Below are 131,957 nucleotides of genomic sequence, written 5' to 3'. Positions count from 1 at the left end.
TGTTTTGACGTTGCATAAAATGTAAATACCAACAGAATAAAGTGCTAGACAAATTTTTTTCAGCCTAAGTCAAGTTAGCACAAAGACAAGATATTTAATTTGCAAACTGATAAACTTTATTAAAGCTACACATGTTCTAAATGGATGCCTGCAACATCTTCCAAAAAAGTTGGGAGAGGTGCAAGAAGAGACTGGGAAAGTTGTGAGATGCTCAACCCCCCAGATCCACAAGTAAGAAAGTTAGTTGGCTAAAAGTGATAGTACCATGATTGGATACAGAAAGGAGCACTCCTGATTACACCACCAATAAGCTTTCTGGGGCCCATGGCCCAGACTGGGGGCCAGCAAAATCATGGTCCATTGCACAGTTAAGCTGTGATAATCATGATTTATTTTTGACCTGAATAAGAACCACTTTATTCTATTTTATTTTATTCATGCTCTAGTATAATAAAGTCTTCGCCAAAATGTAAACCCCTTTTCTTAAAACAGAATTACCTTTTAGTTGGTGATGTGAACAATGTAGATGAACTAAACTGTCATTTAAGTAATGTCTCACTTCATAGATTAGCCATGATGTGAACAAACGTCAGGATACCAGAATTTAAAGTAGAAGAAACTGAGAGAACTTTAATGGAATATGATTAAATAATTGTGAAAATAGACTGAAAAACATGGGTTAAAAGTGACAAAAAGCAGCAAAAATTAGTTAATGGTGACAAACACTGGCAAGAGGCAGAAAAAAATGTCAAAATGGCAAGAAAGTGGGAAACATGGAGGAAAAATAGGCAAAAAAGAGGCAAAATGGGTAAAGGTGGAAAAAACTGAGTTAAAAGTGTAGAAAAGAAGTGTCAAAAAGGAATAAAGCTGCAAAAAGAGATTACAAAAAAGGCCACAAGCAGCAAAGTGGGTTAATAGTGGCAAATAAGGCCAAAAACTGCAGAAATTGGTTATAAGTGGCAAAAAGCCCCAGTACTGGGTTATAAGTGGCAAAGAACGAGACAAAAAAATAGACACAGAAGCTGCAAAAATTGATTAAAATGATTAAAAAAAGGGGTAAAAACTACAAAACGGGTTAAGAGTGGCAAAAAAAAAAGTCACAAAATGGATGAAAAAAGGCCAAAAAGTGGGATTAAATTTGACAAAAGGTAGCCAAAATGGGTTAAAAATGGGTAAAAGTAGCAAAAATGGCACAAATTTGTGTAGACAGTAGTGAAATGTGTTAAAAGCATGAATAAATTATTTCAAAATGAGGTAACTGTTAGCCAGGATGCTAGCACCAAAGCTACCATTCCAAAACACATGCACTGACATCATTAAAACAAAACTGGACAGGGCCCATTCTCTGGATGTTTTCAGGGGCCCTTTCTCTGGGTTTTCAGGGGCTCTTTCTCTGGGTTCTCAGGGGCCCTTTCTCTGGGTTTTCAGGGGCTCTTTCTCTGGGTTTTCAGGGGCTCATTCTCTGGATGTTTTCAGGGGCCCTTTCTCTGGGTTTTCAGGGGCACATTCTCTGGGTTTTCAGGGGCTCATTCTCTGGGTTTTCAGGGGCCCTTTCTCTGGGTTTTCAGGGGCCCTTTCTCTGGGTTTTCAGGGGCTCATTCTCTGGGTTTTCAGGGGCCCTTTCTCTGGGTTTTCAGGGGCTCATTCTCTGGGTTTTCAGGGGCCCTTTCTCTGGGTTTTCAGGGGCTCATTCTCTGGGTTTTCAGGGGCCATTTCTCTGGGTTTTCAGGGGCACATTCTCTGGGTTTTCAGGGGCTCATTCTCTGGGTTTTCAGGGGCCCTTTCTCTGGGTTTTCAGGGGCTCATTCTCTGGGTTTTCAGGGGCCCTTTCTCTGGGTTTTCAGGGGCACATTCTCTGGGTTTTCAGGGGCCCTTTCTCTGGGTTTTCAGGGGCCCTTTCTCTGGGTTTTCAGGGGCACAATCTTTGGGTTTTTTTTTCTCTGGGAAATCTCTGCATGCAAGGAGAAAGGCTAAAAAATAACATTGAATACCTTTGACCTCTGATCCCTCAGGCAGCACTACATTAAAACTCATTCTGTGATAATATTACAGTGCAGCCTCAGGTACAGTGTTTTGATTAACATTTGCTTTACCCGGGACAACATCTTTCTCAGGATTGTCCTTGCTTATTTAAGCGAGACAATATCACATTCTGCACGAGTTACAACAATCTAGCTTCACAATAAAAAAGCTCACTAAGTCTTGTTATGGGGAAAAGGTGATGTCACACAGTGGTAAACGTGCTCCTGCACCAACTTTTTTGGACTGGGTTGCAGGTGTCGAGTTCAGAATATGCATATAGTCCCAAAACTTGCAGAATTTGATCAGTTTAAACACCAAACACCTTTTCCTTGTTCTTTATTCAAGTGAATGTAGGTTGTAAATGATTTAAAAATAATCATAATCTGTAATTATCTACATTTTAAAGAACATCCCAACATTTTTGGAATTGCAGTTTCAATCATCAAATCCTTCAGTTTCATTGAATCTTAAATTTCCTCTCTAAGCATCAATGTCTTGTCTTGCCATATCTTGTCTTATTTTACTTTAATTGATTCTTGAATCAGATCCAAATCTTAAATCAGAGAACGTATAAAAGCATATAGTCTTTGTGTTATGAGGCCAGATAATAGATGTAGAGTATGGTGGCCAGAGTGCTCAGGTATATGGATGCCAGCAGGGTTGATGCAGCGTTGAAAGTGAAGTATGTCCTCCTAAAAACTTCAGTGTCTGCAAGATACAAGAGAAGCAAACAAATCCACTGATGAGGGTGATATTTAACTTACTCAATTAAATGAGCCATTAAAGAGACTTTTAGCACCAATCTTTATCCCACCAGCTGGGGGTAAAGATACAGAACTAGATGACATCATGAGGGGAAAGTCTGAGAAGGCTTGTTTCATTTAGCACACATTTTCTGAAAGGTGGAGAAAGAGAGTGGGGGAGGGATTTTCCTGACTCTTGGGGGATTGTGAACAGGGCAGGGACACATACTTTGACTAGAAAAGCCTGAAAAAAGTGTAATTTGCATGATGTGTGACCTTTGAATGCTTCCCATATGAAAAATAAACTTCATCATTTAAATAGCTATTTTAAAAGTACTATTGTCTACATGTACTATATCAGCGCCATGTTTTGGGTCTTTAGAATAAATGTTTGGGTATGTTAAAGTCTTGTGTTAATAGTAGGAATGCTGATTGATATATATTTGTAATTGTACATATATTATGTATTATGTATGTTATTTTTAAATTATAAAATATGTACAGGCCCCTATCTATCAGCTCCACATAGTTTCTGGGGAGTCCTATTTCACAATGAGATTTCTATAAATTATCACGATGGATTGTACAGAACTTTTAAAAAGATTTATTTTTGGTCTTTTTATGCCTTTATTGACAGAGGAGGACAGTGGACAGAATTGGAAACAGGGATGAGACAGCTAGAGAGAGACATGTGGGAAAGTGCTAAAGGCTGGATTTGAACCTGGGCCGACTGCATACATGGGACACACCTTAAACCACTAGAACACCTGTGCCCCCTGCATTTTTATTGGTTTTGGTCTTTCACATGGAGGAATTTCGGCCTACTCTTTTTTGCAGAATTATTTTAATTCAGTCGCATTGGGGGAGGGTTTGAGCATAAACAGCCTGTTTAAGATCATGTCACAATGAAGACTGACTTTAACTGAGTCGAGTGAGGCCTACAGGTCTTTGGTGTTGTTCAGGGTTCTTTCGCTTGCTTGCTTTTGTGGCTAGTGAAACTGAACTCTGCTGTCCAAAAATGTGGTTAAGCACAGGAAGTTTATGATTTAACAATGGGGGGGGGGGGGGGGTTATTTTCACATAAGGCCAGATGGGTTTAGATGGCTTTAATCATTTAAAAACTTCATTTTCTCAGGTTATCTTTGTCAAAAAATTTGTTTGATGACCACACCACTCTACCTTACTCTAGGTTATCCAGTGTTGAGTAATTTTCATCATTATGAAACAACTGCACTTTATTTCTTGTAACTGTACTGCCAATAATAAATCTTAGGAACAGTATTTGTCTCATTCCAAGTTATAAAACATTTTATTACACTTAATATTAGCCCTACAGGTCTGTAAGTCCAGATTGACATATTATTTAAAAGATATCACATCACATCTCGGACAACACACTCATTTTAAAAAACTATGCAAAATTGTGTTTGATGAATTTGTGGCTGGTTTCACTGAGCAATTCAGAACTTATTTACTGCTCTAAAAAAGATGTTTTTTCTGGGATTGTTGGATGAATGCAGCTTGTTTAAAGTGTTTTACCTGTAACTGGTAATTACCTGTAACTGTCGCCTTAGAAACAGCAGACACTAGCTCGTTTTCAATCCTGCAGGTGTAGGTGTCGCTGACATTGACTGCCTGAACCGTGCTGACCACTCTGTAAATCCCAGCAGAGTTTTGTGTGAAGCTCGTAGTCCCGTTCAGGACGTTCCCAGCCTCGTCTGACCAGGTGATGTTTGGTTTGGGAAACCACCTGCTGGCCTCTGCAACCAGGACGCCATTTGAGAACTTGAAGTTGGGGGCTGTAAAGGCTGAGAAGATAGAGGTGTAAAGTTGAGGACATGAACTCATACTGCAAAGGGAATTTCTCACAGATGAGTTATGGTGTGCACCACTGCCATAAAGTTGTTGTCCATGTCCCCCTACTTGCATTCACAAGCAAAGCCTAACCTTTAGGCTGCCAGCACCCCAGGTCAAGATGTAAGTTTTTGTCCACAAGAGGGCACACAAACAGAAAGTTCCTAAAAGTAGCTTTAAAGTGCTCACAGAAATTCATATTAATATCAGACAGAAACAGGACAGTCGTCCTACCTGCTGTCCTAAGCTGAATGTTCACCATCCCGCCGCCCTCAGAGGAGCTGATCCTGCAGGTGTACTGCCCTGCGTCGCTGTTTCTCACATCCCGCATCAGCAGGGAGGCGTTCCCTGAACCTAAAGCCTCTGGGAACACCTGAGTCCTCCCTTTGAACTGGGAGTCCTGATCCACCAGATCTGCTGCTCCATCCACGTAACGATGAACGAGCCCATCTAGGTCTTCCTTTTCCCAGGTGACTGACACCTGTCTGAGTTTGGCTAGTTCAAGTTTGACATTGAGAAAGCAGCTGAGGACGACGTCCTGGCCGAGGTTGGCAATGGGCAGAGTGTTGGTGCTGGACACCTCAGAGGACTCACCTAAGGGTTGAAAACACTTTGAGTCTACTATTCATTATTCATTCAAAAAAAAAAAAAAGTCATTCTTTAAAAACTTGTTGGGATTAAAAATCTCTCTTTCATGAGTGTTTTGGCCAAGATAGGCAGCAGCACAGCTAAATCACAAAGACATAGACAAACAATGAGCAGTCACACAAATTAAATGTTAAACACATCAATATTAATATGATATTACAAGTAAAACAGCAAGTGTCTTTAAAGGTCAACTACAATCAAATCATTCAAAACCAGTTTCACTGCAGTGTTGCATGACAACTGCTCTAGCTGATGCTTCACAAAATAGAGATTACTTGAAAAGCTTGAAAGCTTGTGAATATCTAAATCGTAATTGTGATACGTAGCAAATGTATGTATTGTTGTATGTAATGTGTCATTCCTGTACATGGAGAGGAAAGCTTACCAGAGTCAACATTGTTGTTGCGTAAGCATACTTGGCCAATAAAGGTGACTCTGAGTTCAGGCCCTCTCTGGGCTCAGGACACTATGGCCGCTGACTTCTCTAGTCTGAGGAATACGTCTGAGTCATCTCACATACACATTTTCACAAAGTAATGTACTAACTGTAACTGAAATTGCTGTGGTGAAAAGCCTCACCTCAGATGCACATGTGCACTAATAGATCACTAACTGTTATGCAAAGTATTGTGGTAAAATGCCGCATGTCATATGCGTATTTGCACCAAGTAAGCTTTTACTATACCAATTAGTAACGTAATCTATGTGCTGTACTCAGTGTTGAAGTAATGAATATTATCATTCAAACTCAGATACTGTGAGAAGGCTCCCTCACCTCGTATGCACATTTTGCACAAATGAAATGTTTTTATGGCATTAGGGTTGCAGGGGGGTCAAGGCCACCCATAAGGGTGAACAAAAGGGGGAGCTTTCTGGGGCCCTGCCAAACTGGGGGCCCATGGAGGTCAGAACAATCATGGTCTATAGTGAAATAAGCTGTGTGAAAACCTATATTATATTTTTGACCTGAATAATCAACACTCTTATCAAAACAACAAAAAAACTATTTTTCATTAATTCATGCTGCAGTACAATATTGCCTTTTTCAAAATGTAAAGCCCTTTTCTTAAAACAGAATTATTTTTTGATTGGTGATGTTAACAGTGTGGATGGACACACAGAACTTAACCAGTGAGAAAGCAATATCAAACTTCATAGATAAGCCATGATGTTCACAAATGGAAGGATACCAGAAAATAAAGTAGAAGAAACTGAAACTAATTTAATGGAAAAGAGCTGATGTTAGTAAAAAAAAAAAAAAAGACAAAAAAAAAAAGGAAAAAGGTTGGTCCAAGTAGCTAAGAGAAGTGGAAAATGTGAGTTAAAAGTGGCAAAAAGATGTGGTTAAAAAGGCTGACAAGTGGCAAAAATGGGTTAGAGTGGCAAATATGGCAAGAAAGTAGATAAAATGGGTTAAAGAGGCAAAAATGGATTTTAAGTGTAACACAGAAGTCAAAAAAATGTCCAAAAAGCTTCAAACATTGGTCAAAAGCAGCAAAATAGAGAGAAAAGTGCCATAAATGGCTTAAACGTGGAAAGAAAGAGCAAAAGAGGCAAAAAATAATTTAAAAGCGGAAAAAGGCACATATGGACCTTAGGTGTCAAAAAGAAATGGCAAAAATGAGTGAAAAGCAGCAAAAATTAGACATTAAGAGGGTCAAAAAAATGGGTTAAAAAGTGAGAAAATGGGTACACCTAGGGTAAACCTTTCTGCCAGCCAATCAGAGGGCTGACAAAAAAATATGTTTTGAATTACATTGTTATTCATATCAAGGGATTATGATAAGATTGACTTAAAATCCCCCAAAAACTGAATTATGATTGTAGGAAATGGTAAATGGATTTAAGCTTGTATAGCACTTTCCAATCCTCTGATTTCTTAAAGGGCTTATACACAGCAGTTCACACCTACCCATTCATACCCATTCAGCCTACATTCACAGTGCTGAAGGCTGCTACACAGAGTATTCACCAATCAGTATCAACCAATCACATCCATTTATACAAATCCATATGTATTCACACACCACTGACGTATCAAAAAGCATATCAAGGCAAATATAATATTGTCATGTACTGTAGTTTATGTCACACTGTAACATATTATAATGTACCGTAGCTATCTTTAAGCCACACTATATAGACAAAAGTATGAGACCGCCTAACCATTATACCAACAGGGGCAATAATAACATTCATAATATCCCACTTTTGCATCTCTAACAGCCTCCACAATTCTTGGAAAAATTTCCACAATATTTCAGAGTGTTTCTGTGGAAATTTGTGCCCATTCATTCCATAGAGTATCTATGAGGTTAGGAACTGATGTTGGACAAGAATGGCTGGCTATCTCCACTCTATATGTTTATATGTTTTCTCTCTCCCAAGGGTGCCCGATGGGGTTGAAGTCAGGGCTCTGTGTCGACCAGTCAAGTTCTTCCTCAATGAACTCATCAAACCATGTCTTTATAGTTCTCTCTCTGTGCAGTGGGGCACAGTCATGTTGGAATAGAAAAGGGCCTTCCCCAAACTGCTGCCAAAAAGTTGGAAGCATAGCATTGTCCAAAAGTATTAATGAATCATTAAGATTGGCATTCACTGGAGAAAAGGGGCATAGCCCAGACCCTGAAAAACAGCTCCATACCATTATCCCTCCTCCACTAAACTTCACAGTCGGCAAATACAGTCAGGTAGGTTGTTCTATTGTGTCATACTGAACTTGCTTCCTGTTTTCTGATAACCAGTGTTTTCTTCCCAGTCTTTGTGAATATAAAGCTTCATGTAACACTGATAGAAAGGTGAAAAAATCTGATGTTTTTGCATCATCCTTCTACGTCATGTCTTGCTTATGCAACATGACTGCACTGAGCGGACAGAATTGCAATGGTCTTGCTGTGATAGATACCATATCTTGTAGGATGACCCCCTTCTGTCTCTTGCTGTGAGGGTCAGGAGCTTTTGTGTGAAAACAGCTTGAGGCAAATCTTTCTGTTTACCTCACTCTAACTTCCCATCTGACAGCAGCAACACCTCTGTGGCTCAAATTTTTGCAGTTATATTTGGTTCAATTTCAAAATAAAATAAAATTCGAAGTCAGACCCTCTTCGTGTCATATCCCTTATTTACTTATAAATTAAACTGAAAGAAGAGAATTAACCTAAAAATGATGCATGTGTTTTGAAAATCCCTCTTGCATAAAAGATGCAAAAATTGAACTAATTCTCCCAAATTCCTTGTGAAAAGTTTCCATGAAAATGATGAGTTTCCACAGAGATTTAGCTGCATTTGTTAACACACATTCAAGCACACAAACATGGTAAAACACTCTGTGACATGTTGTCAAACACAAGTATTAACTGTGTTCTAGTTCAGGCAAACAAAGTTAGTGCTGAACACGCCCTCCTGTCTCCTCAGGCCGCTCAGAGTCATCACTTATCATAACAGGATCTCCCAAAGGTAAATAACATCTTACCTGAGAAGGCCAAGGCTAAGAGGAGGATGATGAGGGCTGAGAATAAGACAATGAGGACAATCATGCTGTGTCAAGAGAAAAAAAAAACACAGAGAGGAAGATTATAAAAGGTGTCATGAGGTCACTGAATATCAGACAGTCTTCACAGATAGGAATTTCCCCTTTCATCAGAACTCTGCAGACATGTGAAGATAAGCATCTTTATCTTTACTCAGGCAGATTTCTGTTGCAAAAGTTGCAAAAATAGTGTTAAAACTGTGGAACTGAAACTTGTATCTCCACCGAGAAGTAAGCTCCATACAGAACTGCATAATGCTAATGAAGGCAACTGCAGACATGTCAGTACACAACTTTTGTCGTTTTTGAAAATAAAACAACTCAGTGCTATTCTTTGTTCTTATTTTACAAAAGCTTGTAAATTTCTGATAAAACTGACGCTACAGCAGCATCCACACCAATGTCTTCAGCCATAACTCCACCGGCCTCTTGTTGCTGCTTGCTTATGTCACGACTCCGCCGCGCCCAAAAGTAATGCCCCTAGATGCTGATCGGTCCTGTCACTTTCTAACCAGGATCAAACAGTTCAGACAGGAGCTTTGCAAGATGGATCCGCCAGTGAGAAACATGGAAATGGGGGTATCCATCTGCTTTGCAAGGTTACCACAGTGGCAGGTGGGCCAAAAAGCTGGTATCCAACCCTGGTTCACGTATTTCCTCTTTTCCTCAAACATAACCAGTTCCTTTTTCTGTGGTTAAGTCCATGTTAAAATCTTCAATCCACCAAAAAAACAGGTCAGTATCTAAAGTGGAAGTCAGTTACCCTTACTGTAAGACATCAGAAAAATCCAAAATGACACAAAACAGATCAAAATGCAAAATAGTGGCATTTTAGAATGCGATAGACAGGGTGTCATTATTTGAAATTAACTACAGAGATCCTGAGATTAATTGTATTTTAAAGATTAATTTTTTTGACAACCCTTATTGAAAAATATTGCATTGTCATGTGTTTTATCTTAACCTGTTGCAAGATGTCATAAATATATTGAAATATATCATGATAAGCTGTATTATATTGCTTTGTAATGTATCATTTATTATCTTATGGTAATTTATCCTGTCTTATCATATTGAATTGCATTGTGTTGCATCATTCAGTTAATTGTATATTTTTGCATTAGACTGTATCAAATGCATTACATCTTTGTGTATTAGACTCAGACAGTAAATATGTTATCATCATGTATTGTATGGTCATGTTTGTAATGCTTTTTTCATCATATTTTATTAGACTGTATCACATCCTAACTTTAGGTACTGCTGCATATTGCACTTTATCAACATTATCTGACATCTATTTAATTTGAGTAAAAGACCTGAAATCCCAAAGAGAAAAATCCAGTAATAACAGCTGCACTCAGTAAATATAATGTTTCTGTTTTTAATTGTCATCTTATTTTTTTCTCAAACTTATATAACTTAAGAACTAAACTTATTCTGGTCCTTTAATTGTTTTAGTCCATTCCTTTTTCTGTTGTTTTGATTCATTTTTTCATCGTCTTTCATATTTTTCATCTTATTTCAAAACACATTCAGAAGCATGTCTTGGTTTAAAAGCCTAGTAAGTGTATCACTGACTTCTACAGACTGCTCGGTGTTTAAAATCTTCATCGCCATCAGTAGAGACACTGAAACATTAATGCCACACCTGTAGAAGATGATATCCCCGAGGGAAGCCATGGCTGATGAGAAAACCCTCCCAAGACAACAAAAGGTGCTCCTGTTGCTTAAGTTAAAGGTCCAGCCATGCCATTATTGCAAAATACTCACAGTTCTTCCAAAAATAATCTGCAAGCATACTCTAGCTCCTAGTCAAAGTTCTTCCTCAACAGTCTTGTGCATGTTTTGCCTCCCTCGCAGCACTTTTAACACATCACCATGAGTAAATATTACCTTTAAGGTGTGTGCTTCATACTTGTTGACATGTAGTCACATCAGTTAGTTTATCTTATCTGATTAAAGGTACACACCACTTATTTACTAAAATGGCTAGGGTAATGTCTACTACTGGCTTTAACAAAAGATAAGTTAGTTAGAACAAAAATATACCAGTTTCTTCCTTCAGTTTTCTCAAAGTGGAAAATATTTGATACAATAAGTTGAAACAGTTTTGAAAATAGCTATGTGTTTGAGTTTGCAAGAAGATGTTAATTTGTAAAGAATACTCTTTTAAAATTGGGTAACACCCCCCCCCCCCCCCCAAAAAAAAAAAGCCAGTTATTGAAACAAAAATCTGAACAGAACATGCAAAACAGGATTTTTATTTATTTGTGGTCAGGGATAATTGATGGTTAAAGGTGTTATCTCTACCTTTTAGGGCTGGGATAATCAACTGGCGGCTAAGGGGCCACATCAGGCCCCCCAATACCTTCTCATCTGGCCCCCAAAACTTTATCAACTTCAAAACGTGTAAGGGAAAATAATGTGTGTTTTGTTGTTTGTTTGTTTTTTATACTCCCTACAGCTATTGAAACAACTCCTAAACAACTGAGTTTTAAACAACTTAATTAGGAATGGCTTCCTTTCATTTATCCTGCAGAAATCCATCAGTCAGCTTTTATTATCATAATAAGTAAATATAATGCATGGAAAACACACATTTTTCAGTCCATTATTTCTTGATAAAACTGCAATTTTCTGTGGAAACAGGCATTTTTGGAATAAAATTTTCCTACTTTTTTTATTTGGACTTACCACTGCACAGCATATTAGCGTGACACCCAGTGACAGACAATACGACAACCACAGAAATATTCAGCTAAAATATATCAATTGACCCATTGTGGCTGGCTGCAAATTCAAAAATATTACACTGTGATCATGATCACTATTGCGACTTACTGTACTTGTTAGTGATTTTTTAAAATATAGTTTTATAGCTAAAATCATGTTAAGAGGATCTTTTTTAAGGTTTGGTATGATCCATTTTTACTGGAAACAAACTGATGATTCTGTAAAACAACCAAGGCTATTCCACGGTCACATTTAATGACCACAGAAACATTCTGCCAACCAAGCATGCATGTGACAGATATGATGACATTTAATAACATCAAAGTTATGCAATACATCTGGGAAGAGAAAAAGGCATATTTTCAATTTTTTGTGGGGTTAGGATTAGGATTAGACAGTGCTTTCATAAAAGAGGTTTTGTGTAACTTAAAATATGTAAAATTTAATTTAACATGTCTCCTATTTCTTGTGCTTCATCTTTCTGTATGTTTTTTTCCATGATGAAAAATGTAAGACTTATATTATGGTGTATTTCAGGCAAAAAGGTTATTTCCAGAATTAACCCCTTAAAGCCTGAAAACACTAATAATAGCCAGAAAATTCTAATTTTTTGGAAGTGAAATGTTCATTTAACTTTCTACTGAAATCTTAAAAAATCCAAATTTCCATCAAATTTAACAAATATATTTTTAGTATCTCATTTCATTCATTAGGTATTTTTGGTAACTGATAATCCACTTGAGGGCATTTTTATCATTTATCAGATTGTATTCAGATTTTTTTTGAGTAATTTATTGAGCATATTGATTAGATAGAGGTACCATAAAAGTATGTCTCAAATATGTGACAACAGGCGTTAAGGGGTTAAGAGTCTAAGACTGCTGATGTTCATGGACATTGCCTCTCAGCAAGCTGAGCTGTAATGCTGAATATACATGGCCTATAGGTGGTATAGTAAGATATCATTTGACAAATATTTTTATTTCTTTATTCTTTTCAGTTTTGTAATCCATGAAGAAATTTCATATTAAACTCCATAATGACAATTGCACTTTTTTCATTGGAAAGGTAAAGGAGAGGGTAAATAATTAAATGTTACCCATTGCAAAGGCAGCTAAGAAGGCAACAGACCAATGGGAAGGGCACCTGACAGGGCTCTTAACCTCCTGAGACACAGCATGTAAATATGAGGACACTGTTACATTATGGCTTATCTACAATATGGAAAAAATGTCCAGAACTAACTTGCTTGGGATGCTTGGAGAGTTTACTTTGAAATTTTAACATTTTTGGTATTTTAATGAGAATTTGGGGATTTTTTTTTAAAGTTTCAGGTATTTGTTTTGATATTTTGGGGGGAGGGGTTCCTTCAAAATGACTTGAATTTTCAGGATTTTTGGGGGGAATTAGTTTGAAATTTTTTAAAAAAATTTTCCCTTATGGTTGGAGATTTTCCTTAACTTTCCATGTGGTTTTGAATAAATCAATGTGTTAAACTTGTGTGAATTTGCTTGAAAGTTTGGGGGAATTTGTTTAGAATTTGTCTTGAAATTTTGGGGAAAGTGCCCGATTTTTTTCAGGAATTTGCTGGAATTTTTTGTGAAAATTGTAGGGAGATTTTTGGAATTTCAAGGAAATTTCAGGAATGTCTAGTTAATTCTTCTATGCTAATGAAATCTCTGACATCCTTAAATAAAATTTTTGAAAACCTTTCAGATACTTCCATTTTTCCATCGTTATGGCACCACAGAAGGTATTTCATCACTTCTTATCCATTTTAAGGGCACCTGAGAAGGTTCTTCATGTTTTCTCCAGTGGAAAGATACCCAGAAGCCACTTAAACACTTTTTCCAAATATCTTAAAGGGAATCTACAAGTGCATTTTAACACAAGAAATCTACTGGAAGGACACCTGTGATTGGCATTTGATCACATTTTATCCATCAGTAGAGCTAAAGGGGGCATTTTTTGCTTTTTATCCATTGGTAGGGCCACTGCTCAAATATGTTTTCTCAGTGGGATACTTGTTATACAATGATTTGTGGTCAAAATGAGGATCTTTTTCTTTATGTCCGCTCAATAAAAGTTACCTGGGAAATTCCTCTTGTTTCCTTTTTTTTGTTAGGAAGTGAAAGCATGGCATCATCTTTTTAAAACCACCAAAGGCGGGCATATACTGGTGGCACTCCTGTTTAGTTTCTATTTACTCAGGCTGACTGAGAGGGCTTCATCTTTGGTTTTCCAGAGGAACCAGAGCAGCTCCAGAGCTCCAGAAAATTTTAATCCGTCATTTTCGGTCAGACTTCTGATATTTCCTGGTCAGCATGCCTCACCTTACCTATGATTTCCCCCACACACTTGTTGCAGTCATCACAAATGCTGTGAGCACATTCCTGCTGATCATCGTCTTCATCCTTCTGGAGTACACATTCAACATGCAGTTTGTTTGCTTATGCATCCCAGGTTCACATCAAAATAGAGTCTTATACATTCTTCTTCCTCCTGTGATCCTTGTCTGGTTTGTCCACGCCACTGAGCCCATCCATCGAAGGAGGATTTTTTCACGCTGGTGTTGTCATGGATGCAACAATTGCTTTTTAAAGCTTTTACAGTTGTTCCTGGACTATCTTAGTCTGGGTGTTGTGTGGTTTGCTGCAGTTCTTTTTGATGGAGACTGGTACGTGTGCCTGCTGACAAACCTGAACCACTTGGAAACTGGAATTCCTTGTAAGAAGAATCTAACCGACCTGGAGAACCAAATAACAGCTGGACATAAGACGGCATCACTTGTGAGTATATATATATTTTTCCAATATGTTAGCAAAGCTACTAAGAAAAACTAACAGTGGAATAAGTTATTTGAGATCTGAAATAACTCAGAAGCTTCTGACAAATCTTTTATTCTGAGAAACGAAGAAAGCTCACAGTTAACTAGCTAATTTTTGTTGTGGATTGAGCAGGGACGGTCAGCTTTGGTCAGCTAAAGGGCAATCTTTATTTTTATTTTTACAGTGGGACAAATTGGTCTGAAATTAAATTGTAGAATTCTCTTAATTAGACAGGTAAATGTGTTAAATTATGCTTCACTGCCAGCATGATTTAGAAAGGCACACACCTCTCTATAGAAGGTCTTACAGCTGACAATGCATATCAGAGCAAAAACTAAAAACTAAGCCATGTGGTCAAAGGAACTGCCTGGAGAGGTCAGGGACAGGATAGTCGCAATTTAACTGATCTAAAGCTTCTTAATAAGACATAATTATGTTAGTTTCACATCCACCACTGATGAAACATCAGTTCTTTCAGGCTCTATTATTGAAATCAGGTTCACATAGACGCCAGGAAACCAGATTTTAGGCCACATATCTATGTCAGTGGTCCAGGAAACAATATCAATCTCTGTTGAGTCCAAATATCCCTATTTAAGGGGATATTAGTCTGTTTTTCTCCTGTTTTCACCCTCAACTCATAGAGCAGCCAGCTGTTTAGCTGAAACCCTCCACCGTGCATAGCTTCACTGTTTTAGGATAGACAGGTAAGCTTTGCACCCCCCTGCTCCATTTTGTGAAAAGGCTGCTGTTAAACTGCTGACTTTTCATTGAAGAAACATTCAACATTTAAGTGTGCAAAATGTGGAAAATATTTGTAAAGGCTTGCACCAAACAGCCAGTGCTACATCTTAAGTAGCTCAGTATTGTAAACTATAGCAGATGATGAATATATAGTGCAAAAACAAACACTGGACAGCACACATTGGTACTTCATCCATTATTTGGTACTTATCTGTTAAAATTAACCTTTTGGGTTTGGGTTGTTTTTCAGAACTACGGCCTCATTGCCATCAGTTCTCTCCTTGTATTATGGATCCTTGCAGAATTCATCAGTGCTTCCTGTACCAGACATAGGACCTGGAGAAAAAATTGCCCTACCAAACTGGAGTGTCCTCATTACAGAATGGTTTATGAAGATATTCTGAAAGAGCAAGTGAGCTGCCATTTAAGTGATGAGCTGACAACAATAGCAAGAGAAAAAACAAAGGTAATCTGTGAGCCCATGCTCAGAGTGATAAGGGAACATGAACTGAGACTGAACATTAACGGTGAGGCTACTAACTATGACAAAGATGAAGGTTTGGAGATCTGGTGGAGAATTTCAGCCTCAGATTTCTACTTGACTGAACCAGAGCAGAGCAGGAACACAACTTGGCCCTGGCTTTTTTGGTCCAGATGGCCCCTAACAACCACTTGAATCCAGCATAACTATACAAACTCCCTGTGTGCCCATTTAACAGGTCTACTGCACTGTTCCCTCCAACCATTACCAGCTGAGAAATAAATCCCATAAATGCATGCAGTGATGTATGGTTTCCATGCTCTGACTGACTGGTTTTGCTGCAGAAGGATCATTTTTAGTTGAATCTGTTGTCTCACTACTGGAAGGTCATGGATTTGATCCCGAGCTGCTCAAGATGTTTCCTCGGGCTGGACACTTAAGCCCAAATTACTCCCACTGCTTCATGAGTGATGCATGGATGTGTATGAATGAGATTAGTTCACACTGGGCCTGTGAAAAAAAAATTCAGAAAAAAATCTAAATTTCTGTTTTTAATCAAACCTCTTTTTTTGCCATGTATTGCTCATTTTTGCTGCATTTATGCCACTTAAACCCATTTTCTACTTTTGCCATTTTTTTTAGCAACTTTCCATGCATTTTCCTCTGTTTTGCCACTAAACTGCATTTTGCCACTCATGGCCCAACTTTACAATTCTTCTGGCAACGTATAAACCATTTTGCTACTTATCAGTCATTTTTGTTACTTTTAACTCATTGTTATGCCACTTGTCACACATTGTTAGTCTATTATCTCCCAGATTCAACCCCTTTTGCAGTTTGAACCCACTGTTGCTGTTTTTTGCTCACTGTGCTACTTCTTTTTGCAACTTGTCATGGATTTTTTCAACTGTTTTGCTACAAAACCACATTTTGCTGCCTTCGGCCCACTTTTCCAATTCTTTTTGCAACTTTTAACCAATTTTTTCTTATTTTTGCCACTGTTTTTCACCTGTGGCCCATTGTTGCCACTTCTTTTCACCTTATTAAACCAATTTTAACCCTTTAAAAACATATTTATCAAATTAGGCAACTTCTTGGCCATTTTGTCACTTCTTTGCCCTTTTTGCGACTGTTTACCTATTCTTTTGATTTTTCTAATTTTGCTACTTTTTTTTGCCACCTGTGGCTCATTATTGCCATTTCTTTTCCTAATTTTAACTAATTTTTTCCCCTTTCAAACCCATTCTGTCCACTTTTTGCCCAATATTAGCATTTATTCCTCGTTTTTGCATTTTATTCCATTTGAACTAACTTTTTACCCATTTTCTTTTATTTTTGCCAGTTTTCTGCCACTTTGAGCCCTTTTTTGCCCCTTCTTTTTATCACCCTTTAATTAATTTTGCAATTTCCGCCCTATTTAACCAACTTCATCAGCTCCATCTTTAATCCCCCTCTTCTGGGCGACCTTGGTGTATGGCCAGCTTAAGTCTGTGTTTGCTGCTCTTGACCATATAGCTGGAGAGTATATGGAAGTAATGTTTGTAACTCTGGACATGCACTGTCTGCTGTAGCATCTCCTTAAAAGAGTCAGACCTCTGCTTGTAAGTAAGAAAGTTTTCTCAGGCTGCTGTCACTCCTGTCTCCAAGGAGTTTGACTTCATTTTGTTTAATCGACACATTTTAATGGATAAGTGCAACTGTGGCTTGTCTTTTGGTCTAATCTTTGAGCTTAGCTTTCCTCTAAGACAGCATGTTAAACAGCAGCCTCTTCCTCTTTAAAGGTGTGAGAATGTCTTCTCTCAGATCCTGTCTGATACATGTTGATATTACTGGTCACACCAAATGCAACATCAGCTCATGAACTCTTTCAGCTGCAGACAGTGCACATTTACATCTAAAAACGATTAAAAAAGTCATTTTAAATCAGTTTTTAATTTAAGCTGCAGTTGGTAACTTTTGGCAAACATCAGTCTGTGAGAGATTTTGAGCATCAACACAGCCCCTCCCAATATGTTAAATGAATATATTTTCTTCTCTACTGTATATTTACTTATGGATGTTTTTCTTACTTCTGTTTTAAACTTTAGCATTACACTTGAATGTACTTTATATGCAGAGCGTAGTTTTACCATGTGCAATTTCAACATTTGTTATACTTTTTTTGTTCACTTGATGTGGATTTCTTACACTTTTAATCTACCGATAGATGTGCAGTAAAATTTAAACATAAATAGATGTTCAATTTATTTGTTCCAAACCACTCTTCAAATAAATTTGTAAAAATAATTGTCCTCCTCTGTTACGTCACAGATCATTGTCACTTTGCATAATATATCACCGAATGCAATGCTGCATAAAAGATGAGAGTAGAACCTATGTACACATTTTCTATAAAACTTAACCTCCAGTTAACGCATGCTATGATGACAACAATGGAATCATTTATGTCAATTTAAATAGGTTCTCTAACCCAATAAAATCAGTAAATTCCCTGTCAGTTATTCTATATCACAACATGATGGTACTTTAAAATTAGGATAAAGGCAGAGAACTGAAACCGACTTACCTTTCTAATAAAAGTAATATTTTTCTCGACCTATTTATTTTAAAACCACATCCAAGCTAAGCAAGCTACCAAGGTAAGTACAGGATATGAGCAGGAGAATGTTGCCTTTTCTAAGAAATCATGGTCTAGATTTCCCCTGGCAATAAATCCTCCTAACTTGGAGTAATAAACCCACAGCAGGCCTCACATTTCACTGGTCAACAAGGCTACGCAATGCCACGGGCTAGCAGGCCTCAGCAAAGCTACAGCATACAGCAGGTGACATTTATACAAATTGACAACAAAGAGAAACAACAAAGCAAGAGAAAGAAAAAAGCCAGCTATCTGCCTAGGAGAGACGGAATCAGCAACGCATCGGATTGAAACTATTCAGATCTAGAAGTGTCCTCCACCGGTCATATGGTGCGTTATGTTTACCCTTGTTTTATTTTATGCACAGTCCTCCCTCAGAGTGTTTTCTGCATTTTAATTGTGTTCTTTCTGGTATGCTAGATGGCTGTTTGGGTAAAAGAAAGAAGTAGAATCTTGTCTCTTTTCTGTCAGTTACCTCTGTCAGCCAGTGGCAGCCATTGTCCTGGTCTACTGCTCCAGCACGCTCACGAAGTGTTAAGCTACTCAACAAATCAGGGCGAGGGAGTAAGCCCTGCCCCTCAACCAATCATTGTGATGAAGTCAGAGGTGGAGCTGATTGGTTGGTGATACCTGGAGCAGTGGAGGATTTTTGGCTGCTGATTTCAGAGGCATATGGAAACACAGAGATCTGGCTATAGTCTCATTTTACTCCTCTTACCAAGAGCTGTTTATGGTTGTACAGACATTTGATCAAAATGGAATATTTAAAAAGTAGTGGTTTCTGCTAAAAAAATTACCTACTCTTGCTTTAACCTCTAAGGTGTCTTATTCTACAAATTCATTTATAAATCTTAAAGCATTGTCATATACTAGAGGCTTCCTTCCACACTAAAGGACAATTACTCCAGTCAAACAAAATTTAAGAATGAAATGCCTTTATTGAGTATTATGTTGCATGTGGGTGGCATTTGGTTTATTGAATTTGTCATCATCAGACAAATGAAGTAGCTCATGATCATGTTTATGACTAAAATACATATTTGTTGTTTTGTACATGTTGGCAGCAACATAGCAAAAAATACAACACCAATTCTGAAAAAGTTGGAGCGCTGTTAAAATGTAAATAAACATAGAATGCAAAGATCTTCAAATCTCATAAACCTGTATTTACAAGAAAACATTTCCATGTCCCTGTAAAAGTGAAAAATCAGCTGCTAGTATCCCAGTTTCTAATCGCTATATCATATCTGTGCAGGTGTCTGTCATGTTAACTTCACAACACAAACCTTGGGAGTTTGTTAAATCTGAGAAAAGGGGACCACTATTAATTATTTTGGACTCAACACTATTAAATGCCATCGTCACTATTGAGATATGGCACAATAAAGCTGAGCTACAGCTGCAGCCTCATCGAACAATCTAATTTTTCATACCCCTTGGTTTCAAGTGTGGTCCTGAAAAATCTTAGTTTCGAGGGCTATGTAGCCCTGGCCTTAGCCCGAGCACTTGATCAAAAGAGAATTAGGATACTCCTTCACCTAACGTGAACAAGCAAAACCAAGGGGAAGGGCTAAGAGGTAGACATTGGATTGACCTTTGCACTCTGCCAAATCTGGGGTCCCTGCTTTCAACAGCTAGGGGGCAGAAGGGGTAAAGATGCATTGTTTTTTTTTTGTTTTTTTTTACAGATTTTATGGATTTTGAATGCCCGACAAAGACTAAATTATATTTCAGTCTAGTTTTAGTCATCTTGATGAAAACTAAACTTCTGTTTAGTCAGTTTTAGTCATTACAGATCTATTTTTGGCTAGTCTTAGTCTTGTTATGCTCATGGAAAAAAAGGCTGTTGGACATTTCAGCCATAGTTTTAGTCGATGTGTTTAGACACTGCAGCCATGTCACACTGATTCACAAACTGACCCATTGCAGGTGCAGCAGCCTGGTTGTCACTCACTCTATCTGGACCAAAGCAAACCAGATTCTATATATTTCAAAGTTTCAAAAGTAAAATGAAAAGTTTAAGTCACACCTGCACAGGTAGTGTGCAACAGTCAGAAAACAGGGTACGATGTATACATGGCACAATATCCTCAAATTTTGTACAGTACTTAATTTTAGAATTGCTGTAACTCTTGCTTATGAATAACCCACTGTAGAAATTATGCTGTATTATTCAGTGCTCAATGATTTTTTAAATTATTTTTCACAAACCCACAGCAGAGGCGTATCACATCTCAGATCATTCCATTTTGCCTCTTTTTTGTATGTAGCAAAATGACAACAGTCTTCTTCACCATATTGGGGATTTCCTCCACCATTATCAGGCTGCCCTCTCCACCAGTACCTGCAAGAGGTTAACAAGTGTGACTTGACAGGATGTATGACTTCTGCTCAAAGAGAGAGGTTTAGAAATAACGAAATACAAAATAAAAATGGGGACAAGATTTTTCTTTCCATGCACACTGTATTTTAAATTGAAAATTTGCTTTCATTTGGGACTGATTTATTTTAGCAGGCTTTAAAAAAGGAAAATATAAATGTTTATATCAGTGTGTGCCTTACGCCATAGTCAGCTGGGTGCCATCCGTCCATTTCCAGGTGCCTTCCTTCTCTTGGTCACTGAGACCAATCCAAGTACTTCCCTTAATGTTGTTAGTGAGGAATTCCTGTTGAAGGTGGAGATCCTTCATTTATATTTGTGTTTTAACTCTATTATACATAATGTACTCTAAGAATACTTCTCTTAAATAAAATTATCAATAATTTCTAATAGCAGACAAGCGATGTGAAATCTCCCAGGAGGAGCTGGAAAGTATTGCTTGGGAGATCTAGGCCTGAACAGATTTGCTCCACAAAGACTCCACAAAGTACACATTACCTCTTCCTCAGGACTGTTGATGATGACAAGATCTGCGTCTTTGTCTTGGCAGTCTTTCCTGCATTCATTCCAAGTGTTTTTATGTGTTGAGAAGAAATAACAGGAACACTGGAACATCTTCCATCCTGCAGGACAAGTTTTCACTGTAAAATATGATGAAAAAACAGCATAAGAGAGCAGATTGGACACAGAAACAATGGCAAATGAGGAAAATTACAATTACAAATTATTACAATGTCATTTAGCAGACGCTTTTCTCCAAAGCGACGTACATTTGAATTTGAAAATGTGTGTAAAACTTAGGGGTGTGACAAGATTCTTATCTCACGAGACGAGAAGAGACGATACAAGATTTTACACTTTTTTAAATTTAGGAAAAAAAATACATGGGAGACATATGCAAAAATCACTTTTTCAGGCTTTTCTAACACAAATATGTGCCCCTGGTCTGTCCACAATCCCCTCAAATACCAGAAAAATCCATTCCCTCTCCCCCTCTCTTTCTCCACCTTTCAGAAAATGTGTGCTCAAACAAGCTGTTCTCAGATTTTACTCCTGGTGAGGTCACCAGGAGTGTAAGCACCCGCCTCCAGGTTTGGTTGGCCCTCCCCCCATTGGAGGAAAGTTCTGCCCTCCTCTAGTGGTCCTCTCAACTACCAGTTGAGATACTGGATAGCTCAATGGGTTATCCTGCTGACTACAGTCTGGGAGGTTGATGGTCAAGTTTTAACCTTTGGATAAAAGTATCTGTAGTCCCAGGAGTACTGCATCCATATCCTGAAAGGGGTGTGGTCAGGGGCGGAGCTAATTACCATTTAAAGCCACAGACACAGAAACGGCTCGTTCTGAGAAGGGCTGTAATAGAGGGGGGTTTAAATGTACAAAAATCCTATAATGGGGTGTTTCTTTCAGCAACAAACTTCACAGACATGTTTTGGGGACCTCTTAGACCAATTTAAGCTTGTCTTAAAAGGGTATAATATGTCTCCTTTAAACTAACTACTCTTGGACTGAATAGTGCTTGCACAGTTTGTCTTGTCTAACTTTGACTCAAACTGTACATTTTAATGGTCTTCACATCAAACCTTTTATTTTAATAGTCCAGATCTTTATTTTACTACACTATGCACTCAATGGTACAATTACAATAATAATAATAAAAAACCTTTAGATTATTTTGAAACTACCTAAACACTGTTTACAACAGACTGAAATATAAAGAGCTGCTTCAGTAAAGTCAAACTATGTCTCGTCTTCTTTAAGTACATCCATATTTAAAACACTGAGCGAGTGTGAGTCTCTGCTCTGCCTGCTGTCAGAAAACAGGGTACATGTAACTGGGTCTATAACCTTGGTTTCTGGTTCCAACAATGGACTCTGTGGCGCTCAGACAGAGTCTGTTTTGCTAAGTTTACTGCTGCAGTATTCAACGACCTGTTGCACTACTCATGTTAAGCTTCTGACTGATGATTAGGGACGGCTGGTCAATAGGGGGCACTAGGGTGCCACCACCTTATGACTCTCTGCAAAGAAAAGACAAATATTTCAAATGTATTTTTCTGTTGTTTAATTCTGTACATATTCGACAAAGTCTTGAGATTACTGATGTCAAAATATCCCTTCAGAAAGTGCCATTAAAAGTTACTTCTTGTCAGGGCAACAGTTAAAAATCCAACTCATAGTAGCAACAGATCAGATCGATTTTATGGCACAGAATACACAGTTATTCTCAGAAAATTTTCACAAGACAACTTACAAGTGTTCTTATTCCAACCACTACCATTTTCAATGTTTAGTGTACACAGCATTGTTTTTTTTTTACTTTTAAATATACTTCTAAGTACCGTACTATGACAATTTGTGAATAAGAAAAGAAAGGACAGATGCCTTTTGTAAATATTTCTATTTAAAATAAACTTTCAATCAGCTCTTTAACATATTTTTGTCATGCATTGAGTTGATAATGTGTGATAAGTTAAAAATTTAAGTTGACTGTGATAAGAGTTAGCTACTCGTGGCTGCTGATAACACTTACCATAGCCATCTTATTTTAATATTTGTTCACCAACCAAACAAATTCAGATGTAAAAAAGGCATATTGATATAACTTATCTCTCAGTGTAGTAACATCTTTTGATGTACCTTACATACAGCGCTTAACAAATTTATTAGACCACCTGTCATATTTGTCTTAGAGACCATCCAGCATCATGAAGTGCTTTAATGCGGACTCTTTCATTTTCAGTGAGCTCTCCATGTTTTACCATTTTGAACAGGAATGAGGAATTTCAAAATGAATTTACCTTTTTATACCCAAATTTGAGCCGGCTCACTGGGCTTCTCCGAGAAGCCAGAAATTAATCAAGCATAACATTCAACCACTAAAACTAATTTTTCTGTTCAGGAATGCAAGTAAAAAACTATAATTTGACATATTAATCAAGAAATAATAATGTGCTTATCAGCATAAGAAGAGCAGGAACATGTGCTGCTCCTGCTTAATGCTTTCCAAGCATCGTAGAAGGGCGGGGGGATCCCAGAACACCACCAAATATAAATAACAGCAATGAATGCTAATAAATTTTCGTTTCATTTTTCGTTTTTCATCTTTATTTATTTTGAACATGTATAGAAGTGAAAATAATAATAATAATTGAAAAAAGTATTTAAAAAAAAAATCCGAGATTGTCACCATAACAAATACAGTCACCCATGCGTTTGCAGAAAAAAAAAAAAAGGAAAAAGTTAACCCAAAAAACCCCAATAGATAGACTGTTGATAATATCTTGCATTTGTCACACATTTACATGTTCAAAAAGGAGTAGGCAGACGTAAAAAAAACTTAAATGCTTATAAAGAAATATTTATAGCCACAAATCTTGAGTGTTTCTTGACAAAGTGGTCCTGACTGAATAACCAGACATGGTGTTACTGTGATGATTAGCCAGCCGACTGGTCTGACCTGAACCCCATAGAGAATCTCTGAGGAAATATCAAGATGAAGATGAGAGACACCAGACTCAACAATACAGATGAGCTGAAGGCTGCTATCAAAGCAACCTGGGCTTCATAACACCCAAGCAGTGCCACGGACTGAATGGCTCTGTGCATGTCGCATATAGATCCAATAATTTATTAAAAGGAACAACAACTACTTAGTGCTTAAATGAGCATGATTTTCTAGAAGGTCAACATTTCTGCATAAAAAATCCTGTTTCGTTGTATGCTTTGTTATATTCCAATATTTCAATTTTGGATTTTGATTTTAGTGAGCTGTAATCATCAACATTTCACTTCTTGAATCAAATCACAGGAAAAATGAACTTTCTCACAATATAAAATTTTTTATATGTTTGCAGACCAGCAGAAGACTTACTCTGTTTGGACAAACTCATTAGGTTTTTCCTAATGTTGGTGAGGCTGACATTCAGAAGGTCCCTCTGTTCAGTCAGTGTGGACAGCTGCTGATCTTTGACCTGAAGTTGCACAGTCAGATTGGCTTTGATGGTGGAGAGCTCCACAGATGCATGATGAGCTGAGACTAGGTCTGAAATAATACAAAGGAACAGAATGAACTGTGTGCATGCAAAATAAGACTTATTTTAGTTTTGAGCAGATATAGCATTATAAGTGGATCTTATGAGCCTGGGTCTAAAACTGATCCAGTTGACCTACCCTAAATGATTCAGTCAGGAGACTTTGCTACATTTACTAACTCCTTTTTTTCCTATTTAAATGCTAAAGAACACCTAAAATACTGTTTTCCCTTTAAAAAGTAAAGGTTTAAAATTATGCTTTCATGTCTGAAATCATAACATAATCAAAGGATTATTTTTGGGCATTTTGCCTTTATTTGATAGCTTCTCCATCTCTGCAGAAGATTGATCCATAATAAACTGAGTGGAAGGATCATATCAGGTCAGGTATGAGAGCATATGCCAGTTCTGCACTTCGCTGTGTCAACCCCGGTCCCGTACTGCTCTTCCTGATGGCTGTCTTCCAGGTCTACGCCCCATTTCTCCAGGTATCCTCTGAGCTGCCATGCCATGCAAGGTGTCCCCCTGTGTCTGGACCAGCCCACCAGATCCTAGGCACCTAGTATGTAATTAGCTGGATCAGGTTGGGAAAGCATGCCAGGACCACATAAAAGCGGAGCAGCCGTCCCTGTATCAAGCAGCTGACCCTTTTCCTTCTCTGCTCTCCCAAGGACGTCAGCATTCAATACACAGTCTTTCCAACAGAACCCCCCAAAAAAAGTTGTCACAAAGGAGTCCAGTCAGGGTGCTCTGGCCATAGGTCCAGGCCTCACAAGAGTAGGGTAAGACCTGGAGGACCAGGGACTGAAAGACTCTGCCTTTCATGCTCAGATACCTGGAATGCCACAACATCTTGGTCAGCAAACTCATCACCCCATGCACAAGTCTGTGGCTGATCTCAGCCTTGCAGCCAGTGGATCAATGAATTACAGTGCCAAGGTAGGCGAACTGCAACTTTCATGCTCTCACAATTCACAGACACAGAGTCGATGATAGCATCCAAAGCATTCCCAAAGCCTGGATCTTTGTTTTGACCAAGGAGACATGCATTCCCAACATTTCAGCCTCCTCACTCAGCAAGTTAAGAGCCCTCACAAGGACATCTACAGTCTCCACAGGGATCACAGCATCATCTACAAAGCCTTGATCAGTGGTCTGGATGGGAAAACATGAAATAATTTTCAAAAATAGACAAGAAATTGGTTAAAAGTGGCAAAAAATGGTTAAAATGTCAATACAATGGCTAAATGGGTTAACACAAAGGAAAAAAGTGGTAAAAAGTGGGTTAAAAGGGGCCAAAAGAAGTTGCAGTAATTGGCAAAAAGTGGCTAAAAAAGGTGAATGGTGACAAAATGGGCCAGGAAGTGACAAAAAGCGGTTAAAAAATGGTAAACAAGCAGCAAAAAGTTTTAAATTAGACAAAAAGAGGCAAAAATGGGTAAAAATACCAAAAGGCAGCTAAAATGGAAAAGGGGGGGAAACGAATGGGCATAAAGTGGCAATAAAGGGGCAAAACATTGCAAATATGGACATAAGGTGGTAAAGATGGGTTAAAAGTGGCAAAAAAGGGCAATAAGTGGTAAAATGGTTTAAAATTAGTAAAGAGAAGTTGCAATCATTGGCAAAAAAGTGCCTTACAAAGATCAAAAATGTGCCAAAATAGCAAAAAGTGCTGAAAATGGGCAAAAGTGGCAAAAATCGGGGGGGAAATGGCCAAAGATGTTGTAGTTATTTGCAAAAAAAAGTTGCTAAATAGGAGTAAAGTGACAAAAACAGTCAACAAGTGGCGTGAAACCACGCAAAAATGGGCAAAAAGAGGCAAAAAATTGGTGAAAAGCAGCAAACCGTTAAACTGGACAAAAAGGGGTGAAAATGGATCAAAAATGGCAAAAATGTTAAATGGGTTAAAAATGGCCTAAACAAGTTGCAGTAATTGGCAAAAAAGTGCCTAAAAGGTGAAAAGTGGCAAAAAAAAGGTGGTGATAAAAATAATACCAACATCAGAACCCAATAATAGCTCGAGACACCTTTCAGCTCCAACCTGAGGAAACTGTTAGCCAGGACGCTAGCATTAATGCTACTGATCTAATAGACATGCATTGGTATAAATAAATCCCAGCTGTGGAGGGCCCACTCTCTGGGTTTTTCAGGGGCCAAGCCAAATTTGTGTGTGGGACCGGTATCTAGTTCATATTGAAGAGCTCTTCACTTTCATATGAAGGAGAGAAACTCTGCATGTAAACGGTAACAGGCTATCTCTTCAAGGTTTTATCAACGCCTTTCAATCATCCGTCTCATTCACAGTGACTGGACTTCTTCTTCTGAGAGAATCATGTCCAATTTCATAACTCAATTAACATATCTGGATGACATGACAAAAAATAACAAATGCAACAGAAGTGGAAACACAAGAAGTAGAGCTGAATGTTCCTGTCTTTACATTTTCTAAAAGGCCAAATCAACTGTCTCTGATGATCTACAGTGCTGTGAAAAAGTATTTGCCCCCTTCCTGAATCCATTTTTTTTTCATATTTTCACACACATGTGTTTCAGGTTTTAAAGCAAATTTTGATATTAGATGAAGTTAACCCAAGTTGATAAAAAAAAAAGCAGTTTTTAAATGATTTCATTTGCTAAGGGAAAAAAGCCATCTAAACGTACCTGCCTCTATCTGGAAAAGTAATTGCTCCCCCTTGTTAAATCATGAATTAACTGTGATCAACCAAATGTTTTGGAAACCTGAGTTCAGTTTCATTAGCCACACCCAGGCCTGATTACTGCCAGAACTGCTGAATCCAGAAATCCCTTAAATAGAACCTGTCTGACAACATGAATAAGGCTAAAAGATCTCAAAAAGAAACGCCTCATGGTGCCATCTAAAGAAATTTAAAAACAGATGAGACACAAAAACACGGGCCTTTATCTGTCTGGAAAGGGTTAATGAACAGAAAAATAAATGCATCAGACTTGGTGCACAAGCTTGTGCAACAATTTTCTTGTTATAGGATTACTCTAAAGAGGGTTAGGGCCACCAAAAAAATTTTGAGGTCCAATTTTTTTTTTTCTAATTCTGAGATTAATTTCAGAATTCTCACGTTAATCTCAGAATTCAGACTTTATTTAATTTATCCAGTAAATATCTTCATACTTAGGACACTTGCAAAGGTTTAAATATGATTTAACATCAGAGCAGAAGTAAGTAAAACTGACTCACAGAGGACGCCAAGGCCGATGATCCCAGCCAGCAGGATGATACTGAGCAGCCCCAGGAAAAGAACAACAGGTCTGTAAAATCTCCCATGTGAGCTTCCAGGACCTGAACACAGACAGAATCATATAAGACGAGTTATAATGCCGTATTATAATACATGTTCCTGAACAGCTGAGTCAAAGTAAATACTCTTACTTGTCTGAATAGTCGGAGGTCTGATATCAACAGGTTTTATATCTTCAGCATTGACGTAGATTTCCTCAGTTTTATGAAATGATGCCATTTTATCTGTTTCCTTAAAGGTACTGTCAGCAGCGTGGACTACTATGACTGAGGAGGAAGTCTTTTGGGGTTCAAATGTATGTTTTTTTTTTTCATCGATTGAGGAAGTGACTAGTCTCTGAATTTGAAAAAAAACAGGACCTTTTTTTAATCAATTAAAATTGCAAATGTATAAAGAAACTGACAGTAAAAAGAGCAGAAGTCGGGCTGCCCCTCCCTATACGCAGACCATGCACAGCACGTAAGGGCCTCTTCACTTGGGGGGATCGCTTTAAACATTTTTTTTTTCTCTTTTCCTCTCTCTTCACGTCAGGTCGATGTCAGTATGATAAATATTCAAGATTTTTTTGTGTGACATGTCATCACTGAAGCTGCTGATAGGACTAGCAAAGAGGCAGTCTGAATGTTTTTAACACACAAAACCACGGCTTCTATGACTAAAAAACATAACGGAAGTGACATCTGAGATCTCACATCACCAACACCATCCGTTAACACCTGATTTTTTTTCCTCGGGAGTAACTTGTAAACAACATTTCCATTATGAGGTTTAAAGTGTGCCTGGAAAAAAATATATGATGTGCCTTTATTTTGAAGGAAAGGTCTCTGCCCCTTTGTTCCATTGCATCTTTTATTCTATCCATATTGCACCATTTTCCATTAAAAGCATTTAGATATGATTGCAAAACATAGAAACCTTTACCTCTCTGGTGGTGGGTCCTGATGCTAGTCCTGTGAGAACCACTGATTTAGGCTGTCTTCTTCTGACTCTTTTAGACCGGGTGTGTGGTGGTCAAGCCTCAACAGCTTGAGTTTAGCACCTGTGTACATGTTAACTCATTGAGTGCCATTGACGTATATATATGTCATTTAAAAACCAATGCTTGAGTGCCATAGACATATATATACGTCAAAGTGTTTTTTTGGCGGCTGGCACAAGGGGGCGCTCTCACGCTCCCTGTGAGGGACACTACAGTCGATGTGACAGTAGATCAAACATCAGAGGTGGAGACCCTGGGATCAAAGAGCAGAGCGATCGTTACGGAGGTAATCTAAGCCAAAAGTTCTAACTTAGACGCTGGAAGAAACTTCAAACTTTTGCCTAAGAAATCGCTTACTCAATGAAACCGACACTGAACTTAACGACAGCGAATCCAGGGATCGGCGCTTTTATTCATCTGTCTATACGGTCAAGAGGCTAAAGAATGCCGTGAAGTTTCCCCCCGTGCGTCGGAGAAATAAGGCAGCCTCTCACCAGCTGGATGAATACAGCAACAAGCAGGAGAGGACATGGGTGTATAGGCGGGTCCCGTGGAGGCCGTCCAGTTCCAGAGTGTGAATGACATGACAGTGACTGGAAGCATTGTTATTTATTTTACAATAGAATAACATTCGTAATACAATTTTCAGATGTCTATAATGTCACTGAAGGCAAAATTATAACATTCAAATCACTGTTCTGCTTGACCGACTTTCTTTCACAAAAATGCATTTTTCTCAGCTTTCTAGAAAAAAGTGGTCTTTTTGGTGAAACTAGCCACAATTCAACTTAAGATAAATCAAGAACGGAACAAGCTACAAACAAACATTTTTTTCCATTATGAAATAGAGAGTTTCTTCTTTCATTTGAGTTATTTAGTGTTTTCAGAATCATAGTACAAAATATTTTGTCGGTCTTCAAAGATGACTCAAAATTGCCAAAAACGCTGGCACAAGCCACTATAAAAGGGCTGGCACTCAATGAGTTAACAAGTCTGAAGGTCTTTACAAATTTTGGGCCCATTTTTTCAGATCTGTTGTGACCTGTGATTGGGCTACAATCTGATGCCTTTATCCGTCACATTTCCATGGTCGATATCCACATAATGTTAGTGCAGATCATAGTGTTTAAAGCAGGGTTGTCCAAACATTTTACACTGAGGGCCACATACAGAAAAATATATAAGGATATTGGGGCCACACAAGGTAAGGTATGTGGAAGTTTGTAAAACCAGTATAATGTAAGTTGAGATATGCTTAGTGACTGAGTTTGCTTAAATGGCTAGTTCAGTGAAGAAACACATAATTTGCAGCAATAATTATTTCTTTATAAGCAGTTATCATTGAGAACTTATTGCTGATATTTCTGTTTGGTGATGTGGCTGTTCTGGGATCCCCCTACCCTTCCATAAATCTGCATGGAAAGTATCAGTAACAGCAATTATTCCAGCTCTTCCTGTGCTGATAAGGAAAGCCTAAGGCAGGAAGAGAAGCAGCAAAAACTCCAGAGCAGAGCAGGTGTCAGTGACAAATGAATGACACTGAGTAAGACAGAAACAGAATGAAGGAGGAGCTGGGGTGGAGGAGGGTTTAAAGAGCAGCTTGCAGAGAGAGCTACAGAGTGTAGTCGATCAAGAGCAGTATAAATAAGGCAGCATGAGAGCGATTGTCCATTGGCCTTCTTACAGCTAATCAGCTGGCCATCAGCCGATGAGGGCTTGCATTAGATCAGCTGATCTGGGCTTGACTCCATGGCCTGCCTGAACTAATGCTAAACACTTGATTTAATGGCTTACAGAGTAAGAAGACAATCATTTTCAGTTTTTTTGGGGATGCTAATCAGATTTCAGGGGTCCCTGTTTGGCCCTAGCTGCCACAGGCTCAGCCCCTGGAATATTATCAGTCCTGGTTTTGCCACTGAAACTCATCAGGGAGTTAGAAAACAAAAGATTATTATTTTGATTACCAATATTTTTGCTTTGTACAGTACAGCCACAAAAAACACATTGATAAATTATTTTTGTTGAAATGTTTACTGAATAAGCATTATTACTATTTGTTTTAATTTATTTATAAATTCAATCTGTTACTGAAATGTATTATATTGTGATGTGTGCTGCTGACCTCTTGGCCAGGTCACCCTTGTAAAAGAGATCTCGATCTCAATGGGTTTAATCTGGGTAAATAAAGGTTAAATAAAATAAATGGTAGCACTGTATTGTGCTGAAACTATGAAGCACAATACAGTCTCACAAAAGCTTCATGTTCAAATGTGGGCCATATTTCATTTTACCTCTAGATTTTGCTGCAGGCCAATCAAAATTGGACCACGGGACACATTTGGCCCCCTGATGTGGACAACCCTGATGTGGAGGAACATTATGTTCAACGATGAGTACAGATTCAGACCACGTCAGTTGGATAGTGGGGTCAAAGTGTGTCGAAGACATGGACAACGCTATGCTGGTTGCTGCACTGATAGAGAAACATCTTTTGGTGGAGGCGGTGTGATGGTGTGGGGCGGCATCTCCCTCACTGGAAAAACGAGACTCGTCATCATTGGAGGCAGTCTCAATGCAGAGAGGTATCGAGATGGGGTTCTGCAACCAGCGGTAATCCCACATCTCCACAGTCTTGGACTGAACTCTAAACTCCAAGATGACAACGCTCACCCCCACAGAGTGGGATTAGAGACTACGTCAAGAATTTGGGAGTGGAGAGGCAGCAGCAGTCCTGACCTTAACCCCATTAAACACTTGTAGGATCAGCTTAGGTATGCTGTTCAAACCAGAGTGGACAACACAACCACATTGGCTGACTTGTGACAAATGTGGGTTGGAGAATGATGATGCGATTGCACAGCGGTGTGTGACCAGCATGAGGAGGAGGTGCCAGGCTGTTGTGGCTGTGCATGGTTCTTCTACACTTGACTGAAGCTCCTGTTTGTTTAATGAATAAACTGAGTGATCATTTTTGTTGACAAGGCTAATTTTTTCTGTTCCTCTTTCTAACATGTATAGGTCTAAATTACACCTTCAGCACAGCTGCTGATTCAAATGCATTGTAGCTTCATGTCAACACTCAAAGTTTTGCCATCCAATGTAGTTAGAGACATCACAGGTGTCAAATGTCAGCAGGAGGTCTTTATTAGTACCTTATACAAAACTACAGTCAATTTTAACAACAAACCTGATTTTTTGAATGTCACACAATGTAACATCAATTATGTTTGACTTGAATGCTTAATAATTTCAGAACTATTTCTCACAAATCCAATGCATGGGCACGTTGCATCCCCGATCATTCCACCTTTTGTCTGTTTTTCTGAAATGAACACAGTCTTCTTCACCCAGTTTGGGATGTCCTTCACCATTATCAGGCTGCCCTTTGAACCAGAATCTGTAAGAGGTGAACTAGTGTGAATTTAAGAGGATTTATAGCTTTTCTTAAAAGAGTGTTTATTTAAAAAAGGCTGCTGTGAGTGAATCTAATCAACAAGTTAGTTAAATTAGTTAAAAAGGACTGATTCTTTTAAATAGGCTTTGAAAAACAGAAAATAAACAGGTCAAAAATAATTTACGAGAATCAATGCCAATGTGCCTTAATTCAAGCTAAGACATATTATCTCCATGTGCCTTACTCCTGAGTCAGTAGGGAGCCGTCCGTCCATTTCCAGATGCCTTCATTCTCTTTGTCACTCAGGCCAATCCATGTCCAATCCTTTCTGTTGTTAGTGAGAAATTCCTGTTAAAGGGTGGAGATCCTGCTTTTATATTTATGTCTTTAACTCATTCATTCCTGGAAATGGAAAATTTATAAATATGTCTCTTAAATCAAATGATTTATAAATTCTTATGACAAAAAAAAATGTAGAATTGTGGAATTCAACTTAAACATTATTATTAACAACATAAATATAGGAAAGCAAGGACAACGAAAAGCACAATAATATTAAAAGTTTCAGTGGCCAATAGAAAAATCCTGAGATTATCTGTCATGTGTTATAACAATAGTGTGATGTTTTAGTATCTGTCTCCCCCTTTTGGTTATTTAAGGTAATTGAATTTCTGTAGTGTAGTTTGCCATCAGATCTGATTGGTTCATTTGGTCACGTGACTTAGCTGAGTCACAGTAGGCGCTGTAGTTGGGAGACGTTGCCATGCGGTCAGCCTGCTTCATCAGCTGCCTTTCTTTCCTTCCCCATTTCTGAAAGCATCGCTTGCAAGTTTATTTTTCACTTGTGGCTTATTATGTTGATTCATCTCTGTTGTTTATGTTTCATATTGCCATAAATAAAAATTTAGAAGTGAGCTAATGATGCTGAGAGATGGCCGTACATGATGCTAGTTTTTTCCTATGCTAGTTTTGATAGCTTTAATTTGCATATAGCACGGCTACTGATTTATGTTGAATTTATGACTGTTTGCAGTGTTTCAGTTATATATGAACCTAATTTTTGATTGATATTCTTGTACAGTACATTTATGCAGCAGCTGTTTTGTATGCATGTATGATGTGTATTTAATTGCATCATATAACTGATACAGAATTATTTGTATTTTTTCAGTTTTACAAAATGTAAACGAAAGAGAATGACAGCAACAGTAAAGACCTTACAACTTTACTCCAGCTTCTGACGTCTCTTCAGTCTGTTAGCTATCTGTCGATTTGTGTACAGACAATCACACACAATGAGGACAGAGTATTTATTATCTTTCATTTCTCTCTCTGGTAGGGAAGCAGTGGAGTTGAAGTCAGGGTGGACCACTCCCAGCTAGAAATACTTGGACTTTACACCAGACATGTCAGGAACCAAACACCTGAAGAGGGGCTGGATGCTCTTGCCCAGTTGCCCAGGATGAGGCACAAGAAAGGGATGTTTGGTTACACACAAGCGCTAAGCTGAGCGCCAGAAGTGCGCCCTTGACAGGGTTTGCATCAGGGTGCCTCCCCCTGGAGGTCCTCCAGGCATATCCAATTCTTTTAAGAGTCTATGCTGAAAACTCTGGAGCCTAATAGCAGGGGCGGTTCTAGGGGCGGGGCCACAGGGCCTTTGGCCGCAGCTGAAATCTGATTGGCCCCCTTTAGTGCTCCTGTCCTGTCACTCATCTATCCTTTGTACAGGAATGATGATGAGAATGATGAGAAGAAGGTTTGGATGATACCACCAAGAAGAGTTTTTCTACACAGATAAGAGATGGTAGCCGACATCTTGTGGAGTTTTTTAGTAAGTCAATAATGCCCCATTTACTCACTGCTGTCACTTAAGTTTGACAAACATTAAATTAAGAGGCAGTAGCTAACATTAGTTAACGGTAACGTTAACCCATTTAAGGCTTTAAAAAAAGTGTATATCTGCTGGAGTTGCTCACCTGCTGTGAGTGTTTGAAAGTGTTTTGTCTATGCACAGTAAAAATTCCAATTACATTTGTAAGGAGTTTAGCTAAGCTTTTTTTAAAATTACATTAAGTGTTTGAACAAGGTATGACTGGTGAAATGTATACACCTTACCAAAAAAAGGATGTTGGAAAAATACTTGGCCTCTCTATGAGTACTGTGGCCCCTTGACGGCCCCCTTTAGAAAACCCCTACTGCATTACTATCACCAAGTATCTCATACAATTCAACTTCAAAAATACAGAAATATCCCTTTGAAGTGTCTCACCCTGAGGTAACTTTCCTTGTCTGTGTGAGCTTAAATTAATCTATGTTAATACATCATTCTTTTTGTTCAAACTTTAAAACATTGTCTTTGTGGCTACTTAAGATCTGAGTGATACGGTTCTTTTTATGTATCGTCCTTACCACTTCTAAACGAGGCATAACGTCACTGCTAACTACCAGTTGAAGGGCATGTGTTCTGCTCTGTCAGAAAATGATTGGCTTAAAAATTATGAATGGCACAAAAGATTTAGTGAAGGCAGAGAGGATGTCCGAGATCATGAGCGCTCTGGGTACCCATGCACATCAAAATGTCTTAAGACATTCAACAAATTGAACAAATTATTTGAAATGATTAATGACTCAGTATAAGAATGGTAGCTCTCCATTGATAAAGACAGTTGGGAAATTATGCATGAAAATTTGAACATGACAAAAGTGTGTGCCAAACTTGCTGACACCTGACACGCCAGATTGACTGTTTCAAATATCCATTGCATGGATATACTTCATATTTATCTGGAAAAGCTCCCATAGAAAGTGTTTGGGAAGGGCAGGGCAGGAGCGCTGTGTCTGCCACATTTGTGGTGGGCTAATCAAAGAAAAAGATTTATCTTCAATAAAATTGTATTACAGCATTAGTCTTGTTTTTGATAGCCATACTTTGTATATCCCACCTGGGGATCCCCCAGAATTTCCCAGGAGGAGCTGAAAAGTATTGCTCAGGGGATGAAATGTGAAACTCCACAAAGACCACATTACCTGTTCCTCAAAACTACGAATGATCACAAGATCTGCATCTTTGTCTGTGCAGTCTTTCCTGCTCTCCTCCCAAGTCTTTTTAAGCGTTGAGAAGAAATAACAGGAACCCTGGAACATCTTCCATCCTGCAGGACAAGTTTTTTCTGTAAAATATGATGAACAAACAACATTAGAGAGCAGAAAAGACCTAGAGATGTTATCAAGAGTGGAAATATGTGTCAAAGACCACTTCCTACTTTGATCTAAGAGATAAGATCTGTGTTTTACAGATGTTTGTACTCAAGGCTGTTCATCTGTAATTGACACTTTGAATGCGTGTAGTAACTGTAGTAAACAGGAATGTTACATTTTGTTTGTTGGACCTACATATACTCTGGTTCCATTGCACACAAAGTGGAATATTCCAAAGACTTTTTTGTTTTACTCTTGATGATTGCAGCTTAAAGCTTCAGTTTCCACAGTCAGTGATGTTTGGGGTGCCATGCCATCTGCTGCTGTTGGTCCACTGGTCATTGTCAAGTCCAGAGTCAGCACTGTCAGCCATCTGCCAGGAGATTATAAAACACTTTGTGCTTCTATCTGCAGAGAGAATTTATGGAGATACTGATTTCCTTTTCCAGCAGGACTTGGCACCTGCCCACAGTGAAGCCATAACTGCCAGAGACTGGTTGTATTACTGTGTTTGACTGGCCAGCCAACTGGCCTGACCTGAGCACCACAGAGAATCTCTGGGGAAATGTCAAGAGGAAGATGAGAGAAATCAGACTCAACAATAAAGACAGGCTGCTTTCAGAGCAACCTATGCTTCAGAACACCCCCAGCAGTGCCACGGACTGATCGGCTTCATGCCATGTCGCATTGGTTAAGTGACAGCTTCGACAAGTGCATTACCAAACATAATTTTACACAATTTTGACATTTCTGTTTTAAAAATAGGTGTTTTGTAATTGTGTAATATTTACAGATTTGTAATATTTTGATTTGAAAACAGCTAACAGAGTTGGAATAGTGTTTCCTCTATTTTCACTTTACCCTTTAAAGGAAGTGAAAGTTACTAGAATGGTGATTAATGTAACTTTGGAGCCAATCACCGCGCTGGACATGATAGTTGGTCATGAACTTTAATCATAAAAAAGAAACTTAAGAGATCAGTTAGCTTTGGTAGAACTCACTCTTTTGAGACAGCTCTTTCCTCATGTTGGTGAATTTGACATTCAGAAGGTCCCTCTGTTCATTCAGTGAAGACAGCTGCTGATCTTTGACCTCAAGCTGCTCAGTCAGATTGGCTTTGATGGTGGAGAGCTCTGCAGATACATGATGTGCTGAAATAATCAAAGAAAAATGTTTCTTCAACAGAATGCAGAGAAAAAATGCCAGGGTTAATTACCCACCATATTACAGCACACACAGAGGTCCAAAGGCAATACTTATTCTGTACCAATCAGCATCTCTGTAATTTAGAGTGGTAATTATGTTTGTTACGGTTCTTGCAGCTTTTCCTGATCAAAAAAAAAAAAAAAAAAAGCCTGCATAGGAGATTGTTAACAAACTTTTTGACACATATAGGTTAGAAATAGTGTTTTTGGTCTCACATGACTCCCCCTGAAGGACATGACCATAAGCCTTGCCCACGAAACACATTTAGAGTGGATTAGCAAACTCCCACACTCCCTCAAGAAGTCCTGTGAGAGTAAAGAGCTGGGCCACTGTCCCACAGCCAGGATGGAATCTGCATTGTTCCTCCTGTATCTGAGTTTTGACAGTCGGCTGGAGCCTCCGTTCCTGCAGTAAACTTTAATAGTTTACGCTAGAAAAAACATTGTGTTATCATTTCTGCTTCTATACAGTACCTGTATAGTTTCCTTCAGAAATGTCTGTAAATTTGAGTATATAACAAGCTTCGCTTATCCTGTGTGAATGGCTTAACCCTAACCATTACTACAGCCTTGTTCTCCCCAGATAATGCTGATAGGCCACACCAGTGTCTGCTCACCACAAATGTTGTGGATTAGAGCTTTCCTAGATGGATTTGTCTGATGGCAGACATGGAGTCTGGCAAACCCATCTGCTTTGCAAGGGTAGACTGGAACCATATCCAATTATATCAGCTCATTTTACGCCACTCAGGCTTCGATCACTAAGAAAAGGTAAACACTATATTCTCAAAGTTTTATCAGTGCCTTTCCATCATCGATCTCACCCGCAATGACTGGAACTTCCTCTTTTAACAGTCACGCCTGATTTCATAACTGAATTAACGTATCTGAATGACATGACAAAGAAACAACACAACAGGAAATAGAGGAAATAGAGGTGAATGTTCCTGAGTCTTTAAATTGTATAAAAGGTGTAATTAAAGTGTTTCTAATGATATACAATGCTGTGAAAAGTGTTCGCCTCCCCTCCCTTGTTTCTTAGTTTTCTCACACTTAAATGTTTCAGGTCATTAAACTTATTTTGATATCAGACAAAGATAACTAGGGTGAACACAAAAAGCCATCCAGACTTGAAAAAGTACGTGAAAAAGTAACTGATCCCCAGAGTAAAATCATGGATTAACTGTGATCAACCACATTATTTGAAAAGCTGAGTTCAGTTACACTAGCCACACCCAGGCCTGATTACTGCCAGATCTGTCGAATCAAGAAGTCCTTTAAACAGAACCTGTCTAACAAAGTCAAATAGACGAAAAGATCTCAAAAAGCAGCCCAACATGGCGCCATCTAAAGAAATTCAAGAACACATGAGAAACAAAGACACTGACATCTATCAGCCTGGAAAGGGTTTGGCTTTGGCACTCCAGTGAACCACAGTGAGAGCCATTATCCACAAATGGAGAAAACTTGGAACAGTGGTCGGCCCACCAAAACAACTCGAACCCAGAAGACCTAAAGACCTGTAGGCCTCACTTGACTCATGGTTTGACAATAAGACAGAGACTGGGCAAAAATGGCATCCAACCACTGTGGACCAACAACAACACAAAGGCTTGTCTCACATTTGATTAAAAACATTTTGATGATCCCCAAGACTTTTGATAAAATGTTCTGTGGACTGACCAGACAAAAGCTGAACTTTTTGGAAGGTGTTCGTCCTGTGACATATGGAGTAAAACTAACAGAGCATTCATAGAAAGACGAAAGAGTAAAAGAGCCACAGGCTAGATCTGAACCTGCACCTCCTGTGTGCATGGGGCGCGGCCTTACCAACTGGCTGTTTGACCCCCTTTATTTTAGGTTATTTTAAAGTCTGGCCCATAAAGTGTCCATCAGGGAAAAGCTGGGCCTTGTAGTAATTTAGTTGATGACCCCTGTAGTAAGTGCTCCACTCTTGTTGTTACTGTCTTTGACGTTAACATTGTTCATATTTGTATATTGATTTTTATGTCATATTCAGATTTACTTATTTGTTTCTAAAAATAATTTTGTTTGTAATTCAAAGTTAAAGGGATTTATTACATTGTGGACTCTCTTTACAAGCATTAAAATGTCTTTATTTTCATGGAATGGTCAAGAGTTGACCTAAAAACACACTTCAACGCGTTTCGGCATCAAGCCTTTATCAGGAAGTCAAACAAACTGAAGCCTGGAAGCTGTAGGTTCTTTTTAAAGTGGTGCTAAAAATAAAATAACTCACAGTGGAAGCTGAGGCCAATGATCCCAGCCAACAGGATTACATTCAGCAGCCCCAGAAAAACAGCAACAGGTCTGTCAAATCTCCTTGGTGAGCTTTCAGGACCTGAACACAGACCAAACCGCATGAGATTTAAAATGCTGCAAGATAATAGCTATTCCTGAACAGCTGAGTCAAAGGGAATACTCTTACTTGTCTGAATGGTCGGAGGTCTGACATCAGCAGCACTTCCAATATTGACGTAAATTCCCTCCATTTCCATGAGTGATGCCATCTCTGACCTAAAAGGTCCTGTCTGCAGTGTGGGCCAATGTGACTGCAGAGAAAGTCTTCTAGGTTTTAAGTTCTTGCATTTTTATTCATCAGAAAAAAATGAGGAAGTGACAAGTCTGAGTATATTTGTTTGCTTTCTTTTTTTGCTGTCTCTTTGCATCAGATCAGCAACAGAATGATGAATATGATCAAGGTAAATACAACACTAACTAAACTTTAACTTTACTTGGGTGTCACATTTGTAAATTATATATTCTTTCTACAACCTGCAACCTTTTCAAACTTCTACTTTTGCCATTGTTTAGTTTGTGAATTTATAATAAAACTAAGTTCTCGTGCTGGTTCTGACATCCTGAGCCACAGCTGACAGCCAGCTAGTCCTAGTTATCACCCCCACCCACTCACTACAGCCACTCACAGCTCTTTCTCTGAACACAGCTGTGTATTTTTAAAAGGATGTACTTCTCACTAATCCTTGCTTGCATTAATGCTGATGTACCACGCCGCTGCTGATGACAAAGCTTTACCTCCTCCACCCCAGCCTCCTCCTTTATAGCATAAAGCTTGTTGCGCGCTCATTGAGATTGCTACTAAAGATGAATTTTTTTTAAAGTAATTCTATTGTATTCAATAAGAATTGCCATAAATACATCAATCCATATGGAAGTTTCTGGCTGTGCTCCCTGGAAAATCAAAGCATGCTGCTAACAAACCCAGGGAGAATCTCCTGAGCAGAGCTATCCCTGCGTGTATATCCATGTTGCAAGAAGATGGTTGTATGTATGATGAGAGTGTTCCTGACTGAAGTAATAAACCTCGAACTTCCTCTTGCACATCAGCTGTTTTAAAATTAAAATTTCTCAGGTTAAAGTTAGTTTTGCTGGATAATGGGTCTGTGGCAGTATTATTTCATTAAGTTTTTAAAATTTATTTAGTTAGTTAATCTCAATTAATTTAGATCCACAATAAGTGCACTGATATTTTTTTATTGCATGCTTAATTGTCACTTTCAACTTACTTTGGTTAAGGCTGCACCAGTGTCTCCCTGCAGCCAGTGATGTAAAATAAGTCCCCCACTGCTCTTTGAGGTCTCGTTCACTGTAAGCTAACTTGCTGAGAACTCAGTAGACACGAAAAAATCATCTACACCTTTAAGGATCGCTTATTTCATTTTCAATCCATAGCAAGTCTGTTTTTCCATGGTGAAATGAATATCAAAACTTCAATACACCTCTGAAAGTAGGTGTGTACCCAAACAGGAAGTCAATTACACTAAGTTTAAGACAGTAGAAACATCCAGCCATGAAAAAAGTTTAAAATGAAAAATAGTGTAATTTTAAAATTCGATAAAAAAGGTGAAACTTTGCGACTAAGTACAGAAATTCTGACATTAATTGCAATTACAGTTTTAATCTTTTGACAGCCCTAATATGTACTAAAAAGTGTTGATAAACATGAGAATAAGCAACAGAAATGAGAAACTATATAAACAACAATAAATTAACAAAAGAACAAACTTAAAACATGAAAATTTAAGCTTTATTAATTGAGGAAAACTAAAAGCATTCCATATTTTACACAATGATAACAAATGAAAAACTGACCATTTTCACTTTTATCAAAGGGAAGATGAAGATGATGAACCCTCTGGAAGTATATACATGACTGTGAATTTAATTCAAACTAGTTACTAAATGATGATGGTAAAGACAAAGGGAAGAACATATATTTGTATAGATACCCACGTGAATGTTTGGATCATAAACTGAAAGGACGTTGAGATTTTTGAAGAGGGGGCAGAAGCTTCTGTTGAATGAATAAAGGAAAGTTGGCAATCTTACAAAACGTTTTTGCAGAAAGTAAAATTGAAGGCAGTTTGAGGACTAAACCAGTCTGACACGGCAGATAGAGTGTTTCATTTATCCATTGAGTGGATATTTCAAATTTATCTGGGAAAGCTTCCATAGAAAGCATTTGGGAAGGGCAGGACTTTTCCAAAAAAATTCTTGGAAGGTGATTGTACGAACGTTTTCTCTGTCCCAGTCATCACGAGCCAATCAGAGCGACAAAGCATGTGACATAGTAGCACGCATACGCAGCTCTGCAACAAACCTCCTGACAAATGCTACCGTAGTTTTGGAACTGTGGATGATGATGTGGATTAAATGCTGTGGCCGGTCGTCTTCTCCATCAATAGGAGCTTACAGTGGGTCTCTTTGCTCTTGTTTTAATAAAGCTATGTGGTCCAGTTCTGACTAAACCAACGCTATACCAATGCCACAGCCGAGCTAACTGCTCCACCAGCTCCCATTGTATAAACAGACCCACACTACATCCCCCTTCTCCTGTAACTATTGCAAACTTATGCTGAAGCAGGTCAGCAGAAGGGCAGTAAAACCTTTTTTCTGCCATCTAAAGCTTTCAATGAAGTTTATAGCTCTTCATTGTATAAAGAAATGTGTCCCAGTTTTGATAAAACTGACGCTGATAATAACACAAGGTGAATAAACAAGGCTTTTTTGCAAAAGGTCCTTTTTTGTGGATAAAAAAAAAATGTGATATTTCCAACTTAAGTTCTTGTCCACTAGGACATCTAACTCCTGCCTCTTCTTGCAAATACTATGAAGTTTGACTTTATAATTAAGATTTTTAAATCATTTTGTAACTTCAACACCAATTCCTCATTTGGATTTGTATTATTAAATAGGGTATGTAAGCCACTGTGTGATAAAATCATGTTGGTATCATCAGCAAAAAAAAAAAAAAAAAATAGGAGAAGAGCAATTACAAACTAATGAAAAATCCTTCATGTGAATAAGAAACAATAAAGGTCCTAATACAGATCCTTGTGGTACTTATGTGACTGGTTCAGTGAAACCCATGGTGTTGTAATTTAGCAAACAGAATTAATCACTGACCATGCCAAATGCTTTTGACAAATCTGAAAAAATGCTCAGTGCATATTTATCAAAATTAAGAGCTGCCTGACAAAATGCCACACAGGTAGAATGATCTTTCTAAATCCACACTGATGTTCCAGAGAAATTGTATTTTTTTGTAAATGAGTTCCAGCTCTATTATCAGGTTTGCAGTGTATCCTTAAAAAGTCTTCAATTGGACTTCTGAAATTTAAGGCCATCAAAAGTCTTAACCAGTGAGAGGTCTTAAATATCAGACGGCACATTGACTTGTACGTTCATGTTTGTCCATGTCAGAGTTAAAAGCATTTACAGCAGTGCTACATGCACATTCTGTCTGCGTGTCAGCCCCGATAGAGTGGAGGCTTTAAAACTGCTAAATAATCAAACTCAGATGTTTATGACCAAGAAACTTTTTTGTTCTACTCCAGTTGACATTTCATAAACAGAGCATTAAATCAAAAACTCTATCCTTGTCCAGTGTACCATGAAATCTAACACGCTTTTACTTTTTTCTGTGCAAAATGTGCCATAAAATTTTTGAGTTCAGGTCTTAATAAAGTATTAAAAATATTTAAATTTCATGTGTAAAAGTGTGAAGCAACCCTGTATTATAAATTAAACGTTTCAACGTTTAAAAAAAAAAAAAAAAAAGTTAAAATTGATGTAAGATGATAGCTTGGAATATTGCACTGGTCACTGGTTTCAAATAAAGGTATAATATTTTTTTCTTTTTTCTGGTCTTTTGGGAAAGACACAGAGATCAGCCCAGAATATGAGTGAGGGGCTCCAGTATAAAGTTTGATATAATTTTCACAAATAAACAAGCTGAAGTGTTTTTTGTTCATTTGTTTTTTGTTTGTTTTTGATTGTATAATTTACTTTATTTAGTGGAGGGGGACTTTTTACTAGAGTCTGCTCAGGGCCTCACTTTGGCTAGAAGCAGCCCTGGCAGATTGACAATAGTGTTATGCTCTCTGACTAATAACACTGTGACCCTCCTAGACCTAATCGAATAAATACATCTGTACACAAGCATCACCCCGCAGACGACTCTGCAGCTCTTTGTTCATATTGGTGAGTGTGACATCCAGAAGGTTCTGCTGTACAGTCAGTGAGGACAGCTGCTCATCTTTGACCTGAAGATGCTCAGTTAGCTTGGCTTTAATGGCGGATAGCTCTGCAGATGCATGATGAGCTGAATCTCGGTCTGAAATAATACAAAGAAAAAGATTTCTTTAACAGGGTGAACTGTGTGCATCTAAATGAGGCTTACTCTATGTTTCTTTGAGCAGATATGACATTATAAGTGGGCCTTATAAGCATGACCCTAAAACTGATCCAAATTACCCAACCTAAATGATTCAGAGTCAGGAGACTGTCCTTGGCCTTCGCACTTTTATTGATAAAGTTTATGATGCTAATAAAAACATAAACTTCAGTGTTCCCATTGAAAAAGTAAAGGCATTATAACAACACAGCTTTCAGGTCTGAACATTGGCCTTATTGGCTGATTTTACACCACTCAGGCTTGTGCGGCTCAGCAGCAGATGGTTCCATGATGCATGGACAGAAAGAGAGCTTCAGGTCAAGGTCTCATCGACGCCTTTCCATCACTGTGACTGGAACTTTTTAAAAGAGAAATGTCCGATTTCATAACTGGATTAACATGTCTGAATGACACGACAAAAAAAAACTGACAACAACAAAAAACAGGAAATACAGAGGTAGGGTTGAATGCTCCTGTCTGATCAGCGTCTTTAAATTTTCTTAAAAGAACAGTCACACTGTTTCTGATGATATACAGTGCTGTGACTCTCACAGATTTTCTTAATTTTATTACACTTTAATCTTTCAGATCATCAACAAATTTTAATATTGGACGAGGTTAACCAGAGTAAATAGAAATAATTTGTAAATAATGATGTCATTTATTAAGGGAAAAGAGCCATCCTGTATACACACACACCCACAGGGCTTAGCATTAATGATTTTGCTCTCTCGCCATGGTGGCTAGTGTTTTGCGAACTTGCTAGGCATGCTGTAGCTCCACTAGCCACATTTTTGGTGTTTGGAAACTATGTGCTACATGCCAAATTTGGTACATATGGTATGACATGACACACATTCTTTATCTTCCCTCATCAAAATGATCAATATTATCTCTCCTCTTAATAGCACACTTCTCCCAGTGAAAATAAGGCAGCACACTACAGAGATGTGTGTCATACTTCATTGTTAGAGACGGTCATCTATGCTGTCAATTACTCTTAGATATTTTTATTCCCTTCAATGGGTATTACATTTATGCTAATATTAAAATACTGTCAACTGTTTGTCAGGAAAAAAAACTACAGCAGATTACAAGAACATCTCATATTTTCCCTCTGACAGCGACAGAGTTCAGGCCTGTGTTTGTCCTCTAACAGTCTGAAACATTTTCCCTAAACAGATGAAATCCTTCAGTCTATATTAACAGCACATCCGTGTGTGTGTATGTCAGTGAGTGTGGCATTTGTGTGGGTCATTGTTATACAGCATGAAAGCTCTTGGTACTGCGTAAAAACCCTCGAATGGATGATGAGACCAGCCACGTTCCAGTTATTCTGGGGTAGATTTGAGACTTGTATGTGCTGAACGGCCTCACTTCAACAAGCATCTAAATCAGTGATCATCAACTGGTGGTCCGGGGGCCACATCCGGCCCCCAGATCATTATGAAATTAAGAACATGTTCAGAGGAAAAAATATGTTGTAGTATTTCAGGTGTCTTTTTTCCCATTTCTTTAAACAAACTCCCTAGAGCTATTAAAACAACTTCAGGAACAATTAAGATTGAAAGTTTAATCAGGAATGACTTTGTTTCATCCATTTTTCAGACATCCACCTGTCAGCCATTATTAGCAAACATGATGCATATTAAACACATATTTATCAGTCCATTCATGATTTAAACTGTCGTTTTCTGTCAACTCTTGGCTTCACGTGTTTTGCCGTCACTACACGACATATTAGCGTCAAACCTAGCGATGGACAATATCACAGCCACTGAAATATTCAGCTAGAATATCTCAATTGCCTCCTTGTGGCTGGCTGCAATATGGAGACTGATCTCACTGTTAGAGCCTTAAAATTACATGAATTCGAAAGAAAATAAAAATATTTCAACAAAAAAACATTAACTAGACCAATTTATAAATGGTTTTAAATAAAGTTTGGCCCCCAAAGTGCCTGTATGGGAAAACGTTGGCCCTTGTTTAAATATAGTTGATGTCCCCTGATCTAAATCATCAGGGCTAGCAGACAAGCATGGTCAGAGTAGAGCTTAAGCTGTGACACTGATAAATTCAACCTGCCATTGTGGCTAGCTAGGTTACTGTTACCCAACATGGCTGTAATCTACCCGGATCTGACTGCATGGCATTGTTACAACTCCAAACATTTCTATAAACAATCTGATTAGGATCTGTACTGAGCACGGTGAACATATCAAGATGTAACTATCAAAAATGACGATAATTTTCAGCTGAAATGATGATGCTTCCTGCTTACTCTCCGTTGACTTTTATCATCCTTTCTGCCACTCCATGCCTGGAACGGCTCTCCCTTTAATTTTTTGATAAATTACATGGCAAAGGTTCAAATTTGGTTTACAATCGTAAAAGTCCGTAAAACAGACTCACAGAGGATGCTGAGGCCGATGATCCCAGCCAGAAGGAGAAGATTTAGCAGTCCCAGAAGAACAACAAGTCTGTAAGATCTCCTTGATGAGCTTCTAGGACCTGAACACAGACAGAACCATATGAGACGAGTTATAATGCTGCATAATTTTATGTTCCTGACCAGCTGAGTTCAAACTGAATACTTACTTATCCAAATGATTGGAGGGCTGACATCAGCAGGTTTTACATCGTCGATAGTGGCGTAGATTCCTTCACTTTCATCAAATGATATCTGTTTCCAAAAAGGACCTGAACACAGACAGAACCATATGAGAAGAGTAATAATGCTGCATGATAATGCCTGTTCTTGAACAGCTGAGTCAAAGTGAACGCTCTTACTTGTCCAAATGGTTGGAGGTCTGGTATCGACAGGTTTAACATCGTCAATAGTGGCGTAGATTCCCTCAGTTTCCTCAAATGATGCCATCTGTTTCCTAAAAGGTCCCATCTGCAGAGCAGACTAAGTTTGAATAGTGAAGAAAGTCCTTTTTTCATCAAAGAGGAAGTGACAAGTCTCAGAGTTAAAAAAAAAAAAAAAGTTACAGGAACTCTTTTTAGAATCCATTATCTGTGTGATCAATGTTAAAGAAAAGATACTGAATTTTGGAGGCATCATCGAAGGAAACATTTTTGGATAGTGCCTCAGATATACTCCATGAGAAGCGGCATCAATAAGGCTGCTGACAGGACTAAGAAAAGGGTAGTCTGGATGTTTTCTGAGCTCAAAACCACAACTACTATGAAAGGAGGAAAAATACTGACACTGACGTCACACATCTTCGACACCATTTATACGTCAACACCTGAATGTTTTTTTTTTTTTTTTTTTTTTTTTGTTAGGAATATTTCCATCTTGACGTTTAAAGCTTTGGCTTTGGATGTCTTCTTCTGGTAGATTAGATGGGTTTTGTGTTTGTGTTGAGATGTCTGTTGTACAGTGATCCTAATTGGGCTATTTTTGCTCATGTTTCTGGTGGATTGTTGTTTTTGATGTGAGACACATTTGCACCGTGAGTGAAGTTATCCACTGAGTCAGAGTTTTTGTCTGTGATTTTAGGTGTTCCTAAGAGAGGCATAGATCAAATTCTTCATCAGCATGCATTGCTCTGCTATGAGGTTAACTCTGCTTTGTTCTTACCAGAGGAAACCCACCTTGCACCAATTGCAATTTTTTTTTTTTTTTTTTTAGCACAGCTAGTGTTTATAATGTTGGAATGATGTAGAAAAGAGTTATTTTTACTCTCCTTTAACAATGCAACCACGGCAATGCCACTCTGCTGGGGAATTTTTTATTTATAACTGAAAGTGAAAGTGACAGAGCTGGAAAATAACTGGACTTTGTTGAAACACACCCAAAAGGAAAATGTTGGCAAAAGAGGATGGTACACCTGCTCCATGATTCCCAAAGCAAGTTTTCTTTAGCACCTCTCCATGCTCATGTTAAATGAGATAATACAGGAGAAGTGTCAACATGTGGTGCTCAGAAACATGTTTGAATATGGGTCCATGTTCGCACGCCACATAGCTTTATGATGTAATCATTTGTTAAAGCTCAACATTAAAATGTGCAAATCAAAACAGCTTTAATGCTCCCCTTATTGTGTTGTTGGCCTATCATTGCACAACCAGCGTGCAGAGACACTGAGTCATTATGGAGTTATTTAGGGGTAAAACAATCATATCCAAGCATGTTGTTATTAAGCATCTAATGACGAGGATGATAGCCGTACGACATCAACAGAGTAAGATTAGCCTACTGTCTATGAGAGACAAACGTACAAACTTTCCAGAGATCAGGAAACAATTTTACCTCTGTATGTATGAAAATAGATGATTTTAAATAGGGTCAGTGAATCCTAATTTGACAACACTATTCCTAAGCCATACCTGGAGTTAAATCAGTTTAAGGTCCTCTGCTACTTTTGTTATTCATGTGTAGCATGATGATTTACAAGACACCACAGCTGTCAAATGTCTGCAAGAGGTCTTTATTAGTACTTTTTACAAAACAACAGATCATTAACATAAAAAACTCATTATTTAATAATTCACATTGTAAATAACTTCAATTATATTTTACTTCAATGATCCATAAATGCTTTGCTATTTTTCACAAATCCAAAGCAATGACTTGTCACATCGCACATCATTCCAGTTTGCCTCTTTTCCTCTGTGATTTTCTAAATGAACACAGTCTTCTTCGCCCCACTGTGGATCTCCTCCACCATTATCAGGCTGCCCAGACCACCAGTATCTGTAAGAGGTTAACAAGTGTGACTTAAAAGGGATACTTCAACATTTTGGCAAATTCGCCCCTTGCCGTAATTCCTATAGTCTTAGTAATAGGTCTGTTTCCTTTAGTTGTTCGTGCAAGCTGTTTCTAGATCTGGGGGGACCGTTGAACCAGCTGCACCGCGAACACTACTTTAGCAGACAGAATTCTTGCTTTCCCTCATCAAACTCATCAAATACACAATCCAACAACTCCAAAACACTCTTGTGGACAAGTTGTAGCCTGTACATTCATCACGCTATGAAATAATCATTGAACATTATGAGAAGGAGATGTTTTAAAGTTAAATGCAAAACCAGAACTACACTCCAGACATGGCTGCTGCACTGTGTCACCCCACCCAGTGGTTCAATCAAGAAATTGTTCCGAGTATTTGCTTCATGTTTTGTAATGTTACATAATTATACATTATTCCATAGCATAGTAAATGTGCAGGTCACAACTTGTCTAGAGAGCGTTTTGGAGTTGTTGGATTGTGTATTTTATGAGTTTGATGAGGGAAAGTAAAAATTCTGTTTGTTAAAATAGCTTTGGTGGTGCAGCTGGTTTAACAGTCCCCCCAGATCTAGAAACAGCTTGCACCGACAAATAAAGGAAACGAACCTATAACTAAGACTATAGGAATTATGGCAATGGGCGAATTTGCCAAAATGTTGAAATATCCCTTTAACAGGGCCTCATGTTGTTAGTAAAGAAAAAAAAAATGCTTCTCTGACTAATTTCAACCAACAAGTTTTTGCTTTATGTGCATGCTAAAATTAGAATTGAGTTTTTGGTTTGATTTGTGACTCATTTAGATGGGCATTAATTAAAAAAGAAAAAAAAGTATATGGTAGAAGAATTATTTGTGTATTGATTTGTAAAATAATCATGACTGTGCTACAAGAATCATTATATTTATGCCTAAATTTAAGCTAAGGCATGAAACAACAACATCAGTGTGTGCCTTACCCCTGAGTCAGCGGGGTGCCATCTGTCCATTTCCAGATGTTTTCATTCTCTCTGTCACTCAGACCAATCCAAGCCCAATCCTTAATGTTGTTGGAGACAAATTCCTGTTGAAGGCAGAGATCCTGTTTTTATATTTATGTTTATCACTATAGTAGTCAAAAAGCTCTTCAGTGGGATCTGATCTGGAAGAAAAACTGAATTTATCAGTTGATCATTGTTTCAACCCTCCCAGATGGTCATGAACTTTGGGTGGTGAACTAAAGAGTTAGATCATGGCTACAAATCATTCAAATACTTCCCCAGGACAGCAGCTGGACTCAGCTTTGTTTGATAAATTTGGACACCTCGAGGTAGAGTCACTGCTCCCTCAAACTGAAAGGAGCCAGTCAAGTTGGCTTAGGCATCTGATCAGTTTGTCTTTGGGTTGCCTCCTTGGTGAGGTCTCAGAGGGTACCCAAGGAAAGACCCAGAATTTGCTGGGCCTGGGAATGACTCTGAACCTCCCAAGAGGAGCTGGAAAAAAATTGCTTTGGGATGTGTGGGGTGACAAGCATAGCCTTCAGCCACTATGACCAGGACAAGAAGGTGAAAATAAGTGTATATATAAACTATATATAGTTTATATATAAACACATTACCTGTTCCCCAGAACTCTCGATAACCACAAGATCTGAGTCTCTGTTTCTGCAGTCTTGCCTGCTTCCTTCCCAAGAGTTTTTCTGCTCTGAGAAGAGATAGCAGGAGCATTCGAACCTCTTCCATCCTGCAGAGCAAGTTTTCTCTGTAAAATATGATGAACAACCAATAATAGAGAGCAGGAAATATCTAGAAACAATGACAAATGTGGACAGATGTGTCTGAGAACCTCTCCTTATTTCACCTGTTTGGTGCTACAGTCTACTGAGACAACAGAGCCTCTTTTTCCTTTCTCAGGTGGAACTCTTTAGAAGTTTATCCTGGTCTTGACTCCTTCCTGGCTAGTGCATCCAGTTTAATAACTTTTAAAAAAAATGGCTAAAACTATGAATCCCACTGATTCACTCGTCCAAAGTGGAACTACACTTCATTAGAAGCAGATCAAAGTTTTAAAGGTAGCAAATCACGTCACTTTTTCATAGTCAAGGTCAAAATAAAATATATCTGTGCCAGTTTTTGGCCAGAACACGTCATGTATAAAGCACAAATGGAGGTTCTTAACAGGTCTAAACAGACTGTCGGATTAGGAAGACCATGGGAAAGGACTGGGTTGTTTTTTTTCTTATTTTGTAGATTGTTAGATACTCCACATACCTAAACATATTTGGTAAATACTGTAACGTTTGTTTTTGATGATATGCTAATTTTAAAAAGAGGTGTGCAGTCAGTGGCAACAGCACTAGCACTGCTTGCCCCATTAAAAATGATATATTTTTCAAAATTAAAAAGTGAATCTGAAATTTGTGTGGAATCAGAATCATGAAACACGGGTCGGATGTTAAACTGTCCATTGTGCCAATAGGTGGTATGCACTTTGCCTGAGGGTTTCCTTAATGTTAAGAGTGATTGGGAGTCTTCCTGGTGATTCCTCCTGGTGGCTCCTCCTGGTGGTTCCTCGATGCCAAGAGCATCACAGGAGGTGAATCTCCAATGACACTCCCAACATCAAGAGTGTCACCGGATATGCACTTACCTTACCTGAGGGTTTCCTTGATAATAAGAGTGACTGGGAGTCCTCCTAGTAGTTCCTCCTGGTGGTTCCCTGATGTTAAGAGCGGACACCTCCAGAGGGCTGAACAGTGATCTCTAGAGTCCCAGAGCCTGCCCCTCCACGCCAGCTCTCACAACCCACCATGCTAAAACGCAGACATCCTCTTACCTATCTTATCACATGGCCCACACAGCCTCAACAGCATGCCACCTTCAACAGACCAAGGCTCCGTTGATGTGAGCTCCAGGTAGTGACGATGCCGATACTACCTTCCTTGAAACCACTCATGATTGCAGTGCAACAATACCTAAGAGCAGAATCCTCCTAGTAGTTCCTCCTGGTGGTTCCCCGATGTTAAGAGCTCCATTGGAGGTGCACCTCAGATATGGATAGATGTAACTTTGGAACACATCATCAGTAGTGTACCTTTGAGTCATAGGGTATTTTGGCCTTTTTTTTCGGCCTCATCAAAGGTGGCCAGCTACAGGGTGATCAGGCCTGAGCTTGTGTCCCATTCCCTATCACGAGATGCACAGATGTTGTTCGTGGGGGTTCTGCTCTGGGTTCTCAAGTGGGGAAGGAGGTGCTAGTGTTAGTGTGTTGCTCCTCTTGCTGTTGTTGGAGCCCAGCATGGGTCCTTCCGCTTGAGCCATATCTACTGGCTACTCCTTTCGGCTGCTTCAGACACAGATCTAATGATCTGCCGGAGAGCCTGTCCATGGCTTCCCAGGTCCTTTAGCAGTCTGATGGTGGAAGTAGCGACAAATCCTCTGCATCCCACTTTGACCGGGTAGAGTTTTGTCTTCCATCCTCATTGTTCTGCATTGGCTGCTAGTTCTGTGTGCCGCAGTTTTTTTTTGCTCATAGGCCTCTTCCACTGAGTCCTCCCATGGTACTGTGAGTTCTATGATGTACACAGACTTGAGTGAAGGGGACCATGTCTGGTCTAAGGGTGGTGGATGCAGTCTCAGGTGGAAATACTAACTGTTGGCCAATGTCCACAAGCATCTTCCAGTCACAGGCCAAGGCTAGTTGTCCAGTTTCTGGCTTGGTGGCGGGATGTTTGGGCTTTTCCTGTCCCTCCCTGACAAACGCTGGTGCCTTGATGGTATTGTTTGCTCTCAGGGGCAGGGAGTTGGTTGTACTCCTCCTGATCTCAAGTGCTGCTACCAGGCTCTTGAGGACCTGGTTGTGCCTCCAGGTGTAGCAGCCTTGTGTAAGGCTGGTCTTGCAACCGGTCATGATGTGCTTGAGAGATGCTGGACTTGGACAAAGGGAGCAGGTCGGATCCTCAACATACCACCGGTGGAAATTCTTTGGTGATGGGAGCACATTGTAGGTGGCTCTGATGATAAAGCTTATGTTGCCTGCCTCCATTTCCCAAAGCTCCCTCCAGCTGAGGTTCCTCTTCTGCAGGTCTTCCCATCGCATCCACTGCCCCTGCTTAGCAAGCGAGACAGCCTTTGCACTTCTTGCAGTTTCCTCTTGTCTGCGTACCTCATCCACCACCAGCTTCCTACTCTCAGCTGCTGAGGCCTTATGCCAAGTTGGTTTGCTCGCCACAAGGCCAAAGCCTCCTCTTCCTCTCCTCCTTTTCCCAGCTGTACATGCCCCACGATGTCTTTGTGCTTCAGGGCTGCTGTAGCTTCCTGCACTGCGTCGGATGGTGTCCATTTCCGCCCTGTTACCAGGGGCAGTGCAGCACTACTGATGGTCTGATCTCTGGAGTGCTTTAATGTCATCTGTAGTCTAACTTTGGAGCACTTGTACTCTTCAGTTAGGCTTGCGAGAGGTAGTTCAAGGACCCCTTTGCCATAGAGGCTGATGTTGGAAAGACATTGTGGGACTCTAAGCCATTTCTTCATGTATGAAGTCATGGTTCGCTCCATCTTCTCCACTGTTGTTATTGGGACCTCGCAGATAGTGAGTGGCCACATTAGCCCGGGGAGGAATCCGAATTGCAGGCACCAGAGTTTGAGTTTCCCCAGCAGTAGGGTCTTGTTGATGTTCTTGAGACCGTTGGTGATGTCCTGCCTCAATTGCTGCACTTGATTTTTATCGCTGAGGTTTGCGTTGTACCATCTCCCCAGGCTTTTGACTGGCTGTTCTGACACTGCTGGTATGGAGTCGTCACCAATGCAGAACTTCACGTCTTTAAGCTCTCCCTTGACTATTGAGATGCTTTGTGATTTGTTGGGCTTTATTTGCATCTGGGCCCACTTGATGTTCGTCTGCAACTTTCCAAGTAACCGCGGTGCCCGTTCTTAGTTTGCTCCCCACCCATCACCCATCTAGAGGCCCTGATGATGACCTCCATAGCCATTGTGAAGGCCAGAGGTGAGATTGTGCAGCCAGCAATGATGCCCACCTTTGAGCGCTGCCAAGATGTAGAAGTTGGCTGTTGTAAAGCACAGCTGCAGGTCTTGGAAGTAGGCTTTTACCAGGGCAGTGATAGATGATAGTACGTGGAAGAAGTTGAAGGATTCCGAGAGTAGGTTATGGGGAACTGAACCAAAGGCATTGGCCAGGTCAAGGAAGATGACGTGGAGGTCTCTTTTCTCCCTCTTTGCAGCTTGGATCTGGTGCCAGATCATACTGGTGTGCTCCAAGCAACCGGAGAACCCAGGAATGTCAGCTTTCTGTACAGATGTGTTAACGTACTTATTCTTCTCCAAGTAGGTGGACAGCCTCTTTGCTAATATGCTGAAAAAGATTTTTCCCTCAACGTTCAGTCTGTTGCATCCTTCTCTTTGGGAATCAGCACTCCTCCAGCCTTTTGCCATGCTTTAGGTATTATTCCTTTCTGTCACACTATACTCATGAGCCTCCAAAGAAAGCGTAGAACATCAGATGCATTCTTGTCGAGCTTGTACGGTACTCCATTAGGCCCAGGGGCCAATGCTGATCTTGCGTGCCGTACTGTATTCTCTACTTCCTTCCATTTTGGAGGACCAGTCTCCAGGTCAAATTTAGGAGGTTGAATAAGTGGGATGTCACGTGGAATAACTATCTGTTTGTGCCTTTGTTACTTGTTACTTGTTCAGGATGCAGCTCTATTCAGAAAATGTATGGCTATATTTTGTGGTGCTGAACAGAAATTTCCTACGTCTTGAACTCGGGCTGAACGATTTTGGAAAATAATCTAATTGCATTTTTTTTTCAACATTGCAATTGCGATTTGATATGCAATGATTCCCTAAATGTTGAAAACTGGATATAATTGTTGCATCAAAGGGGCTTTGATATTCTCTTATTTAATAAGAAATAAGAGATAATAAGAAAAACGTACAAAACTGAAAGTAGGACATTTTTATAGCCTATTCTTAAAACAACTGGCACTAAAATGATTGCATGATATGTAATGCATAGCATCTTTATTGCAAAAATAAAGTTTAAAACAGCTATTTTGACACAAATTTCAGGTCAAAGAAATATTGCATCTTCTGGGATTTCAAAATTGTTGCAGGCCATATTGCGATTTAATGTAATTTTCTATTAATTTTCCAGCCCTATCTTGAACACATCTCGGCTCCTTTCCTCTGCTAGGGCCAGTGGTCCTTGCATTGCTAGCCCTGAGCTGAGGTAAGACGTTAATATTGGGGTTACAACATAGAGTTACAGTGTCATCAGTCAATCCAATTTGGATGTGATACTGACAGCCTGCCCTAGAGCTAGTGTAGTTTCTTGTGCTGGCCTGGGTGTTGCCATTCAAATGAGCTGAGGTGATTGGCCCATGGGCAGGTGTAATGTGATGACGTATTGTTATCCAGATATAGGAATGGTGGTGAATTTGACAGCAAGAGTTGTTCCAGTTACAGTCCTGCTTCAGGTGCCTTTTCCAAGGTGTTTGTTTGCAGAAAAAAGGGAGATCGACTGAACTTAATCTTAGCTGGGGTTTCAGGGCCAGCAGGTTGGTTACTGCTGGTCCTGACTGAAACCCTACCGTGCACTACTGCTTTAAAAGGAAGTGAAAGAGTCTCATATGATGGCGAGTGTTGCTTGCAGTCAGTGATTTGATATGGTAATTGTTGATTTAAAATAAACTAAAGATTAGTTAGCTTTGATGAGAAGAAAATGTAAAAGGCGTAACATTTACAAATGCACAAGGAATCTGACAGTAAAAACAGTTCTATTGTTGTCTACTCCTACTTCCTACAGAAGTAGGAGTAGACAACAATAATGCTATGCTTTAAATAATGACATGGTTTGTGGTTTGCTCTATGTTCACAGACAGCTGTGTGAAGAAACCACCCTACAGGAAACTCACTCTGTTTGGACAAACTCTGCAGTCTCTTCAGCTCTTTCCTCATGTCAGTGAGGCTGACATTCAGAAGGTCCTTCTGTTCAGTCAGCGAGGACAGCTGCTGATCTTTGGCCTGGAGATGCTCGGTTAGATTGGCTTTGGTGGCAGAGAGCTCTGCAGATGAACGATGAACTGAGGCTAGGTCTGAAATATTTGAAGAAAAATGTTTATTTAACAGTTAAAAACTGTCTGTATTCAAAGTTAAGTTTAAGTCTGAGTATCTCTGAGTTGAATCTCTGTCTTAAATAATTCAAAGAATAATGTTTCTTTATCAAAATAACTGTTTGCTTTTGGAGTTCAGTTTCTTTTTCATATTGAATTGAGGACTTTTAAACAAATCTGTACTCCCAGAGGTTTTTATTCCCAGAAGTCAACATAAGCTGCAAGCAACCCTTTAATGAATTCCCAAAAGCCAAACTGTTCAGGCTGCTGGGTTTCTCCCTAATTATGTAAAATTCATCCCTGAAACAAAGATGGTAGTTTTCAAAGGGGGGTACATTTGCCCAACTTAGAATGAAACCTAGCCATTGGGTAAAAACAAACAAACGGTCTAGATCTAAAATTCAGTCGCACATGGGTCTTAGTGTCTTTTACATAATTAGAATGACTTTATTCCAACATATCTAGTTGTTTTGGACACAAATTTTGATTTTTGCTTCACAGGGAATCAAGAGCTTCCTTTGAAACATGTGTTGTAAGAGTCATCATCAAGTTGTTGGCTGTAAAACTAACGAGTAAAAAGTGATTTAAATTGGCTGGCTGGATTTCATCATGCACTACTTTTGTCACATGACAGCATGAAAACAAAGCTACATTTTGCATTGCAATCACTTCATGTGGAAAGCATAATCTTTAAGCTTTCTTTCAGTTGTTGTTGGATGTTAATAGGCCAAGTAAAAATAAAAATAAGAACATTTTAATTTGATATAAAAACTAATGTTACACATAGGGGACAGTGGACCATGATGTACAGGACTGGCACTGGTATTTTTTCATAATTTCAGCATATTATTATTTATTTCTAAAAATGATAATATATCATTTTAAATAATTTTCAAAAATCCTTTTCTGTGGGGTGTTGTTTTTTTTTGGAAGCCCTATATCTAATGCAGTAAATTAAAAAAAAAAAAAAAAAAGTATTTTCATTTTATAATGTTGAGGAACTGCTAAAAAAATTGTACCAAACATGAGCATGGTATACATTTTCTGAGTGGTTTATTTTGTCAACGGAAAATTAAGAAAATGGCCAGTGGACCTCTAAGGGTTAATGATTTTAAATGCATTACACCACTAGTTACCATAAAAGTAACAGTGTTATTGTAATGTAGTTTTCCCAACACTGGCCAAGACAAGCTTTCAGTGCAGCTCTTTGCTCTGGTTTTAAAAGAAATGTTGTCCAGTTCTGATTAAACTGCCACTTTCTTACAGCGACATCTGAGCAAACATTTGCAGCAGCCCCCTTGGTACAGACAACCCCACCGTGATGACAGCAAACACATACCGAAACAGACCGTCTACGCTTATCACTATTGGTGAGTGATGAAGAATACTTTACATGGTGAGGTCTAATTACAAGCCCTCTCAGGTATCCTTACCTCACCTACACAAATCCTTATTTGTACCTCCTTTGTGAAAGCTGTACAAACAATAGCAATTCTTTTATTGTGCAAACAAATAAAAAAATGCGACCAGGACTCAGATTTTCAGATATAATCTCAAGTCATGACAACGCGCTTTTTAGATAGATCATATAAAAAGACTATTATCTCCACAGCTCAGACCAAAGCAGCTTCTATCAGATGTCACCACCTTCTACAACCTTCTAATAAACCAAAAAAAGACCCGTCAGGTATACATGCTGTTATACGTTACAGTAAACAGGCCAGGCAGATTAAACATGTCATCCTATCCAACTGGGACATCCTCAGGAGTGACCCTTCTTTGAAGGAGATATTCGATCAGCCACCTAGCTTCCATTACAAAAGAGCTCCCTCCCTGAAAGACAAACTGACCCATAGCTGTCTTCCAGCTAGAAGGGAAGCCCAGTGGCTCAAGAGACCTATTGGAAGCTTTAAATGCCTGAAATGTAGTTGTAATCACTGCCCCAAACTTATACAACAAAAGGAATTTACAAACTTAAAAACAGGAGAGGTATACAAGATTAAACATTTTATAAACTGCAATTCAACATATGTAGTATACCGCCTCACCTGTCCCTGCAATTGTTTTTACATAGGACGCACTAAAAAGCGTCAAAAAGATAGGGTAGCTGAGCATAAATATGCTATACAAACTAACAATGTGGACTACCCTATGGCGTGCCATTTTCAGGAATGTCATCAAAGTAATGACAGCCTTCTGATGGTAGAAGGTTTAGAAATAGTAGAGCAGTCAGTTAGAGGTGGTGATTGTTTAAAAAAAAACTGCTTCAAAGAGAGACCTTTTGGATCTTTAGGTTTGGTGCTATGACTTATCTGGGCCTTAATGAGGAGATTGATTTCAAACCTTTTCTATAGAAGATGGCTTTATAAATTTAGAATAATCTATTTCTCTGTTGTAAGATTAGCATATTTCTGTGAAAATGTACGTCTTTATTGTATATAGATCGGCTCACATTATCAATTTTCACTGATATTCTGTTTGAATTCAGTTGCATCCCTTCTTTGAGCATCTTACCCCCCTTTCTTTTGAAAATCTGCCTTAAGTCTATAGATATTTTTACTGTAGCCTTAACTTCTTTAGTATGTGGATGGATGCTTATGTGTTTATAGGTATGAATATATGTATACATGTTTGTATGTATTAGTGTAGGTGCAAGTGTACATGTTGTACTAGCATATGCATATTTGTATCTCCTGCATCTTTTCATTAATTTAGCTTATATTCTGCATTTGGTGACATATAGCATGCTTTGGTACTCTCTCATATGATTTTTCTTTGATAATGTCTTTATCCTAACTTCTCACCATTATTGGGGGTTATATATTCATTCTGAGATTTTCTTTAGCCTGGTACCTTCTAGCTGGTGTGGATTCAGCCTTCAGATTACATGATTCTCTAAATGAACCTCACCTGTGTCAGTGTTTTGTTCACGCCCTGATGAAGACCCTGCGTGGTCGAAACTGGTCGGCTTTCCCCGTGGTTGTTATTGTTTTATTAGTTATACCCTGATGTATTAAAGGCTTTTTACTTAAATCCTTGACTCGAGTGAGTGTGCCTGAAGATTGCCCCGGTGGCCTCTCCCCTGTTTTTTGAATATACTCCTCATTCTACAAGAGCACCTGGCTTCAATTTGGAGTTTACCACAGAACGAGAGCACACAGTACATCTCCTCTTTTTTGCTGAAATAAAAAAACAACCGGGAGTAGAGCGAAAACATCTTTTCTGTCATGGAAAACTTCCAGTGTTGCTCTCTGCACTTGTTTTAATAGAGCAACTAACCCTTTCCTCGTAACCATCACAAAGTCATGCAAACGCAGGTCGGCAGAAGCGAAATAAAACGAAACCTCATCCACAGCGAAACTCTGTATGGTATGGCTCTGAAAGAGAGTCACTCACTCAGTCAGTCAGACATAGATTTTGTAGATTTTGAAATGATGAAACATGACAGATCAAGGGCAAATTGTATAATTTCATCTTCTCTACTTGCTTACATTTTGTCTAATTTTTTCAATAATAATAATGATAATAATGATAATAATAATAATAATAATGATAATAATAATAATAATGATAATAATAATAAAAATTATAACCTTTCTACAGTGTATATCTTTATACTGAGCAAATCTTGACATGGCAACCGGAAAAAGTTTAAAGGACTATAACTGACTTACAAAAGATGCTGAGGGTGATGATCCCAGCCAGCAGCAGAACACTGAGCAGTCCCAGAAATAGAGCAACAGGTCTGTAAAATCTCCTTGGTGAGCTTTCAGGACCTGGACACAGACCAAACCATATGACATGAGTTATAACGCTGCATGATAATACATGTTCCCAAACAGCTGAGCCAAAGTGAACACTCTTACCTGTCTGAATGGTCTGAGGGTTTTCATCAGTCTTATCATGTTCGACATTGGCGTAGATTCCCTCCATTTCCACGAAAGATGCTATCTGTTTCTAAAGGTCCTTTCTGCAGCGTGCACTGTATTTGAATTACGGAAAAGGCCTTTTGGTTTTAGCTCATGCAATCTCTTTGCAGTAAATGAGGAAATAACAAGTCAGGGGTGGAAAAAAAATGTGAAAATAATTTATCACAGGAAATCTTTTTTGAACTGTCATTATTTAATCTCTGTGTGGTTGAAGTTACAGGAAAAGATAAAATGAAGCTCTAGCGTAAGTTCAGAAGACTATGGATTCACATTTTCAGTTTTAGTCCTCTCTAATTATTACACTCTCTCGCTTGTTTTGATCACAAGTGATGCTTTGTTCCTAGACTTCTATACTGGTCATGGATTGGCCAAAACCAACTATGTCCCTGCATAGAGCTGTCATAAGTCTATCTGATACCAGAAAACCCTGTGCTTAAGATTGATGATAGAAGTGAAGAGCTGTTGACTGCACTACCTGGTGATGGGTTGAATCAGATGGTGGGGAAGGCTTAGACTGGAACTCCTGGCAGAGGCTTCTGCCTGTGAGACTTTCAGTAGCTCTCAGGAGGATGAGGAAAGATGGGGCAAAGATGGGGCTTAGACTGTAGATATTGTGGAATGGAAGAAGCACTTTTGAGGAACTCCTGGGTTTCCTCAGGAAGGTAGCTACACTCAGCCTTATAGGGTGAACTTGAACATGCAGATGTGGACTGGAGTAGTGCTGCTGCCCATTCAAATTGAAAGGAGCCAGCTGAAGTGGTTCTGGCATCTGTTCGAGTTGCCTTTAGGTTGCCTCCCTGTAAGGGTGTCCCAGGAACATCCAAATGGAAGGAGTCCCTACCCAGACATTGCTAGAGGGATTTTATATCCTATCTGGTCTGGGACTACCTCAGAATCCCCCAGGAGGATCTGAAAAACATTGCTTTGGAGAGGGATATGTGGGGTGACCTGCTTAGCCTTCAGCCACTATGATCCCATCCATGATAAGCTGATGCAGATTGGTGGATAGATTGATATATTAACTGTTATAGAATGAATGTGTAAAACTCCACAAAGAACACATTACCTGTTCCTCAGAAATGTCGATGACCACGTGATCTGCTTCTCTGTTTCTGCAGTCTTGCCTGCTACTGTCCCAAGAGGTTTTAATTGTTGAGAAAAAATAACAGACACAATGAAACATCTTCCATCCTGCAGGGCAAATTTTCTCTGTAAAACATGATAAACAAACATCAGAGAGCAGAAAAGACCGAGAAACAGTGACAAATATTGAAAAATGTGTCCAAGACCATCTCCTAGTTTGATCTAGGAGATAAAACCTTTGTTTTTTAGATGTCTGTACTCAAGACTGTTCATCAGTGAACCACTCAGAACTCTTTAAAACAGTTGTATTGTAATTTAAATTAGGGTATCACAATATAATTGGCATGTCATTGACAACAGCAGATATGAAAATTCATGCTGATATTTACAACTGAGATAACAGCCCTAAAACAAGGAGCTCAGTGAACAAAAGATTTACAAATGCATAGGGAAACTGACTGGTAAAGACAGGTAACAGAAGTGGGAGTAGTCAACAATAGTGTTGCTCTCTGAATAACGACACTGTGGTTTGATCACAGACAGCTGGGTGCAGAAACCATCCTGCAGAAAACTCACTCTGTTTGGACAAACTCTGAAGTCTCTCCAGATCTTTCCTCATGTCAGTGAGGCTGACATTCAGAAGGTCCCTCTGTTCAGTCAGTGAGGACAGCTGCTGATCTTTGGCCTAAAGACGCTTGGTTAGATTGGCTTTGGTGGCAGAGAGCGCTGCAGATGAACGATGAACTGAGGCTCGGTCTAAAATATTTGAAGAAAAATGTTTATTTAACAATAAAAAGCTGTCTGCATTCATTCTTTCTTTCATTTTAGTTTTTCATTTATTTTTTTTTATATTCACATACAGGTGCATTAAGATGTCACTGCACAAACATAATAAATAATAATCATTGTCTTACATAAACAAAACAAATAAAATATACAAAGAATACTACCCCCCACCCCTCACATTCACCCTCATCATTCATATTCACAATCATACCCATTCAACCACACACGCACATGCTTCGGGATCAGCACCGTTCCAACAAGTACATCATGTCATATCATATGATGGCAAAGCCTTCATTATTTTTTTAGCTAAGTCCTCTCCAATGTAATCAAGCACGGGGTCCCAAATTTTGAGAAACATATTGATGTTTCCTTTTAAGATATAAGTTAATCTTTCCATTGGAAACAATTGCAGAATATTACTAAACCAGTCAGAAATAAATGGTTCCATGTCAACCAGCCAATGTTGTACAACTGTTAGTCTTGCACAATATAATAGTAATGATATTAATTTTGTATGTTGTCTTAATTTTCCATCTGTGATAGATACCCCAAGATACATCGGAGAGGACAGGGCTTTACAGTCATTTTTATGATTTTAGTAATGATTTCACACACTTCCACCCAATATTTCTTTTGTCTTTGGACTCAACCACATTAAATGGACATAAGAACCCACTTGATGTTTGCATTGTTTACATAAAGCTGAACAATTCTTATCATACTTGCTCCTTTGGTAAGGGGTAGTTTGCAGTTTATGTATTATTTTAAATTTAATTTTGTGCGATTTATAGCAACAACATTTTTTTTTAAGTTGAGCATGATTGTATTCCATTGTTCATTTGTTATTTTAGTGCCTAGATCGTGCTCCCAAGATCCCTTGCTGTTCTATAATCAGTAAGATTTACAAATGCATAGGGAAGCTGACTGGTAAAAACAAGTAACAGAAGTGGGAGTAGTCGACAATAGTGTTGCTCTCTGAATAACGACACTGTGGTTTGATCACAGACAGCTGGGTGCAGAAACCACACAGCAGAAAACTCACAATCAAGTGCCTAATGTTTCAGACACAAAAATCTCTCATTATAGGCCTCATTCAACTGGCAAATCTAGATAAACATCTAACATTCACATATTTAAAACAATTCTGGACTTATCAGTGGCTTTTTAATACTACTACAGATTTATTTATTTTTCGGCTCCTTCTCAGGAGTGGCCAGCCTGCCAAAATGACTCCAAGACCACATTGACGATTCATCCAGGGGTTCCCAAAAGAACCCAGAACAACATCTAAAGACCTGCAGGCCTCACTTGACTCAGTTAATGTCAGAGTTCAGGATTCAACAATAAGAAAGAGCCTGGGAAAAAATAGCATCAATGGGAGAGTTCATAAAACTATGGAGTCCATATTCTGTGGACTGACAAGACAACAATTATACTGGTGTAAAACTAAAAATCTGGTGTAAAACTAGCAGAGCATTTCATCCAAAGAACATCATACCAACAGTCAAACATGAAGGTGGTAGTGTGGAGTTTTGGTGCTGCTTTGCTGTTTCAGGACCTGGACCACTTGTCTTAATTGATGGAACCATGATTTTGTAAACAAGCAAAATGATTTTGACGTTTGTCTCATATTTTTACCTTTTGAACTTATGAATTTGACTTTTAAGTCATATTTTCCCCTTTAAACTCATGAATCCAACTTTATCTCATAATTTCACCTTAAAAACTCCTAACTTTGACATTTATATCACATTTTTACAGTTGATTTTAATCCATCGTTTTATTGTTTTTAACAAGTTATTCACAGGCTGCTCCACCTCTTCACACAAGGCTTAACCTGATTGATAATGAAATCATAACTGAAATTTTTTAAAACTGGGATCTTTTCCTTACAAAGGGAGGTGGTATGTCTGCAAGGTCCAGGTCTTGGGTTAGGGTCTTATTAAAAAAAAAAGATTTAGACAGCATAACTATTGATTTTCATCCATTTATTTAAATGCATACTACTCAAAGAGATCCTAAGTCTGCAGCTCCCTCTCTCCCTTCTTCAGTGTGCAGCAGGCAGGTGTGGAAGAGACATTATTGTCATCACTCTTTGTCTGTTAAACATTTTTCTGAACAGTTTTTGAATGAAAATCAACATTATATCAAAATAAAATATTGACACTTCTTCAATGCAAGGCTATGCACCACAGAGAGTAATTTAATTTTGAATTATGTTATATTTGCTAATTTTGCTCTTTTATGAATAAAAACAAAGCTAAAGCAACTCTGCCATACAATTTGATATATGCACATAAATATAAAGCTTCTGCTGCATAAATTCTGTTTACAGTCCATGATTTACAATGAATATCACTTTGTAAAAATGTCTCTGATGGAAAATTAATGACAAAACACAAGAAGAGGACACACAATTACATTATGACTTTATAGAAGTGGGTAAATAAAAAATGTGAGGTGCTTCCTGGTGGTGTGGACTATAAAACTACAAATATTGAAATAATTCACACATTGACCAAAAGAATCAGGTCAGAAACTTAAAAGTTGGCCTTAAAAATCAAAATGAAAAAAAGGGATACATTTAGATTATTTTCAATGCTTAATAAACACTCAACTATTTCTCACAAATCCACAGCATGGACCGATCACATCGCATATCATTCCAATTTGCCTCCTTTGCACGATCGTTCATGATATGAACACAGTCCTCTTCACCCCATTGGGGATTTCTTCCATTAGAATCAGGCTGCCCACGCCCCCAGTATCTGAAAGAGGTTAACAAGTGTGAATTTCACAGGAATGATCACTTTCCTTAAAAGAGTAACTGCCTCCTTTGACTGCAGTTTACCAACCAGGTTTTGTATTGTGTGCAAGCTGGTCTTAAAATTGAACATTTCCTTTGATTTAGGGTTGAGTTAAAGGCCTTGATAAAACAAAAAAAAATCATGACTGTGCCACAGGAATCATTATGTATGTGCCTGAATTCAAGACATAAAACAACAACAAAACACATCACTGTATGCCTTACTTCAGAGTCAGCTGAGTGCCATCGGTCCATTTCCAGGTGTCTTCAGTGTCTCTGTCAGTCAAACCAATCCAAGCCCAACCCTTGAGGGTGTTAGTGAGAAATTCCTGTTGAAGGTAGAGAGCCTGCATTTATAATAACTGTAAAGCTCAGGTAATTTGGTGGAATAAATCTATGATGTACAACAACAAAACCGCTCTTTAAATCAAATGATACATAAATACTTAAAGCAGATAGAAAGTCAAATGGTAGAGTCTAGGTAAGCATCAGTATTGACTGAATAAAGGTGTATAAAAACAAGCACAACAGCAGAATAGAAGAATTCTTAGGTTAACTTTATTTCCCCTCTGGTGGGGAAAAGCCAGAGCTGGAGTGGGAGTTGAATCATTAACAGTTAAATATAGCTGGTCTTTCCTCCAGACATGTAACAGGCTGTGGGACTCCTGAAAAGGGCTGGATGCTCCTCTATTCCAGATTCTCCCAGGATAAGGCCCCGGATGGGTGTGGGGACACTCACAGTTGCATTAGGAGCGCTCCTGGTTGCCTTCCCATGGAGGTCATCCCAGCATGTCTAACTGAGAGGAGACTTCAAGGTAGACCCAGGGTTCACTGGAGGGATGATATAACTGACCTAGTCAGGCAATACCTCTGAATCCCCCAGGAAGAGCTGGAAAATGTTGCTGGGGAGAGGGAAGTCTAGGCTGACTTGCTTAGCCTGATGCCACTGTGACCTGGCCCAGATAAGCCGGAGAAAATGGATGGATAGATGGATCGCCATTTTGTGGCCTCGGGTCGTGGAGAGGAACGCTCTGACTGTTGTTGTTATTACAATTATGTATGTGGCCTCCTTGAAATTGGTGGGTGAGGTCTCAAAACAGGCACAGCCTCCATTGTTCTACTGCAGGACTTAAACACCCATATGAGTAATGACATAGACCACTTGGTGGAGTGTGATTGAGAGAAACGACATGTCTGATTTGATCCCAAGTGGTGCTTTGTTACTGGACTTCTATGCTGGTCATGGATTGGCTTTTACAAACCAACTATGTTCCAGCATAGAGCTGTCATAAGTGTACCCAACAGCAGAAGACTAACTAAATGGGTAGTGAGGGTGAACTGGGAACTCCTGGCAGAGCGTTTTGCATGTGAGGTCTTCAACGCCCACCTCTGGAAGAATGTCTTGTGCATCCTGGTTGAGGATATTGAGTCTGAGTGGTCTATATTCAGAGTCTCCCCCTTTTTGGAAGTTACTGCTAGGAGTTGTAGCAAGAAGACTATCAGTGACTGTTGTGTCGACAACTTAAGAACCCACTGGTGGATATCTGCAATCAGGCTGAAAAAAGAGGGCTTTTAGACTTGGATAGGCCAGGCTTCTGTGAAAGAATGTGTCAGGTACAGAGTGGTTTAGAGGGCTGCAGCCTCAATGATTGTGGAAGCAAAATTCCGGTTGTAGAAGGATCTCGGAGAGGCATGGGGGAAGTCTTTCAGTAGGCCTTAGGAAGATGAGGAAAGACAGGGCTTGGACTGTGGATATTGTTGATGGAAGAAGCACTTACAGGAACCCCTGGGTCGAGTAGGATATGGAAAACATTGCTTCGGAGAGGGATGTGTGGGGTTGACCTGCTTAGTCATTAGTCACTATGATCCGACCAATGATAAGCAGACGTAAAAAGGTGGATAGATTGATATATAAACTATAATTAGGATGGGTAAAACTCTGCAAAGAACACATTACCTGTTCCTCAGAACTGTCGATGACCACAAGATCTGCGTCTCTGTTCCTGCAGTCTTGCCTGCTGCTGTCCCAAGAGGTTTTTCGTGCTGAGAAGAAATAACAGGAACAATGGAACATCCTCCATCTTGCAGGACAAGTTTTCTCTGTGAAACATAATAAACAAACATCAGAGAGCAGAAAAGACCTAAAACAGCAACAAATAAAATACATATGTTGCTGTCTTTTCTATGGAAAACCCCTGCAACCTTATTTTAAGTGAGGAATTTGTAATGAAAACCAGCATGTTTCATTGGTTCATTTTTCATGGTGCTTAAAAGTTGTCAGCACTCTGCTGATTCAATAAAGAGAAACAGAGATTGAAATGTCCACTGGCATTAATGTAAGCCCAAAACATTGTGGCGGGAGCATCGTGGAACAGGTACTCATGGCCAAACAGCTTCAAGCAAGTCTCACATCACCAAGTCCAATGCCAAGCGTCAGGTTGAGTGGTGTGAAGCACATCGACACTGGACTGTGGAGCAGAAATGTGTTCTGTTGAGTGAAAAATCCCAAACCCCTCTGTTTGGCAGTCAGATGTGTGAATCTGGGTTTGACTGACACTCTCAGAACATCACCTGCCTGACTGCATTGTTTCAACTATGATGTTGTAGTGGAGGAAAGACAATGGTATGGGGGTGTTTATCAGGGTTATCAGGGTTTTGGCTAGGCCCTTTATCTCCAGTGAAGACCAATCTTAATGCTTCAGCATACCAAGACATTTTAGACAATGCTTCCAACTTTGTGGCAACAGTTTGGGGAAGGCTCTTTTCTATTCCAACATGAGTATACCCCAGTGCACAAATCAAGGACTATAAAGAGTGTGGAAGAAGTTGACTTGCCTTCACAAAGCCATGACATCAACCCCATCAAGCACCTTTGACATGAACAGGAATGAAGATTGTTAGCTGGTCCTTCTCAACCAACATCAGTACCTGAACTTATGAAAACTCTACACAATGAATGGGCTCAAATTCCCAAAGAAACACCCCAGAATCTTGTGGAAAGCTTTCCAAGAAGAGAGGGTGCTGTTATGGCTGTAAAAGGGGGCCAGCTCCATTTTAAAGTAGGCTACATGTATTTGAATACAGTCATTACAGTTCCTGTTGACATTCAGCAGCCTACTTTAGCCCATATAGTGTATCATACCCATTTTCCACAGCCTCCTTAGGTCTAAATAAATCACCTGTGCTGTTTTTGGTAAAAAACAATATGTATCAGCACAAATGGAGTTTTTTCAACTTTTTTAAACCATCCTTAGATAGCCTTTCTAAAAAAAGGGTCAATTTGATGCGTGTCTCTTTAAATGAGCTTTATCTCACCCTACCCTTCTCTTCTATAGGGTGTACTGACACAAGTACAGCTCTGTTGTTCCACACAAGTGCAGCCTCTGACCAGGCCCTCAGATTTCATATTTTCAGACATAGGAAGATCATAAACAAAGGACTGGGTTGCCTTTTTCTTATTTTGTGGGTTTGTAGTTTCTCCAGATAGCCAAATATTTGTGGAAAAGTATGTTTTTGATTATGTCTCCTTTAAAGGAAGTAAAAGAGTCTGACATGATGACGAATGTCACTTGGAGTCAGTGACCACCATTTTCATGGTAATTGGTCGTTCACTTTTATCATAAAAAGACACATAAATGACGCTGTGGTTTGATCACAGACCGCTGTGAGCAGAAACCATCCTGCAGAAAACTCACTCTGCTTGGACAAACTCTGAAGTCTCTCCAGCTTTTTACTCATGTCAGTGAGGCTGACATTGAGAAGATCCCTCTGTTCAGTCAGTGAGGACAGCTGGTTATCTTTGGCCTGGAGATGCTCAGTTAGATTGGCTTTGGTGGCAGAGAGCTCTGCAGATGAACGATGAACTGAGGCTTGGTCTGAAATATTTGAAGAGAAATGTTTATTTAACAATTAAAAACAGTCTGCATTCAAAGTTAAGTTTAAGTCTGAGTATCTCTAAATTTCTCTTGGCTAGGGTAAAATGAGGAAGAAAGGCTTTTATTGTATTGTTTCAACATAGAATATAACAATAGAAAAAATATTTATCCCTATTGGCTAACATGAGTTTGGATATTGGCAAAAAACTGAAAAACAATATTGTACATGCTTAGTTTAGTCATTTCAGTGCACAAATTCTCAGAGGATTGTTTGACCATTCAGAGCAGTGGCTGCAGTTCTCTTTCTCTCTCTCCAACCATGAAAACTCACTCTTAACACAGTGTTTGGCTTTTTCGGTGGATTACAATCATTTGAATATTACAGATTAAGGCCAAAATTTATAATCACAACCGCTTAGGTCTGAATTGATCAGATGTGGTCCCTCTCTCGCCATCTGGTTTCTACACTATGACACAGTGTTGTGTTGCATGATCTTGTCCAAAAAAAGTAAATATATGAAGCGCTCTGTCCAATGTGGATGATTAGGCATTTAGTACAGGAAATCACAGGAAACTGCAGGAAAAGATACCAAGCCTTTCTTTTCAGAGGCATCATCACAAATAAAAAATGAGGTAAACTAAAAAACAAAACAATTACTTAAAAAAAGTTTACTTACTTTCCAGTTTACATAAAATAAATGGTTTGTTGAAGTGTTGTAGTACTCGATAACAGTCTTGGACTTGGTATTTTCCATCAAGATTGGTCAAGACCACCAACCCAACACTCCACAACTTGGCACAGAAAGTGCTTTCAGTTCCTTCCTCCTCTGCACCAGCTGAGAGGTTTTTTTAAAAGATTTATTTTTGGGCTTTTTTTGTTTCTTTATTGCTAGAGGAGGACAATGGAGTTGGAGACAGGGACAAGAGAGCGGGGAGAGACATATGGGAAAGGGCCAGATTTGAACCATCTGTGCCCCTGAGAGGGTTTTAGTAGAGGGGCCATAATATTGATATCCCACTGTGCACGTTTACGTCATAAAATTCTTGAGTCTCATCTTTCTTAGATGCAACCAAGCTCTTCTTTAAATCTTTATTTCCCATGAAATGATATGGAACATTACTGAATTTTGTTCAGGCTGGGCATATGATGTAATGTTTCAGACACCAAAAACTCTTATTATAGGCCTCATTCAACTGGCAAATCTAGATAAACATCTAAAATTCACATATTTAAAACAATTCTGGACTTATCAGTGGCTTTTTAATACTACTACAGATTTATTTATTTTTCGGCTCCTTCTCAGGAGTGGCCAGCCTGCCAAAATGACTCCAAGACCACATTGACGATTCATCCAGGGGTTCCCAAAAGAACCCAGAACAACATCTAAAGACCTGCAGGCCTCACTTGACTCAGTTAATGTCAGAGTTCAGGATTCAACAATAAGAAAGAGCCTGGGAAAAAATAGCATCAATGGGAGAGTTCATAAAACTATGGAGTCCATATTCTGTGGACTGACAAGACAACAATTATACTGGTGTAAAACTAAAAATCTGGTGTAAAACTAGCAGAGCATTTCAGAGCCTTGAAGAAATTTGCTTAGATTCTAGATTTTTGCATTGTTTTTGCAGATATCTTGTTTTGTTGCTGCCAAATAATTTTCAAAGCAAACTAAAATAAAAGAGAGAGTGTTCTTTAACTGTTCAACCTTTTGATGATTTTTAAAATGTTTTTTAATGGTCTTGATCTTGTCTCAGGCTCAGCTTGTCTTGGTCTCTACCCCCAAATGTCTTGGTTAGTCTCGTTGCACTCTGGTGTCAGGCATGTCTTGGTCTCAGATACTGTGGTCACTCCTGTATCATATGCTCTCTTTCACTCTCTCCGACCTTGAAACCTTGCTTTAAACACAGTGTTTGTGCCCATTCTGTGGATTTCAATCATAAAACCTGATGGATTAAAACATTTTTGAAATGATCAGATGTGTTCCCTCTCTCTCCAGCTTCTGGTTTTGTAGAATATGACATATTTTGGTATCACATGAGCTTGTGCAAAGAAAGTAAATGGCTCTGTTAAGAGGGAATGGACCCAGTGCTTTCTTGACCTTATTCACAGAATAAATGAACCATGAAACATCTTCTCTGCTTCATTATTGTGTCTTGTATTGCAAAATCTTGCAATGAAACAAATATCACTGAATTGAATCAGTCTTAAGTAAACAGATACAGATGAAAATACTACTACAGTGTCTCAATTTTTACACTGGATCATCTTTCCTCAGCAAATATCCTTGTGCAGTGCACATCATGACACATCCTGCAAAAGTAAAAATATGGTTTAGGATAAATAAAACTGACTCACAGACACAGAGGCCAACAATCCCAGCCAGCAGGAGAAAATTTAGCAGTCCAAGAAGAAGAACAACAGGTCTGTAAAATCTCTGATATGAGCTTCCAGGACCTGAACACAGCCAGAACCATATAAGACAATGCTGCATGATGATACATATACTTCAAAGCTCAGACATAGTGAGGACTCTTACTTGTCTGGATGGTCTGTGTCTTTTCATTGTCAGGTTTCTCATAATCAATGTTGGCGTAGATTTCATCCATTTCTTCCATTGATGCCTTCTGTTTCCTATAAGCTTCACTCTGGATTGTCCACTGCGTTTGAATGCTGTAAAAGTCCTTTGGGTTTTAAGGTCAAGTTTTTTATTTGATGTATGAGGAAATGACACGTTTCAGAAGTGAAAAAAATAGTTTCCTGATAAGGGAATTAGGACAGGAAATCACAGAAGGCTGCAGGGAAAGATACCAAACCATTCTTTTCAGAGGCATCATCATAGTTTAAAAAATGAGTACAAAACAAAACAAAACCCTTTTTATGTTTTTTTTGTATTTATTATAATTATTCTAATGTATTTTTTTGTGTTTAAAAAATGGAAATGAATTTAACCTCCTAATTTATCTCATTTTAATTTTTATTCCTATTTCATCTTTTATTTGTATTTCTGATTTTATTAAAAAAAAATTATTTCTATTTTTTTTTTTTTTTTACTTTGATTAACTTCTCTTTTTTTTGGATTTTATTAGCTGGAACTTCTTCTGTAATCTTTCATCACTAAATGCACTTGTAAAACGATAAATATGCAAGTAAAATAATAACCATCCTGTTCACTGCATTAAAAAACTGCTGAAAATTTATTTAATTCTGTGTTTCTCATAAATTAACTATCTGTATTTGCATTTGAGTTCAAAAACATGAATGTTAGTACAAGGAATTATCATGTCTTTAGCTCATTAACTCTAAATCAGAAATAATACTTTTTAACATTCAAACTCCTTCAACCTCATGCTTTCTTGTCTTGGTACTCTTTCAGAAAATATCAGACCCACAGCCAGAAATCCTGGAGTAATATTTGATTCAGATCCTACCTTCACATCCCATATCAGTAAAGTTGTCCAGTCAAGCTTTTCCCATACCCAAACCATCGCGACAATAAAAACTGTACCCAACCAAGCAGACCTTACAAAAGTCATCCGTGTACTCATCTTCTCCAGACTCGATTATTGTAACTCTCCTCCCCGCGGCATCAGTCAAAGATCCCTCTCTGACCTACAGCTGGTCCAGAATGCAGCAGCTAGGCTTCTAACTGGTTTTAATAGATGGCATCACATCACCCCTATTTTAGCATCCTTACACTGGCTCCCTGTAAGTTTTAGAATTGGTTCAAAAATTTTCCTCTTTACTTTTAAAGCACTGAAGGACCTGGCTCCAAGCTATTTAGCTGAACTTTTCAACCCTTATGAGCCAAGCCGCAGTCTTAGATCCTCGGCCGGGGGCCTCCTGGTCGTTCCAAGGTCGAGGCTTAGGACTAAAGGTGACAGGGCTTTCTCTGTCAGGGCGCCTCGACTTTGGAACGACCTGCCAGAGGAGATAAGGCATACAGAATCAGTGATATCTTTTAAATCACTTCATGAAAGTCATTTTTATACACTTGCTTTTATGTAATGTCGTCTAAAATCTTTTATCCCATCTTCCCTTTCTCTATCAGTTTTATCTTTTAAATTTTCCTCTGCATCCTGAAATTTTACCTTAAAGCTTTTATGTCTGCTCCTCTCTGCTTTGTATTTTTACCTTGCTTGTTTCTCATTGCAACTGTATCTCTTCTCTTCTCCCAGTTATTTTCAGAGCTTTTAACCCTCCCTCCACTTTTACTGTTTTTTACCTATTTATGCTGCTGTGTCCTTATAGCTGATTAATATTGTTATTTTGATTTTATCATGACTAGAATTTTACCACTACCAGCTTTCTAATTTTTGTATTATGACTCATCTATCTCTACACATTTTAATTGCTTTTATTCTACTTCTTACTGCTTTGATTCATATTCCTTTCCGTCTCTTCCTATTATTTTAATACATTTCTGGTCCTTAGGTCTCTTTTTATGTAGCTAGGTTCCTGTGTTGCCTGGATTTGTCTAGGTTATTCTGGGTTTTAGGGTTTTTTTTTAATTCTTGGTCCTTCATTTTATTCTGGAATTTTATATATCAAGGTTTCATAATGTACTTCTAACTTGACATGTTTTCAGGCTCTATCATGGGTCTACTAGGATGATGATAATGTTGGAGTTACATTGCTGGCTTTATTTTCATGGGATCTCATGTTGATGAGGTTTTGAGTAGTTGTTATGGTCTTTGCTTGTGTTATGATGCTTTGTTTTATTTGTGTTTCTGCTTATTGTCAAAGCACTTATTATTATTATTATTATTATTATTATTATTATTATTATTATTATTATTATGAAAGCAACCTATTGTTCCATCCATTGAATTATTAGTAATCACAGGGTCAAAATTGAGAATATCCAAATATCTGGAACAATTTGGCCCTTTGGCATTAGCAATAACATTAATACAGCCCTCTTGGTAAAGAGAGTTCCCCTCCCTGATTTAAGTCTTTCATGTTGTTTCCATGCTTTGTTTGTCATTTAAGCCAGCTGCTACACAACAATCCCACTTTTGCTGTCCACTGTAGTTAGAGACATGATGATAGAGACAAATGTCTACAAGTGGTCTTTATTATTATTATTATTTTTTACAGAACAACAGATAATCTTAATACCAGAATAAATCATTTTTTTGAGCAACTCATGATGCAAATAACATCAGTTATGTTTTATTTCAACACTCCATAAATTCTCAACTATTTTTCACAAATCCACAGCATAGTTGAATCACATTTCACATCATTCCAATTCGCCTCTTTTTTACCATTGTTTCTGAAGTGAGCACAGTCTTCTTCACCATATACTGCATGTCCTCCTCCATTATCAGGCTGCCCTCTCAACCAGTATCTGTAAGAGATTAAAAGGTGACTTTAGCAGGATTTCACAATAAAAGAGTAACGTTGTGTATAAAGAAAAAAAAAAGGTTCCTTTGACTGAATTTAACTATTTGGTTTGATTTGGGACCGAGTTACATCCCTTGATTAAAGAAAATCTACTGGTCACATATATAGTCCAAGAGCTGTGTAAGTGCCTGTGTTCAAGCTAAGACTTTAAACAACAAGACTAGGTTAAAACTTAGTATATGGCTGACTGCAACTGTCTGTGATGTCTGTTGAAATGCCTGACTGAAATGTGTTCTGGCAGAGTGATTTTGTCATGATTGTTAGTAGTTGTAGAGGTTACTGAAATGTAAAAAGCTACATGTTGTCCTCTCTCTCTGTCTATCTCCCTCTGTGTATATGAAGCCCTGAGCAGCGTCATCCCTCCTCCCCTTCTGCTTTTCTTCTACCGCATCTGATTGGTTAAACACTGACATACACACAGAGCGACTCAGCAGCAGTTAGAAAATGGAGGGGAAAATACGCTCTCTGTATTCTGTGTTGTTAGTGCACGAAGGGGAGTCATCACTAAAGGAATGGGCAAAAACCTCTCCTTTGCACAAGACAAGCTGTCGGTGTGGCTCTCTTCTCTGGTTTGAACAAGAACAGCGGTCCTACTGTGACATCCAAACTAACAGCTAACGATGGACAATGCAGGACAAGCCCACTGCCATGATTGAAAAGCCATGCCGAAACAGACTAGTACTGAGAGAATATTTTTTTCAGTCACAGAAAGCTTTCAGTGTTGCTCTCTGCACTTGTTTGGATTTAGACACGTTGTCTGGTTCAGACAACAGCCAGCTGCGGCTCAGTCCCAGCTAATGACAGGCCTGCTAGTGCAATTATTAGCTGGGACACAACAACTCATTAGCTGTATACAACAACTGACCCTTTCCCCATAACTATCACATAGTCATGCCAAAGCGGGGCGGCACAGGAGTGAAAACATCTTTCCCAACATGAAAATCTTACAGGGTTGTTTTATTCTTTGTCATACAGAAATGTGTCCCAGTTCTGGTAAAAATGGGGCTAAAGCTAAATCTAAGGTATTAAGGTAGGAAGCCATTAGAGGGCTTTCAGTCCAACTAAACCCCACCCATAGCGCAACTCTGTATATATGGCTCTAGTTAACACAGTGGAGGCAGCCATTACCGCCAACATTCAGTACAAGCAAACCCAACTGTGTTATGTTGGGGCTCTCAAAGTAGCATCACTTAGTCAGTCAGTTACTTACTCAGACACAGAGAGAGGCATCTGCACAGCTGACCTCAGCGGTCAGCCAACAATATGAAATCAGTGTGTGCCTTACCCCTGAGTCAGCAGGGTGCCATCTGTCCATTTCCAGGTGCTTTCATTCTCTTTGTCACTCAGACCAATCCAAGTCCAATCCATGAGGTTGTTAGTGAGGAATTCCTGTTGAAGATGATGATCTATTAATTCTTATAGCAGATAAACAGTCAAATGGTAGACTCTATGTAAACATCAGTATTGACTGGATAGATTTAGAAAAACAAGCACAACAGCAGAATAGGACAATAGTGGTCGTGGCCAGTGGAAGAATTCTTAGATCAGCTTTCTTTCTCCCCTCTGGCAGGGAAGAAGCTGGAGCTTAAGTGGGAGATGAACTGCTTTGCACCAGACACATAAACTCTGGAAAGGGGCTGGATGCACCTCTCTTCCAGAGTAGCCCAGGATGACAGGGTGGGTGTTTTGATACTCACAAACCTTGCAAACGGGGTAGCACCAGGATGGCACCTGGTCACCTCCCCATCATGTGCAACTAGGATAGGACCTCCAAGATGACCCAGGACTTGCTGGAGGGACTATATATCCAACCTGGTCTGGCAATACCAGGAAGAGCTGGAACATGTTGCTGGGAAGAGGGATGTCTTGGCTGACTTGCTAAGCCTGCTGAGACTGCAACCTGGTCCTGGACAGTGTGGCCTTTTATTGTGGCCTCAGGTGAGCCTGAGAATAAGGCTCTGACTGTTGTTGGTACATATGGATGGAATTGCAATCTGGAGTCCACTGTCTTCTTGCAGTTACTGGGTGTGGTCTCGAAACAGGTACAGCCTCCATTGTTTTACTGGAGGACTTCTACACCCTGGGACGGGGCTTGGACTGAGGATACTGAGGGGCAGAAGATGTACTTTGAGTAACTCCTGGGTTTCCTCAGGAAAGTGGCTGCACTCAGCCTTATAGGGTGAACATGGACATGCAGATTTAGACTGGAGTAGCACTGCTGCTCCGTCAGATTGAAAGAAGCCAGTTGAAGTGGTGTTGGCATCTGATCAGGTTGCCTCTCTGTGGAGGTCTCCCAGGCACACCAAACTGAAGGAGACCTGACCCAGAAGTTACTAGAAAGATGGCATATCTTATCTGGCCTGGGAACACTTCAGAATCCAATAAAACTGTAGGGTTTGCATTCACAAATGGCCTTTCAAGTTATTTCAATTCTGGGTAAGGTGGTACAAAAGACACAAACACGTTTCAACAAGCAGTCTTCCTCGGCATTGACAAGGCTGCTTGTTGAAATGCATTTGGGTGAAGACAACACTGAGAAGGACTGCTTGTCGAAATGCATTAATTGTGTCTTTTGTACTGCCATAACCAGAATAAAAATAAATGGAAAGGGCATTTTTGAGAACTGACCCTTTAGTTTTCTTGAAAGTCTTTTATTTGGTGGTGCACTTTAAGAAGTTGGATCATTCAAGTATTGATTTTGCCTGTTTCAATACCTCAGAATACCTCAGGAGGATCTGGAAAACACTTCTTGGGAGAGGAAGGCCTGGGCTGACCTGCTTAGCCTGTCATGAATGAATCTATAAGTGGACTTAAATAGGTGGATGGATGGCTATAAACTGTGATTTTGATGAGGAAAACTCCACAAAAAACACATTACCTGTTCCTCAGAACTGTCAATGACCACAAGATCTGCGTCTCTGTTTCTGCAGTCTCGCCTGCTTCTGTCCCAAGAGGTTTTTTGTGTTGAAAAGAGATAACAGGAACACTGGAACATCACCCATCCTGCAGGGCAAGTTTTCTCTGTGAAACATGATGAAAAAATAACATTACAGAGCAGAAAAGAAGAAAACACTCACAAAAAATTGTGTCCAAGACCATCCTGAACATCTAATTCGATCTAGGATCTGGGTTTTATAGATGTGTAAACAGGATTGTTAGGCTTTTATTTCACTTGGAGTCTGATACAAAGCTTTTAGTCAAGCAACAACATGGAGACTTGAACGGCAAAAAAGGCTGACTACATGGCAATCTGTTCAAAACAACATGTTTATATCACCTGACAACTACAGAAAAACAAATATTAATTAATACTGTATGTTTTTGTTTCTTTGGACTCTTATACTGTCATACATATCTGCAGTAGTGGAGAATTTCTTTCTTTATACTGCCTCCAGGATGTAAGCCTTTTAAAGTATAGACAGTTTAATGTATTCACAATGTGTTAGGGTCAATAATGTACAGAAAACAAAAAACATCAACAAAAAAATGGCATTTACAGGCAAAAAAGCAGCAAGAAAAGAAGGTGAAAATGGGTGAAAAGTGACAAAAATGGAAAAAAAAAACACGAAAGGCCGCTAAAATATGCAAGAGTGGCAAAAAGATGTTGCAAAATGGGCAAAAGTGGCAAAAAGGTCATATGGTGGCATACATGGGCATAAAGTGGCAACAAAAACCAATAGAAAAAGAGGGCAAATTGTTAAATAGTGGCAAAATGGGTAAAAAGCAGACAAAAAGACATTAATTGGCATACAGGGACAATGATAAAAGTGGCATAAACAGGCAAAAACTTGTGAAAAATTCAAAATAAGTAGCAAAAGTGGGTAAAATGTGCAAAAATGGGTTGAAAGTGGCCAAGTGGCAATAATGAATGGAAAAAGTGGTGAAATGGGTTAAAAAGTACCACAAATAAACAATTCCAACATCAGAGCCCGCTAATAGTCTGACACACTTTTCACCTCCAAAATGAGGGAATGCTTAGGCACTATACAAGAACAAAACTGGGGATTCTCTGAGTATTTCAGGGGCCCAGCTTAAACTTTTGGCGAGCCTGCCGTTACACATGACAAGGATTGTGGTTGTTTTCTTCGGGTTTCCTTCATTCAGAGAGAAAACTTAAGGGTAGTGCTTAAGAGAACATATCAATATTGCCTTAAGCTAAACACATTTTGTGTGATAGTTAACCTGGATTGTCAGAATCCATGTGGGATGCGGGTGGAATATGACACACCTGTTGTGGGTGCAGATGGGAGTGGAAAGCTTGCACTGTAGGAATGGGCGGTTATGGTCAGAAATCCAGTGGGATTAAGAAAAGAGTCCCAAACAGGGCTCTGGACTGTATGCCCACCCAGTGATGGCGGGTGCATACGACTTGGGAAAGCTAAGCCTTCTAAAATGTTCTGTTGGTGTTTAAATGTAAAATTGCCTATGTTCTGAATAATGACACTGTGGTCAGCAGAAAACTCACTCTGTTTGGACAAACTCTGAAGCTTCTCCATCTCTCTCCTCGTGTTGGTGAGGCTGACATTCAGAAGGTCCCTCTGTTCAGTCAGTAAGGACAGCTGCTGATCTGTGGCCCGGAGGCGGTCGGTTAGATTGGCTTTGATGGTGGAGAGCTCTGCAGATGAATGACGAGCTGAGTCTGAAATAATTCAAAGAAAAAATGTTTTATTAACAATAAAGAACTGCGTGCATCTTACGTTATGTTTCTTCAAGTCTAAATATTTTCAACACTTTTCCTGGCTAGGGTAAAATGTTAAAAATGCTTGTACAGCATTTTTAACATCACTTAAACTGTGGAAGTTTATATTCACAATATGTACTTCCACCATCAGGGGGCTCTCAGTCAAAACAATAATGACAGATGATGCACACCTCTGACTTCTCTGCTTCTAATTTCTTACTCTGAATCAAGTTCCTTAAAAACCCTGTTCCCTATGCGGTGTATTTACTGAAACATAACCATCACTTTGGCTTCATGGATACATTTTACACAAAGAGGGAGACGGGCTGTTAAGAGAGCCCTTCCTGATTTACACTGCAAAAAAATGTATCTTAAAAAATAAAATGTTGGTTCACTGGTCAGTGATCACATCTTTAGAGCAACCCCATTTCCAAAAATATTGGGGCTCTGTGCAGAATGTAAATATAAACAAATCATTGCATTTGCAAATCTAATTAACCAGTATTTTAACCACAATGAAACATAAACAACCAATCAGATGTTAAAACTGAGACATTTAACAGTTCATGAAAAATACTAGCTCAATTTGAATTTGATGGTAGCAATACATCTCAAAATAGTAAGGACAGGACAAGAGAAGGATGGAAGAGTGAGCAGTACTCATGAATAACAGCTGGATAAGCATTTTGCAACTAATTAGGTTATAAGGTATAAAAGGAGCATTTAGAGGCAGAGTCACTCAGAAGTAAAGATGGGCAGTGGCTCACCCATCTGCAAAAAAACTGCATCTAAAAACTGTGGAACAATAACAGAAAAATGTTTCTCAATATAAATTGAGAAGACTTTGAATACCTAATAATTAACAGTCCATAATATCATCAAAAGATTCAGAGAATCTGGATAGATCTGTGTGCAGCAAGGAGAAGGCCAAAGGTCAGATGCTTGTGATTTTCGGGCGCTCAGGTGGCACTGCATTAAAACAGGCATGATTCTGTACTGGAAAATCACTGCATGGGCCCAAGAACACTTCCAGAAATCACTGTCTTTCAACACAGTTTACCAAACTGTGTGAACATGTTTGTGTGTGTGTTTATGTGAGCATGATCCAGAAATGCTGCCATCTTCTCTGAGTCAATGCTCATTGAAAATTGACTGAGGCAAAATGGAAAACTGTTCAGTGGTCAGATGAATCAAAATTTGAACTTCTTTTTGGCCTGTGGACTGAAGAGGAGAGGGACTATCCAGCTTGTTATCCCATCTCTGCTTCTGTGATGGTAAGGGGCTGCATTAGTTAAAATGTAATTATAATTATACCTTATATTTTTGTTCCTAAAACCTAAATGCTGTTCTACTTCTTAACTTTAAGTGCAGTGAAAAGCTTGTAAATATTGTCGGTACTTATAGATTTTGATAGAACTACTTTTAGGCAGCTTAAGTATACATGAGGACCTTCCATGTCCGCTACCGATGTAAGGTTTTTTTTTCTCATAGTCTCGTCTAAAACTTCCACCAAAAAATCTAATTAACATACTATAACAAGAAATCCTCCTGAATTTTCTTTGTTGTCACTTCCTAGTCTTACTGTCAGCACAAAAAATCTACATAGGTCTGTTTTTTTAACCCTCAGGCATTTCTTTAATTTACTACCCTTTAAAGCCATTAGGGACAAAAATGTCCACTTCCAAAAAACTGCTGTAAAAACTTAACAGGTTCATATTTTTCTGCTTTTTAACATACATCTCTGAAACAACTTCAGCTGTGCTCAAAACTACCAAACATTCAATCTTTTTGAGGATTTTAACCCTTTAAATGCCAGTTTGATTACTTTAAGATCAAAAAATGTTGGTCGAATGGGAGTCAATTGGATGTTGTTGTCCACAAGTGACTCGAAAGGGTAGTAAATTTTGAATCGGATGCTACATAAAAACTAATAATGAATCAAAGTCAATATTTTGCCTAATGTTTGAAACACCCAGGACTGATTTAAAAAACACCCCCCTACCCCCCAGCTAAGTTTTCTGAAAAATAATTACTGTTTTGTGTTCTTTTTAGAAAAAATATGACCACCTGTGATCAAACTGGTATTTAAAGGGTTAAAATCCTGAAAATTATTCAGTAATGGATTGTTTTAAGTAGAACTGAAGTTGATCAAAAGATTCGACCAAAATAAAGCAGAAAAAAATATTAATGTATACTATTTTTATTGCTGTTTTTGTCCATGTTGACTTGAAAGGGTAGTGAATTTCAAATGGAATGCTACACAAAATCTAAAAATGCATCAAAGTCAATATTTTAGCTAATCATTGACATGTCCATGCTGGATTTAGAAATAATGCCCCAGCCATCTAACATTTGGTCTGAGGAAGATATCCCTTTTTTTTTGCTTTTTTTTTCTCATAAAAAACAACATTGACTTTAAGTAATCAAACTGGCATTTTAAGGGTTAAAATCCTCAAAATCACTGAATATTTGGTAGTTTGGAGCACAGCTGAAGTTCTTTAAGAGATTTATGCAAAAAAAGCAGAAAACAATATGAATCTGTTAAGTTTTTACAGCAGTTTTTTGGAAGTGGACATTTTTGTCCTTAATGGCTTTAAAGGATAGTAAATTTGTTTCACTGTGTTCCCCTAACCTGTTAGAGCAATTGAAATTAGAATTCAAAAATTTGACCAGAAAGAAACTTTGTTGCAAAAAATGAGACCATATGCACTAACACAGCCAAAATGGTGAGCAGAGAAAGAGGAAAAACTTGGCCAAATGGAGAAAAATGCCCCTATGATGCCTGAGGGTTAATGTAGTAGATTATAAATTAAAGATGTTATAGAGTCTTAGAATGTAAGAAGAGGGTCTTGAAAAGGGCCTTAAAAGTATTAACCTTATGTCAGATTTTCTGTATATACCCTGTAAACCATATACTGCATCCATCGCAACAGCATGGCTTCACTGTGTGAGTGCTGGCAGGCCAGACCTTTCACCAACAGAAAACCACCATAGAACAATTTGCCAAAGAAGACCCAGGACTATGAAGCAGCTAGAATCCTACATCAGACAAGAATGGGACAACATTTTCTCCCAAAACTCAGCAACCGGTCACCTCATTTCCTAGACGTTTACAGACTACTGTTAAAGGAAGAGGAGATGATACGCAATGGTAAACATGGCCCTGTCCCTACTTTTTTGAGATGTGATGCTGCCATCAAAATTTTCCATGAAATAGTAAAATGTTTCATTTTCAAAGTCTAATATGAGATAACATTAGATTTGAAAATCATTTCATTCTGTTTTTCTTACATTCTACACAGTGCCCCAGCTTTTTTGGAACTAGGGTGGTGAATACACTTTTTTTTTAGCAGTCTTCAGTGCATAACAAGAAATAAGCAGCAGAGGTGGACGAACCTGAGCAGCATTTATACTTTCAGCACAGTGTTTGCATTTGCAACAAAACAGATTTATTTTTGAATGAAAGTAAAAGAAATCACTAAATTATATGAGTCTAATGTAAACAGCTGAGAAATCAAAACACTGCTAGTTTCTTTATTTGAACACTTGATTATCTTCTCCTGTGAATATTTTTGAGCAAATCTTGACTTGACAACCTGCAAAAGTTTAAAGTAAGTAAAACTGACTCACAGAGGAAGCCGAGGACGATGATCCCAGCCAGCAGGAGAACATTTAGCAGTCCCAGAAAAAGAGCAATAGGGCCGTAAAATGTTTTTTGTGAGCTCTCAGGACCTGAACACAGACCGAACCATTTAAGGTAGATTATAATCCTGAATGGTAGTACCTGTTCTTGAATAGCTCAGTCAAAGTGAACAAACTTACTTGTCTGAATGGTCCGAGGCTTTCCATAGTCAAGTATTTCATCTTCAATATTGGCGTAGATTTCCTGCATTTCTGCCATTGCTGCCTTTTTCTGTTTCTTTAAAGGTCCTGTCTGCTGAATTTACTGTGGATGCTGATGTTCAGAATTATTTTCTGACCAATGAGGAAGTTAGAAGTTTCAGAAGCAAAAAAAAAAAAAAAAAAAAAAAAAAAATAAGGTGATGACTGAGCATGTACCACAGAACCTGACAGGAAACCACAGGAAATATGCCACACCTGGTTATCATCTGAGGCATGTTGACACACACAGCCTTTATGCTTACTTTCCAGTTGACATGAAACACATGGTGATGTTGTGGTGATATACACTGTTTATAGGCTTTTGTTAAAAGAAAAGAGGTAATCATGGCCCTCTCTAGATGTGTTGCTGCCAACTTATCAGCTATTAAAAATATAATTGCTGCTCTACATGAAAGTCATTATTATTGTAATGTAAAAGATCTGTAAGAACTCTATGTTTTCTCTTTTTGGAAGAAAGTGTATCAGTTACATTTATCTGTTATGTGCTGGTTAATAAAGAAATAACTGGTGTACATTGGTTGTCTGCAGGGAGTGTCCTTGAAGCCCCTTGAAGTGTGTGTGTGTGTGTGTGTGTGTGTGTGTGTTGGCTTCCACCAGGGCTGCCCCTCGTCTTCGATTCTGGTTGTGATTTTCATGGACAGGATCTCAAGGCACAGCCGGGGGTGGGGGGTCTGGTTCAGGGAACTCAGAATTTCATCTCTGCTTCTTGCAGATAATGTGGTTCTGTTGGCATCCTCAGCTGGGGACCTCCAGCAGGCATTGGGACGGTTTGTGGCTGAGTGCGAAGTGGTCAGGACGAGAGTCAACACCTCCAAAATCTGAGGGCATGGTTCTCTGCAGGAAAACGATGGATTGCCTTCTCTGGGAGGGGAATGAGTCTGCCTCAGGTGAAGGAGTTGAGGTATCTTGGGGTCTTATTCAAGAGTGAGGGGAAAAGGTTGAAAGGCGGATTGGGGCAGCCACAGCAGTACTCCGGGCATTGTGCCGGACCATTGTGGTGAAGAGGGAGCTGAGCCAAGGAGCAAAGCTCTCAGTTTGTCAGTCGATCTACCCTCCAACCCTCACCTATGGTTATGAACTCCTGGTAATGACCGAAGGAATGAGATCATGGATTCAGGCAGCCGAAACGAGTTCCCTCCACAGGGTGGCTGGGCTCAGCCTTAGAGATAGGGTGAGGTGTTCAGACATCTGGAGGGGGCTAGAGTACAGCTGCTGCTCCTTTGCATTGAAAAGACCCAGTTGAGGTGGTTCAGGCATCTGATCAGGATGCCTCCTGGTCGCCTCCCCATGGAGGTATTCTGGGTATGTCTGTCTGGGAGGAGACCTCGGGGTACCCTGAATGTGCTGGAGGGATTACATATCCTGTCTGGTCTGGGAGCGCTTCGGTATTCCCCGGAAAGACTTGGAAAGTGTCGCTGGGGAAAGAGAGGTCTTGGTGGACTTGCTTAACCTGCTACCCCCGCGACCCAGCCCAGGATAAGCAGAAGAAGATGGATGGATGGATAGATGGATGGACTTTGGTTGTACTTAAAAATATTAAAAAAATATTACTATGTTAACTGATAAGTAAAAAAAACAACAACAACAAAAAAAAAAACAACACAAAAAAACAACAACAAAAAACCCAAACAAACTGGACACCTTCATCATACAGACAAAAGTACTGACTGGACAAATGGAAACATCAAACCTATTGCATCATGGGTCCGTGTGGTTTCTGGTTGAAACCAGACTCAAAAATTGTCAGAAACTCTTGTTTCGTCAGTTTTTTTTGTTTTTGATAGAAAATGGAAGGAAAGGACTTGTCGTTTTTTGATATTTTTTTTCATTTATGTGACAATAATAGAACAACCAATAACATTTTTAAAAGGGGGCCAATTTTTGTTTTTTTCAATTCCATTATTTTTTCTTGTGTTATTGAAATACTTAGGGAAAAGTAAGTCATGCATCTCATTGCGAAAGGTGAGCATTTCAAAATAAAAGCCCTCAAGTCAAAATGTAAGCTTATATAGCCATCAAGTGTGTTTTACAGTATAATAATAGGCCATTTTGCTCTATGCAATGTATTCAAAATGATGTCCGCAGTTAAAGTACTGGTCACTTAATGGACCGGCGGATCACCAGTTTAATATAACACATATCAAAGTTAATTGTCTTTTTCACATTTCTTCCATCTCTCTTGTTGTGCCAAACCAGATTCCAGATATTAATACTTAACTTGTGCAACAGGAACAAAACTTCAGGCATCACTTGTGACATGATCATATCCTGACCTTTAACTGCTGTTATAAATATCTTATTTTATATGCCAGCACCTTATCTCGACTTGTAAACAACATATCGGTCATGACGTTCCAAGCTTTGTATTTGGGTTTCTCCTTAATAGCTACCTTTTGAAATGGCAGATCGAGCAGATATCAGGATAGAAGATTGAACCTATCTTTGGATTTAGTAGAGTACCGCTGCATTAGGTTGTAATTTAAATGAAGATTCATGTTTAACTCAGAGTGAAAACACCACAACAGGAACATTTAAGAGGACTTTATTTTGTCCTGATTCCACAGAATCACACATTTAACCTTTCAAACCATAAAAGAGAAAACAAGTCACACATGTCAAAGCTGTATAATTTCACTGTGTTGTATATGATTGTCTAATGTAATTTTAATCATTTAATCTAATTTCCAAGCAAACCACCTTGACCAGCAAAGACTCAAAATAGGTCACAAAAAGCCCTGACCAAGCAGAAGTCGTCTGAAAATAAACATAAAATGTTATCACCATTCAACACTTTAAAACTTCTGACAGTGAAGGGAAGTAAGAAAGGAAGTCATCTTATCCTAAAACTGCATTTTCTTCATGTTCCTCCTCAGAAACACTTGTTTTCTAGATCACTACATCTCGACTTGTAGTTCAGGACAAAAAACTGGGTCACGAAAGTGTGCCTTAAAAAATCTAAAGCAAAAAGTCTGAGACCAGAGGCCCAAGTAGACAAACATTCTATTTTTTTCTGTTATTGGAGTATTTTATTGTTGTTTGTCCCAGATGAGCAGAGGAGTAATTTAAGAGGAAATGTAAGGAAAGATAAGACAAAGATCATCAGACCTTCCATGGGTGTCTTCAATAAACCAAAACAGGAATCCAGTCTGCTATAGACCTATCAAAGGGGTATTTTTTACATAAGCGTTGAACAAAAAAAGGAAGTGGAAGAGCGTTTCCCTAAAAAACATATACCACAGAAGAACTTAAACATTTGATTTCATGGAACCCTTAAATTTGGGTTTGCCTGGAAAAAACACTAACTAAAGTTCAATAATCGTAAAAAAAAAAAAAAAAAAAAAAAAAAATTAATGGAACCCTTAAATTTGGGTTTGCCTGGAAAAAACACTAACTAAAGTTCAATAATCGTAAAAAAAAAAAAAAAAAAAAAAAAGAAAAAGAAAAAAAATGATCGAAAGGCTTGAAAATTCAAACAGATTGATCACTCAACAGGACTTTCTACAAAACCAAAAAAAGTGCTTCATGTCTGAGCTGAATGTTCACTCAATGTTGAATAAGGACATTCGTAAACGAGGGTATGCTTTCTTCATACATTAACTTCGCCTACAGTACTTCTGTTAAAAGCTGTTTGATATGCAACAAAATAAAACATATACAGCAACAATCAGACTACGTAAGTGCAAGTGAATCCAAAGCCATGGGTCAAAGTGCTTTAAAAAAAAAGTTGGATATCAAAGTTAGAAACAATCTAAAAATCCAATCCCAGAAAAAAGCAAAAAGGTTTGATTTCTCTAACTCTTCTGGTCCTGCATCCATTATGTCAGCCAGCTCAGTGGACAAGCAGAGGGACAGGGGTCTTCTGCAGGTTCAGACCGGTGAGGGGAGAGAAGGGAGGGAGGGCTTCGTATCCCAGCAGCTGACGGGTGGAGGATTCCCAGCTCAAACCAAACTCCAGCCGGCTGTAGATGCAGGGGTACTGACGATCAGCCCAGCAAACCCAGTCCACTGCCTTCTTTAACGCCTCCCAGCGCTTGGACCTAGAGGGAAACAGAAGTTATCAAAAATGGAAGAGTATGGTGAGTTGGGCCCTTATGAACCCATATTTTAAGCTTTAATGTTCTACTATCAATACCTTTATTATTTTTTAAATTTTAATCACAAAAACTGCTTGAAAACTCATCAACGCTGGCTACATAGCACAAATACAATGGCAGTTAAGTTCTGAAATGGTTGAATAATACTGTATATTTAAAAGAGAAAAAGCATAATTGAACAAAGGGTTATATGCAGATGACATCATGTCCCAGCAAAAAACCTCAGATGTGGGAAAGGAAGTAATATTTGCATGGAGAAGCTCTACCAAACAACAAAGTTTCTAGGCTGCTAATGGCTCTGTAACTCAGCAAGATGCTAGAAAAAAAAAACAAAAAACCTTTGTGCTTATTTTTTGAGTCCCCAAAGTATTGACATATTCAGGAAAAACTTTAAAAGCTCGCAGAGGAATAGTGGCAGACATGGAAAAAAAGCCTCCATCTACCTTCTGGAGGAGTGGTGTCAGACATCTGTGTGTGGTTAGTTTCCACCAAGTGGGCTGGTTTAGTTCAGTAAATCCTGATCCGGCTTGCATTTCTAAGCTGATGTCTGTCAAGCCTCTTTCACTACACTGGGAAATCTCTTTTAAAGGTTTGGATTATTTCGCTCAGCTCTGGAATAAAAGCCAGTTTACTGTCTCCCAAATGGCTCTTGATGCAGTCTCAGTTTGACTTTTTTTTAATGTGCATTAAATAAAATCAAAAATGGAAAAAAGGAAACTGGCTCCCTCAGCTCCTGTCATTCTAAACCAGCTTGTTTGTGAAGGACAAACCATCACTCGGTCACTTACCCCATGAAGTTTATTTGCATAATGGTATACCAGTGTTTCCATTTAAAGTGTATTTATGGAAACACAAGGGAGAAAAGCTGTTAAAGGGACTGCTGAAGACTTGTCTTCCTTCATCTAGCTAGATATCATAGAGGTATCATCTGTTACATTAATCATATCCACTCCAGGTAAATTGGATAACACATTAGAAAAATCCCATTTTTTTATAAAGTCTAGGCAAAGATCTCAAGGGGGGGCGTGAGGCTTTGTCTGCTTTGAGGCTGCCAAAAATAGATGTGCAAATATTGACTAAAACCTTGATAAAATAGTTAGTAAGTAGTTTATGCAAAGGTCTTTAGATAATAAAAACATTCATAGGCCTTTTTTTAGGGTTTTATCATTGAAACAATTCAAATCTTTGTTGATTTTTGGTGTCAGTGTGTCACTTTTTCTTCACTTTTGGGTCCTGGGGGGGCTCTGCTTTTCTTAGGTGCATGTAGGGGGGGCTTCAAGGAAAAATGGTTGGGAAACACTGGTCTAGGGATCATACCTGATGTATGTAGAAATGTTCTGATGATAACTGCAGCATACAGGTCCACCTAGAGCTTCAACATACTAACTTTCCTCCATTCCCATTGATCCTTGACTGTTGTTCTACATTTACTTCCCCCATCATCACCAGAAGAATATCATGTGACTGCAGATGAGCTATACTAGTAGAGGACCAGACAGTGTAAATATGCCAGATAAAAGCAAGTGGATAATTAACATCTGATGTCTCTGGTAGATGTTGCTTAAAAAAAATACAGTAAAGCAATGTATAAACAGAGAAATTCCATGTTTTATAAATATAACCTAATATTTATGCTTATAATAAAGCCTAAAAATGCACATACAATCTGACAGTGAGCATCATTAAACCACAACAAATACAACCGGGAATTTTGTGCAATTCTTGACAGCAAAACTGGCCACACATGTAACATACAGTATATAACCAATCAGAAAGTGAAGATGTGTATTATGTCTGAGTGCAAATCTGGCTCGACTTGAGCCCGCCTTCTAACTGAGCTTTTAAAGCGCTTTATATTATATATTATAACTGTGGATGGTAAGTATTTCATATGTTTCCACCTTTGACAGACAGAACTGTCGGTAAGGTGTGGTCATCTTTGTGGAAACGCAATCACCTCAAGTGGCTGTAGAGGAAGGAGGGTTGCAAAAGTATTTGCACAGTTCTGACAGTAATCTTCTTTTTCTCTCACGAAAACTTGGGGTTAACAAAAGTCAAGTTTAAAAATGACTTCCTATACATACAAAAATTATTGTGCTTGTATTTGTAGTTCTTCCTTTAACAGGGGAGATTTTCTTCTCAATATTCAAGCCTTTATGTTCAATTCTAAAAACATTATATTGAGCATTTTTCAACAACTTCTTGCTGCTACAGACACCACATTAACTAACTGAATCCCACTTAAATGGGGCTGACACAATTCTGTTTAGATTCAGTGAGGAATTAAACATCATGACACACTATTTATACACATTTTTTTCAGGTTTGAACAGACCTGGGCTGAGATGAGTCGTACAGACTGAAGAGGGTGCGGAGAAGTTTTCCTTCCTCCAGCTTCTCCACCCTCATTAACTGTAGAACCAGCAGGGTCGCCACCAACCTCAGGATGTTGTCACGGGCCGTCACACCTTCATTGTACAGACAAAAATTAGCTTTCAGTGTTGATGAGAACTGGTGAAAACTAAAGGTAGAAATCAAACTGAGATATATATTTAACAGGTGTTATATTCATGAGACAGCTAGCCCAGTAAATCAGCTTTCTTTTGTCCTTTTTAAAATAAGGTGTGTTGGAAACCACATATTCAGTTAGTGACAGCTACATACTTGGACAATATACACTGCATACTGTAAACAGACCTAAATGTTAGTGTGCTCATAACATCAGCAAAGGCAGATATTAGCTTAAAATGATAAATAGTATCAATAGAAACAAACATTTTTGTTCTCAGTAAGCATTGTTTTGTTTAAGAGTTGGCCATTGCTTTTACTTAAAGTTTCTCCTTCTTAGTAGTCCGGCATGTATTTTATTTGGTGCATGGTTGTGACCAAAGCATGTCTGGAGGCAGGGCTGGCATGCTTGGGCTCAGCTCCAGACCAGGACGATTCGTGACACAGCTTGGCATAACCCAGTGAGGCCAAAGTGATGATGGAAAAGAAAATCAGGAATTTGGATATTGGCAAAAATCCAATATCATGCATCACTCGAATACATCTGTCTTAATTGCAGGATCTGAAGTTTTTCAGTCGGGAACACCCTCATCGTACATTTAATTTGCATAAGGGGTATGCAGTTTTACTTGGTGGAGAAGGTTCTGCTCAAAAAGATGCTACCTGGGTTAGTCAAGCAGCATGCTTTGACTTTTCAGGGAGCACATAACTAGAAACCCCCATAAAGCTAGATACATCTATGGCAATGCATATTGAATCAGTGAAGATTAGTTTGTAGTAGTAGCATCAAACAGAATATGAGGGTGCAAAAAAAAGTTTAGACTATAAAGCAGACGGCTAGAAAATGATAATTGGGATCAGCAGGCCATCAGCTGATCACAGCTGGGCATATGACTTCCATGTCCTTAATGAACTAACGCTACGTCTTATTGACCTGACATGCCATCTGGGAAAGCTTCAATAGGGAACGTTTGAGAAAAGGCAGAGGCTTTGAAAAAAACTGTGACTGTGACTGGGTGAACTTTCTATCTGTCACATCTCTATAAGCCAATCAGAGCAACAAAACACGTGACGTAGCCACTATCGAGCTGCGCGTGTGCAGCTACTGAGGAATAACACGAACCATGGCGACTATAGACATGTAAGTAGTTGACTTTTGTCGTTTTTGAAAAGAAGACGGCTCACTGCTGTTCTTTGTTCTTCTTTTAACGAAGAAATTTCGTCAAGTTCAGATAAAACTGGTGCTTTAGTAGCATTCATGCTAATCTCTTCCTCTTTAATTGCACCAGCTCTTGCTGCTGCTTGTTTGCATCACGACTCTGCTGCGCCTGAAAGTACTTTCTAACCCACTCTCTAGCCCAAATGGTTCAGATGGGAGCTTTGCAAGATAGATTCGCCAGTGAAAAAAACAAAACAGGCGTATCCATCTGCTTTGCAAGGTTAACGTCTTATTACATTAAGGTTCTATTATTAGATTCCAGTCTGCGGCCTGAAAAGGATTTCAGAGTTCTTACCAAGAGAGTTGATGCCTTTGTTTTTCAGGAAAACGTTGGCAAACAGGTCCACATCCACATTTATTAAATCACCCAGCTCTTTGGTTATCTCCCAGTAGCCATCCTGCAACAGAGAAAAAAAAGTTTATGATTTAATTCCTTTAAAAATTTGATTGTATTCTATTTTAATTAAGCTTGTTTTTGTAGTTTATCTTGTGTGTTTGTTGTTCATATTTTCAAACTCCATCTGAGTATGTCATTTACAAATTAGTTTTTATATCCACTGCATGGGTTTATTTCACATTCATCTAGAGAGCTCCCACAGAAAGTGTTTGGGAAGGCCCAAACTTTTCAAGGTTAATTTATAATCTTTTCAAAGGGGAAGGAGTTTTAGTTAGCAACATTTAAATGAAGACAATAAAATCTGATCTTTTCTTACTAAATGCTGCAGCTGGAAGATCTTGGTCCATCTAACCTTCAGTGCCTCAGAATCTGCTGACTCTTCCCTGAAATATGACAGGACATTACATGAATATCCCTGAAAGTATAAAATGTGTTTAAAGGGGACATATTTTACCCTTTTCAGAAAAGTTAATATTGGTCTCAGAGGTCTCAAAAACATGGCTGTGAAGTCTGTTGCTGAAAAGACACTCTAGTAAAGGATTTTTTTTTGTCTAAACCCCCCTTTTTTTCAGCCCTGCCTAGAATGAGCTGTTTCTGTGTCTGTGGCTTTAAATGTTACTGAGCTGTCTGACTCTGCCCCTCTCAGGAAATGGCTGTGGCTCGCCTGATCCTCCTCTCAGCTGCCAGCTGAGAGGAGGATCAGGTACTTGAGGGGACTTTAGGGGATTGTGGACAGGCCAGGGGCACATATTTTTTGCTAGAAAAGCCTGAAAATGTGTTTTTTGCATAATATGTCCCCTTTAAATCTAAAATACATACAGACAAAAATCTTCACATTTGACAAATGTCTTTAATAAGCACTGTTGGATAAACTTACACACAAAGACGAATCCATCACTTAATGAACATTCAGGTTACCTAGCTTTTTGTCATTCTGGCTACCAAAGCTTTGCAAAATTTTTAAGTAACTGTCTAGATAAGTAGTGGACTTACACGGAGCGTGCAATCCTCAGATGCTTCCGTGGCTGTGACTTGAAAGTTGAACGGCGTATGCCGCCACTCCTTATGCCACTCCTTATGCCGAACCCTTCCCTAGATCCATATGTTATTTCTGAGTCAGATGAATCTTCCTCTGGTGAAGGCTCATTTTCATTTACAAGTTCCTCCGCACACAAATCAATCATTTTTGCACTTTTCTTCTTTAGCTTACGCATACTTGGTTCTTGTTCATCTCGTTGGAAGCGTTCTTCTTGCTGCAAGTCTGCTTCAACCTCGGAGCACCTGAAACTGAAACCTGACTGCTGTTTCTGCTGGGTTACATAGCTTGGTTTGCTGCTCTCAAAGCTAAAGGGTGCTGTTGCACCGAACAAGCCTCCACGAACTAAAGAAGTGGAGATTTTTCTCCTTAGACTTCTTTCAGCCTGTGTTGGTGTAATCTCATTACTAGCTGGTAGCAAGATGTCAGCACCTTCTGGAGATTTCTCTGCAGCAGGGGACTTGTCATGTTTAATAACAGAGCTGGCAGTGCAAAGTTCAGGATCCTCAACGGCAAGTGATCTATATGAAAGATTGAGGGGTGAACCAAACATAATTGGTCCAGCACTTTCATGACTATCAAAAAAGTTGGCCTTAAAACTGAGAGGGTGAGGATGAGATGAACCATCAAGGAAAGGAGGGAGAGGACCACCAAATGCTAAAGGAGGATGGGGAGGAGGAGTACCAGCAAATGACAGACCAGTGAAGGGGGAATGAGGGGGAGGACCCCCAATCTGAGGAGGTGGAAGATGGCCAAATGCTCTAAATGGCAGAGCATTGGAAGGGAGAGGAACTCCAGGAAGAGGAGGTGGACGAGCAAATGATCTGATTGCAGGACCAGTGGGGGGAGAAGGAGGAAGAGGTTGTCTGCCAAATGCTGGGCCCTTCGTTACAGCGGCAGTAGGAGGAGGAGGAGGCGGACCGCAAAGAGGAGGAGGTGGAGGAAAACGATCAATTGATCTGACTGGAGGACCAGTAGGAGGAGGAGGAGGAGTATGTACGCCAAATGCTTGGCCCTTAAATTTAGTGGATTTAGAAGGAGGAGGAGGTGGCGGGGGAGGACCATCCAGTGCCCTGCTTGAAAACAAAGTAGAGGAAGACCTAGGTATGTCACCTTTGGCTCGAAGATCACTTAGGACAGGACTTGGAGGACCACCAAATGCTATGCCCTGAGGACCAGTGGGGTAAAGAGGAGAACTATACCCTTGTTGGAGCCTACGACTCTCGAGAAGAGGATTAAGTGTTTCGGCCCATACATCACTCAACTCAACTTCAGTCGGGTTGGTCAAAAATTCAAGTTGAGGAGAGATGAAGCATAATTCCTGGTCAGACTGTTCCATGATTTCAGCACTCTCTTCTACAGAAGACCAACTTGAAGAAAACTCAGCCATGTACTCAGCACACTCTCCAATCTCCTCTTCAGGCATGATTTTCTTAGACATTTTCATTGAGTTGCAGATGGGACTCTACAACAGAGGACACACACACACACACACCCACACACACATACACACACAAAAAAGAAAACGAAGTCACAATAAGCTCACTGTAGACACTAAATCTGTTTTCAAATAAATGCTATCATTCCATCTATAAATTCATGTTAACCTGGTTGTTACCTGGTTCCAAGGAGGTCCCACAAAAATGAAGAGTAATTGAAGAACTCAGTAAGGTAAAAGTAACCATAAAATCTGGAGAACAGTTGCATTTTTCAAACCACTTTTCATCCAAGAAGTTGGTTGTGGCCTATGCACCATTATTATTATTATTTGCAATAATGTGCCTTAAGTTCGTAATGCTCAAAGCTTGTTAAATCAAGTTTAAACAAAGGGTTATCTTCCAATTTACACACAGTGAAAAAACTTCAGGGGTTTAACTGTCACAGGAGAAAGCATCATGGCAAAAACAAAAGTGTCGACTTGAGAAAAGGAATTGTTGATGCTCACAAGGCAGGAGACAGATATACAACGTTATCAAATGTACATTGCTTTGGACAAAAGTGTCTGCTAAATGACAGTATGACATAATGTCACAGTGTTTTTGAGTGTCAAGAACTGGAGTGAGAAGTATCTTTAAGAAATTCAAAGAGAGCCACATAATTCAGAACAAGCCTGGCAGAGGTAGGAAGAGACAGATTACAAAGACTCTAGGAGAAAAACTAGTTAGAGATGTGTCTAAAGATCCAAGAGCAACTGTCAAAATGCCAGAGGACGATTTAGCTTAGTTGGGCATTGTAGTCTCCAAGCAAGGTTGCAGACCAAGAAAAACTCCACTTCTCAAAAGAGACACCCTGAAACCAGACTGAAGTATGCTAAGGACGACCTGGAGAAAGATTATGCATACTGGAAGCATGTCCTCAGAGTCAGATGAGACCAAACTAGAGCTCTTTCATGATAGAGACTTTTCTACATTTGCAGAAAAAAGGGAGAGGTGTACAACCCACAGAACACCAACCTCACCGTAAATCACGGAAGTGGGGGTATTTTACTGCATAGATGCTTCAGTGCGTCCCGAACTGGGAATCTCATAAAATTTGAGGTAAGCATGAAGAGAGAAGGATACGAGAAGAATTTCAAGGAAAACCTCAAGCAGTCAGCAGCAAAACTAGAACTGGATTGTCAATTTGTCTTCCAACACAACAACGACCCAAAACATCCATAGCTCCTGGTGAAGAACTACTTCCAGAAGGCCAAGATGAATGTTATTGACTGCCCTGCACAAAACCCTGACTTGAATCTCATTGAAAAACTGTGTAAACTGAAGACCAAGGTCCATGCTAGTAGATTGTCAAATCTGGACAAGCTTGAGACATTCACTGAAGAGGAATTGGTTGGGATTCCTCATGGGACATGTCTGAGACTTGTTGAAAACCAACAAACGACTGCAGGCTGTTATCCAGCAAAAAGGAAACACAACTGATTATTAGCATCAGGGGGCTAATAATACAAAACCCTGGTAGTTTTTGGTTTCTGTGAAATAATTTGTCTCTGTGTACAAAGTTAAATAATGTAAGCATCCAAAATAACACTAGGATGGTTGGATAAGCTGTTAAAAATTCCTTGCTCTAACAGCCCTTGAAAAACATTTCAGAAAAACTGAAACTTTCATAGGGTGCTTATAATTTTGTCCTCATCTGTAAACTGAGCGTTTTGCACCTTAACATTGTTAATGCAATTGTGCAGTTAAGCAACTCATTCTGCATCTAAAAGGGTGATTAAACATGTTCAATAACTTGATAAAGACCTACCAGACTGCTGAATGCTTGTGGAAACTCCATTCTGCTTTGAGTTAAGTTTATGGCGTATCATTAAAAACCCCAATTTAAAAAATGATTGGGTGCTGTGTAAAATGTACAGTGCTTAACAAATTTATTAGACCATCTGTCATATTTGACTCAGAGACCATCCAGCATCATGTAGTGCTTTCATGCGGACTCTTTCATTTTCAGTGAGCTCTCCACGTTTTACCATTTTGAACAGGAATGAGGAATTTCAAAGTGAATTCACCCAAATTTGAGCCGGCTCACTGGGCTTCTCTGAGAAGTCAGAAATGAATCAAGCATAACATTCAACCACTAAAACTCATTTTTCTGTTCAGGAATGCAAGTAAATAACTATAATTTGACATATTAATCAAGAAATATTAATGTGCTTTACTATTTTTTCAGTTTTTTTGTAAATCAGTAAATTTGAAAATTCACGGATAACAATAATAATTATATTTTAGGTGATATTTTATTACCCATGCCGATGAAATCGGCAGGGGGTTATGTAAAGGGTTCCGTATCTTTGCTTGTTCGTTTCTTTGTTTGTTTGTATGTGTACAAGATAACTCGAGAATGGAAAGTCAGATCTTCACCAAACTTTCAGGGAATATTGGGATAGTGACAGGGAAGAACTGATTCAATTTTGGTGATGATCGGCGCATCCGTTTGGTTTTTCTCGCACTTCGAATTTTGAACATCATAGTAACCAATGGGAGCTGAGTTCCTCGGTGGCGCTGCTTAGGCGTGGGTCTGCCGCCTCAGACGGCCATTCTAGTTATATTTTATTTTAGCATTAAAAATATCATTTGGGTTAAAGAGCTTCTACATATTGGTGTATTAACCATTGCAGAGTAATAAAAAATGATTTTAGTAATTACCAATGCTTTTAATTTAGGGCAGCTGTGGCATAAACCTTACATGGTTAGGGTTAGGGTAGTCTAATACATTTGTTAAGCACTGTATATAAAAACCAAATGCATTGATTTGCAGATTTCATAAACTAATATTTCATTCACAATAAATCATAAACAACATATAATATATTGAAACTGTGACATTTGACCATTTCATGAAAAAATTTAGCTCACTTTGAATTTGATGGCAGCAACTCATCTAAAAAAATGTAGGGACAGCAAAAGGCTGAAAATTACATTGTACTAATAAAAACTGCTGGAGAAGCATTTTACACCTAAAAAGGTCAATTGGCAACAGGTCAGTAACATGACAGGGTAAAAAAGGAGCATCTTAGAGAGGCAGAGTCTCTCAGAAGTAAAGATAGGCAGAGGGTTACCAATTTACAAAAAAACAACTGCGTCTAAAAGTTGTTGAAAAACTCTAGAAAATTGTTTCTTAACATAAAATTACACACTTTGAACATCCCAGTATCTACAGTCCATAATACCATCAAAATATTCAAAGAATCTGGAGAAATCTCTGTGTGAAAGGGAAAAGAATGAAGTTTGGTTGGCATGCTCATGATCTTAGGGCCCACAGGCAGCACTGCAATTCAAAACAGGCGCGATTCTGTACTGGAAATCAGTGCATGGGCTCAGGAACACTTCCAGAAATCTCTGTCTGTCAGCACAGTTTGCAGTCCCATCTACAAATACAAGTTAAATTTAATCATGCAAAGAAGAAGCCATATGTAAACACGATCCACAATCTTCTCTGGGCCAAAGCTCATTTAAAATGAACTGAGATAAAATGAAAAACTGTTCTGTGGTCAGATTAATCAAATTAAAAATTCTTTTTGGAAACCTGTGAAACCCTGTTGTGCAGACTAAAGAGGAGAGGGATCATCCAGCGCACACTTCAAAAGCCTGCATCTCTGATGGTATGGGGCTGCATTAGTGCCTATGGGCACCTTACAGATCTGGAGAGGTTCTATCAATGGCGGAAAGTATAGAGGTTTTAGAGCAACATATATATGTCCCAATCCAGAAAACGTTTCTTTAAGGGATGCCTTGCATATTTTCGCAATGCCAAATGGTAAGGTAATGCCAAACCACATACCACATCCATCACAACAGCATGGCTTCAAAGTAGAAGAGCCTGAGTGCTGAACTGGCCTTCCTGTAGTCCAGACCTTTCACCAACAGAAACATTTGGTAGATCAAAAAATAAAAAACATTCAAAGAAGACCCAGAACTGTCGAGCATCTTGAATCCTACATCAGACAAGAATGGGACAACATTCCTCTCCCAAAACAGGTCTCCTCATTTCCCAGACATTTACAGACAGTTGTTAAGAGTGGATGCTACACAACGGTTAACATGGCCCTGTCCATACTTTTCAGTCTGAGATGTGTTGCTGCCATCAAATTCAAATGAGCTTAAATTTTTCATGAAATGATATAATGTCTTAGTTTCAAGATCAGATATGTTGTTTTAGTTCTATTTTGAATAAAAGTAGGTTTTACGAGATTTGCAAATCATTGCATTTTGTTCTTAATTACATGTTACAAAGCGCCCAAGCTTTTGTGGAGTTGTAGCTTTAAAGCAAGTGTCAAACATTTGAACAACCTTAGTAGGAAGAGAGTCATCAATAATTTGATAGAGTAACATGAATTTGCCAAAGGAAAAAAAGTGCATTGTCCTGCTTGTATGATTACGCTGCAAAATGTTTTAATGCATGGCATTATTTATATAGCAAACACTTTCATTTGGCTGACCGAAATTAGGATGTATTTTTCATACAGTCATGGACGAAAATATTGGCACCCCTGGAATTTTTCCAGAAAATACATCATTTCTCCCAGAAATTGTTGCAATTACTAATGTTTTTGGTATACACATGTTTATTCCCTTTATGTGCATTGGAACAACACAAAAATCCGAAGAAAAAAGACAAAATTGACATAATTTTACACAAAACTCAAAAAATGGGCCAGACAAAACTATTGGCACCCTTTGAAAACTGTGGGTAAATCATTTTATTTCAAGCATGTGATGCTCATTTAAACTCACCTGTGGCAGTAACAGGTGCTGGCAATCTAGAAATCCCACCTCAAGCCAGTTAGAATGTCTAAAAGTTGACTCAACCTTTGTGTTGTCTGCCTGTGTGTGTCACACCAAGCATGGAGAAGCGAAAGAGGAGCCAAGAATTGTCTGAGGACTTGAGAAGAAAAATTGTGGAAAAATATGAACAATCTCAAGGTTAAAGACCATCTCCAGAGATCCTGAAATTCCTTTGTCCACTGTGTGTAATATAATCAAGAAGTTTATAACCCATGGAACTGTGGCTAATCTCCCTGGACGTGGACGGAAGAGAAAAACTGACAAAAGAATGCAACGCAGGATAGTTGGAACGTTGGATAAACATCCTCAGTCAACTTTCACACAAATTCAGGCTGTCCTGCAGACTCAGGGTGCAAAAGTGTCAGCTGGGACCATACGTGGTCATCTGAATGAGATGAAGCGCTATGGCAGGAGACCGAGGAGAACCCCACTGCTGACAAAGAGACATAAAAAAGCCTGACTGGAGTTTGCTGAAATGTCCCTGAGTAAGCCTCAGTCCTTCTGGGAGAACATTTTGTGGACAGATGAGACTAAGGTAGAGCTTTTTGGAAAAGCACGTCATTCTACTGTTTACAGAAAACAGAATGAGGCCTACAAAGAAAAGAACACAGTACCTACAGTCAAACATGGTGGAGGTTCAAGGATGTTTTGGGGTTATTTTGCTGCCTCTGGCACTGGGTGCCTTGACTGTGTGCAAGGAATCATGAAATCTGAGACTATCAAAAGATTTTTGGCCACAATGTAGGGCCTAGTGTCAGAAAGCTGGGTCTGGGTCAGAGGTCATGGGTGTTCCAGCAGGACAATGACCCCAAACATACCTCAAAAAGCACCAAGAAATGGTTGGAGACAAAGCTGGAGAGTTCTGAAGTGGCCAGCAATGAGTCCGGATCTAAATCCCATTGGACACGTATGGAGAGATCTCAAAACTGCTGTTGAAGAAGCACCCTTCAAATCTGAGAGACCTGGAGCAGTTTGCAAAAGAAGAGTGGTCCAAAATTCCAGTTGAGAGGTGTAAGAATCTTGTCAATGGTTAAAGGAATTGATTGGTTTCAGTTATTTTTTCCTAGGTTGTGCAACCAAATATTAAGTTGAGGGTGCTAATAATTTTGTCCGGCCCATTTTTTGAGTTTTGTGTAAAATGATGTCAATTTTTTATTTTTTCTTCGGATTTTTTGTGTTGTTCCAATGCACATAAAGGCAATAAACATGTGTATACCAAAAACATTTGTTGATTGCAACAATTTCTGGGAGAAATGATGTATTTTCTGGAAAAATTCCAGGGGTGCCAATATTTTCGTCCATGACTGTATTCATATGCCAAGGTTTAAAACAAAATGAGTTTCTAGTCTACAACCAAATGTCTGCATATTTTTGACACTGCTAAAGATTTTTTTCTTCTAGATTAGGATTTTTTACACCAATTATTTCATTGCATTTGCATTCACAACAGCAGCACATTGTATAAAATACTTTAAAAGGACTAACCGTGGGTTCATACTGGGGCGAGTATGACTCCACTTTCGTAGAACAGGTTACAAACATTCCCATGTCATCTTCATCATTTTCATCAGAGCTAAATAAGCCAAAACCAACATCCTGTAACAGAGAGACAACCACAGCTCATTGAATTGCTTGTAAGAACAACAAAACAAATATGTTCTTTCCTTTCCGGATCGCCTACACACATCGTCAGACTCCTCAGAAAATTCATCCTCATTTTTTCTCTCTGCTTGCTCTTCCCAGCCGATGTAAGGCAAGATGTCGACGTTTTCCTCTGCGATCAGCTTGGGGATGTCCGTGAACCCCTCTTCTGTTTGTTCTGAGTCCTAAAAAAAGGGCAGATACATTTTGCTTGTACAGCACAGACCTCTCAAATCATGGATATATGCCAAAGACTAAATGTGACAAAAGGCTGGGAAATTGTACTAACCCTTTCCTCGATGGCCACAAAGCTGGTGAACTGACACAGGATGGAGTACTCTTTGCTCAACTTGATGACAAAGTCCTTCAACTCTGCTTTCTTCCCCTGGAAAAACAGACACTGAATCTCAATTCATGAAGCACAGAGCAGACATCGAAACAGAAGTGATATGCATCTGTACTGGTAGATAAAAGCTGCAAGTTAATTATCAACCCAAACATTTCTGCCAGTATGGACAATGACGGTACTAGATGTAAATGCCTCAACTTTACAGGGGCATACCATGCAAAAAAAAAAAAAGAAAAAAAAAAAAAAAAATCAAAAAATTGCCCAAAAAAACACGTTGTAGTGTTTTCGCACATACAGGCTCTCTTAATCAATCTGGTGGAAAAACTAGTACAGATTTAGCTGTTGAAGTCTGGCTATGTCCTGGCTGAATACAGCTGTTAAACAACCGGGTGCTGACAAATTTATCTGAAAAAAAAAAAAAAAGCCATTTAAAAATCAGACCCCTATACAGGTGCATCTTAAATAATTTGAATATCAAAAATTAAATCTCACATCTAACAAAAATCAAAAATACACATCTCAAAATATTATATTACAAATTACCAATAAAAATGATTTATAATATAAAATTTATAAATGTATAATATAAATGTATATAATATATATAAATGTCAACTTTCTGAAAAATTATGTGCATTTATGCTCTCAGTACTTGGTCAAGCGCCTTTTCACATTAATGTGACATGAAGGCAATCAGTCTGTGGCACTGCTGGAGTGTTTCTGAAGCCCAGGATCCTTTGATAGAAGCCTTCAGCTCATCTGTATTGTTGAGTCTGGTGTCTTTCATCTTCCTCTTCCCAATACCTCAGAGACTCTACACAGTGTTAAGGTCATACCACTTGGCTGGCCAATCAACTACAGTTATACCATGGTCAGCAAAATCAGTTTCTGGTAGTTTTGCCTTCACTGTGGGCTGATGTCAAATCCTGCTGGAAAAGGAAATCAGTGTTTCCTTAAAGCTTCTCAGTGGATAGTAGCATGAAGCGCCCTTGTAAAAGAGATCTCGATCTCAATGGGGAGCACGGTGGACCAACACCAGCAGATGACTTGGGAACCTTGAAGAATCTTGAAATCTGAGACTCTCTGATCTTCTTCCAGACCCTGGGACCTTGATTGCCAAACAAAAATGCAAACTTTCATCTGAAAACTTTGGACCACTGATCAACAGTCACGTTCTGTATCTCAGCCCAGGTGAGAGGCTGATTATGTCTGTTGTTCAGGAGTGGCTCCACACTAGGATCACACTTATAGTCCATCTCCTGGGCCTGTCTGTGTGTGGTGGCTCTTCATTCACTGACTCCAGCCTCAGTCCACTCATTGTGAAGCTCCCCTAAGTTCTTGAATGTACTTTGTGTGACAACATTCTAAAGGCTGCACTCATCCCTGTTGCTTGGGCACCTTTTCTTACCACATTCTTCCTTTCCTGTGAACTTTCCATTCATATGCTTTGATACAGCCTTTGATAAAAGCCTAACCTTACAGTAATGACCTTCTGTGGCTTACCCTCCTAATGGAGGGTGTTGATGATTGTCTTCTGAACAGTGTAATGAACCAAAAGTGAATGAATAAAGCTTTGAAGATGATAGGAGTTAATTAGCTGATTAAAGCTCTTTTTGGAACTAAAACAACTGACTAATTGGACTTCTACATGATAAACGTTTTGTGTGATAAGTATAGTTTATATGTAAATTCATTTTTTGAAGAAAAAAAACACAGGAAAATATACTTTCATGATAATCTTTTTTTTTTTTGAGATGCACCTGATTGATCACAGCTGATCGCAAGAGTTTGTGACATGAAGGTAAACAATAATGGCAAAAAAAAGGAATGTTTTTCTGTCAACTTTCAGGTCAGAGAAGCAACATTGTTGTCAGCCTGATAAGTGGGATCAAAGGGAATCAAAAACATCTGGAGGGATATCACCTCTGGGGTAAACAACACTGTTGTGGACAACTGAGCTCCAGCTGATGTTGGAGTATTTAATTTACAGCCCCCAACCACTACATATGACTTTGATGCTAAAACAGACACACACCTCATGTTCCGCTTCGTTGGTATCCAAGCTTCCGTCCTCAAAATCCCTGATTATGGCTCTTGCTGTGAGCTTGTGAAGAAACTAAACACACAGTGACTCATGCTGTTATTACAGTTTCATCAACATTACTAACATGCCATTCAGTTTTCCTCTGTAGGGACCTGCAGGGTAGATGTGATGTGTATAAAGTGAGAAGATGTTACAGTTTCATCTAAAAGTTAACATCCATCCATCGTCTTGTATTCCTATTTGAGCATGGAATGGCTTAAAATACCCTGATGAGGAGTAAGAAAATGTTGTCAGGGAGTGGTTCATCAGGGTCAACTAGCCTGGCCTCAGAGGAGCAGAAAATTTCCACATTATACACATAGAGCATAGGTCTCATGTGCAAAGGACTGCAGACCATGAGATTTGAGAGTATTTAGGAAAGTTGTGATTTTTTTTTTGATCTACTCCAAAACTTTTCTGATAAATAATTGTTCTTAGTCAGGGGTGTCCAATCTTTTTCCACTGAGGGCCACCAAAAGAAATATATAAGCATGGTGGGGCCACTTTCATATTCCTTGCCTTGTGGGTATAATGAATCCAGCGCAAGTTAATACATGCTTGGCGAATGAACACACCTAAATGGCTCGTTAATGGCTAACAAGGCAAATAGATTGTCATTTTCAGGATCTGGGGGAGCCGGTCAGATTTCAGAGGGCCCTGTTTGGCTCTGTCTCTGAAATGCTATTGGTGCTGCTTTTTCCTGCAATAATATATCAAGACATTATTAATCAGTATCTCTTCTTGTCAAAATGATTTTTAAAGAATCAACATGGTAGCACTGAAACTAAAAAGTACAATACAGTTGAACACAAGCTTCATCATCTCATGTGAGCCATATTTCATTTTATTTCTAGAATTTGCTGCGGGCCAATCAAACATGAACGGCGGGCCGCAACTGGCCCCCGCGCCATAGTATGGACACCCCTGTTCTTAGTTTAAGAAACTCTAAGTTCGAAAAAATCAAACTATAACATATAATTATCGACAAATACACTGAAATCTCGAAAAAGGCATTTTTTTCTGCAGGTGAACCAGTAAATTTATAAACACATTTGTAAGGAGACATACAATTTCTGTCATAGGTATTGTATGAGTAAAAGCTCAATGCGTGTCTCCTTACTGTGCCCCTGGTCTTCTGCAGCTCTGTGGTGGACACCATGTTCTGAACCTCCTGACCGCTCAAGTTTCCAAACAGTGTAGCCTGGATCAAATAAAAATCACTGTAAATATGACAGATACTTGCTTCTATATCCTTTAATTTGATTGTTAGCTACTTTTATCTTTGTTTTATCAGTGACTATTACTGAATGGAAAAAACATGCAGAAGGTATAACATCATTTTTCATTAACTTCTGGTATTGTACAGATGAAACTATAAAGGGAAAAAAAATCAACAATGTTGATACTGATTTGTAATTATTTGCATCCCTGGACAACAATGAAGCATTGGCTCATAAAACAATAAAACAATCTACAAGAAATAGAAGAAACAGTTCTGTCTGCAATGATAAATATACACTGGGTACCTTCGTGCAGTGCGGCACAAAGCCATAGACCAGTGTGTGGCTGTCATTGAACAGAGCATTGAGCTGCTTGGGGGCTTGCACAGGAGAGGGTGCTGTTTGGCTGAACTGTTGCCACTTCACTGACACTGAGCTGCAGCAGGGAGATGCCATACGCTTCACCTGAGATGCCACCTGTCAAAAGAAAATGAAAAATATATAATAAAAGGAGAAAATAATATTTTATTCAATGCAAAGGAGACTAATGTGAAAAAAAGTTTAATAATGATGGCTGTCTGCATGTAAATTCATTTTAAACATTCCTCTTACAATGCAGAAATCTGATAACCTGACACGCCAGATGGAGTCGTGTCACACATCCATCTGGAAAACCTTCAATACTAAGCATTTGGAAAAGGGCAGAGGCTTTGAAAAAATCTCAGAGTGTGATTGGATAAACATTCTGTCTGTCACATCTTTATAGGCTAATCAGAGCAACAAAACACGTGACGTAGTTGCTACCGAGGTGCGTGTGCGCCGCTACCGAGGAATAACGCGAACCATGGCGACTACAGACATGTCAGTACACGACTTTTGTCGTTTTTGAAAAGAAAACAGATCACTGCTGTTCTTTGTTCTTCTTTTAACGAAGTGATTTCATCAAGTTCTGATAAAACTGACACTTAAGCAGCATCCACGCTAAGCTCTTTCGCCATAATTGCACCGGTCTCTTGTTGCTACTTGCTTATGTCACGGGTCGGCCGTGCCTGAAAGTACTGCCCCTAGTCGCTGATTGGTCCTGTCACTTCCTAACTGAGCCTAATCTGTTCAGACGGGAGCTTTGCCAGATGGATTTGCCAATGAGAAAAAGGGAAACGGGCGTATCCATCTGCTTTTCTAGGTTAGAAATCTGATGTGTCTCTGTACAACATACCAATAAAATACACTAATGTTAATATTTAAGACAACACGTTTTTCCTAAAAAACACAACAAAAATAACATTGACATCAACTGCTTTTTTTAACTAAAACACTTCTTTTGCTTTAACATTTGTTATGGTTTCATCAGTGAATCCTTTAAAGTTGTTTTTAGTTGTAAAGAGAAGTCTATAGTATGGATAAACAGTAACAGAAAAAAAGAGTTATTTATAGGGATGCACAATATTATCAGCATAAAATCTTTATCTGCAGATATCATATTTTACTGATGATTTCCTGACCGATATTTTGACTATAAAAATCTGCCTATATAAACTGTAATGGCTACACAAATATTTGTCAGAGGCAGGGCTTAACATTTACTTTTTTCTCACCAGCCATTGTGGCCAGGAGTTTTCGGAAGTTATCAGCCACTTTCTGTTTTCACTAGCCATAATTTTCTTGTTGGAAATAACCTTATGTATGATTAGCAACTTTGAGTTGTATCAAGCAGTCCCTTGCTCAAGGAGGTGAGAAGTCTATCAAGCTAAGCACTACCTCATTGTCATTGTAATTTATCTTCCGAAATCAATCTCCCAAAGTATCTTTACATTGTTGGGTGAGTTACACTAAGAAGAAATGTGTTCTTAAAATGAACTTAAAAGTTTCCTCATCTGTGATTTGTCCTCAGCTAAAAATAAAATATAAGGACACTACAGACAACTCTTGTGAGCACTGAGTCCTGACATATATTAAATAATTAAATAAATATATATATAAAAATACTATTTTAAATTCTATTTTATCATTTCACCATTTTCATTGATGATTAAGAACTATGCACAAATACATGACTTAAATATGGCCAAATACTAAACATGCAGCGTTCGAACTCAAGGGCAAAATGAAGAATTCTGAATGGAAATTTTGCAGGTGTAGGAGTTTTAACTTTTGACAATTAATTTAATCTTCAACTAATCTAGAATGCATTGTTTTCTTACTACAACATTAAATGTAAAGTTATGTACTTGTAGACAGGAAATCCTGATGCTGTGAGAGCAAAAAACGAAACACTAAGCGGATTAATTTTATTGTAATTGTATCTTGCATTATTTTATAAGATGTAGAAATGCATTGATACGCTGTAGGGTTTTAACGGTGTCAGTAATAGTGAGGTTCTGTGATAACGGAAGCGTCTAAATCAAATGTTATGTCTTCAGGGCAGAAAGTGTAGACTTTTAGTGGAGCAGAGCTAACAGACTTAGGAACTACAATTCCCATCGGCCCTCGTGTACCCACCACGCTCTCCAGTCGCTTGCTTGATTCTACAGTGTGAAAACAGCAGATTCATGGAGAAGCGAGGGAGAGAGGAGTGACAACGTTTTTGAGACTGCGGAGGCTCCAGTGACTTTTAAATCTGATGTGTGGAAATGTTTTGGTTTCCTGGTGTTAACAAATTAGAAAGGAGAAAAAGTGATGGACAAAAAAAAGGCAGTATGCAGACACTGCCAGACCGCAGCGACACACTTCATGGGGACTATGAGTAGCATGAGGAGCCACTTGATAAGTCCTCACTCCAAAAAGTTTCATGGAGATTTGAGGAGCAAAATTCGGCCAGGCCAAAAGACTCTTAAGGAAGTCTTCATCCGTTGTTCTGAGTGTTTGTTTTTTTTTTTTTTTATATCGCAATAAATACCGTAACGTGGACTTGTCACCAAGGTAAATACGGTACAGGGAGATTTTGATACCGTTACATGCCTTGTTAAAACAGTTCGATAATTCTAATTTACTGGTAAAAGTTGACATTCTCACCTTCTCTGCCCAGTTGTGTTTGGTTTTTGTGTCAAAGAATTCGTAGGCTCCACCCCCTGCCTGGGCTAGTGCTCTCAGCATGTGTCTATTGGCTGTTGGGCTGGTGAAAAAAAGAAACACACACCTAAATAAATATTTTTACAATCACACAAAAGCTGACTACACAAAAAGGTCTACACGAAAAATGTAAAATACATCATCAGCTCAGAGCATTTTTAACAGAAGAATTTTTTTGCAGGTTTGAAATCTGTAACACGCTTGAGAAAACCACAATCTACTTTCAAATGTTAAGGCATCAAAAGCTAATATTATCCACCCTGAACTCATTCAGACCTGACGCCACATGTGAACAGGCGCATGTGCTGAGTGTTTTCTCGGAGCAGCTTCAAGGTGAGCTCTGCGTTCTGGATGTGGCCGTCTGATAGCAGCAGCAAGTTTCTGATGCCGCTGGAAGGAGGCAACAGGCTGAGAGCTCGCAGGGGACGCCACAGCTCAGTGCTGCCTCCTACTGGAGAAAAGCACTGAAGGGAGAGAAAGAAGCAAAGCATGATTCTCCTCAATAAAATGGAATTATTAAAAGGAAACTTGTTTCTTGTAAGAGTTGTATTTTCAGTTGTTAATGACTAGAAGTCTGTTAATGAATGTTTTCTTTTATTCACTCCAGCACTGTTTAGAGATACTGACATGTATTTTGTATTATATTTCCTTACTTTAAAAGCAACCTTAATTAGTAATGTATTTCTGGAGAACATGTATCACAATTTAATATAACTAATGCACAATATTGCGGTACACACAGGGCTTAAAGTGAGAAAAATGATTGATCTACTCCTCCTTTCTCTCTCTCTCCCTCATCTCTCCGTCACACTGCTGTCTGTCTGTCCCTGTCATATCGGACTGTATGTATTGTTTGATACATTAACCTTTAATCAGAAGTTAGCGCAGACTGAGGGCTCTGTCATCCCACTTACAGCCACCTCACTGACCATCCACACACAACTGGAGAGGACGAGGAGAAGGAGAAGTAAGCTAGCAGATACTTTTTTTTAGCATTGTCTAGCCTATGTGCCCTAATAAAAAAACTTTGGATTAAAAATAACCACCTGTACTGCGTATGCCTTGAGCCTGCCCTGTCTGTGTGAGCTGCTGCACGTCACTGTCTCACTATCGTATCAGCTGTGGAGTGTGGCCGCTCACACTCCAGACGCACAGGATTATGCATTACAAGAGAAAATAACATCCGTTTGGATTTCAAATGTGCCTGAAATATAAAATAAATAGACTGGGCATGAATTTTAAATCTCAGAACACAGAGGAATGAAGTTTTCGTGACAATAAGTTAAACCTAAAGTCTTATCTGTGCGCCTGGCATGCACGCCCCTCTCTCACTTTGTCATCCACCTATGCGATGAGGAGCGAAAACCTCATAGCACGGACCAATTTTCTTGTAGCATTATGCGACATATATGTCGCACTGTACAGCCCTGAACTAGGAGGGCATCTTCCCCAGGATTCATGAATTTACTCTCCATCCTACTCTCCTTCGACGTGACGTCTCTCTACTCGTGCATCTATGCAGCATAGGACTCGGTTGACACAAATTTTTCAAGACCTGCCCCATTTTATTTCTGACTGGCTGATAATGCTAGTTTGAGAGCAGGAAAGTTGTGCTCTCTCATATCATTGGCAGACGAACTCCTAAACTCGGGAGTGATGGTGATGATATCAAGATGTTTTTTTTTTTTTTTTTTTTTTTTTTAAATATAAGACTTTTTTTTCCCTCAGCCAAAGGCCGCATGCCGGAAATCCAGCATGGTGCCGGAATACTTTAGGCCCCGTATACATTACAGAATTAAGTTACTTTTTCATTTTCTTACATGTTAATATGACATGTTAAATGAAAATTCTGAATAACAAAAGTACTAATTATTTTATTTTTTAACTTTGTTTACATTTTCTTCACATTATTTATGCATATTTTAGGTATTATAAAAGAAATGTTTAAATATAAAAGCACCAAAAGAGCTTTTCTTTAAACATGTCAGTGGTTACAAACTCTCTAAGGTGACAAAATAAATCTATCCCACACCAATCAGCCTAAACTATTTTGTTGCATTGTTTTCTATTACGTCTTTGTTTTGTTTTATAAATCCTATATTTCCCACTAGTAACTCACCCTGATGAAGCTCCTGGTGGCCTGACGAGCTTCAAGAAGAGGCTGTGCCATCAAGAAAGCCTCAGTATGATCTAGGAGACAAGAATCACAAGAAAAAATCAGCATTGTTTAATATTCTTTTCCCTTGAGAATATGATCGCTCATTTGAACTATCAACAGTAGATGTTAAAAATGATGTATTTCATACATTATGTATTGTATTATGTATCATGGAAGGTTTTTTTAGTAACCCCAATTTAAAAAGAAGGACTCTGTTTAAAATGTAAATAAAAGCAGAAAGCAATGATTTAAAAATCTCAAAAAACCCATATTTTATCTACAATAGCTCATAAACAACATATTAGATAATTAGTCTGAAACAATTGAGGATTTCTTGAAAAAATATTAGCACATTTTGAGAGACTAATTGCTAGAGTTTTAGGAGAGAAATGCTGGCCTATTGTTGTCTTAAGTAGGATTTAAGCTGCTCAACCGTCACGAGTCTTCTTTGTCAAATTTTTTATTTTATGAAGCTTCAAATATTTTCTATTGAAGAAAATTCTGGAATGTAGGCAGGTCAGTTTAGCACCTGGACTCTTCTACTGTGAAGCCATGCTGTTGTGATGGATGTGGTATGTGGTTAAACATCGTCTTGCTTAAATATGCAAGGCCTTTCCTGAAATGATATTGTATTGATGAGAGCATATGTTGCAAACCTCTCTTTACTTTTCAGCATTGATAGTGCCTTTCCAAATGTGTAAGCTACCCATGCCATAGGTGCTAATGCAACCCCATACCATCAGAGATGCAAGTGTTAGAACTGTAACAGGATAACAAGCTGGATGGTCCGTCTCCTCTTTAGTCCGCAGGACACTGAATTTGTGGTTTCCAAAACAATTTTCAAACTTTGATTAATCTGGCCACAGAACAGTTTTTCATTTTAAATGAGCTTTGACCCAGGGAAGACGGTCACATTTCTGGATCCTGTTCACATATGGCTTCTCCTTTGCATGATACAGGTTTAACTTGCCTTTGTGGATGGCATGGCCAACTGTGGTGACCGACAGTGATTTCTGGATGGGTTCCTGAGCTCATGCAGTGATTTCCAGGACAGAATCGGGCCTGTTTTTTAATGCAGTGCCACCCGATGGCCCAAAGATCACAAGCATCAAATACTGACCTTCAGCCTTGACCCTTGCACACAGAGATTTATCCAGATTCTCTGAATATTTTGATGGTATTATGGACTGTAGATGTTTTACTTTTCCAAACTTTTGTTGCCCTGTCCCTAATTTTCAAGATGTGTTGCTGACATGAAATTCAAAACCAGCTACTATTTTTCATGAAATAATAAAATTATTCAACATTTGTTGTTAATGTTCTATTGTAAATCCAGTATGGGTTAATCAGATTTGCAAATCATTAAAACATCTTTTAAAGATGTTTTACACAGTTCGCCAACTTTTTTGGAATTAGGTTTATTCTTGCTCTTGCTGGCTACATAAAGGGATGAATCTTTATTTTAAATGGTGAAATTCATATTATATTATTAAAATCTTGCATCAAAATAAAAACCATCACACTGTTTCTCCTCTTTAAACTCATCATCTTCAGGTGGATGAAACTGTGCTGTGTTAGCATGAGAACGCAGATTTGTGCAGAAGGAAGATGCAGACACAAAACAAGAGCTGCGTGGAGCAGGAAAAGTTCACTGGCATGATTTTGCTTGAATATCACTAGTGCAAATGATAAACACTTTTGGAACTATTAGCAGCCCGAGTCCGCTGCCAGTTTATCAGACTTTTAGTTAATGTAACAGAAACAAAGAACTGCTGATTATTGCAACCTGACTTAATTCTTTGATTTTTAGTTTCCCTTTAAACAGTGGGACAGTTTCACATTTTCTCACAGTGTAGCATTGAAAAAGGTTAAACTGACCTGTGCCAAATAAAATGATGTTAATTCTTAGATACTGGCTGAGGGTTTTGAGAGCCTGCAGGGCGATTTTCTGGGCCATGCGGAGAGACTCTCCTTTCATGGACTCAGATGTATCGATCAAAAGGACGACTTCCTCAAATCCAGAACTGTTGTCAACCTCAAAATTCGGATAGAAAACCAACATGCAGGCCTGTTGAAGAAAACAGTAAATGGGAAAGGATCAGAGAAGGAACCCAGCTTAAGAGAAAGAGAAAGGAGGACAAAAAGACAGGTGAGAAGACCTGGCTGTCACTGTCTGGGTGTTTCTCCACCCACATCCTGGGCAGGTGGACCCTATCCAGGGTGACCAACAGCTGGAAACCATCTGGACTCATGAGCTCGCCAGGCAGCACACTCAGTACCGCCTTACAGTCAGTTTTCTGTGGGAGCAAACACAAATACAACAGGAAGAACATAAATTAAAATGAAACATGATGAATAGACTGAGTACTTTTGAGTACTTTTGTGTGCTATGATTATTATTTATCTATTTGTTTTTGTTTTTTTTAGTTCAAACTATAAACTGACAATACCTTTTTATGAAATTCAGTTTTAATGTATAACTGGAAAATATCTTGATGAATTGTACCTTATGTAGGTAAATATCAATCATATATGACTATGGCAAGTCCTAAAGAACACCTACCAGAGGTTTTTTTAATCAAACAAAGACAACCACATGTTAATAAGAGAACAATGCAAACATGGGAAGTGACCATGTCTTTATAGCATTTATTCATGAATGAAAATCTCATTTCACTTTTAAAAATATAAATCATGGGAAGAAAGGCGTGGAAGTGGCTCAGGGAAGCAGTGCCAATGCTGATTGACACAGGTGGTTTCTGTGAGTTAATCATGCTCTTTGTCTCTCTGCAGTAGCAGGCTGGAGCTGGGGACTCCCCCCCCCCCACACACACACACATTTATTGTTCATTGTGCTGAAGAAAACCCTATAACACAGTCTCTTGTAACACATATATCCTTCATTATTACCAGACATGTTATACTGACATGCTGTAAGAAGCAAATAAAATTTAAACAATCAACTTGTGATTAAAAAAAAACCCAAACAAACAGATAAGACGGTGCAATAATTAATTCTTCTGTGTTTAAACTGGATTTTTAAAAAATCAAAAGTTTATTTGGATACTCATTTATCTTCAGTTTTTCCTTCATCTTCAACCTGTTCGAGTTAGAACAACATTTTTATATTTTGCTTTTTTTGAAACCCAGAGAGAAAGAGAAAACAACTGGAAACCATGTTACTTTATCTGCATCTTCAATATTTTTGTGACATGCAAAAACAATTCAGTTACCTTGATCTTGACTTTGTGAGTGAGGCATTGCAAGTTTGTAATCAAATTTGGCATCTCTATGGACATGTCCAGGGTGAATTCCCTGAGGGATAAACCACAAAGAGAGTTTTGCTGTAATGAAGAAATAAATACAAGAAAGAACTCCAAGGCAAGTGTAGAGGGATTGAAAGCTTATTTTCAAAAAGTTAACATATCACCTGATTCATAAATCCTTAAAATAGTGGTTGATTACTCACTTGTTGATCAACTGGTCCAACTAAGGTTTTTCTACAAATCCTTTGTTTATTTCTAATCACCCGAATTTGGAGGGTTGTTCAACATCAGTCAACTCTCAAGCAGAAAATCTCCTTGTGTTCGTCCTCATCACTGAACAATCAGCAAGTTTAACACACAGTATGCAAATTCAACCAACAGGAGGTTCTTAATTAAAAACAACAACAACAACAAAAAACAAACAAACAAAAAATATGTACCACGGTCATTTATCTTCATTCAGTGCAGGGGGAAAACAAGGTTGGGATCAGAATAGGGATCACAGCTCACCCACATGGTCTTCTCTGGAGTAGGACAGCTGAACTTGAGGTGAGAGTACTTTTCTTGTTTTCATGCCAAATTGTAAATATTCAGCTCCTGAGTATGTTTATTGTAGGCTTTTACACATTGGTCTTATATATTTAGATTGTTGTTGTTGTTAGCTAGCAAACTTGTTGTTAGACGTTTGTAGCCTTGATGCTAGCAACAAATTGCAGTTGGGTTGTCGCAGCTGTTCAAGGTATGAGAGAAGTGTTGCATGTGTGACCAGTGAGGCTACAGTTTTATCGAAGTCTAGGGTGGAAGGGATGGGAGTTATTTGGGGAGCTTAGGCAACAGACAGCAAAAACAAGTGAGAATGTTCCAGGTCCATCACAAGTAGACAGCACAAAACATCAATGAAAACAGCAAAAGAACAGCAGCCTCCACTCATAGCTAAGCTGTAAAAATCACCTGTTTCTCTGATTTTGAAAACTGTTTGAAGCCTTCCAAAATGTCAGTGGCAACTGTTTTATGAAACAGCATTTGCAAAGGGTTTTATAGCCAGGATCTCTTTAAAAAGTGACAACACCCAGCTCAAAAGATTAAGTCAGATAGAAGGAAACTAAAATGTAAAGGATTAATAATAAAGATGAAAACTTGAATTAGTCAGAAGATAGAAAATAGCTCACCTTTTCATTGCAGCCTCAACATCCACAGTAACCTTCTCCACAGTGACCTGTTGTGAGTTGATAAATATGTCTTGTAATAACCTTCAGTGCTAAGCAATCACACATTATGAAGTTCAGTATAACCTGCCTTTTTAAACAGTAAAACATCTACCAAATCAAAAAACAAGGATTAAAAAAAGAAAAATGAAAGAGCATATACTCTAATACAATACTGTTTGCTGTGTTTTGCTGCTTTGGACATTTATAGCAGGCAATAGGATTAAAAAAAAGAATGCATTAGGAAGGTGGCAGATCTGGGTTTGTGGCCCCTTCCTTTATTTCCCCTCCATCTATGCAGGCTTTCCTTACCTGAGTTGTTTGGTTAAGAGCTTCTAGCTCCTGCCACGGGGCCACACTTCCAGGCAGACTGAAGAGAATCCTGCCATTCTTGATGATCAGCTCGGACACAAAGGTCACTTTGATAAGGACAGACGCTCCAGGTGGTAGATTTCCCACACTGATGGTAAAAACATCCTGAAGAGAGGGATTAATAAAGATTTTTGGTAGAAATGTTTTAGTATGTAAACATAGCCATAACTAATTAGGGATTTGGAATGGGATTAAACAAGACAGTATACAGATGATACAGATGACAGAAAATTGCTGTGTTTTAGAACATTAAATGATCTACAGGTTTACCCTGATTTTAGAAACGTATCTATCACATAAGACAACAAACTTGGGTCCCTAGGTACACTGATAAAAGCCTGCATTCTCAAGTGTAAAGTGGATTAATTAAATGTCATTAATATTGAGGATGTTATTATGTTATTAAAACACATGAATAAAGAAAATAGTAACACATGTAAACACATTGTTTCCAACTTTGTAATTCTAAATACTGATATGAAATATTGACTGATCAGTTAAAGTTATTAGTAGTAAGGATTGCTAAACTTAGACAAAAATAATCAAACACTGATTTGAACTTTGGGAACAGACTGGGAACCTACTGGGGCATCCTGGTCCATGAGGTACGCCCCATGGCCTTTCGCGATAGCCTGCTTGTACTCCTTGCGAGCCTTCTCCTTTTCCTTAACCTGAGGCCCAAACACACACAAACAACAGAGTTGAATCAGTGTGGAAATCTTCAATCATTTAGGTTTAGTTTGGCTAGGTGGACAATGTTTGAGACACTAAGTATAGAATGACTTGCTGAAAAAGAAGTCTCACCATTGAACAGCCAATAAAAAACGGCAGCCAGTCAATACCAGCTCACCATATGTTCAAGTAGGAAAGAAAGATTGGAAAATAAAACTAAAATTTACTGATTCAGTTTGTTAAAATTGATGTTATCCTCATACAGATTGGTAATGGCAAAAGGTAACTCAAAATTTAATGTGACAAAATACAAAGCTAACCAGGGCTGCAAGCAGCACTGAACAGGCCTTCAAACCTTTGCACACATTGGGGTTTGGTGCACAATGGGCTTGTGTCACAGTGGTTAAATGCATTGTTTAAGATTCATCTGTCAAACACAGAAAAACCCAAATTTTCTGACATGTCTTGTCTGTTACAGCAAACATGAAATGAAAGTAAACAGACCTGGTACTCAAACAAGCATTCTGAAACAGCCATAATACTAACATATTTGTCCCACTAGCCAACTTTAGGAAGGACAAAACATATAGAAGTGAATCTCATGAAGCAGATTTAACAGCAACACAAAGAAAATGAATACATGAGAAAAAGATACAGAAAGAAATGCATGCTGAGAAAGATGAGTTACCTGTCCAATCACATGTTTGCCATTGATGAAGGCTTCAAACCCACATACTGCTGCAGAATCATCCAACGGGAAGACGTATTTTGCCTCAATAGGCACAGCACTCTGATTGGTGTATTTTTGGAAAATAATGACCTGAAAAAGAAGATTACAGTGTCATAACTTCAAATCAAGCCAGCAAACACCAGCACTTTCTGTGACAACTGAACTTTCCTGCTTTTTGTCACCTGAGAGAGCAGATCTATCAGTTTGCACTTCACATGAACAGCCTGCAAAGGGAGCTGCTGACCAGAGCTGTCCAACAGTCCAGCCGTCACATCCTCCAGAGGGTTTTTAACACAATCAACCCCGTCGTCCTCTGACCTAAGCTCTTATAAAGTAAATAAAATGACACAAGGCTTGTTTGCATGCATAGAAATCCTTATGAGAATGATACATAAAGGTATTCTGTATGTGTTTGTTGCTTACCTTGCTTATTAGAGAGGACACGCTCAGCTGAGGTGTTGATGACAGGACTAAACTCCTTTAGGTGGTCTCCCTCCACAGTAAACTGCACCAAATACTTCAGCTTCACCTGATCAGGGCTGTACACCACAAACTCATCATCCTGCAGCACAAGGAGGATTTCACATGTTCACATACAAGCCGAAATGTTCGGTATACAGTAGTAGTTAGAGCTAAATAATACAAGCATGTGTTTCATAATGCTTGATGCTCATTTCGTACCAGAAACTGAGAACAATTGCCACGGGTAATGCGAACACCATGCACACTGTTGTGTCCCTCAGGAGCCTTGGTCAGCATGAAGTCCTTTTTGTAGAGATCCATGCACTTTCCCAATGCCACATCGCACACAAGCACCAGCCGAGAGCCGTCTGTCGCGCTGGGTTTAGAGTATTTCACACTAGTCCTGTGGATTGATTAAAAAAAAAAGAAAAAGGTCATAACGCCTAAAGATGGCTGTGTGATAATGGTTTGATGTCATTTTTACTGGTAAGCATGTTCTTAAAATCACTTTGGCTTACTTTGTTTTTGTCTAAAAAGTCTGTTTTGAAGGCTGGTTTCATGCACTGAACACAAAAACTGTGCTGCTAACCTTATAGAGTCACTAAAGTAGATTCCACTGCCCAGATTACCGATGTCTGTTCTCTCAATCCCATGATCCTCCACTACCATACGCGGCGGCAACAGACCACTAAAAAGAGACAGAACACAAACCTTTATTACAAAACTGAAGTCAATTAATTTAAATTATTTAAGTTGAAGATGAAGCTGCTTCTTATTACATAACCACTTATTGAAAATCCCTGTCGAACTTTGGATACAGGAGGAACAATGCAGATTTTGTACTAGCTGTGGGACAGTGGACCTGCTCTTTAACCATGAAGGAGGCTGCTGAGGCGAACCGTCAGGTCCCTGTATAACTAAAGCGAGAGTTGTGTTCACATTCCCAGCACAAAGTTGAACATGTTCCCGATGTGTTTTTGCCTCAGCCCCTTATCTCGGATTCTGTCTGTGATTTTTATGGACAGGATCTTGAGGTGCAGCTGGGGGAGAAGGAGAGTTTACAGTTTGGGAACCTTAGAACTCTGTCTCTGCTTTTTTGCAGATGACATGGAGGATGAGATCGAGGATACAAGCGGCCGAAATGAGTTTTCTCTGGAGGGTGGCTGGACTCAGCCTTAGAGATGGAGTAAGGAGTTCAGACATCCGGGGGGAGCTAGGAGTAGAGCCGCTGCTCTTTCACATCAAAAGGAGCCAGTGGAGGGGAGGTGGTTTGGGCATCTGATCAGGATGGCTCCTGGTCACCTCCCTGTGAAGGTATTCTAGACATGTCCAACTGGAAGGAGACCCAGAATGCGCTGGAGGGATTACATATCCTGTATGGTCTGGGAATGCCTCAGGATCTCTCAGAAGGAGTTGGAAGGTGTTGCTGGGGAAAGGGTTGTCTGAGTGGACTTGCTTAGCCTGCTACAGCAAGGACCTGGCCCCAGATAAGTGGAAGAAGATGAATGCATGAATATGAAATATCACATTTATTTAACTATTCACAGTGACCTCCACAATTCTCCAATGTAATAGGTTTGGCACATCCAGGACTTTTCCAAGAGCTGGTTGCCCGGACAAACTTAGAAATTGGAGGAGAGGGGTCTTAGTAAGAGAGGTGTTCAAGAACCTGATGGTCACTCTGACTGAGCTCCAGAGATCCTGTGTGGAGATGGGATAAATTTCTAGAAGGACAACCATCACTGCAGCCCTCCACCAATCTGGGCTTTTTGGGAGAGGGGTTAGGCAGGAGCTTTGCCACAGTGCAAAACACATAAAAGTCTGTTTGGAGTTGTCAAAAATCTCAAAACAAAAGCCAACTGTATGAAATAAATCCCCAGAGGGAGAAAAAGTGGGGACCTGTTTAATATCACTCTGGTAAATAGTAACAAATATAAGAGCAAATGCTCTCCCATTGGTAGATGTCAGGATTAATGTTGTGGACATCAGGTCAGGGTGTCAAAGTAAGCAATGATGCAAAAGAAATTCTGACATACTCGTCTCGTTGAGTTGTGGTTGAGGGGCGTCTTGGATGCGTTGTTGATTATGTCACACTGCAAGTCCATTTGTCATGCCCGATAAGCACATTCAGGCCCGAGGTTTGCCAATGAGCTACGACGCTGCGTTTGGGTCAGAAACTGGCTGAATTTGTGTAGTCTGAGCTGACCTATACTTTCTTTGTTATTTACCCATTGTGTTGGCTTGATAACTTCAGAAAATCCACATGGTAGGGGAGTGCTGCTGTATTAAAGACTGCCATAGCAGATCCTATAATCTAGCAGGAATTCCAAATAGAAATCGGATACTTTTTCCCCCAAGTGGAGAAAAAAATGTTATTTTAATGGCCAATGTAATATATTATTAAAGAAAAGGATACCTTAACATTTCTAGTACAAGTGTACTGTAGTAGTCCTCCACAATTTCTTGAAATACATTTGCTTTGTGTAAAAATAGTTTTTCCTTGTAGGGTTCTTTTACATTTCCATTCCGCTTCTCCATGGTGACCCATGGCAGCACTGCTTGTCATCATCTAAACATTTTCCTCACTCAGGATTATGTGAATTCAAAGACAAGCTAAAGGATAACTGGTTAGCTTGAATTATATTCCAAAATATTTTAATGCTATATGTTTTGAGATATACACCATTTTTTTCAAAAAGTTAAATATTAATAAGAGCAGATACATCAAAATAAACCAGTACATTTTTCACTAAAAAGCAGCTGTTCTTGTGACTGATGATGTTTATGTTTGTTTTTACAAGTGTGATTTTACCGAGAAAGCACTCCTACAAAGTTGCTGGGACTGGAGGAATGGAGGAGGGGCTGAACGTTCCCGATTTCACTTTTGAACATCTGGAGCTCCACTCCTCTGCTGACACGGAAAACCTGTTTGATCTGCACTTTGCTGCATAGAATAGATGGGAAAGTTGGGGTATGAGAAACAAAAAACACACATACCGCATAAACACACATATTTACATATGCATAAGGAGTAGTATTTGCAGTAAGATATTAAAAATGTTATCTGTTAGCATGCTCAAATTACTTTTTATTGTAATGAGTAATACAAGAAGTTATTTCTGTATGTCTGGTAATCTGCTAGATAGTTACTTTTTCATCTGGGTAAAAAGTTCCTGAAAAACAAAGCCATTTTTTATTTCCTATTTTGTTGCCAATAGGTTCTTTGAAGTCACATGGTTCTGGTGATGCAAAAATAGTAGCTGGGGGTCAGGAAGTGGGAGGTACCCTACCTGCCCCGAAGCGTGGCGGTCACAGCATGAAACTCAGAGCTGCCAGGGGGAATGGTCTCAATGCTGCATCTCAGAGCTCGGTATTTCCCCAGAGAGGAAGGCATGGGGCTTCCTTGAGTCATCTCACTTACATTCAACATATCACGGATTACCTTGACAAAAAGAACACAATCAATGTCAAAGCATGTAAATCAAATCAGGAATCACTCAGTCCAACAACCATCACTAACAGATATGGAAATGTGTTTTACATGACATGAGATGGATGTTCAAAAAGCTGTTTTGTTGCAAACTGTTGGAACTTAAATTTTTAAGGATACAGGCAGCTTGAATCTGTCATTACAGACTCAAAGCCTGCTTGGATTTAGTGCATATTTGCATCTTTACGTTATATATAGTCATGTGCAAAACTTTTAGGCATGTAGGGCCCACTGTGCCACAACCTGGGGCTAGAAAGGGGTGAAAGGTGGCTAGAGCCAAGCTCAACACATATCGATCCACAGCACTACCTCGGGCTCGTCATAACCCTACTACCGGCCCAGACAATGCCCTTAGCTGTGCTTACTTTACAAATCCTCTACATCCTCTGCCCCAAAGGTGTGGACTTTGTTCGTTTTTCCAACAGATTATTTTCTCATGCCCCTGGTAATACGCAAGGATATCCAGAGCTCTACTGGGGTTGTGTCAGTCCTTCTTCCTACCCGATGGTGACTCAGGGGGACTTACTCACCACTTATGCCTTACTTCTGCCTCAATTTCCAGCCAAAACTATGCCTTAAAGTTCTGCACAGGGCTGTAAACTGTACAAAAATGTGCACATCAATAGGAGCAAGGCTAGAAAAAAACCCCAATAAACATCAAAACATCATATTGCCCGTAAAGTAACATATGGCCTCCTGTTTTATTGCATCATATCATATCGTATCATATCATATCTTGAGCTGTATCACATGGTATGAAATCAAAAGCCACTGTATTGTATCGTATCGTGTCCTATCCTACCCTATGCTAGCTTCGATCCTACTGTATCCTACTGTATCGTACAAGATTGTGCACACACGTATACTATATTCAGTGTTACCTGACAGAGGTCCAGTTTCTGAGAGATGAGTTTTACAGAGGGAGGTGAGGGTGGTGCTTTGTGTGGCAGCAACGTGTAAACTTCTTCCATGAGAGCTGCCACTTCAGTATGATTTTCCTCCTTCAGCTTCTTCTGAGCCTGAAGCAAATAACCCTCCGCCCTGCTCACCTACACATAAACAGATTAAGGAATGAGGCAAAAATGCACATCTAGTGAGAATAATAAAAAGGCACTTAACCAAACAAGATGCTGATGAGACAGCTGGAACTACTCATGTGATCTGATTAGAGACAAAGGTTTAACAGAAAAATTCCCTCTTGAGAATCTTACATCGTTGAGACTGAGCTTGTCGATGGAAACTCTGAGGATGTTGTTTAGGCAACCCAAGGCCTCGGTCCACAACAGCTCCACAAATGTGCCCACTTCTTTTGATAAGCTTCCTGTGTTCAGCTTCTCCTCCAGCAGCAGCTGTCATTTTAACAAGGCAAATGAAAATGAACGTACAAGCTTATTAGATTCTTCAGATGCAAACCCAAACATCCCAATGACACAAACAGATCTGTCTTTACAAAAAGGACAGTACTGCACATTCTCTGTTGTTTTCTGTATTCTTAATGCTACAACAATGTATAACATTAGGCAGTACAATACCTGTGTGCAAGGCCGCCCATAAGGGGGCCTTGCTAGGTGGCCCGAGCAAATGGGGGGCCCACGGAAGTCAGCAAAATCATGATCCATTGTAAAGCAAAGCTGTGATGACCATATTTTACCCCTAACCTGAATAATAATCACTCTTATCAGAGCAACAAAAATGAATTTTTGATTTATGCTGTAGGACAATACAGCAAATATACAATATAGCTTTTCAAGATGTAAACCTCTTTCTTAAAACAGAATTACCCTTAAAATATAGTTGGGCACATTGGACTAAATTATTTTGAAGGTAATGTCAGAAGTCAGGATGCCAGAAAATAAAAATAAAGTTGGTTAAAAAAAAAAGTTGCAAAAAAAAGTTGTGAAAATGGATTTAAAGTGTCATAAAATGATTAAATGGGTTCAAGCTGAAGAGCAGTGACAAAAACAGATTTAAAGAGGCAAAAATTGGCTTAAAGTGGCAAAAACTGGTTAAATTGGGTTGAAAGTGGCAGTAAGTGGCAAAAATGGGTTAAAAGTGCCAAAAAAAAGTTTGGGCATAATGGCCTTGTGATATGGTCAAGCCTCATATATGTGGGCAGCCCAGGTATACACAGCCTCTCTCCATGAAAAAGGCAAAAAGCCAGAAAAAAAAAAAATTGGAAAAAAAAAAGTGGCAAAAACGAAGGGATATGCTGATTAAAGGTTTACATTTGTTTATCAAATTGGCTGGCGCAAAATTTCTGAGTCGATTAAACTAATTACCTATCGTTTTTTAAACACTGTCTTGAAATCCTGGTATAATGAAACTCCCGCCACTAGAGACCGCTGTAGCTTCAGTTAATGGCCGCTGCCTTCCTGTCTGAGCGATCCAATGGCACTTCATTGGATGTAAAAATGAGAAGCTCAGCTGTAGCCTAGCACTTAGCATGTAGTTGGAACAGCGCGGTCTGACAGTTTTTTAATTAATAAATGCAAATAAAGTGCTATGTAGACTGTCAAGGGTTGAACTCATGTGTAACTACACTATCAAAGTGAAAAGAGGCAAAACATCAGAGCACAATCTACTAATTTTAATTTGCATAGAGGACTGAAGGCTATCAGAGCTAGCTTTTAATGTGAGCCACGCTGTACAGAGAAAATCAGACTCACATTGTACCCGCTAACACAATGACCCTGTGAGGAATTTGACTATTTTCTAAGGATTTTCCCCTCTTAAGACTAGTCAGTTAAACGAAATTTAAATGAGCATTTAGCCGAATAGACACTTGGGAACACCCTTACACAGATGTGGTGAAAATGGGTTCCAAGAGGCAAAAAAGTGGCAAAAAATGCAAAACTTGTCAAAAATGGATTGTAAGTGGCAAAAATTTTTAAAAATTGGGTTTTAAGTGGTAAACATTGAAAAAAAGTGAAGACATGCGTTTAAAGTGGTATACAAGGTGCAAAAGCAGCAAAAATAGGCTAAAAGTGGCAAACAGTGGCTAAAGGGCATTAAAAGTGACAAAAACATGACAGAAATGGGTTAAAATGGGTTAATACTTTGTGTAATTAAGAGCCTATGGAGAGACTTTTTTTTACTTTCATGTTTCAATCGTATCAAGTTTGTTCTTCTAAGTGCTACTAGGCAAAATAACACAAATTATATCATCCAGACATGAGACATTTAGTACACACAATCAACATAAAACCTCCTGTAACTTCAAAACTTACAAAAATAAAATACAATAAAAAGTGAGTGGTGCTAATTAAATATGTGTTCTTTAGATTTTGTGTAGTTCATATTCTCCATATGCTGGTTAGAACTTAGATTGAGACCAAAACCTTACCTGGGCCTATGACAAACTCTCCAAGCCTGGCCTGTACAATTAAACTGCAATTAAGGGCCCAAGCCTGATTTAAACCCAACATTTACCCAGCATACATTTAAGTTGTTTTAAATTGAAAAATCTGTTCAAATGAGATCTTAATAGAGGATTTATTACAGATATGGCTTATAATTGTTTATAGTATAAAGAACTTTGAGGATAAGGAGCTGACACACAGAGATTACAATGCACTGAATGCTCGTAGCTTTAGAGAGAATGAGTCTTTTAACAGACGGCTTCACTGGTAAACTTTTTGCATTAGAACAAATGATCATCTGAAGTATTTGCTTCGTTTTCCTCCACCTGTGCGGAATTATGTGCTGCGCTCTCTCAACCTCACTTGCCCCACCCACATTGCACTGTTTCACTGTGTGCTTATGGGGTAGAGCAGACTGGTCTTGCCACTTTTATTTTCTGACCTCTAATGCTTGTGCAGCATTGAAAAAAAGCTAAGTGGACATAAAACGTGACACTGATATACAAATTTTGTTTGCAGCAAATTCAGGTGACACATTTGTAGTTATAGAACTTAACTTATTTTTAACATATTTATCTGTCTTGCCTTGAATAAGATTGTCAGTATTATCTGTAGTGATGTATATTGAGTGTGCCATACCTCCTGGAGGGGGGCAGAGCCCAGAGTCTGGGCCTGTGGAGGAAAGTTGCTCCTCAGCTGCAGGTCGGTTTTTAGCATGGTCTCTCTCAAGGATTTGAACACCTCCAGAGCATCCTCTGATTTGGAAAGAAACACTAGCGTGTTCTTCACTGCCTCCTTCTGTTGACACAAACACAGATATCTTCACGTTTTCAGATCTGCTTCATGTTATTCCTGTTTTGATTAACTGAAACTCTAGGGCTTAAAGTGGACTCTTTAGCAATACATTCTTTAAAATCCAAGTTTTTGAATTAACTATATTTTATTGTACAATTTCATTACAGATGATTAATTAATTTTGTAACATTGTCCATATTTCCATACAAAGATAAATACATTTGCAATATACACATATGTACTCATATATACACCAAAAACTTTACATTACATACTACTGGTATTTCCTATATAGTTATCAACATATGTTACATTTAGCTCTATTCTATTATTAACATATATTGTGGTTCAATATTACTTGTACATTATTTTGTTCCACCCCCCTTTTTCGCCCTTATTCAGTAACCCTCCACCATTAAACAAGCTCAGAAAAATGGTAATAATATTACTGACAACAGTAGTAGTTCACCTCAAAAATAACATTAAACAATAAAAAAAGACACACACACAAAAAAATAGTAATAATAAAATAAAATAATAACAATAATAATAATAATAATAATATAAAATAAAATAAAAATAATAATAATAATAAATAAGTAATGTAGGGTATATGTCAGTTTTTTGTCTCCTGTATTACAGGTGACCATAACTCTTCAAATTTCTTCAATTTAAACTGCAATCTAGCCGTCATTCTTTCCATGTCCATCACTTCATTAACCCTTTCCCACCAGTAATCCACACTGGGAGGCTGTGGTTTTAGCCAGGAAACAGTTATAGTTTTTTTTGCTATTGTACTCAGAATTAAAATAATTTTCCTATTTTTTAATGATATAGATTTTGGTATAATGCCTAGTAAGAATAATTGTAAATCCAAATTCAATTTCTCCTTGCAAATATCTTCAATCTTACTTTTTACATTGTCCCAGTATTCTTTAATTATGGGACAGTCCCAAAATATATGTGCATAGTCTCCTGTCTGACCACAGCCCCTCCAGCATTTGTCAGATCTTCCATTGTATTTTGATGTATCAGTTGGAACAATAAAATATTGCATTTTTGATTTCCATTCAAACTCTCACCATGAAATACTATTTAATAATTTCTGTCCTACTTTAAATGATTCCTCCCAGTTTTCCTCTAAAATTATTATATTTCTCTCTTTCTCCCATTTGTCCTTAATATCAAGATTGTTGTCTTCTGATTCAACCTGCAGGGCTTTATACATTTTTGAGATAATCTTTTTAGTATTACATGAATTTGTCATTAATAATTCTTCACAGTATTTTGGTTTCTTACAGATATACTCCCATTCCTTATGTTTAGTAAGGTAATTTCTAATTTGTAAAAATTTATAAAAATCTTGTACATTTAAGCTAAATTCGTTTTTTAACTGTTCAAAAGATTTAATATGTTCACCTTCAAAAAGCTATCCAGTGTATATCAGTCCCTTCTCTTTCCATTTGTAGAATCCTCCTTCCATTGAGGGTATAAAGTCTGGATTTAATGCTATTTTAGTGGCCCTGCAGATTGAATCAGACATTCTTAGCTTTCTTTTTATTATTGTCCAAATTTTTAATGTTCCTTTAATCCATTCATTTTTAATTTTTAAATCATTTTGTATTTTCTTTGTTACAAATGGTAAAGACTCTAGGGGCATTTTAGGGCATGAATTTTGCTCCATTTCCCTCCATCCTGTCTCAAGCTCCTTATCAATCCATACTTTTAGTGCTCTTAGTTGGGATGCCCAGTAGTATTTTTTAATATTAGGTAAATTTAGTCCACCCTTTTCTTTAATGCTCTGAAGCAACTTATATCTTATTCTTGGTTTTTTATTTTTCCATATGAATATAAAATGCAAGTTTTAAAAAACAACAAGAAGCAAGTTATACAAACCTGAAGGCAGGATTATGAGTGCAATTAATGCAAGCAGCAAAAATGTCTACAATATACTATTTAACTAAATTAAACAAGGGAAACACAGCTGACGTTGTTGGGGCAGTGGCAAGAGCAAGAGCTGGCATTAAATAAAAGCTCAACAATGGCTATTACGTAAATTCAAGTAGTGTTCTATTCTACATGCAGTAAAAGCGGTTAATTAAAAAAAGACTTAATACCATGGATGATATATCATCTTTCCAGTATCTGACCACACGATACTTCCATCCTTCATCTCCTTTGAAACTCTGCAGCTCAAGCACACACCAAGTGTTGGTATTAACCTGGAGAGACAGATGTTTCAAAAATAGTAAGGCAATTACACGTTTAAAAGCAGAAGCAATAAGCTTTACATAAATTACAGTTTACCTTTTCAAAGATCGAATACTTGGCCACCTGGAAATTATCCGGAAAGGTTGGAAGATCAGGGTCAGTTTCCGAATATTTTCTGGAAAATTTTAAAGGACTGTGTTCAAATCATTTGGAAATACTCATGACATAATGATAAAGACTTCACTTTTTCAAACTGTAGCCTGAACTTAGCCAAGGTATTATTCTATGAAAATAACATCTCAGGTTTTCCCCCACCACTTCAGAAAAAATATCTTTTATTTTAATATGACTGATGAGTCCTTTTTAAGGCAAATTGATTTTTGTCATAAACTTTTTGATTGATTATTTCTAAATTTTTGTACATGTAGTGAACGATGATAAACACATGGACAATAAAGTCAAAGTTTTTTAAGAACTAAAAGAAGATTAAAGGCACTTTTAGGGAGGTAGGCTTCCAGTGTCTGTCCATTCCCCTTGTATCAACAGCTAAATCCTTTCCTCTTTCCTTACATTTTGTGTTATCATGTTGCTGCATTTTGTCCTGAATAATGCCCATTTTTCCAGTTGTCTTCAATGAGCGTGTCTTGCAATCTCAAACAATGTGTCAGTTTTTCCATTATTAAGATTTCCTACTTTTCCTCTGTCCATTGATCCTTGGTAGGCAGCTCACCTCTACTTCACTTTCTTGTTAATTTTTTTTATGTAGCTATCAAAACTTTTTTTTTTTTTACCATATACCAGTCCCTTATTCACACAGTTTCTTCAGAAGGGTTAAAATTACACATAAATACAGCAATACATTTTCATTAGGAACTCGCCTTTGCCATTTTTTTAAAGGTTGCCCGTGTCTTTCGTGACTCAATACTGCACAGTTCCCTCACATATCAGTTGTATTGTAGATTATTGGAAAAAAAAAACTTAAAATGTTGCTTTAATTTAATTTTCATTTTATTCTTATTAACAGATTTTTAGATAATGCCAGCCTGAAGACAAGACTTTCTTTTGATAAGAAAGCACAACAATACTGGATTTTTGCCGATACCTATTATGTCAACCTCAGCTGACGTCTGTTGATCCAGCCAAAAACTCCTCAAAATTATCTGGATATATGGCTGATATTTGCAGACAATAAATAGGTTGTTACTATCAAAATAAATGTTGGCTTCTTAACTTTATAAGCTAATATTCAGATACTGATATCATGCAAATAATATCAAGCATCCCTACTTTATGGGAATAAATCCTTATTTTTATTAGACCTAAAATAAGCAATCTTGTTTGAATTCTACCTGAGAACTCTCTCTTTTATTATTTTTTGCTTACGTAGCTAAGAGAAAGAATTAGGTGCTATGTAACAAATTGGGATAGATAATTGTTTTTTAAACCAATTAAAGTCCTCAGTAAAACAAATTCATCCTTTAGATTGCATGGTCTCACATGGACATTTACTTCCCCTGTTCAACTGGCACTCCATTCCTGTTCAATCTCTGTATAGCTACTCTGGTATTGTAGTTGGTTTCTGCTTTTAGACTAATGGTTCAACTTGTGGGTCAGGATGCAAAAGTGTGTTGTGGAGCCTTTTTCACAACACACCTATGTCACAGATTTGTACTTGAGAATTAAAAAAAAGTTGTGTCAGAAAGTCTGTGTTACACGATTACTTTGAGGGGATAATAGCAAGTGGTATGTGGCCAGCTCTGCATTTAGCATGTAATTTAAATACAACACAATATGAGATCTGAAGTCATCAAGAGGGGATAGACTGATCTAACTACATCATTCCTCATTAATAAGTTTAAGTAGTTGAACTTTTTAAAAGACTTGGGTCACGCTCTGCTATTTTAGAGGTGCTGTTGGGTCCTGTGGCTTGACCAGCTGAAGACCAAATACTGAATTGATTTTTCAATTATATTCATCACTCAGCAGTAGTGTAAATGTAAAGATCACTGTGGAAGGGAATTTCAGTGTGATTCTGTTATCTGTCACATGTCTCTGTCATAATTCATCCCTTATTTTGACATATGAATACAACAAAGCATCTCCTGGCTGTTGAAAAGTAGATCATTATTCACACCTGAACTTTCCCAGGACTTTTCTGATCCTCTCTGCCTTCTCACTCAGGCTCCCAGATTCCTCAGGCTTTGCAGGGACTTTGAGCGGCTCATCTACTGCTTTGCTCATTGGGACTTTGGACTCTACAAAGCACAGTACAACACATGAGAACATTTGAGACCCACCCAATTTTAACTCAGATGTTAGGCAATAAATACACCGGAACTTGTATACATGTAAACCTGGCTGACATAAGTATGCAAGTTGATGTATGATCAGTTGTGTAAGCACTAAGCTGCTGCATGGTTGAATGAGTTCTTAAGAAAATCAGAACATGAAATGAAAAACAATACACACACCCAGTGAACAAACACACCCAATTACAAGGGCTGAAAACTATGTAGTTCAACCTAATAGCTGGCTTAAATGCACTGTAAACAGAGTGTCTGCATGTCAATGAATCAATGATGGGAGGACTACTGTGCCTGTGATAACAAGGGCAAAAGACTTGAGTCTTGTTTCTGTGCTGCAGTGTGCAAATAAAGGCAATGTCCGAGATCCACAATGGGTCATTATGTGGAAACTCTTTGGGGCAATGATTGAATTTAGCATGAAAAAATGCAGCCCTTTATCATAATTTAAAAGGCTTTTCCTAATCTAACATAAAGATGTTAATAATCATGATAGTATCCAAATTAAGCTATTTTATAAATGCATACATTTATAAAAAAGCAATAGAATTTATTAAGCTTTTTCAGCACCTCTGGACCATACTAAGTTGATCTGATGTTTGCAGTTACTTGTTTTACTAAATATCAAGGATCATCTCCATATAAGATGAAACAACAGGTAACAACATGCAGCAACTTTTTGAGGACAGTACCTTGGGGGAGTGAACTTTCCTTTGGTGAGGAGAGAGGGACAGGCACAGGAACAGGGTCAGGGTAAGGGGCAGAGGCAGGTATTAAAGGCCCAGGTGGAGGGGGGTCATCCTTTTCTATCAGCCTGTATTCATCCAAAGGAAGAAGAACACCTTTCTCCATACAGTCGTTCAAATAATTCAGCCCCACCACAGGAGTTTGAAATTTCAAAATGCTCCGCAGTCGGTTGGAACTCAGGTTGGCTGCAGCATTGGTCACTATCAGAGAGCACTGTGGGGAATGTAGACAGAAATTAAAAGAAGAATGGAGCTTTTGTTACTATGTGGGGAAATTTCAATTGTTTAGAAGTTCTCTGGACAAATTACATAAATAAAAATCATGGATGAGAGTTTTTTTTTTTTGCTTCTGATGTGTCATTGCTGATTTTACAACTATAAAAATGTACAATGGAGCAGACATGGTATGGTTAAAGACACCATAGAACACTGTTTCTCAAATGGCTCTCATAGGCTTGCTAGACCTAGTCAATACATAGGGTGCATTTTATCCACTTCCTTTGGCTTCAAGTTCCCAAATGGCAAATAGGGCAAAAGATGTTATTGACCAAAGTTAATGGAGAATGCACACAGGGACCCTCATAACTCTCAGTGTTATTAACTTATCCTAGAAGCTGTTGAGTGAGTCTCAAATGTATTTATTTTGTAATGGACTGTTCTTGTGCTCTGTATGATTTTGTGTCTGTTTTATTTCCAACCCCTATGGATACTGTAAATTCTAAATTTCCAAATGGAACTACAGTTTCATGCTCTATAAGTTTTATGATGTAATCTTTGACAAAAAAAATTATAGAATTTGTTAAAAAAAATTACTTACGTCAAAATTAGGGTTTTCCTCTGTATAATCCACAAATGATTGTTCTCAGCCTCAAAAAATCACCATGAGGGATTAGAGAGAAAGTGGGAAAACACTAAAAAGATCATGCATCTCCTAACTTATCCCTGATTTGTGGAAATGGTGGTGTTTCAACTCTCCCAGTATTACAACCATACCCAGTCTCCCCAACCTTTTTTTTTTTCCTGAGAAAAACCACTTCACCTAAATTATGATTATGTGAAATTTTGTAGCTTTCATCTAAAAAAAGGTTGTTGCCAAAGGCATCTCAGTTGTACTTCTTCTCAATAATAGATAGTATATGTCGGAATTAATGCGGTTTAATTTTTACCAAAGCATTGCTAACCCTGTGGTTTGGATGCTGCACATGGTAATAATTGTAATTAAGCCATAACTCAATCAGATGTGGAGTCCTAATCTACAGTATAATCAAGTATGTGCAAACAGGAGTAATTAAGTGGCTGGAGGCATATGTGTGGTCTGATATTTAAATTAGGATGTTCTTTATTGTTCTATATTTAAAGTTTAAAGGCTTATTTCTGAGTTTAGACAAAGTAGGCCAAAAATGGACTTACTGAGAAACACTTTTGATGTACTTTTTTATTGTTAAAAATATGTTCAGTGACCACCTTCTACATCTCATTGACAGTTGATAGTACAATAGTATGTTGTAATTATTGCTGTTATATCTCTCCCAAAATAAAGATAATCCTCTGGTTTGGATGTTGTATATGGTCATAAATGTAATTATGCAATATTCCAAATAATAGTAGAACCTTAAAACACAGAGTAATCATCGAAAATACATGTTGCAGAATGATATTATTTCATAAGAGTTGCTCCAATACCACTGGTTCAAAAAAGGATGCCAGTATCAGCTTACAACACTTCAAAAAATGGGTAATTGGTTGAAGGTTTTTGAAGATGGAGATTCAGCAATAGCCTTAATTTGACTGTATTAAAACTGGTAGCAGGAAGAAAAGATTCATATCAGAATTTTTTTCTCATCTTTTTTTAATAAAAGATCCTAATGAACCTGATGTTTCTGCAGACTGGTTAATTCCCAGTCAGACCAGAGAGTATAGATGGAATGGTATTGTTACTATCGGTGACAGAAGCATCTCAATAACATCTTGGATGTGTGACGGTTTCAAACGATAGATCTTCAAGGTAAAAAGTGTAGTGTTTTTTAGTATATTAGAGCAAAGGGAAGTGGGAACTACTGTTACCATTAGCACTTGCGAACCCATCATCCTTTGCACTCTACTCACTGGCCTGATTTAACCAGCATGAAAATGGTGGATGCGACAAGTGGCGAGGGAGAACTGAGTGACAAGTTTTAGAGATTGTGGAGCAACTTTTAATCTGTATTTTGGTTTCCCTTTGTCAAGAAATGAAAAAGGAGAAAAGGTGATGGACAAACAAATAACAATGCACAGAAAATGCCAGCCTGCAGTGGCACATTTGATGAGGAATACGAGTATAGTCAGGATTTTCTGGTAGAGAGAAAAATTCATGCTGTGTTAGTTTTACCCCAGATGTAACAATTTCCTAAAAGATCAATATCTATCTTGTCCAATGTTAATTTCATTGACTAAAAGTTGTGTTCTTTTTGAGAACCTTCCCATGGATGCCATTTTTGCCCAGTCTCTTTCTTAATGTTGAATCATGAACACTGACCTTCACTGAGTTAAGTGAGGCCTGCAGGTCTTTAGATGTTCTGAATTCTTTTGTGACCTCCTAGATGAGTCGTCAATGCACTTCTGGAGTCATTTTGGTTGGCCGGACACTCCTGTCAAAGTTCACCACTGCTGCAAGTTTTTCCATTTCTGGGTAATGGCTCTCACCATGGTTCAAATAAGTCTCAAAGCCTTAGAAATGGTTTTGGAACTCTTTTCTAGAATGATAGATGTCAGTGACTTTGTTTCACACCTGTTTTTGAATTTCTTTAGATGTCAACATGATGTGTTGCTTTTTGATATCCTTTTAGCCTACTTCACCTCTCAACTGCTTTTCACATCGACCCAGGTAGGCTTGGATGGCTTTGTCCCCTTAATAAATGAAATTATCATTTAAAAATTACATTTTGTATTAACTCAGGTTATCTTTGTGGTGGACAACAAAGGTTATAGAAGTTTAGTAAACCCGCTGGTGCCACAGTATAGCTTGTTATGTGTTTTCATCAAATTGTCTTGTTTGATTGATTGAGCTGTTCCAGCCGCTGAGTTGAAGAATGGATGAGTGATCAGTAGGGAATAAGCTGTAAACAGCACTATTTCAGCTGAAAAGTGCTGTTTTTAAAAATAACAACATCATAACTATGTTAACCCTGGTCAGATCCTCAGCTAAACACTGTACCATGGACTTGTTACCAAGGTGTTATTGAGATTTTTATACCGTTACATCACACTCAGAAAATAGAAAATGATCCCTTTCTCTGACCTGTTTATTGATCACATAGGAAAGGCTTCCTCCATTGTCTGTGACTGCTGCCTTCAGCTTCCTCCTCTTCTTAAAAGGTATATTATTCAGGTCTAGGAAGACAGAACAGTTCTCAAACACTGCCATGCCTGCGAAGAGAGGACACACCCAGACATAGGAGTTATTTCGGAAGAAACGATAGTTGTCAGCCCCTTTTCTCTCTCTCTTGGAGGCATTACATGCCCATAATGCCATGATATTCATATGTAGTTCACCAGAGTACATTGTAAAAGTGATGTAAGATAGTTTCAATTGAACAGACACACCCACACAGATAAAAAAAAAACTGGGCCGTTGGCAAACTAACGCGGAAACAGATCCTCAAACCAGGCAGGTTATGTGCCACTTTTATAAATAGTTGAACTTTTAACAAAACACAATGACCTGCACTGTAAACAGCACTAACGTCCCATTACGTAGCTGCGTCACGTCAACGTTAACTGACAAAATTGACGGGTTGTTTTCCAAATAACAACATAATATAGCAGAATACACTCTAACTATTAAGCAAAAAGAAAAAACACCTAAACCACACTGTCCTAAAATGTCTAATACATTAAAGGAATGCGCAATTTTGGCATAAACGTTTAGTTTTGTATAACATTTTGCAGCAAATTGTATGAGCCAAGTATATCGCTAGCTAACGTCCGGTTAAAAAGAGAAATTGTGGAGGTTTACTTTAATTCAGGCATGCAGACAAGTCCTCTCCGTTGTTTTCCAACAGTTCGAGATGATAATAGCTCTGTCTATCACCTGAGCTCTCTGGAAAATGCACATATGACACTCTGTTTTCTATCAGGGAAGTTTACTTCAAGGTAACAACAGGGATGCTTCCATTTCCGGTGTGTCTTCAAAATAAAAGTTGTGACGTTTTAAAGACGCTTTCTGTCAAATCTATTTTTTTTTTACGGTGAAGGAACACGTACAGAAAACAGAAAGCATAACTAATATCAATAGTTCGACCAAATACTCATATAAACGCAACAAAGAGTGTTGATGCTTAATCAAGCATTGAGAAACAAAACCATAACAAGTTGGTGAATTTAGCTACCAGCATAAGTTATAAATGATAATGTGAGTTTTTTTCCTGAAGACATTCACTAACGTACCACTTTTCACTTTACTGTTTAGCGAATCGAACTTAGTAGTAATTTATATATCACGTTTAAAAAACTATTTCAAAATTATTCACACACCAAAATGAGAGAGCTAGAAAACAAAGATAACAGAAAATCATATTATCATTTGG

At 38.6% G+C, this 131,957-nt stretch overlaps 7 protein-coding genes across 11 annotated transcripts; all 7 read right to left on the bottom strand.

The window, feature by feature from the left end:
• Positions 1-2,614: 2,614 nt before the first annotated feature.
• On the bottom strand, positions 2,615-10,479 carry vtcn1 (V-set domain containing T cell activation inhibitor 1). Its single transcript, XM_041806366.1, has 5 exons — positions 10,448-10,479; positions 8,740-8,804; positions 4,854-5,213; positions 4,322-4,573; positions 2,615-2,730 (listed from the first exon to the last, which is right to left on the bottom strand). Exons 1-5 carry the CDS (start codon positions 10,477-10,479, stop codon positions 2,615-2,617), a joined length of 825 nt encoding a protein of 274 aa, XP_041662300.1.
• Positions 10,480-20,292: 9,813 nt separating this feature from the next.
• LOC121522212 (CD209 antigen-like protein A) lies at positions 20,293-28,131 on the bottom strand. The gene is made up of 6 exons (XM_041806365.1): positions 28,044-28,131; positions 27,852-27,953; positions 24,478-24,648; positions 21,102-21,244; positions 20,786-20,889; positions 20,293-20,567 (listed from the first exon to the last, which is right to left on the bottom strand). Exons 1-6 carry the CDS (start codon positions 28,129-28,131, stop codon positions 20,420-20,422), a joined length of 756 nt encoding a protein of 251 aa, XP_041662299.1. The 3' UTR covers positions 20,293-20,419.
• Positions 28,132-32,017: 3,886 nt separating this feature from the next.
• Positions 32,018-46,514, bottom strand: LOC121522758 (CD209 antigen-like protein C). Of its 3 annotated transcripts, none has more exons than XM_041807401.1 (7): positions 46,197-46,514; positions 46,005-46,106; positions 45,819-45,917; positions 36,485-36,634; positions 35,313-35,455; positions 32,530-32,633; positions 32,018-32,288 (listed from the first exon to the last, which is right to left on the bottom strand). In XM_041807401.1, the coding sequence occupies exons 1-7, from the start codon at positions 46,303-46,305 to the stop codon at positions 32,147-32,149; spliced, it is 849 nt and encodes a 282-aa protein (XP_041663335.1). In that variant the 5' UTR covers positions 46,306-46,514; the 3' UTR covers positions 32,018-32,146. The 3 variants fall into 3 exon arrangements, 2 of the variants coding, with proteins under 2 accessions (XP_041663335.1, XP_041663334.1); XR_005992997.1 differs by having other exon boundaries at positions 32,153-32,288; positions 32,530-32,613; XM_041807400.1 differs by lacking the exons at positions 45,819-45,917; positions 46,005-46,106; positions 46,197-46,514 and adding exons at positions 38,949-39,050; positions 39,138-39,256.
• Positions 46,515-46,954: 440 nt separating this feature from the next.
• Positions 46,955-60,382, bottom strand: LOC121522482 (CD209 antigen-like protein C). Of its 2 annotated transcripts, none has more exons than XM_041806923.1 (7): positions 60,249-60,382; positions 59,120-59,235; positions 58,928-59,029; positions 55,056-55,235; positions 49,740-49,882; positions 49,102-49,205; positions 46,955-48,111 (listed from the first exon to the last, which is right to left on the bottom strand). In XM_041806923.1, exons 2-7 carry the CDS (start codon positions 59,184-59,186, stop codon positions 47,961-47,963), a joined length of 747 nt encoding a protein of 248 aa, XP_041662857.1. In that variant the 5' UTR covers positions 59,187-59,235; positions 60,249-60,382; the 3' UTR covers positions 46,955-47,960. The 2 variants fall into 2 exon arrangements, with proteins under 2 accessions (XP_041662857.1, XP_041662856.1); XM_041806922.1 differs by having other exon boundaries at positions 59,658-60,278.
• A 459-nt stretch (positions 60,383-60,841) lies between these two features.
• On the bottom strand, positions 60,842-70,411 carry LOC121522479 (CD209 antigen-like protein C). Its single transcript, XM_041806919.1, has 7 exons — positions 70,273-70,411; positions 70,092-70,190; positions 67,556-67,735; positions 65,818-65,960; positions 64,086-64,189; positions 63,673-63,822; positions 60,842-61,021 (listed from the first exon to the last, which is right to left on the bottom strand). Coding segments are annotated over exons 1-7 (756 nt in total). The 5' UTR covers positions 70,352-70,411; the 3' UTR covers positions 60,842-61,020.
• A 2,401-nt stretch (positions 70,412-72,812) lies between these two features.
• On the bottom strand, positions 72,813-81,786 carry LOC121522481 (CD209 antigen-like protein C). 2 transcript variants are annotated; one of them, XM_041806920.1, is made up of 6 exons: positions 81,646-81,786; positions 81,454-81,555; positions 77,608-77,781; positions 76,021-76,163; positions 74,428-74,531; positions 72,813-73,086 (listed from the first exon to the last, which is right to left on the bottom strand). In XM_041806920.1, exons 1-6 carry the CDS (start codon positions 81,722-81,724, stop codon positions 72,936-72,938), a joined length of 753 nt encoding a protein of 250 aa, XP_041662854.1. In that variant the 5' UTR covers positions 81,725-81,786; the 3' UTR covers positions 72,813-72,935. The 2 variants fall into 2 exon arrangements, with proteins under 2 accessions (XP_041662854.1, XP_041662855.1); XM_041806921.1 differs by lacking the exon at positions 81,454-81,555 and having other exon boundaries at positions 81,646-81,780.
• Positions 81,787-84,252: 2,466 nt separating this feature from the next.
• parp4 (poly (ADP-ribose) polymerase family, member 4) lies at positions 84,253-131,517 on the bottom strand. The gene is made up of 36 exons (XM_041806763.1): positions 131,387-131,517; positions 130,670-130,797; positions 127,339-127,606; positions 126,478-126,598; positions 124,440-124,518; positions 124,250-124,354; positions 121,977-122,135; positions 119,190-119,327; positions 118,860-119,027; positions 117,779-117,930; positions 117,301-117,432; positions 115,078-115,176; positions 114,708-114,891; positions 114,450-114,588; positions 114,209-114,351; positions 113,985-114,116; positions 113,209-113,295; positions 112,565-112,729; positions 112,217-112,263; positions 111,015-111,096; positions 109,941-110,078; positions 109,660-109,849; positions 107,743-107,813; positions 105,900-106,087; positions 105,567-105,666; positions 102,861-103,031; positions 102,455-102,535; positions 101,287-101,367; positions 99,192-99,287; positions 98,947-99,087; positions 98,747-98,857; positions 90,938-92,445; positions 90,261-90,327; positions 89,843-89,945; positions 88,156-88,288; positions 84,253-85,763 (listed from the first exon to the last, which is right to left on the bottom strand). The coding sequence occupies exons 2-36, from the start codon at positions 130,793-130,795 to the stop codon at positions 85,556-85,558; spliced, it is 5,913 nt and encodes a 1,970-aa protein (XP_041662697.1). The 5' UTR covers positions 130,796-130,797; positions 131,387-131,517; the 3' UTR covers positions 84,253-85,555.
• Between the last annotated feature and the right edge of the window lie 440 nt (positions 131,518-131,957).

This window comes from Cheilinus undulatus, linkage group 15 (assembly GCF_018320785.1).
Source record: "Cheilinus undulatus linkage group 15, ASM1832078v1, whole genome shotgun sequence".
Taxonomy (NCBI): Eukaryota; Metazoa; Chordata; class Actinopteri; order Labriformes; family Labridae; genus Cheilinus; species Cheilinus undulatus.
The sequence above is the reverse complement of the archived record's forward strand: the minus strand, read 5'-3'. Positions and strand labels throughout refer to the sequence as shown.

What these genes read in the sequence shown, in the direction of transcription:
- vtcn1 (XM_041806366.1), bottom strand. Translation starts at nt 10,479, where the DNA reads ATGGCTTCCCTCGGGGATATCATCTTCTACAG. An exon ending in GGGGATATCATCTTCTACAG is followed by an intron (nt 8,805 to 10,447) that starts GTGTGGCATTAA and finishes CTCTTGACACAG; the next exon opens with CATGATTGTCCTCATTGTCT. An exon ending in CTTAGCCTTGGCCTTCTCAG is followed by an intron (nt 5,214 to 8,739) that starts GTAAGATGTTAT and finishes TTCAACCCTTAG; the next exon opens with GTGAGTCCTCTGAGGTGTCC.
- LOC121522212 (XM_041806365.1), bottom strand. Translation starts at nt 28,131, where the DNA reads ATGGCATCATTTCATAAAACTGAGGAAATCTACGTCAATGCTGAAGAT. An exon ending in CATCGGCCTTGGCGTCCTCT is followed by an intron (nt 24,649 to 27,851) that starts GTGAGTCAGTTT and finishes GTATTATTTCAG; the next exon opens with ACCTAGTCTCAGCTCATCAT. An exon ending in AATGAGTTTGTCCAAACAGA is followed by an intron (nt 21,245 to 24,477) that starts GTAAGTCTTCTG and finishes CATATTTTACAG; the next exon opens with TGAAAACTTGTCCTGCAGGA.
- LOC121522758 (XM_041807401.1), bottom strand. Translation starts at nt 46,305, where the DNA reads ATGGGACCTTTTAGGAAACAGATGGCATCATTTGAGGAAACTGAGGGA. An exon ending in ACCTCCAACCATTTGGACAA is followed by an intron (nt 46,107 to 46,196) that starts GTAAGAGCGTTC and finishes GTCTGTGTTCAG; the next exon opens with GTCCTTTTTGGAAACAGATA. An exon ending in CATCGGCCTCAGCATCCTCT is followed by an intron (nt 36,635 to 45,818) that starts GTGAGTCTGTTT and finishes TGATTATTTCAG; the next exon opens with CACATCATGTATCTGCAGAG.
- LOC121522482 (XM_041806923.1), bottom strand. Translation starts at nt 59,186, where the DNA reads ATGGAGGGAATCTACGCCAATGTCGAACATGATAAGACTGATGAAAAC. An exon ending in CATCACCCTCAGCATCTTTT is followed by an intron (nt 55,236 to 58,927) that starts GTAAGTCAGTTA and finishes CAAATATTTCAG; the next exon opens with ACCTAGCCTCAGTTCATCGT. An exon ending in TCGAGAGTTCTGGGGAACAG is followed by an intron (nt 49,206 to 49,739) that starts GTAATGTGTTTA and finishes TGCCTTCAACAG; the next exon opens with GAATTTGTCTCCAACAACAT.
- LOC121522479 (XM_041806919.1), bottom strand. Translation starts at nt 70,351, where the DNA reads ATGGAAGAAATGGATGAAATCTACGCCAACATTGATTATGAGAAACCT. An exon ending in GATTGTTGGCCTCTGTGTCT is followed by an intron (nt 67,736 to 70,091) that starts GTGAGTCAGTTT and finishes CAAATATTTCAG; the next exon opens with ACCAAGCCTCAGTTCATCGT. An exon ending in GGCACTCAGCTGACTCTGAA is followed by an intron (nt 63,823 to 64,085) that starts GTAAGGCATACA and finishes AACCTCTTTCAG; the next exon opens with ATACTGGGGGCGTGGGCAGC.
- LOC121522481 (XM_041806920.1), bottom strand. Translation starts at nt 81,724, where the DNA reads ATGGCAGAAATGCAGGAAATCTACGCCAATATTGAAGATGAAATACTT. An exon ending in CATCGTCCTCGGCTTCCTCT is followed by an intron (nt 77,782 to 81,453) that starts GTGAGTCAGTTT and finishes GAATTATTTCAG; the next exon opens with ACTCAGCTCGTCATTCATCT. An exon ending in GGCACCCTGCTGACTCAGGG is followed by an intron (nt 73,087 to 74,427) that starts GTAAGGCACACA and finishes AATCTCTTACAG; the next exon opens with ATACTGGTTGAGAGGGCAGC.
- parp4 (XM_041806763.1), bottom strand. Translation starts at nt 130,795, where the DNA reads ATGGCAGTGTTTGAGAACTGTTCTGTCTTCCTAGACCTGAATAATATA. An exon ending in ACAAGCTCAGTCTCAACGAT is followed by an intron (nt 119,028 to 119,189) that starts GTAAGATTCTCA and finishes GTTTATGTGTAG; the next exon opens with GTGAGCAGGGCGGAGGGTTA. An exon ending in CTGAGGATTGCACGCTCCGT is followed by an intron (nt 90,328 to 90,937) that starts GTAAGTCCACTA and finishes GTCATATTTCAG; the next exon opens with GGAAGAGTCAGCAGATTCTG.